At 54.3% G+C, this 141,509-nt stretch overlaps 1 protein-coding gene across 1 annotated transcript; it reads left to right on the top strand.

The window, feature by feature from the left end:
* Positions 1–29,524: 29,524 nt before the first annotated feature.
* LOC308659057 (signal peptide, CUB and EGF-like domain-containing protein 1) lies at positions 29,525–86,227 on the top strand (the record flags this gene model as incomplete). The annotated part of the gene is made up of 23 exons (XM_081312053.1): positions 29,525–29,610; positions 29,783–29,825; positions 30,201–30,311; positions 31,445–31,514; positions 32,993–33,118; positions 36,814–36,930; positions 39,378–39,467; positions 54,080–54,196; positions 59,845–59,967; positions 62,169–62,285; positions 63,562–63,684; positions 70,822–70,941; positions 71,267–71,371; positions 72,310–72,426; positions 73,104–73,241; positions 74,559–74,762; positions 77,617–77,778; positions 78,948–79,115; positions 80,008–80,169; positions 81,765–81,962; positions 82,979–83,131; positions 83,501–83,580; positions 86,075–86,227. 23 exons carry the CDS (start codon positions 29,525–29,527, stop codon positions 86,225–86,227), a joined length of 2,883 nt encoding a protein of 960 aa, XP_081168179.1.
* Between the last annotated feature and the right edge of the window lie 55,282 nt (positions 86,228–141,509).

Genomic DNA, 141,509 nt, shown 5'->3' with positions numbered 1-141,509 from the left:
GGGGCACATCAGAGGCAGGGATGAAGTTTCAGGGTGGAGTCCTGCTTCATGAGGCCTTGAAGTCAACAAATTGACTGGCATCTTGGCAGGCTACACCCATCTCAGAGGGACTGTGTGGCTGCAGCAGGTCACCCCATCTCTGGTGCTGTGCGGAACCTGGCAGAGCTGAGTAGGACTCATGCTTACCTGCGCGATCTGACCAGTGGGATTGCCACTGGGAGTTCCCAAATAGCAGATTAGCAGATTTTCCTATTCATTGTTGATTTGGTCCACATATAGTCCACGGATGGCTCTCGACAATCCACTCCTGTTCCTGGCACATGGCTGCCTTTTTTTTTTTTTTGGTACCAGGTACTCGGAGATACTCGACCACTGAGCCACATCCCTAGCTCTGTTTTATATTTTATTTAGAGACAGGGTTTCACTCTCACTGAGTTTCTTAGTGCCTCACCATGGCTGAGGCTGGCTTTAAACTCAGGCTCCTCCTGTCTCAGCCTCCCAAGCAGCTGGAATTACAGGCATGCCCGACTGTGCCCAGCCCACATGGCTTTTTTTAAAAAAAAAATATTTATTGATTTATGTATCTTTAGTTTTAGGTGGATACATTAGTTTGTTTTTATGTGGTGCCCAGGATCGAGCCCAGTGCCTCATGCATGCTAGGCGAGCACTATACCACTGAGCCACCCCCCCCACCCCCCCTTGGCTGCTTTTTTAGGCTGAGTGTCCCTCTGGCAAGTGTCCTTGTCCTTGTGAGCTCTCTAACCATGAGGGGACTTGGCAGTAGCCATGAATGACAAGTATTCAGGGACTGTCTTCTGTCTTTGATATCTGGGGCACACCTAAATTTTCCCAAAGGAGTTTTCTTTCATGTTTTTTGGGAACAGGTATTTTAAATGAAATTCCTAGAGGTCTCAAATTTGAATGTAGCACTGTTCTCTGAGCATGGTGGCGTGGGTGTGTGTATGGGGGGTGGTTGTTCCTGGACTCTGAATGGGCTGCCTTGAGCCACCATGGTGGGTGTTCAGTGAGGTCCCTTGTTTAGTGATACCGTCTAGGGGCTTAAGAAGCAGTGCTCTGTGGCAAGCTCAGCAGCCCATGCAGAGCAGCATTGACCAGTGTTTGGACACTGCCACATGGCTGGCCCTTCACTCTCTTGACTTAGCTCTGCAAGGGCGGTATCTCATACAGGGAAAATGTGGGCTCACAGAGGTAGGTGAGTCACATAACTAGGTCTGAAAGGTTAGCCCCTGTGTTGTGTAGATTCAGTCACTCCCCAGTCACGGACAGTGACTTCTCTTTTCTGAGTATCAAGGTAGCCTAGTGTCTGCAGGCTGTCAGGAGGTCCCAGGGGATTGCTAGTCAGCAGGGCTTCCTGGTGGAAGTGGAGTAGCTCTACCTGCTTGTAGGTGTGTGTAATTTACATACAGTGAAACCTGCCAGGAGCCTGGGTCTCAGGCTTCACTGTTCAGGAAGTGGAAATCAACAGAGGCTTTTAACCAGGGTGAGGCCAGACCTGGCCTGGGAAGGTTTTCCTGGAGTGGGTGGAAAAGGACAGGGACTGGATGGGGACAACGGAATGCTTTGTGCTGTGCTGCTCACTTCCTGGAACGTCCTTCCTGTCCTTCAGGTCAGAGTGCCAGAGCCCCTGCTCAGTGGCATTTAGTCTAAGGTTGCTCCCTCCCCAGCGTCCCTCTGCTGGGTGCTGACGTTACTGTTTCCACACGGGTTTTGGTGCAGGTCTCCATTCCTCCATGAGATGTCCACAGTCATGCAGGTGTGGCCAGTCTCTTTCTGTGGCCTCTACTCTCGGGGTGCTGTGGGCTCTCGGAGTGCCCAGTGAGTTCATGGCATGGGGAAGCAGCGCAGGGCTGGGCACTGTGACATCAAGCTGGTCTGGCAGGAGCAGGATGGGGAGAGGGAGCCAAGGTCATTTTTTGGTATTTAGTTTCACGTGACCAGATTAATGCTACCCTGGATCCATACTTGTGCTGTTTCAGTTGGGTGGCCACTGCTCTTTCCCAAGCAGCTGGGATGTCTGCCAGACCTATGGCCACTCCTGCAGCCAGCTTTGTGGCTTGTGACAGCGGCATGGTTTTGCTGAGTGTGGGTCGCTTTCCCTTCGGGTTGGGCGAGTTTCTTTTGCCAGCCATCGTTTTCCTCTTTCACAACCTCCAGTGTAGCTCCTGGGCTCCTTTTCCCTTGTCAATACTTACTTTTTCTGTATTCTAGGAAAAGCAACTTGGGGTCTCTTGACAGAGACTGCAGGGCGGGGTGGGGTGGGCAGGCTGTCGACCTTGAGATTCATGGTCAGTCTCCTAACTCAGGACTTTGTGCTTGGTTGGCTGAACCTTGAGGCTTAGTCAGGGTGACCTTGATATGTCCTTTGTGCTGCTGGTGTGGAGGTGAAGCCAGGTAGCCAGTGGTAGTGGCCCTCAGTCCTGCAGTCAGGGAGGGAGGGTGTGGTGGGGTGGGGTGGAATGGTTCAGGAAGAGTTAGGAACCAGTGGAGTCTGGGTAAACATGCGGGTTTGCTCAGTGATTTCTGGGTGGAGATGGGGGGGAGGGGAAGGCTCTGATTTCAAACCTGTCCCTGGCTCCAGAATGTGATGTGGTCCTGAGGAAAACAGTTAATGGCAGCTGTCTGGGCCCTTCCCAGGAGTCGGCTGAGTATTGTCTCATTGTTGGGGGTGCTGGTTAGTAAAGGGTGACCTTGCTGAGTCTGGAACTGGGCCTGGGTGTGGAGGGAAGCCAGCTCCAGGTGTTGGGAGCACAGTAGAGCCTCCAGGCACCTATCTGTGTCCCCAGCGGGGGGCTGTGGAGCCCATTAGGAGTGGCGTGAGAGCCAGCCAGCCTCTGGGGTGTGCACCCCATCACTAGAGGTATGTAGCCCAAAGAGGAGAAGTCTCCTTCTGGTCACATGGATCCTGCATACTTCCTGATTCCATATTTATAGGAAGCAGCCTGTGTTAGCTTTCCTGTCCTTTGGTTACCAGCCAGAACAAACTAAACCCACATATATCCATCTCTAAGGTTTAATTTAGAATAACAAATACTAAATATGTGCCCCACTTTGGTTTTCCACACCCCACTTTTTTGGGGACCAGTAGTTACTGCTTCTGGATAAGCCAGTCACAGCTGCTTGGCTGGAGGAGCTCACTGTTGGGAAGTCGGGGTGCTGCGGATGTGCCAAGGGAGGCCGTGTCTCTCTGTAGTGGGAGATCCCCCCTTCCCAGGGTTAGTGAACCCCATGACTGTCACAGACGCCGCAGCTCTGCAGTCCTTCAGCTCAGTTGAGGTTAGGGAGATTTTACGTCCATTCCCAGTGGTTTGCTTTGCTCCTTTCCCCACATGTCCCAAAGCACTGGTTAAAGGGAGCATTGTTTGCACCTGGACTGGCTTTGGGTCAGGTGTAGCCAGCCTGCTGTTCTGGGTCAGGCAAAGTCACCTTCTCTGACAGGACAGTCTCTTCCTCACTCCAGGTTGTCCTGGGAGATGACGTGGGGCAGGCTGACTGTCCACATCCAGAGTCGCCGAGGGAAGCCTGTGTCCTGCAGCTTGTCTTCAGGCTGGCAATTGAGAATTCTGCATTACTGACGTGTTCCTTCTTTCAACAACTGTTCACTGAGGGCAGGCAAGGACATTGTTAAGGTCTTGCCGTGGCCTGTGCAGGCTCCTCCCCCTGCACCCCCCAGGCTCCTTTCTCCACTGTCTCCTCCCCATCACTTGCCCTGACCAGCATTTGTCTCAGGAAACTTGGACCAGCCGCCAGTGGGCTGCTGAAGAAGCTTCAGATAGGTCTGTGTGTACGCTCGCTTATGAACCTATGAAATAGTGCACAGTTGTTTGTATGAAAACTAGAAGTTGTTAATTTTTTAAAATTAAAAAATATAAAGGCTGGGGTTGTGGCTCAGGGGCAGAGTGCTTGACTAGCATGTGTAAGACACTGGGCTCATCTTTGCACCTCATAAAAATAAACAAATGAAGGTATTGTATTCATCCACAACTAAAAACAAACACACACCTGCTGACCACATTATAGGTGTGGGTGAGACAAGTGTACAAGATTGGGTGAAAATCTGGAAAACTTGAGGATTCTGTGCTCATTTCTGTCTTCAGTCATCTTTCAGCAGAAATCAGAAACTCAAGAGAATAAATTATGGATATGGTTTTTACAAAACCATACCTGGCAGTTCTGGTCAGTGAGTGAGCCCTGAATGTAAAAGGAAAGGCCCGTGGGGTGGGGCATGGCTTAGTGGTGGGGCACTTGCTAGCAGGCACAGGCCCTGGGTTCAGTCCCCAGCACCAAAAAATGAGAAGGCCAATGAAGGATTAGCATGTGAGAGTACATTAGTTTTTGTTTTTTTTTTAAGTTAAAAATAAAATGCCTGAACTATGTTGTTTTTTTGGCACTGCCGATTGAACTTGTGGGCACTCGACCACTGAGCCACATCCCCAGCCCTATTCTGTATTTTATTTAGAGACAGGGTCTCAGTGAGTTGCTTAACACCTAGGTGTTGCTGAGGCTGCTTTGAACTCTCCATCCTTCTGCCTCAGCTTCCTGAGCCTCTGGGATTACATGTGTGCACCACCAATGTGCCCAGCAAACTATGTTTTTAAAAACAATTATCTCTTCTGCTTCTTCAGTTAACCAGCAAGTGGCCAGTGTCTCACCTGAGATGAATCCTGAGATCACTTGGCCAGGTGTTATGTCAGTGCTGGGGACGGTGTTGCCTCAGAGAGGAGACAGGAGAAGGTAGGGTGAGAGCAGGCGGAGGACCCTCCACAGGCCGCCGCACAGCACTCGGCAAGACCTTAAAAATGTTCTTGCCTGCCCTCAGTGAAACAAGACAGCTATGTAAGTTGTTTAAAGATAAGGACAAATAAATGAGAGTGTGTATATTGTACATTTACAGTAAGAATCAAAATTGTCATAAGCAGAGACTTGAGGACAGACAGGTCCTGCACACTGGGCAGCTTGTGGGTCTGTTTGCCACATAAGCTCAGGGTTCCCTTTAGTAAGTAGGGGTCTGTATTTAAGTACCCACACCAGGGGCTGGGGATGTGGCTCAAGCGGTAGCGCGCTCGCCTGGCATGCATGTGGCCCGGGTTCGATCCTCAGCACCACATACCAACAAAGATGTTGTGTCCGCTGAGAACTAAAAAATAAATATTAAAAATTTTCTCTCTCTCTCTCCTCTCTCACTCTCTCTTTAAAAAAATAAAAAAGTACCCACACCACAGGTTAGGCATGGCAAATGTGCCTAAAGAGAGGACCCTACCCCAGCAGGACAGCTCAGATACATAGAGAAAATGGCATTTGCCCCAGGCCATTAATTTCTTTTTGTGTTTAGTTGACTATTTTTTATATTTAGTTAAATATTTACATTTTCCTATGAATAGAGATGTAAATAGATACAACTGGTCTTGGGCTGGGGCAGTGACAAGAACATCCAGAGTTCCTTGTTTTCCTCTGGTATTGGGGGATGGAACCAGGGATCTGTGCTAGGCAAGGGCTCTACCACTGGCCACATCCCCAGCTCCTTTGAAGGACTTTTGAAATTCCTGGGTCGCAGCCCTTTGTGGAGGCATGTCTGTTTTTCCTGGGTGACAGAACTCCATAATTCTGTTGTTTGTACTCTGTTGCAGGGGATTGGTCAAGAGGGACAGGTTTGATGGGCACGGTGGCACATGCCTGTAGTCCCAGTAGCTCAGGAGGCTGAGGCAGGAGGAACTCGAGTTCAAAGCCAGCCTCAGCAACTTAGTGAGGCCCTAAGCGACTCGGTGAGATCCTGTCTCTAAATAAAATACAAAATAGGGCTGGGATGTGGCTCAGTGGTCGAGTGTCCCTGAGTTCAATCCCTGCTACCAAAAATGAAACAAAACAACAGTAAGAAAAGAGGGACAAGTTTCTGTCTGTCAAGAGTTCAGTAACCTGATCAGAAAAGCCATTTTCTTTGGAAGAACTGGGTGGGGTGGCCTCACCAATTCAGAGAAAACCTGAAGAGGAGCCAGGGGGGGAGGGACTGTGGTTTCCAGGGGGGGGGAAACCACTGGCTGGGGTGCTGGACACAGTGTGCCCATCTATCTGGAAGTGCTTGTGAAGCACCTTGTGGAATAGGAACCAGGACCACGAGGGCCAGGCTGCATCCAGAATGCAAGTACCCCCCCCCCCCCCCCCCCCCCGCGCAGGGTCTCAGTCGAGTCTGCCTGAACGTCTGGAAACCAAAAGTGCAGCACACCCCTCACAGGACCTCCCTGAGCTCCCGGAGGCGGTGGCTGTGCAGGGGAGACCTCGCCAGTGTGCCTGTGTGGGTAGTGCACTTCGTGCAGGGGGGCCACAGCACTGGAGGGCCAGTCACTGGAACAAGGTGCCTCCTGGCTCTCCCACCAATGCACCGTGGGCCCTGGGTTCTTATTTTGTCCTACGTAAATGAGGGCTGTTTGTACTATTTCTTATTGGATTTCTTAGAGGTCTTGGCGTTTGTTGTGTGCTCCTGCCAAGTGAAAGGAAAGGCGGTCAGCAGCTGGAGCCTCAGCCTCAGCCCTCGGGTGGGCTGGCCAAGACTGCTTGGGGGAAGAGGGACCTGCACCTTCCCTTGTGTTTTAAGAGGACACTCCTGTGAGCATCACCAGCACCTTGCTGTTTCCGCTTCCCTTGAGCTTCACATGCTTGAACTTAAGCGCTCTGGAGGAGGCGGGTCTGGGAGCGCTGGGTGTCGTGGGTGCTTAGTGCTGAGCGGCTGTGGTGTGCTTGCATCTCTCCAGGTGGCTAGTTTTGTTGGCTTTGCCAGAATGACTTGCTTCAGCCTCTGGTCGACTTGTGGCCACAGCATGTGGGCACACCCCTTTGGGCACCCCACCAGCACTAGGTGTTGTTTTATTCCAAGGTGAGAATTCCTTTGTTGTTTTCATTAATTTTTTCCTGAATAATAGTAGAGTGGGACATCATTTTTCATGTTTTTTGATTGTTTGTATTTCTTTTTCTATGAATTTCATATCCTTTGCCCCCTGCCAAAGGACTGTTTTTCTTTTTGATTTCTAGGAATTCTTGGGTTGTTAGGCTCCAAGTCATTTATTGCATGTATTGCCAATATGCCCCCTGGCTATGGTTTCTATAATTTGTTTTTACTTTGTTTAGGTGTCTTTTGCCATAAAGTGTTGAGGTTTGTATGTAGTCAAATATGCCTGTCTCTTTTTTATAAAAATATTTGCATTTCCTATTCTACCATGGTCTAGAGAAAGCAGTAAGACCAGTTTGATGTGTATGTGTGTCCTTATGCATGTATGTTTATACATATTAGCTGCATTTCTAAATACATCCCTCAATTGAAAAATCTGAATACAGTACTATATTAGAAGATGAATCCCCCTCGAACAAGTAAGTGTATTCTGTAAATGCAAGGGTAGCCAAACACCAGGGAGTGTAGTAGCCAGAGAAAGTGTCCCAGCCATGCTTTTATCCATTCACCTGTTGAAGGTCCCCTAGGTTGGTTCCATAGCTTAGCTATTGTAAACTGAGCTGCTATAAACCCTGATGTGGCCGTGTCACAATAGTATGCTGATTTTGAGTCCTTGCGGTCCCAGGGTACTTTTGATTCAGTCATTGACTCCACATGGACACCTTATCGCTAAAGCCCTCAGTGTGCATGTGGGTTCACTCCTGATGCACTCTGTGGGTTTGGGCAAATGTAGGAAGACATGGATCCACCATGACAGTGTCACCCAGAATGATGTCCCTGTCCTCAACTCCTCTATGCTCCGTCTGTTTCTCCGTCCCTCCTCCACATCCTGGCCACCACTGATGTTCTTTTTGCCTCCCTAGTTTTGCCTTTTACAGAATATCATACAGTTAGAACCACAATAAGCAGCCTTTGCCGATTGGCTCCTTTGACACAGATCTGTGCATTTAAAGTTCCTCTTGGCTTGACAGCTCCTTCCCCTGGAACTCTGTGGAGTAACCCTCTGCTGTCTGGAGGTGCCACAATATATTGATCTGTTCACCTGCTGAGGGAGGCTTCCTGGCTTTGCTTCCCAGTCTTGGCATCTGTGAGTAAAGGTGCTGTAGACATCCCTGTGCAGATTTCTGTGTGGACATGCATTTTTGTCTCCTTTGGGTAAATACCAAGGAGAGCGACTGTTGGATCAGAGTGGAAGAGGATGCTTAGTTTTGTAAGAAACGGCCAAAACGGCTTTCATTTTGCTGTTCCACTAGCACAGAATGAGAGTTCCTGTTCCTCCATATCTTTAACCAGCATCTGGTATCGTCAAATCCTCAGTGTTGTGGATTTGGCCTCTTTGTTGTTGATTTGTTTTGTTTTAGTACCAGGGATTGAACCCAGGGGTGCTTAACCATGAGCCATATCTATCCCCAGCCCTTTTTATATTTTATTTAGAGACAGGGTCTCCCTGAGTTGCTCAGGGCCTCTCTTTTACTGAGGCTGGCCTCCAACTTTCGATCCTCCTGCCTCAGACTCTTAAGCCGCTGGGATGACAGGCGTGGGCCACTGTGCCTGGCGATTTTGGCCATCTTAATAGGTGCACGCCTCATCGTTGAAAGCTTTCGTTCTTTTAATCATCGAAGTATGTACGTTGAATACATTCAAAAGTGTTTTTGTTTCTGAGGAAATTATGTAGTTTTTCTTCTAACATAATCAAGGAGTGATGACATTGGTAGATTTTTCTAAAGCTTAACACATACTTGCATTCCTAAAATGTCTTTCAATACCGTTGAGTTCAGTTTGTGAATTCTTAAAAAATTAAAAACTCAAACAATTTAACTTTTAAAGACAGTACTATAAAATAAGAACCAAAGGTCTGGGGCTGGGATTGGGGCTAGGGGTGCTCAGGGGCTGGGGCTGGGTGGCAGAGCACTTGCCTAGCATGTGTGAGGCACTGGGCTCCATCCTCAGCACCACATATAAATAAACAAAATACAGGCATGTCATCCATCTGCAACTACAAAATGTTTTTGAAAGGAACCAAAACAAAATCATAAAATTTATTTATTCTGTTTTACTTTTTTAATATTTATTTTTTAGTTATAGATGGACACGATCTCTTTATTTTAGTTTTATGTGGTGCTGAGGATGCAACCCAATCTCACACACAGTGGGCGAGCATTCTACTGCTGAGCTACAGCCCCGGTCCCTATTCTGTTGATTTTTTTAATTGGGAGAGAAATCGAGAAAGAAAAGAGATAAAAATAAAATTAAAAAAAAAGAAGCGATACCTGTTCTGGGGTGAAGATGCTCACCTGTGACCCCAGCTACCTGGCATTTCATGGTGTTTCAATCGGGAACATGACCCAAATCCTAACAGGTCTTTGTCATTGATTTAGATTTCCTGCGAGGACTAATATGTGGTCGGCTTTTCCAGAATATTCCATTTGTGGTCAAGGGGTAGGGACTCTCTGTTGGAAGACGGTTGGAAGAAAGAGTGTGTGTGTGTGTGTGTGTGTGTGTGTGTGTGTGTGTCCTGAGACCAAGCTCGTTAGTTGTTTTATTCAAGTCCTCTTTCTGTTTCGCAGAGTGTTGTTAAAATTGCCTGCTGAGGAGTCAAGGATCTGGGTTCCATCTGCTTGTAGCCCTGCCAGGTCCTGCTCCATGTGTTTAAAATCATGGTCGAGGTGCAACAGAAATGATGCTTGATTGTTCCTTGTTTTGTTCCAGGGCGCCCAGCGTCTTTTGGTTGCCTTCCAGTTTCAACCTGGGTGACTTTGGATCTTTGAGACCGGGGGTCTTCCAATTAGTTTTTATAATAAAATCACAGATGCCAAGTGTACAGCATTATGAATATAATGTGGAGCTCACGTGGCCACCACCCCAACCGAGATGTAGACCTTCATCCCCCGTCGGACATGCTCACGTCATTTTCCTGTTAATTTCCCCCTCCTAGGCAACAATGTTTTCTAGTTTTCAGGGTACAGATTTTGCACTGTGGTGTTTTTTTTTTTTTTTTTTATACTGGGGATTGAACTCAGGGGCCCTCCACTCCTGAGCCCCGTCCCCAGCCCCTTTTTATATTTTCTTTAGAGACAGGATCTCGCTGAGTTGCTCAGGGCCTCACTAAGTTGCTCAGGCTGGCTTTGAAGTAGTGATCCTCTTGCCTCAGCCTCCCAAACCTCTGGGATGACAGGTGTGCCACATGGTGCCCTGTCTTATTAAAGAGGGACCAGGAAAGATTCTGGCCAGAGGGGCAGCAGGCCTAGCCTGGGACAGAGCCTGGCCACAAGCCAAACCCAGCACGTGGAGATACTTGGTGTCAGGGCACTGGTGATCAAATCCTGAAGTTTGGGCCTAGGATAGTGGGCCTGTAGGACAGGCTCCCAGGGAGAGGGGCCTTATGTGCAAAGACAGGGGATTTTCTCTTGGCTAAGACAGAAGTCAGCGCCAGAGTCCCTGGTAGGGCTGTGGGCTGCAGCAGAGCCAGTCAGGAAGGCAGTGGCCAGAGCCAAGGCTCTGGAGGCCTGGCTGTTCTGAGTGGTCAAGGAAGATGTGAGGAAAAGGACAGGCCAGCCCCACTGCCCCTTCCCCATCACTGATCCTCGAGCAGGAGGCTGGAAGCCCAAGGCCAGGACGTGGGCTGTCTCTAACACCAGACCCCAAGGAGTGGCTCACACAGAAGGCAGGGGTCAGAGAGGGCCACGTTGGACCAGCCAGAACACAGCCCCCACCCCATCCCTGCTGTTCCTTAGGCAACTCCCTGAACTTCTCTGAGCCTCAGCCTCGTCCACAAAACAGGCCCATGGTGCTGACCAGCAGTGTCGGAGCTGGAAGGAGACCTGCATCCAGTGGAGGGTGCAGAAGGCCTGGGTGCTCTCTGGGAACCTGGGTGTAGTCTTGTTAGGAAAGATCTTGTCCTGAGAAGGTGAAGGCGAAAGCATCCAGATTGCAGAGCTCGGCGACAGAGCACTCATGCCTTAGGGAGCGTCTTAGAATCTATTTGTTCTGGTATTTCTTCACAGTCAAGTCAGGCATACTGGTTGCTGACCTGGCAGTGTCCCCAGGAGGACCTAAAAGATGAGCTCCATGGCTCCCAGGTCCTTGCTGCACCGGTATCATGCAGATGCCCACAGCCAACCCGCAGGCCCATGGGCACATCTGGGCTGGCAGCAGTTCATTGGGCACCTTCCAGACCCCAGCTATGGCACTGTAGGGTGGAGCTGCCCACGATGGAGTCCGACTTGGCATTAGAGACGTGTTAGAAGCATGTCTGCGGAGAAGGAGTGTGGGAGGGAGAGTCCAGCTTTCCTCAGGGAAGGGGCTTCCCCAGGGTGACTGCTTCTGGTAGCTGTGACACTCCTGAGGCCAGGCTCCTGAGCACCTTTTTAGCACACGCAGGTGGTGTGTGCTTGTTCCTCTGAAGAGCACCTTTCTCCCTGGCAGATGCTGGAGGGAACTGAGACCCCTAGTTAAAATAAGATGGGCAGGAAAGACACAAGCAAGAGACCAGAGGGCCTGTTTGTCACAGGGACCTGTTTGGCCAGTCGGCATCACTGGGCTGAGGTGTCGGCAGGGGCAGTCAGGGGAGTTGTTGGTGTGGGGAGCCCATCAGGAGGTGCTCCACTGCTGTGAGGCTGAATGCTCCAGCTTCCCAGCTGCCCTCAAGGGAGGCGGACTCAACCCTGTTGATGGGGAGGAAATGGAAGCCAGTCAGGTTAGGAAGACAGAGTTGGAGGGGAGCCCAGGCACTCTTGCTATGGGGCTCGCTGTCTAGGGCGTAAGACTACTGAGGAAAGAAACAGGTAGTGAGACACATTAGCCAGAGCTTCCTTCTTGAAAAGGAGACCACATTTGTGCAGAAATGGAATGTTGAGAAAGCACCACTTGGAAGTATAGGGGCAGTATATAGGCAGGGCCTGTGCAAAGGCCCTGAGGTGGGAAATCACCTTGTGCAGAATAAAAGGCATGCATGATGGTGGAGAGCAGTGAGCAACAGGAGAAGAGCCCGGGATGAGGGTGCTAGAGGGGCCTGAGCCCCGGTGTGCTGGTAGGCCATGGGCAGGAGTTTGGTTTTGTGCATAGGGCAGCCGTGGGGAGCTTTTGAAGACTATAGAAATTAGGCCATAGGGAGAGTAGAGGGATCTAGGAGGCTCTGGAACTACCAGGGGCTGGGCCTCAGGTGAACTGTGCACTGGCTGAAGTATAGTGTGACCCTGGGCATGTGGATCACTCTACCCAAAGGCCCCTGGGGGACCATATCCTGATTTTTAAGTGAAACCAGAAATCCAGATTTAATCAGAATACAGATATGGGGGCTTCAACCCCTCTCTGCATTAACTGATGTGTTAGTTTCAAGAAGACATTCCTTTCATTAGGATCTTTGGTGGAATCTCCAATTTGTAAATCTGAGCAACGAAGCAAAAAGAAAAAAAACCAAAAAACCCAGAGAACTTTTTTGGTGCCTCCCAAAACATAAGCAGGAGCATTGTGGCAGAGGCTGTGTGGAGGGGCCAGGGCTCAGGACGAGCTCACTGGACACAGACCACCTGCTCATCAATGCCCGGGAAAAGACAGGGACTTGGGTGCCTGGCAGCTTGCCCACCTCTCTGAGCCTGTGCTTTAATCAGCGTTTTTATTGCTGTGACCAAAAGACCTAACAAGAAATAGGAGAAATTTTATTTCATTTATTTTTCAGTTTCAGAGCTTTCAGTCCATAGATGATGACTCCATTGTTCAGGCCTGAGGTGAGACAGAACATCATGGCAGAAAAGTGTATAGGAGAAAAGCAGCCCAGAACCTGGCCACCAGGAAGCAGAAAGATCCCCTCTCACCAGGGACAAAATATAAACCCCAAAGGCACACCCCCAGACCTGCCTCCTCCAGCCATACCCTCCCTGCCTGCCACCATTAACCTCCCAGTTAATCTATATCAGTGGATCAGTTAAGTCTCATAATCTATAATCATTTCACCACTAAGGTTCTTGTGTTGTCTTGCAAATGAGCTTTTGGGAACACCTCACATCCAAACCATAACAGCCTCTCTGTAGTTGTGACAGTTGCTTACTACTAGTGCCAGTCACAATAAAGACTGTTATAGCTCAAGATCAGAGCCTGCCTGGAGGTGCTAGGACTGAGCTTGTTTTGCACTCAAGTGACCTCTGATTCTGTGGCTCCTGAGAGTGATGGATCCAGAGCCTTTTGCAAATTAGATTCCCTTGTGTCACTTGATTCCACTAATGCCTGTCTAGCTCTCTGGGGCCTCCCAAAAACAAGGTGGGGCGGGGCACACAGGCTGGTTTTGTTTACCTGGAGCTAATGCATGAGGGGAGTCAGGCAGGGTCAGTTCAGACTGCTGGCTGAAAAACAAGGTCATGGACTGAGCCTTCCTTGTGGCCCCACTTCCCAGGTGCCAGCACATATTACCTGAGACTCTAGAGCTGTCCCAGGCTCCCAGCTCTAACTCTCTGTGCAGTCTCTGCAATCACTCCTGCTTCTTTGGGTCTGTTTCCTGTAATAGGGGCCCAGGTACCCCTCTGTGGCCAGAGGGTACCATCAGGGAAGTGCTGGCAGCAAGTACAGCACATGCCCCTAGGGGTAGGACACATGTAGATAGTTTCTCCAGGTCTTTAGAACTCAGGTTTGATTTGGGGACACACCCAGGCTGCTTCCTGTCCTTATTAAGTGAGAGGAGACCCTGAGTTGTTGAGTCCTGGCCGATCCCTCTGCCCAGCCTCTAGCCCAGCAAGGGCTGGCTACCCTTGGTTTGGCCCACAAACCCTGGCCTCTGCTGCCCCTGGCGGTGCCTGGTTGCCCAGAAGCCGGTCCCTCCACCTCTCTCCCTCTCTCACACTAGCTCTCTTATCTTTAAAATATGTCGTATTTGTGCTCCAAGAAGACTTTGCTTTGGGGATGAAGGTTCCCAGTGAAGAATTTCTTCTCAGGATCTGCCAGCATCAGTGGGGCTGGAGAGTTCTCTGGAGGCCTAGTGACAGCAGGCTCAGACTTCCTTCTCCGCCCTTGGTGCACTCACTCGCCATCCGCCAGATACTCAGCGACCTCCGACCTCAGGCTTGGCTCTGGCGAAGCTCAGTATAGTAGGGGACGTAGTGCCGAATAAGGGTCTGGGAGTTAGGATCTAGGAATCAGAGCCAGGAAGGCAAGCCCCAGAGCTTCTGTGGTTTTGTGGCTTCAGTTTTCTCAGAGCCCTCATTGTGAGTGGGGAGGGAGGGAAGAAGAGTACGAGGTGACAGGTAGTATGGAGCATCAGAACAGCATTCCGCTCACCACAGTGCCACTGCTCTCCTGGGCATCTGCCCCGGAACAGGGTGCCTATACCGCACACATGCAGGCTCCTGTTCCTCCGGCCAGGACACTGCACATTGATCTGAGTGTGTTTCATGGTCTGATTAAAGTTCTGCTGAGTTTGTTTAAACACTTGTATAAACTCCGGTAGGAAACTCTGTTGCCCTTTCTCCACAGCACATCTGTGGGACTCAGGGCCATGTGTCCACAAAGGTCAAGGCTTGGCATCATGAGTGACACTGGCTCTGGCCAGATTCAGGGGGGTCCAGGAGTAGGAGAACCTGGCTTCCAGAACACTTCCCCTGGATGGGCTGGTGGTGGGGAGAAAGCTGCCCAGCAAGAGCAGCCCTGAGCACAGTCCCCGTGTTCCCTTGCCACATCTTCATGGTGCTCCACTTTCCAGAGTAAGTAACTGACTCTGAGATGTTGAGCAGCTTACACAAGGTTACCAGAGGCATTGAGGGAGAGTGCTCTGCCAGTCTGGCCCCAAGGTCCAGGCTTCTGAGCACCTGCTGTGCAGAGAGCAGACACTGCAAAGGCTCCAGGAACCCCTCTTGGTGCCTGGCCCAGGTATAGTGAGACTCCAGCAAAGCCCTGAGGTACAGTGGAGACACCCCTGTGTCTCTTTAAGCACCAAACGTTCCAAAACCATTTTGTGGTAGAAATTTTCTGGAATGTCTCATATGCTTCCTTTCTCTCTTTGGGCAGCCTGAGTTGGCTTGGCCTCTTTTTTCCTATAATTTGCAATTTTTGTTATGAACTTAGAGACAGCCACCCCTCTTAGAGACAGAGAATATTTGTTAATGTTTGTCCCCATGCTGAATGTCCTCAGACCTTTGGGAATCAAGTGAACACTTTTCTTTGGATATTGCCATTGCTGGCTATCTCTTGCCACTGTCCTGTGGTGGATCTCCCTCTGAAGATTGGCAGCCACCTTTTCCATAAACATCCAGATCAAAGACTAAGGAGCTGCCAGCTTGGCCAAAGTGCTGTGAGCTGTGGAGCCAGCCTCACGGATTTCCAAGTATCTAGGTATGCTGTGGATGGCCGGATTCTGTGACGATGGCCTCTGGTTAAATCAGACTAAGTTATGGTGCTTATTAAGCCATGGAAGAAGTATTTTGGAGATCTCTTCATTTTATTTGAAAGTTTATAAGGGTGAATACCCCAAGTTTAATTGGGGAAAAATAATAGGAATCTTTAAAACTTTTTATTTGTAAACAATTGTGGATTCATAAGAAGCTGCAAAAATATTAAAGCTGGATTCCCCGTAGCCTTCCCACACATTCCTCTGAAAGCAGTGTCTTGCTTACGTCACTTGAGTACTGGAAACTGACTTTAGTGTGTGTACCTGGCTCTGTGCTGTTTGTTTGGCTTTGTGGGGGTGGGGTACTTGGAATTGAACTCAGGGGCACTCAACCACTGAGCCACATCCCGGCTCTATTTTGTATTTTATTTAGAGACAGGGCCTCACTGAGTTGCTTAGCACCTCACTGTTGCTGAGGCTGGCTTTGAACTCATGATCCTCCTGTCTCAGCCTCCTGAGCCTCTGGGATTACAGGCCTGTGCCATCACACCTGGCAGTACTCTGTGCTGTTTTATTACACATGGGTTCACACAGCCACCATCATTAAGAATTCGTGTTTTAGGAATGACCAGATACTCTTTGCCAGGCATTGTTATGAGCACTGGGCTGGGACTAGGAGGGCTGTGTCATTTAATGTCCAAGCCAGTGCACTGTCAAGAGTGAAAGGAGGGGCTGGGGATATGGCTCAAGCGGTAGCGCGCTCGCCTGCCATGCGTGCGGCCCGGGTTCGATCCTCAGCACCACATACAAAGATGTTGTGTCCGCCAAAAACTAAAAAAAAAAAAATAAATATTAAAATTCTCTAAAAAAAATTAAAAAAAAAAAAAAAAAAAAAAAGAGTGAAAGGAGGCACAGTGAGTAGCCCTGCCAGGTAGCAGGTGTGAAGTGGGTCCAGGCAGGCCCAGGGATGATCCCCTAATATCTCTGCATTTGACCCCTTGAGCCCTAGGAATGGGGCACCAGCCACACCCATGCAGAATCTGTGGGTCAGAGACAGGTAAGTACTGTGTGCCCAGAGTCACATGACTCCTAGGGGTGGTGGTAGAACTAGGACCCAGGTGGTCTGGGTTCAAGTCATGATCACCTCCCATGGCTGCACCCCAGTGTTTAAAGGAACTATAGCTATCTTCTTCCCTCCCCCTCCCTCTTTGGGTGTGCACATTGAGTTCTAAAGAGAAGAATTTCCTTGGATTGAGGAGGTGGAGTCCAGTCCTGCACAGGCCTGGACATGGTATGCTGGGTGGTCAGCATGGGCCCTGAGGGGCAGGGCCTCAGGCTTCAGTCAGTGGGCTGGTTAAGGCAGAGAGGATGGGAGCCAGAGCAGGGAGAGCCCTCAGACACCATCCCTCGGTGGCTGCCCCAGGGCCCGGGAGTCTGGCAGGAGGGCGCAGTGCTCCCCCGCCCCAGTTCCTGTCTGCACAGACTCTTCTCACTGGAGGCTCTGCTCAGACCCCTGCCTGGGGCCAGGGCTTTCCTGGCATGGTGCGTTTGACTGTCTCCAGAGGGGCTGCCCTGCCGGCCTCTCCTGCCTGGGGCCCTCCTCCCCTCACCCTGTTGACGGGCCAGGGGCTCTTCTGTCCAGGCCAGCCCGGCCTCTCACCATGGCTAAGATTTCACCTGGGTCCTGGCATTCCAGAGGCTTCTTGTCCATTGTAGAGGGCGGCCCTGGAGCCAGAGCCACTCCCATGGCTGGCAGAACCGAGAGCACCAGAACCCACGTTCAGGAGGACTGGGACCTTGCTGCGAAACGGGCACCTGTCAGTCGTGAGGAGAGGAGTGTGACCCCGTTTTAAGACGCCACTTGACTTGGCTTGGACAGAGACGAGCGCTTGAGAGCAGGGTGGCCATGGGGAGGCAGGGGCATCGGGGAAGGTGACAGGAAGGTGGCTGAGGGAGAGGTGACAAGAGGGTGACTGAGGAGAAGGTGACAGGAAGGTGGCTGAGGGAGAGGTGACAGGACAGTGGCTGAGGAAGAGATGACAGGAAGGTGGCTGAGGGAGAGGTGACAAGAGGGTGACTGAGGAGGTGACAGGAAGGTGACTGAGGGAGAGGTGACAGGAAGGTGGCTGAGGGAGAGGTGACAGGACGGTGGCTGAGGAGAAGGTGACAGGAAGGTGGCTGAGGGAGAGGTGACAGGACAGTGGCTGAGGGGAAGGTGACAGGAAGGTGACTGAGGGGAAGGTGACAGGAAGGTGGCTGAGGGAGAGGTGACAAGAGGGTGACTGAGGAGAAGGTGACAGGAAGGTGGCTGAAGGAGAGATGACATGAAGGTGGTTGAGGGTAATGTGACAGGAAGGTGACTGAGGGGAAGGTGACAGGAAGGTGGCTGAGGGGAAGGTGACAGGAAGGTGGCTGAAGGAGAGGTGACAGGATGGTGGCTGAGGGGAAGGTGACAGGAAGGTGGCTAAAGGAGAGGTGACAAGGAAGTGACTGAAGAGAAGGTGACAGAAAAATGGTTGAGGGAGGTGACAAAAGGGTGTTGGAGAGGGGAAGGTGATGAGGGTGACTGAAGAGAAGGTGACAGGAAGGTGACTGAGAAGGAGGGGACAAGATGGTGGCTGAAGGGTAAGTGACAGAAGGATGACTGGAAGGAAGGTAACAGGAAGATGGCTGGTGGAGGTGACAGATGATTGAAGGGAAGGTGACAGAAGAATGGTTAAGGGGAAGGTGACAATAGGATAGCTGAGGAGAAGGTGACAGGAGGGTGGCCGAAGGGGAGGTGGAAGGAGGATGACTGAGGGGGAGGTGACAGTATCTCTAAGGAAAAGATGACAGGAAAATGTCTGAATGTCTGAAGGAGAGGTGACAGGAGGATGGCTGAGAGGGAAGTGACAGGATGTCTGAGGGGAGGGTGACAGGATGAGGGGAAGATGACGAGATGAAACGGGAGAATGGCTGGGGGAGGCGAGAGGCAGGCTGGCAGAACTTCAGCAGAGCCCTGTCTGCCTGGCGGCGGCTCTTGAGACTGTCCTGTCCCTGTCACGTAGGTGACATTTCAGTGGTGGAGTCTCTGGACAAGGCTGAGCCTTGTTCTCTCTGTAACATGGGAAGCAGAGGTCAGCGGAGCCGAGTGATCAGCCAGTCTCTCCTTTCTGTTTTTCTTCTTACTGGGCTGGGGGTGACCACAGGGGCTTGTGCGTGCTGGGCAGGTCTCTGCTTCTTAAGAAGCTGAACTGCTTCATCTCCCCCACTGTCTCACTCAGCGTGTGATGGACGGTGTTCAGGAAACACTTGTGCCAAGTGTCGATGCCACTCTGTCTCTCCTGAATGGCTTCCTCCCACCTGGCCCCAGCTGGGTCTGAAATGATCACAGGGACTTGGCATGGGAGACAGGAAAAGCTCAGGAGTTAGGGCTTCACCGAGTCAGGAGCTTGGGCACTGTGGAGTTTCAGATCTCCCTGCACGTATTCTCAGGGCTAGGGGAAGCAGGACTCTGCCTGGCATAGGTAGGCACTCAGATGACCCTGGGTCCAGCTTGCTCCATCCCACCTCTACACATTGCACTTGGAAGCCCCACCTTCATGCCAGGGGACACCTCCCAGGACCCACAAGAGATACAAACCTGAAGCAGATGCCCACCAAATGGTGCAGGGAGGGCTCTGGAGGCGCATCACCAGAGCCACAGGAGGCCAGGCAAGAGCTAGCCAGGCCTGTCCCCAGCTCCCTCAGCCCATCATTCAGCAAAGAAGACTGCAGGCTGCTTAGACCCCGCTGTGACAGCAGAACACCTGAGAGTGGGCGTTTGTTTCTCACTGTTGTGGGAGCCTAGAAGTCCAAGAACTAAGCACCAGCAGATTCCATGCCTGGTGAGGACTCTGCTTCACAGATGTGCCACCTCTTGCTGTGTCCTCAATGTGGTACAAAGAGGCCTAGCTAGTCCCCTTCAGCCCTTGTACAGGGCACCAATGCTATCTATGAGGGCGGAGTCCTCAGTTTAATCACCTCCGAAGGCCCCACCTCTGAATCCTGTTGATTGGAGAGTCTGTTTCCATGTGAATTTTGGAGGGGACACAAACATTCAAACTAGAGCACATACTTACTGCATGGTGGGCTTCAAAGTGAAGTGTTTCCTGGCGGGCACTCCAGCTCCTGAGGACTTGGAGGCAAGGCCTCATGTGGCACAGGTGCTCCAGTTGCTGTGGTCAGAGCTGCACTGACAGCCAGCCACGCCCTGCTGAGTCCTGAGCCCACAGCTCCAAGCCCACAGCAGTGTCAGGACCAACTGGGGCTCCTTGGCAAAGGTCACTTGAGGGGTTCTGGGTGCAGACTTTGTGGGTCTGGATCGGGGCGGAAGGCTGGTGGCTCTCACCACAAGAGCAGTCTCTGGTCAGCTCATTCTCAGCCCTCCCACCCCACCTCCTCTGGGCTGGTCCTTGATCCTCTTCTTGACTTTGTGTTCAGCTCTGCCCTTCCTCCTTTCCCTAGTCCTGGGCCTCCAGGCTGACTGGACACCACCCTTGCCCAGCCCTTCCTCAGCCACAGGCACCCTTGCCAGGCCCAGCTTCACCTCCCTTCGCTGTGGTTTCCCACCTAGGAATACGATGATGCTTGAAGCCACCCTGTGAAGTGTGTCACATGAGCACTGCCATGCCCTTGAGGAGGGAAGCAGCTTCCCCTGCTGCTCTTCGAGGGAGCACTTTAGGATCAGGAGCTGGATTTCTAAAGCCAAAGCCAGCTCTTTTTCTCCTGCTCTCCCAAGTCCCTCTTGAGCTGCCCAGCCACACGGTGGCTTAGCATTCCGTCAGTGGGCCGTTCGGGCTCCTGTTGGCTCCCAGAATGTGATTCCCACATCATGGAGCTAGACCAGGCCTGGGTTCCAGGGGCCCCTGTGTGTCCCCTGCAGGGTCAGAACATCATTTCCAGGGCTTTCCATCATCACTTGTGGGGGCTGGGGCAGGCCACATGGGGCTGTAGCCTGCTGCTGTTGCAGACCAGGTGGGCGGGAGAACAAACAGCTCTCACGCTTAGCTGGGAGATTTATGGAGCTACTGGAGGGGGTCTGTCCTGGCCCTGTGCGGTCCGGAATGGCCCTCAAGGCGGGGACAATAAATCCAGCCCATTATTTTTTACGAGCCTCCCACCCCATAAACAACTCCCTTGGCTGGTAAGGCAGCTTCACGCACTTCTAGCCTGGCCTCGAGCCGGCGCCAGGGGCACCCTCAGTGCTGACTTCTCAACATAAGAGGCAGAAATTTTGCCCAAGCTGTAGAACCTTAGGTCTGGAGGAGTGGATGGTGTGGTGTGAAGGCGAGCCATAGCTGAGGGCACAGGGTAAGAGCTGGCCTGGCCCTGGATGTCGTCTTAGCAGCAAGTCCTAGGGCCTTGGTTTCTTATCTGTAAAATGGGACTGACCTGAGTATCTTCCATTACAGAATGGTTGTGCGGGTTAGAATGAGACATATCCAGCACCATATCCCCCAGGGTGGCGGCCACCCCAGGTGGGCAGAACCGGGCCCAGCTGTTATGGGCATCACACATCATCCTAGGCACCGCAACCGAGCACAACCATGGGCCCAGCACTTTGCCTAGACCTTGGTACAAGTCATTGTACCTGAGTACAGTCTGTAGGTGAGAAGACAGAGGCTGAGTTGTGAAGAATTTTGCCCACAAAGAGTAAGGAGCAGAAGAGGCAGAATTTGACTCCACTCTATCTGCTCAGTGTCTGCACAGTGGCTGGAAGACAGGAGCAGAGGTTGCTCTGTAGCCTGGACCCCAGGGACACAGGGAGACCCCACCTCCCCACACCACCCTCCTCTGAGGGCCTGGACTGCCAGCCTCTGGCCAAATGGGCACAGCAGCCAACACCAGGTCTCCCTGCCCTGTCGAACCCTCTGAGGGCAGCTGGGGCCAGTGCTCCACCCAGCCCCTGACCACATTATGCCCCGCTAGACCTCCCACGACTCCCCACAGGGCCCTGGCTCAGACCTCTGCAGCCCTCTTGTGTTTCCAACAGAGCCCTTGCTGCTCTGCCACTTGTCTTCGCTCCCACTGCTGCCTCTGTCTGGAACATCCTGCCCACCTGGCCGTTGCACCCCTTCTCTCTGCATGCCTCCTGCTTCCCCAGGCAGAGCCAGTGGGTCCCTGCCTTGTCACCCCTTTCTGACCCCACCTCAGCCTCCCTGCACTGCCCACTCTGGCTCTGCACCAGGCCTTTCTTCCTCACATAATGACCCCTACACCCTGCTGTCCAGCATGGATCCTGGTAGGGAGTGGGCAGTCAGGAGAGGCAAAGAAAGGGTGTCATAGAGCCGACATCAGAACCCAAAGGGCCTTTCCTGGGCCAAAAGTTGGCCCACATGCCTGTTCTAGGAGAAGGTAACAGTAGCCTATCCGCCATCACCAGCATGCTGGTGGCAGAGCTGGGACTTGCCCTGGGCCTCTTGGCTCCAAGCTGGAGCCCATCCTCACACGTTGCAGCCCAGGCCCAGCATCCCCCTGGAGTTTGTGGTCATGGCCCAGGGTGTGAGGAGTTGTGCAGATCCAGGGCTTTGGATGTCAAAACCTCTGGGCAGAGGCCTGCTTGGCTGTGGGGAGCCAGCACGGTCATCCGGGATCGTTTGGGATCTGATCCCTCTCCAGCCTCTGTGGGTCTTTTTTCCAGCCATGAAGTCTCAGGCTGATCTGACAGGACATCTGCCCAGCACCCCCTCCCTGTCCCTGAACCACCCCCAGGGCCTCATCCCCAGCCAGGGCCAGCTCGGCAGACTCCTATCTCCAGTTGGTGGCCACTTGATCCTCTCCCAAGGCTCCTTCTATATGTATGTCCCACCCTGTTTTCTCCTGTTCCTTTTCAGTCCCTGCCCAGCCCCTCCTGGGCCTCCTCCCCCTCCTGCCCCTCCCTGGCTTCTTTAGTCTCCCCTGGCTCCCACCCTGACCTGGGAGCAGCCTGGACAGGGTCTGCTGTCCCACTGACTCAAACCTAAAGCATTATCTTCCCATCCCCTAGCCTCAGTGAGGAGGGGTCCCAACATTGGACCTACCCTTGGCCCCTGCCCTTTCCTGCTGCCCTCCCTTCATGACCACACATTGCCTCTCAAGCCCAGCACCTTCTCACCCCCTCATTCCACCTTTTTTCTTTAAGCACCCATGAGTACCAGCTGGCCTCCCTGCCTCTGCCTGTCCCCTCCACCACACACCATAATGAGGTGCTGTCTCCAGAGCCCAGCTCAGGTCTGCCCCACCCTGCTGCACCCCTGCTGCCGTGGTTGGCATCAGTTTTACAGAATGCTCTTTTGTCCCAATGCTGAGTGGTGGGGCTCAGGCTGCCCAGGTCTTGGTGGGATGCCACTACTATTTTCTTGCCTCGTCCCCCTTGGCCTGCCAGGCTTCTTTCTCCTCCCCAGGCCCCTCTAGCAGGGCAGTCCAAGTTCATGTCAGAAGTTCAAGGACTCCTCAACCTCCCCTGCCCAGCCTTCTACTGTGTGAGCTGACTCCTTGAAGAGAACCCCTTTCCTTCCCTGCCCAGACCCTGGCTCATGTCCCCAGGCACATCACCATGTGTATCCACACACTGGTTGACTGAGTGAAGTGACAGGTTGTTGAAGATTGGCCTCAGTACCCGAAGGTAGTTGTTCCTTCCCTGTGGAGCACTGACCCATGCTCTTGAAAAAAGAGCAAGGTCCTCCATGTAGATGAAGTATCTGTCTGCTGTGCCCAAACCCTTGGAGCTCTTTAATCCTCAAGGTTCTGGGGAACAACAGCTGCCCCTGTGGTGCTGAGGGGGCAGGCACAGTCGGTGGGGCAGCAGACAGCCCACCCTGCTCCGCAGTGCAGCAGGGTGCTCTCTCCAACTCCTGGGGGCACAGTAGTGGACAGTCACTGCTGTAGCTCTAGGGAGCTGCTCACACCCTGAGAAAATCTAGTAGTGCAGCCCTGCTGCTCTTGGATCTCCAAGGGCCACCATGGGAACCCTGATGGGGTGCTGCCATAGGGACCCCATGCCTGGGTTTTGTCCTTCTGGTCACTTATTAGAAAGGAGAAACAGACTTGTTTCCTGGTCAAGGCCTAAGTGTGGCACTGGGCAGCCTATTCCCCATAACATCCTTTAGGGTGTCCATGGAAGGAGGGGTAGGATTGATGTGTGCCTATTTAAAATAGGGCTTCGAATAAACCCGATTTTTTCAGTATCACCCATGCAACAATGGGAGCATACTTATCAGAAAGTATTTATTGTTTATGTGAAATCCAGGTCTAACTGGGCATGATGGATTGTTATTTGCTAAATCTGGCAACCCGAAGGAGGGAAGGACAGCTCCCACCACCTGGCCTGAGGCTGCAGGAGCCCAGTGTCTCAGCCAGGCTTTCTCTGAGGTCCTATCCTGGGAGGCTTGGACTTGACTGTGGTGACACCTAGTGACTAGCCTGGGAAACTTCAGGAGGGGCAGGGGAAGGACGTTAGTCCTGGGAGAGGCCAGCCTTCCTGGAGCAACCCCTGCGTCTGAGAGGGCTATCAGGAAGCAGAGCAGGGCGCAGTCCCTCGTGCCTGCCTTTAGCCCTACAAGAGGCCTTCGTCTCCCCGCTTCACAGATAAGAAACAGACCTCACACCTCAGAGGGCCAGAATGGGGACATAAGCCAGGCTGAGTTCACAAAGCCCACCTCAGTGCTACCCACGCCCACAAGGCCCCAGGCAGCTCTGCAAATGCCCATCCATATGTCTGTGCAGATTACTGTCCAGTCCTCAGGACTGGTCAAGGTCCCAGGGGGTGGGTGTGGCCACTAAAGGCCAGAGATTGACGTCTACTGCTACTTCCCAGAAAGCAGGGCCAGCCCTCCACTCTCATCCGGCACTCCAGGGGTCAGCGCAGGCTCCGTTCTGTCTGGCCAACCACCTGTGGCTACAGTGCCTGTCCCCCTGGGGGGCAACCGTGGCACTGAACTTGGTCCCAAGCTGAAAATGAACCTGTGGGTCGGCGCCCTTGGTTCTGCTGTCTCAGGTGGAGCAGCAGAGCTTTGGGAGCCACCCCTGGTGTGACAGGCAGAATGCTAAGATGCTCTGTGACCCAGGACAGCCCTGGTAGAAGAGGAGTGGCTCCATCAAGATACTCTCCAAGGCTTCTTCCAAGCCAGTGGCTTGCTAGTGAACATGAAGCCGAATGGCAGCTTTTAAGCTGCCCAGGCCCTTCACTGGGGCATCAGCCATGCAGCCCTCAGGAGTTTGGTCAGCACCTGCCATGGCTGCCCTTGTGGTGCTGTGGAGCAGGGTGGAGCAGGGCAGGGTGAGAGGCATGGACAAGGGGCAGGTGCACCTAAGTGGGATCTTGGGGCTGAAACAAAGAAGGCCCCCCTGACCCCTGTGGAATGGAAGGCACAGGTGCAAGTGAGCAGGTGAACATGGGGGCAGCTCTCTGGGCAGAATATGGCGGGGTGGGGGGGGGGGCTAGCCAGGCATCTTCCTGGGGCCTGATGGGGCTATGAGACCCACAGGAGGGACTGCAGGGCTGGTGGGGAAGGGAAAAAGAAGAGTGGGCATAGCTGGGTGACACACCCAGCTGGGACCTAGGGCCCCAGGTGCCCCAGGGGAGAAACTTTCCCCTTTGTCCAAAATGGTGTATCAACCAAAGTAGGTGGGATAGTGGGGGGGAGGACGGGAGGAGCAGAGTCCCCAAGGACTGACAGGTGGGCACCAGGGCTGGTGGGAAAAGATGTGAGCACTTGAGTGTTGGTATGGCTGCCAGGGGTTGGAGTCCCTCTCCACCCACAAATTGGGAGACAAGTGCCTTTACCTCTCCAAGACACAGCATCCGCATCATCAGGTGGGACTGCAGATGGTCCCTGGCAATCAGCTGTGGAGATGTGTTCAGGTGGGGAGGTTTGCTGAGAGCCAGCTCACTGAGGAGATCTGGGCAGGTGAAGCCCATGGTCAGCAGTCACTCATTCCCAGGTGGTGCTATCTTGGGCTCATTGTTAGCTGGGGGTCTCATCTGAGGTACACGGCTGCTGGTGCCCCTCCAGGCCTGAGTTTTTCCCAGAGGAAGTAAGTTAGGGTGCAGGATGGGAGGTAAAGCCCTGGTTTCTGCTGAAGCCCAGGCCACATAACAAAAGGCACTGGATACACACTCCAGATGTTAACCTGCAACTGGCAGGGGGTCTGCAGGTTCCCTGCATCCAGGACCAGCCGGGGCCTGGAGACCAAGGCACTACTTTTGCCTGAGTGCCAGCCTCTCTTCGGATGAGGGTCCAAAGCCCAGAGTGGCTGTACCCAAGTCCTCAAAGCATTTACATTCAACAAATGTTCCATGTGTATTCCCTCCGACATGAGCAGCTCAGGCCCTGCCACCTCAAAGTGGGGACAGTGTGTAACTAGCCAGTTATAATTAGTGTGGCAGGCTCTGTGATCGAGGAGGGAGGGCAGAGAACTGTTGGGGGAGGGTCAAGCACAGCCGCTAATACCACCAAGGGACTTGGGGAGCAGATGGGAATAAAGAGAGCTGCCGGGAAGAGGTGACCCCAAACAGGATCTCAGATAACACATCAGATATTGCCAAAGAAGGGAGAGGGAGTGTGACCTCACAGAGGAAAGCACATTCACAAGGAAACTTGGCGAGGAGGGAGGGAGGCCAAACAGGGCTCTGGTACCTAGGGCTTGGGTGGGACATGCAGACAAGCTAGAGGGTGGCTGGCAGGAGTCAGAGGACGGAGTGCCTGGTCCTGTTGGTCCTCGGCAGAGGCTTTTGTGTGTGTGTGTGTGTGGGGGGGGTTATGCTGTGGGTGGACATAGTCGTATTTATGCTCTAGAAAGCTCCCTGTGCAGCTGGAGGCAGGCTGACCTTCCAGTCAGTCAGACCCAAGCTCCTATTCCAGTTCTACCATGTCCTACTCTCTGAAGCACCTCTAACATGGGCAAAGCTGCTAACCTGGCAGGGTGGTGCCGTGGAGGCCTCTGTCTTCACTCAGAGCCGTGTGTGGGACAAAAGAGCGAGCTCTGGCCTCATGTAGCTCTCTGTGGCTCTAAGGAGCCTGGTGCCATCGTTCCCTGGCTGGGCTGGGGCAGGGTCAGAATCCAGGTGCATTGCAGAAGCTGGCACTAGAGATGGTCTTGGAGAGATGGAGTGTGGGAATGGCCTTGGGCAGGAGACAGCTGGGCCATTGTAGTCCTTACATGGAACTGGGGGGAAAGTTCCCAGGGCTGCCTGTCTCACTGTCTCCTGGAAGCCTACTGGAAGGGCAGGTTCTGAGTCAAGGGTGGGTTTACAGCCCACACCTCCCTTACCATGCTCCTTGAGCAAGTGACTGATTCTTTCTTTGTCCTACTCTGTTCACTTGTCAAGTGGAGGTAATGGTGTCTTTGACAAGTGGTCCTGTGGCCTCAAGTTTATTCACTTAAGTACTCAGTGTGCAGTAGGTCTCAATAAATGGCTATTCTGGTTGTCATCAACCTATTATCACCACATTTCTTGTGGGCCTGTTCTGCAAAACAGAGCTGCTGCCATTCTGTCTTGCAAGTCTGTCCCCGAGACCCAGCCCCTGTGCCTCCATATTCCCATCTGGTGCACTGCATAACCCCATGCCACTCCCACCTCTGGGCTCATCTTGGGAGACTAGCCAGGCAGTCCGTGGCAGGGTATGGAGCGGGGCTCTGCACCCAGGCAGCTGTAGCCACAGCAGTGCTTGTTGTCCTCTCCCACAGTCCAGTCCCCTAGCTGCTCCTGGGCCCCATCTTCACAGGGCCTTTTCTTCAAACTCTCTGGAAGCTTGCTTTTCCCTGCGTGGCTTGGACTGAGCTGGGAAGGGCAGCAGCCTCTTCCTGCATCGCAAAGCTCCGGCCTGTTTCTTGGCACCATCATTTTCTATTGATAATGTGAAGGGGAGGAAAATCCCTTCCTCACATGTCTGGGAATGCGGGGCAGAGCAAGGCCATTGGGTGGATTTTTGGTTTTGTTTTGCTTCTTCTCTCTTCTCTCCCTTCCCAGCTTGCCCTTTTCCTATGTGTTTGAACATGAACACAGAAAGTGATGTTATTGATGAAGTTGCCATAGCAACAACCCTCAGGAGACATACGTTCCAGCTTTGTTATCCGAGCAGGGGGCTCCTAAGTACAAGCAGACAGCATGCCTCACGCCCACTGCAGAGGTGTGACGTATGCACTGGTTTCAGGCACGCAGAGTTTGCTGTCTCTTTCCATGTGCACCCTGGGCCAGTGTCCAAAATTGATGGCAGGCCTTTAGGGAAAATAGGTCTTCCTGGGGAAGGGCGGCGAGCCCATCAGAAGGTTCAGGACAGGCGACGATGTGGGGAAGGGCCATTGAAGGGAGACATTGGGTGCTTCTGACTCAGTTGTGGCTAAGCAAATCCTTTCCCCACGCTGATCCCCCCTCCATGTTTCATTATGCAGCGGGGAGCACAGCACCTCCCAAGCAGCACCCAGAGCTGCTCCTGCCACAACTCATCACTGGCCTATGAACAACCTTTTGTGGCTCCTTCCTGCCCAGGAGAAGTCCCATGGCAGCTTTATGTGCACCCTCAGTCTGCTACTCCCCTCACCCAGAACTGAGGGCCACACATGTCATGCAGCATACCTGTGACACAGGTCCTGCAACTGTCTGGTTTTACACAGATGGAAACCAGGCTCAGACATGAAGGAAACTGCCCAAGGCTGTAGACACTTGGCAGAGTCCACGTGTGGATCTGGCAATGCAGTGACAAAGCATCGTCTCGTGACTGCGCCCAGCCCAGCTCAGGCACCAGGGAGACACTCAGCCAGAGTTTGCAGCACCTAATTGGATTTGGATGGGTTGTGTCAGATTAGATTTGGTGTGGTGGGCAGCCTGGACTGGCAGGCACCAGGCCTCGGAAGACCAGGGCTTCTGGAAATAGCTCTGGAGTTCTATCTGGACTCCCCACAGGGAGGGGAAACAAACAGAGCCTCTGTTGAGCTTGGGGCTCCTGGTTCCTCCATGTCCAGATCAAGGGAGAAAGAGGGTGGATCTTATAGTTTGGTTCCCAAGAACAGTCATGGCATAAGCAAGGAGTTGCAGAGGACAGAACTCACTCTTGCAGGAAGCTGCTCTGTGCTTGGCCTGGGCTGGGGCTGGGAGTGGGCTAGGTCTGCATTAGAGGAACATGCAGGCTGGCACAGTGAAGTGTCTGCTGCCATAGCAGACTGGAGCAGGCCTGCTGCTCAGAGGAGTTGGGCAGGGTTGCAACTGCAGAAGAGGTGAGCGCTTCCCAGCTGGAGCTCAGGACCACTCTCCTGGAACAGAAGTGTCTGGTCCCAAGCACCTCTCATGCCCTGGGGTTCATCTTCACACACCCACTTGGCCATGGGCCTCTCATGGGAGCCATCTGCTACAGGAGAGGACAAGCTACCTCCCTGCTCTTGGCTCCCACCTCAGGTCAGCACAGCCCTGGAGAGGAGATGAGAGGACATGCTACAGCTCTGCCTGGAGGCTTGGAGGGAGGCCTGTGTGCCACCCCAGTCCTGTGCCCTACTGCCTTGTCTAAAAGTAAGAAGCTGGAGTGGGCCACCTTAAGACCCTTTTAGTCCTGGGGTCTCTTCAAGTCCAGGATACCATGTTGAATAAGGGAAACAAGACTGTTCCACAGTGAGTGCACGACTTCCTCAGAACTTTTAATGTGTGCCATGAATTTTCTCCATCAGGCATCTGAAATACCTGAATGTGTTTCTAGAACACAGAGCCAGAATGCCCCAATAGTACTTTTAAAATTCTTACCTTGCCCCCTATTATGGTAGACAGTGGGTTGATCTGCTCCTAGGTAGGACAGCCTTTATTCCTCTTTTCCTCCTCTTCCTCCTCTCTCCTTTTCCACTCTTCTCTCTCTTTCCCAGCCACTCTTTGCTGAGCCCCCACCCTGTACCAGGCCCAGTGCTGGGAACGCGTGATACAGAATAAAGCTCAGGTCTCCCTGTAGGTTACCCATGACTGCAGGGGAGAGCAACATGGGCAGCTGACCCTTCAGCACAGGCCGCAGGAAGCAGGCAGAGGCAGAGGAAGAGGCTGTGTCCACGGCGTGCTTTCTGGAGGAGGTGCTCTCTCACGCTCTTCAGTTTCCTCTGCAGCCACACTCCGGGGTAGACTCCTCAGCCCCATTTCATGGCTGACAAAACAGATGCAGAGAAGGTAGCAGTCCAGTCAGAGTCTTTGATGGTGGTGAGCGTGGCTGGGCATCTGAGGACCTGGAGCTGGCTGCTCTCCGTGGCTGTTTGTGCGTTGGCTTGGTAGGCACTGACCTGGAATGGGCAGTGCACGGCATGGTGCTAGCACCAACCCCAGCAACGGGACGTCCCCACCTAAGGTGCCCAGTTGGAGAGACGCACGGAGGTGAGGTGTGGTGCCAAGCCACCCCATCAGGGGGAAGAGCTCAGAGCCATGAGGCCTGGTCCTGAGCTGCTCTGGGAAGAACGCTGCCTCAGCAGGGCAGAGGCAGTGTCCAAGCCGTCCCCAGAGAAGAGGACGCTGTGCAGGCCAACCTCCTGTGCTTCTGCCCATGCAGGTGGGTCTTCTTTGGCCTGGAGCCGGTGCTGCTCCCAGGGGAAGTAAGGTAGCACAGCCACCCAGGAGCCAAAGTGACAAGCAGAGGTGGCTGCAAGTTGCCCCCAGGCTGGGCAGTTGTGGCCATCTTTGGAGTGGTGGCAAGGGTTGCTTTAAAATGTGGTGGTGATGCTGGACGCCACTTCTTTCAGGGGAAGGCCCCGGAAGCCCTCAGGCCTCCTCTGCCCCGCCATGCAGCAGGGAGCCCAGCTCCACAGGGCTGCAAGGCTGCTCCTCTCAGGCCTGCCCTGCTCTTGTTTTGAAAAATATAGTTTTTGATAAAAGTACATTATTTAAATTCTTCTCTGTGTGGTAGACATGGGTAATATAACATGTGGACTCGTACACCTGGACTCTTTGGTCTCCTCTGTCATTGTTAGGAATGTAAAGAGGACCGAAAGCCAGCCCCAGCTGACCCTGGGCAGGAGAGGCAGAGCGGGCTTCAGGACCTGGGGCAGAAGGCAGAGTGCTCAATGGCTATCTGGAATCTGGTGAGGGGCCTCCAGGCAAAGGGTGGAGGCCAGCCCTCTTCCCTACAGTTGCCAGAGAAAACCCAGCCAGGACCTTTGAAACCAGACTCCTCCTCCCCAGCTCTGCAGCTCCACATGCTGACCTTGGGTTGCTACCGTAATGCTGGATTATGCCCCCAGGTTACCCTTTGCCAGCAACTATGGCAACTCTTGGCTCACTATTAAAATCCACGTGCTCAAAAGGAAAGATAATTAGATGGCAAGTTGTGGAAGGGGAGATGGAGGGAGTTCTAAAGCTCATGCTCTTTAGTCCAGGGTTCTTGGATGCAGCAGTTCTCCAGGGATGAGTTTTACAACGGGTGTGATCAGCAGGGCTTCTCGTAAATTGCTGTCCTTTGACTGGAAGTGGAAATTCAATCTCCCTTTCTTCATCATGTCCAAGCCTGAGCGAAACAGGGGCCTCAGACTCCTCCCACTCAAAAAGCAGCACAGATCTGCTTCAGTGTAGGCACATGGGGCAGCGCTGGGAAATTGACAGGGGGAATTGACAAGACTAAACTCAGGGATCAGGAAGTTTGCTGAATTGGTGGGGTTTGAGATGCGCCTAGGATTTTTTTGTGGAAGGCAGGAGAGGGAGTTTCCCAGGAGAAAGGAGAAGCTGGGGGGATGGGACACTTCTCAAGGATGGTACCAGGTGTGTGGGATTGGGAACTTGGGGAGTATGCGCAGGGGGCAGGGCTGCAGTGTGGGTGGAAGAAGGGAGCCACAGGAGCCTTGTGAGCAAGGAAGGAGGGGTAATCCTAGGCTCTGAGCCCACCGTTGACATTGCCCATTAATGACGGTCATGGAGACTGCTTGGTGGCCACCACTTACTGGCCAAAACTTCTCAGAGGCTGGAGTCTCCCAGAAGACCTGCTGAGAGACTGAATATGTCTAAACGTCCAAGAAAGACCCTCTCCTGAAAGCCACCTCTGAAGCAGGGTGACTGGCCTCTCCAGGACCTAGCAGGGAATCCGTTTCTCCAGATCTGCAGGGGGGAGCAGCAGCTTTCAGAAGTCAGGCCCCTGTAAGGATGTCTGGTCTATTAGTGAACACCTTCAGCAGGCCTGGCATCTGCCCATCTGTGACCTCATTTCATCTCTCACCTACTCCAGGACAGTCGTGCCAGCTCAGAGATCATGAGGCTCAGAGAAGTGAAGCAGGTATCCCCAAGGGCAACAGCTGGTAGGGAAGCCAGGTTCACACCCACATCTGTCTCTGCAGGGCCTTTCTAAGAAAGCAATGTGCTAGCACTGGCTAATACCAGCTTCAAAGCCAACCGTGTACATGGCGTCCCTAATCCAGTGGTCCCTGTGGATACCACCACACCCTCATAGCTTGAAATCAGCCAAGAGGAGGGTTTGCACCACAGAACTTTGCAAAGACTGCAGCTCAGCCCTCCACCCTTTTACCCCGGGTGTTAAGCCTCCATCAACACACCTCCGTGATAGTCATGCATCAGAGCCAGTGGGAGTTGAGAAAGGAGAGAGCTGGTCTCTCCACCTGAACTTGGAGCCTCCTGTGAGGCACAGCAGCAGTCAAGTGCTGTGCATCTGTAATCATTGGCTGGTGGGTAGACTCTGCATCATGCAACCGTTGGACAGGAAGAAGTTGAGAAGGCAAGGCGAAGAATGACCAAAAGTAAAGAAGCAGATGACACCAGGAGTTTGGGCACTGGGCAAAGTGCAGGCTTCACTCTTTTCCATTTTGGGGGTTTTGAGTTTAACATTAGACTTTTGGGGGTGTTGCAGATTGACTCCAGGGCCTGTGTGCACTGGGCGGGCACTCTACCACTCAGCCACACCCCAGCCCTAGGTTATTTTAAGCTGTAGTATGACTGCCACGGGGTTTGTGTTTTTACATGTTGCATTGCTGCATGCCTGTGTTTATGGTGTGCAGGGTCAAGATGGAGCTGGCCCTCTCCTAAAACAAGAGTCCAGTGTGTGCTCTGGGAAGGAGAGGCCACCTGTGTGTTCACCCACCAAGGATTCTCGCCTCTCTCCAAAGCCGGCTTCACTCCTCCACAGCTTCTTGCAGGTGGAGATGGAGTCAGGTCACAGAGCTGAGGTGCAGGCTGCAGCTCTTCCCTTTCATCTGCCTTTGGCCTCTTGATGGACTTGTGACCCACAGGCTCTCACTTGACCCCTGACCTCATAAATTCTGGAAGCTCCTCACAAATCACCAGGAAGATAAACATCAACTTGGGTCAATGGAAGGAGGTCTGAACTACTCCAGGCAAACAGGGAGGGGAGATGGAGGGAGGGAAGTTTCTGGGACTGTGGGGGACAGACCAAATGGCCCTGACCTGAAAGCAGTGCCAAAGACCTAACCCAAAATGTGGCTTAGGGCAGGAGCTTTGCCAAGTTAGTCCCCAGTTTTCATTTACAGTGCAGCTCACAAAGCACCAGACCTGGGCATAGTGTCCTTGGCCACTAGGACCATCCTTTGTGTCTCCATGTGGATTACCAGTCCACACCTGTGTGTGTGTATGTGTGTGTGTGTGTGTGTGCGCGCACACGTGCACTTGCACTTGCACACGTATGTACACACCAGCATACATGGCGTGCAATAGCAGTCCAGAGACTATCATTTAATCATGACATTGTTTCTCTCCCTCTCTCTCCCTGGTCCCCAACCCCTCTCTTGTCTGTGTCTCTTCCCAGAGGGTATGAACTGCATGAACAAAGACCACGGTTGTGCCCACATCTGCCGGGAGACGCCCAAAGGTGGGGTGGCCTGTGACTGCAGGCCCGGCTTTGACCTTGCCCAAAACCAGAAGGACTGCACACGTAGGTAGATGGAGGCAATGGGTCAGACACCCCATGCGTCTCCCGCCATTGCTTTGTAGAGGGTCTGTCCAGTCTGCTGGCTGTTGGCCAGGGAGGACTATGAGCTTCATGGGGTGGAAAGAAGGGCAGCTCTGCTGAAGGGCCCTTGGTGGGCTGGAGAGGTGGGCTGTGAACCCTGGGTTTGGGGTTTTCCCTACCTGCTGTGACACTACCAGCACAGCCCCAGGAGCTGGCCTGGACTTGTGAAGTCCCTGAGCTGAACTCTGCAGTGGGAAGGAGGGGCTGTGGTACTAAGATCTAGATGCCCAGGTTTCTGGAAGGGCCTGGCAAGCCCTCAGGAATGGGAAAATGTGAAGAAGCAGAGGAATGACCTGGGGTCCCATTCCAGACTGTGCTGACGTGACTTCCAGGCTCAGAGATCAGTACTCACAGTGGCTGACTACAAGTGGTAAGACCCTGGGAGGCCACAGGTGCCACAAGAACGGCTGGGGAGTTGGCCTGCAACATTCAAGTGTCATCCAGCTCTTAGCATGGCCACTCAGCTCCCCATCAGGAGTGGGGCCAGGAAGCCAAGTGGGACGGGGGCTGAATGCACTCGGCTGTCCTTCAGAGCTTCACCACGGCTACTAGGAGACAGCAGGATACAGACTCTGCCCACTGGGAACAGGGATGCCCAGGTTGGCACCACATTTGCCCTGGGTCTGCCAAGAGCCAAGGAAGGCTATGGTAAGCACTTCCATCTCAGCCAGAGCCACAGGCTTCAACATGCTCACTTTCTGATGCAGAAAAATAGGATGGAAGAGTCTGATTCCAACCCTGAGAGAAAGCGCTCCTTGCCGGGACTCTGGAGTGGGGGCCTGAGGCTGCCTGCTGGTGTGAGGAAGTGGCCTTTCTTCCTCTCCTCATTCTGTACAGAAGACACTCATCCATGCTGGTCCACCATCCTCTGTCATTGTGACTTCTTGTCACCAGCTCACTGGTGTATGTCTCGCCACACCTCTCCCAGTTCAGGATCAACTCAAACAGTGGCCAAAGTCCTGGGGATCCACATGTGTCAGACACTGTCCCCATCTCCAGGAGCTTGTGCTTCAGCACCAGGGTACCACCATGTGTGCCCCAAAGGAAGGGACTTCCTTCTGCCCATGTGTGGCCCCAGAGGAGGTCCATCCTTCCTCTCTGCTTCTGGTTCTTTGCCATGGGACAGCAAAAAAAAAAAAAAAGCATGACTGTGTCACCAAGTCAGGACAAGTGGGGCAACCTCAGGAGTCCAACCAAGGTCCCTCTCCTTTAACTGCAGAGAAACCACCTGCCACCTGGCCACTTGCAGAACAGAAAATGCTACCTCTGGCCTCCTCAGTCCTCCTCCTTGAGTAATGTGAATTTGCTCATGAGAAAGGACCCAAACAGAATGCAGGCAGCCTTCAGCCAAGTTCGCTTCAGTCAGAGGACAGGCTGAACTTCCCTCAGCGCTGGACCTTGAGCCAGGAAGGACTGGGACTGGCTGGTATCTAATTCAGTAATCCATCTGGGACAAGAGCCTCAAGGGCATGGTGTGCTCGGAGAGCATCTCTTAAAAGGCCAACTTGGTTGGAAAAGTCAGGGACAAGGCAGGGGATGGAGGGTCAACAAGTGTGTGACGGTCCTTCGGCCTCCTGGGAATGGACTGCCTAGCCATTCCAGGCTTGGGTTCCTCTGTGGTTCATGAGGCAGGGCTATTTAGCTGAGACCTATGCCCTAACCCTTTGAAGTCACTTTCAGTTCAGGAAATTCTGGTTCTCAAGTTAGGCTGGGGCTGGGACCTGACTTAGCAGCCTCTCTGGACCCAGGAGCCAGGATGGGAGGCTGCTGCAGGCCTCTGCACCAAACTCTTATCCCTCCAGAGACAGCCATTTTCTCCTTCCGCTCCTTGTATTCCCAGACCTGTACTTCCATGTACAAGCTGAAGGTCTGGTCCTTGGGGGTGCTTGAGATGCTCAGATGCCTGTGTAGAGGGAACAGGAGCCATTTTGGGGGTACAACCCATCTCTGGGAGCCCAGAGCTTGGGAAGGACCATCAACACTGTTCTTGCTGCCTTCTCTTTATCTCTACCCAGACCCATGCTGAAACGGCCTCTTTTCAGTTCCGTGAAGGCATATACTGTCCAGCCCAGGTCTGCCAGGATCGATGTAATCCGGCAGCCCTGAGCCCTTGGCTCCTCAGGTGTCCTCCTGGTCAGAGAGACACACTGTTTCAGAGCTAGGATGCGGGGCCTGCAGGAGGCGGCTCACCCTGGGATAAGGAGATACCCTCCTGCAGAGAAGGATCAGGTGCTTGTGCTCTGAGCCTTGTTAGGTTCCTGAAGCATTTCAAGCTCCTTGAAACTTCATGCTGCAAGTTAGGTCAAGAGGAAGCTGCCCATTCGAGCTTCTGTTTGCTAAGGACAGTGTCTGAGATGCTGGGAAGCCATTCTTTTTATATCCTTACCTACTATGGAGACTGCATGCACTGAAGGCTGAGGATCACCACCTCTCCGGACAGAAGTGCTCAGGTGCTCCATGGTAGTCTCCAGGAATGGAGAAGCACCAGTCAAGTGTAGCTGAAGAAGTCCATTCTGAAAGGTTTGGGTCCCTCCTCAGGGAGCTACCACCAGTAACTTCCCTCTGTCAGCAGCCATGCTAATGGGCCTTCCTAACAGAATGTGATTAATTCCAACTCAGTTTAGGATTGGGGGCTGCTGTGCCCATAGTTGGTCTGAGATCTATTCTTGTGTATTTGGTCTTCAAGATGGTTTGCCGAGCACGTTAGCGTCTGTCTGGGAGACGCACTGTATCAACTTGGTATGTGTGCACCCAAAGAACACACATTTTCACACCGGCTCCCTGTGGGGCAGGGCAGGGCCAGGAGGGCTCCACAGAGATCTTGACTCCCTTTGTTCTCCTCTAGCACTCTCTCTCACCCTGGAAACTCATAATGTGGTTTCTTTTACATAAACCTGAATTGGCCATTTCTCCTAGCCTGGGCTGGCTCTATTTTGTTCAGCCCCTTGTACGCGAGCCAGCTGGCTGACGGACATCAGGTCCCCTGGGCCACAGGCATTGCCAGCTTTTGACTCTGTTTGGGTCACTTTCAGCATCACACCTCAGGTGGCAATAACTGCCAAGATCTACCTGTATAGACATTCCTAGGCCCAGGGGTTGGAAGGCTATGAGGGGGAAGAGCTCCAGCTGACTTGCCAGGGACCCAGAGCAGGTGACATCCTTGAGAACATCCCTCTACATGCTCCAAAACATGCAGAAGACAGACAACTCTGCAAGAACTAAGGAAATGAGTGTCACCTCAAATCACGGCTACCACCTCTGCCCTCAGCTTTGGAGAATGTCCTAGTGTCCACTGGCATTTGCCCCATTGAAGTAGTCGGAGAGGATGGGACAGCAGCCACCCCACTCTCCAACCACCACCATCTGGCACAGCAGCTGTGCACCTCTGTTCCCAGCCGAGAGGGCCAGGGTCCACACCCATTCAATTCTAGGGACAACGTTGGGTGTGAGACCCTGGAGGGCACAGGGCAGGGAGCACATCTGCTGCCTGTGAGCCTGGCAAGCCCAGTCCGGGCCCTCGCATTCCTCCCCCACCCCAGAAGCAACACCAATGCCCACAGACTAACCCTTCTGTTGTTCTGTTTATACACGCGTGTGTACACTTTGGGCCTAACTAGTAACCTGTAACTATGGAAACGGAGGCTGCCAGCATAGCTGCGAGGACACGGACACAGGCCCCATATGTGGCTGCCACCAGAAGTACGCCCTCCACTCAGACGGTCGGACGTGCATCGGTAAGTTGAAACCACGTACCCGCCTCGCTCCACCTGCCCGCAGGGTAAGGTCGCCTACGGTCCCCATCTCCCAGAAGGAAGCTGAGGGAAGCAAGAGAAAGCAGGGGTCCCCAAGTGTCAGCTTTTGTGGACACTTACCCTAGGTCCCATAGACCCCTGGGTCCAAATCCCCAGCAACACCTGGTGCAGGGCAGGTGGTCTGCGGGGTGGGAGGAGGAGCGTGTGTTCCTCAAGAGGGCTTCATCGGCACCTCAGCACCAGGGTTTCCCTGAGATGGAAAACCCGTGTCCAGATCTGTTTAGTCTCGTGGCCACCATTAGTTCCACGAGTGCCCAGAGCAGTCTGGAAAGCCCAGAGGTGTCCTCAGAACACAGCTGGTGGTGGGTGGATGGTGTGCATCCTTGTGGGGCCTGGGGTATGGCTGCTTTGAACTGCTTCTCATTCCAAGCTGATGGGGCTCTTGCAGTACTTCCTCCCCACCTGAAGTCCCTCCTCAGTGACACCCCACCCATCACCTCACTGCCACAGGAGTCCTGATCTGAGTCTCGGCCACTTGCTTCCTCCAGGCCCATATTTCCAAGGGGAAGCTTGAATATTTGTGATTGTTTCATGCCATGATCACTAGCAGTTTTTCCTCCTACTCAAAAGTAACAGCAGATTTTTTAACTGAGAAGAAGAGGCATTTCAGAGCTGCGCCCAGAGTTCTCCCTCCTCTCTGTCCGCAGCGCTGGCGCACTAGCACGAGTCAGTGACCATGGTTGTTATTGTTTTAAAAAGGCCCTGTCTCTGATTGCGGTCTCTGGGAAGTGTTTCTGGAGGGATTTTCGAGTGACAGAAAGGGGGGTTGTTTAGCAAGATAAGCACACAAGGCCTGGGGTTGCTGTAGCACTCTGTCCCCTGTGGCTGCTCCCTCATGTCTTGGAGACCTGGGTGCTGGCCGGGCAGGGACACCGGGCTGTCACCTCCCAGCCCAGGGCTGTGGTCATGGGTGCTGCTGCCTGCGGTGGTTCTCCCTCTGTGTGGTCTCTCCTCTCAGACAGCCGTTGTTATTTCATTTTATCTCATCCCTCCTGCTTCTCTGGTGATGGTCCCTGATTGCCTGTCTTGTCTGACAACTGACGTTTGTTAATTATTTTCAGAGCCAAAAGCCAAAACCAAACCAACCAAACAATCAAAAAACAAACAAAAAAAAATTAAAAGCCAAACCCGGGTCTCAGACCAGTGTCTCTATTGCAGCCTGATCCCGTCTAGAACTCCTGTCCTCTGGCCTTTCTCCCTCACTGTCCCCCAGGCTCTCCTGGGCTGCCGCCTCCCTCCTGTCTTGTCTGCTCCTGGTCTCCTGGGGTTTGTGCATCCAGTGGGGCCACAGGCCACTGGACCAGCGCAAACAGCTGCCCGACCAGATGCACTCCCAGCCCGTCTAACCCCTCTTGTCTGTGTCCTCCTGATTCATTCCGACTCATTTTTTTAAAATGTTCTAACGCCTGCTGCACGTGGCGGTCCCTGCTTGGATCTCTTTCTGAAGTAACTTCCCAGGTCCTCTCCTCCCTCCCCCCATTAGACATTTCTGACTCAGCTTTGGCTTCCTTCCTTCCAGGATGAGAAACCTCTGTCTTTGCTCATGTCACCAGCTCCCCCTGGGGACAGTGTCTTCACACATTCCAGACTGAGCAAGGGAACCAGCTAACCTCTACCCCTACAAGAAGCCTCCTGCACAGCTTTGCACCCGGAGGCTGCCCGGCTGCCCCAGGCTGTTCCTTCTCCCACTCCTACAGCAGCTGCCCCCTCCTGCAGCCTCCTGCTGAGCCTTGAATGCCCAGCCCTCATCCTCTAGACAAGCAGGCAACCAGCGCTGCCCAAAGCAACCCGGGGTCCTGCGTCTGCTCGGCAGGATCCACTGTTCTGTGTGTGCGCTTGTGTTTCTCCATATGTTTTGGTCTTAATTTTGCATGAGTGACACTTTCATGTCCTTGTGATAGGGCATCTGCTGTCCCAGGCACATCCATCACCGGACCTCGCGGCCCTGTCCCCTTGTCCTGTGCCTTGTCCTGTGCCTGCCTCTCCAGCCTGAGCTATGGGGGTCTGTAACCACTTGTCTCCGTGAGCACTGCGGTGCTGGTGTCTGCACTGTGGCCTCTGCAGAGCACCCTCCTGCTCTGGCCTCAGCCGCCTCTCCTATGTTGTTGCACATGGGACTGTGTCCATCTGTCCTGGGTCGTGTCACAGTCACACCCTCTTCTGCACGCCCCACCCTTGCTGCCTCTCTGCTCTGCCTGAGCACACCTACCCTGGAGGTCCTGGGATGGGCCCCTTGGCAAGGGCAGTGCGCTGGCCGCATGCTGTGTTGGCTTCGTGTGCGCCATGCTGAGAGGCTGGCTGTCTTGGGCCGCAGGACTTGGGCTCTCATTAACCTCTGGCTCCATGTTTGTCCCTTACTTGTGTTTTAGAGAAGGATGAGGCTGCAATTGAGCACTCTCAGTTCAATGCCACGTCAGTAGCTGATGTGGACAAGCGGGTGAAACGGCGGCTACTCATGGGTAACACTTTTCTTCCACTTCCTTTGTCATGCTTGCCCTTGTGTGTGCTCGTGCAGGTGAGTGTGTATATGTGCATGTGGGGTGAGTGCGCTGGTGCGTGAGGGTGAGCGTGTGTGTATGTGCGCATGTGTGTGTGGGTGGACCCCTGCGTGGAATGGTGTGTGCCCCTGTGTGCACAGTCACATGTGTTGTGTGTGAGTGTGGGGGGCTCTGCTGCAGATGGGAACTCATTGTTTTTCCTTTTTAAAGTTTTTACCTTCCATCAAACGCACTTGTTTCTTTGTTTGTGTGTTCGTAGCACAGAACCCAGCGCCATGTCTAATGGGCTGAGCATGTCGGGAGATGTTTGCCGTAAGCCTCCTCCCGAGTGTAGACCCCCACGTGTGCATAAGCCCGGCTGGCACAGCGCACGGGACTCAGAAGCCAAGGAGGCCTTGGTGGGGAGGGGCCCGCAGCCCAGGCCTTCTCCAACTCCTCTCCTGGGAGGGAAGTCACCATCCAGTCCTCTCGTCCTCAGGGGAGTCACCTAGTTCTCAGGGTGCCCTGGGAGGCCTGCTGGCTAGTGTGAGGAAAAAAAGAAGGAAGAGGAAAGAATGGCCGCCCTTGGACCAAGCACGGGATGCAGGACAGAAAGCGGCACCCGCCGCCACTCACGCCTGGACCCAGCAGCTGCTTCTGCAGTTCGGGGTCGCCAGTCTGAGGGCTTCAGCCATTGCCTGGGGCCTCCTGGGTACAGCTGCGGACTCTGGGGGTACAGCCTTTCTGGTGATGCTCTGATGGCTCACAACAGCCCTGGGAGCCATGGACTTAAGGATGTAGTCCCCATTTCTCAGAGGAAGAAACAGGTTCCTGGGGTCCCCAGGTTTGTCCAGGGTCGCACACTACCCAACACAGCCCAGAGGCCATGGGTCCTCTCAGTGTTGGGATTGCTGGAGGTCAGAGCTGAGGGTCCCTGAAAGGTCACCTAGTTTTGTGTTCCTCATATGAACCTCCAAGGGGCCCAGGCATCTAGAGAGGAAATAGGAGGGAGGTCTGGGACACAGGAGGGACATAGCCCTGTGCTGGCCAGAAGGCTGGAGGCCTGCAGGCTGTGCTCAGTGAGCACCAAACACCTGCACTGGGAGGGCAGGTGTCACCCTCCTCCTCAGATGCACGCTCCAAGACCAAAGAGGTCTGAGCACTCATCCTGGGCATATGGACTGACAGGACAGGCCCAGGCTGGAAGCCGTCCTCCACAGAGTCTCTGGAGGGACCATCTCTTGGGCATGGGTGTGGCCTTGGAGGCTTGTCCAGGCAGTCATGACCACAGCTTCCAGGAGGTGAGAGTCAGCATGTTGGACCCCTAGAGTGGTGACAGAGGTGGGTGCCAGCAGCCCCAGGGATCAGTGTTGTGAGGCCACACTCAGGACTCAGGACCCAGACTTTCACCTCACTTCCTAAGTGCTACAGGTACTCCTGTTGAGGCCTGAGCCCCACAGAAAGCCTCTAAAGCCCTCCCCCCTCCCTCCCCCCCACACCTCCCGCCACCCCCCCACACACACACACATACACACACACACCACTCTTCCCAGGAAGGAGGTAGGTGGCAGAAGAGGCCAAGCTGAGCTGGTGCTGCAGGGGTGGTGGGCAGGGTGATGGGACAGGGCCTCTGCACTTGCCTTCTGTGATTAGAAGCAATGGACAGCCACCCCAGCCAGATCCTGAGGGGCCAGGGAGGCGAGGAACCCAGCCACCTCTCTTTGGGCTTGGTAGGCAGAGAAGGGGAGCAAATCAAATGGTGTGGGCCAGGATCAGGGTGAGGACCACAGTGGAGTCCACCTTCCCCACATTCCCACCTCTCCCATCATTGAAACCTGCCATTCACCCCACAAAAGCCTGTCCTGGCTCTCAGAAGAGGCCTCTCTCTTCTCTGGTGTCCCTACAGCTCTTGCCATGGGTGGATGGGCCAGTGTCCTAACTCACACTCTCAGAGGTTTTCAGAAAAGGTCAGTCTTGGGGCCCAAAATCTAAAGCACAGTTGAACCTCCAACTCAAAAGCCCTGTCTTTGAAAGCAGCCTCTGAGGTAAAGATGTAAGATCTTGTTGGACTTTAGGCCCTAACTGTTAGACCCCAGGAAGGCGTCGCTGTTCCCAGGCTGTATTAATAGAGACAAGGTATGGAGAATAGGAGAGGTGAATACCCACCTTCTGCCTTATGCCAGTCAGCACATACCTGGGTATCAGGTTCAGAGCCAGGTCCTGCAAGGAGAGTGTCTAGACAGTGAAGGGAATCGGAATTGGGTGAGACTCGCTTATTAATGCTACTAGAGTTTTTGATCTCTGAAGAAGCACCAGCACCTTATCCTGGGAGATCCTCGGGCTTGTGGGGCTAGGGCTGGGAGAGAGTAGGACAGGCAGAGGGGAAGTGCCCATCAGCAAATGAAGAAACCAATACCCCAGGAGATCCATGACCAAGTTAGACCCTGGGCCACCTGGCTCTACGGTCTGTGCCCGTCACCACTGCACTGGCCACCTCCCCACCCGCCACCCAGAACTAGTGAGTGTCTGTGAGACACCAGGACCTGAGTGGTTGGTCTCCTGTGAGCAGGACCTGGTGAGGTCCTGTCCATGCTCCTCCAGAGCAGGGCACCTGCATTGCAGTACACCGGGGCCAAGAGGCCTCACAGGCATCTTCTGTCTGAGAGGCCCCCTGTCTTTTGTGTGGATGGGTTTATCTGCAGAGCAGGTAGGAAAAGACAAAGGGAAAGGGCTGCTTCCCTCTGGAGTGAGCAGGTGCTGGGAGCTCCTGCCCACCTCTGGGGTACCTATGCATCTTGCCATGCTCCATGGTGACCACATAGCTGGAGCAGACTTGTCCTGCTGGCCCAGGTGGAACCTCTCTCCATGAGTGTCCATGGCCACATGCTCCCTCTGCACAATGGGCCATCAGAGGCCCCTAGCTCTTCCCTGTGGGCTCCCAGATGAAGGGCAGGATTCAAATTCAGACCCTCTGAGCAGCTGTTTGACTCAGAATTCTTCCAGAATGCTTTGTGGCCTGACTTGCAGAGGTCATTTCCTATAGATACACGCAAGTCATTTAATGAGCTGTCTGGCCTCTTAGCCTGGCCCAGAACTGGAGAGGAGCAAACAGCAGAGGGTGTGAAACACCAGCTAAACCCAGCACTCTCCCATCGTTGGGCCTCTGCGCTTCTGCGTGGAACCTGCCTGCTTTTCCTTTACCAAAGCCCAAGCTGTGACATTTTGACAAGGGTACGAAGTCTAGAGACCAGAAGTGACAAGACACTAAAGCCTGCAGCGGGTCCTGCTGCTTTGCTGGGCTCAGAGCTTCTGGTAGTGCCAGGCAGAAGAGGCAGTCTCTGGTGGAGACCACACAGCAGAGGGCCCTGTGCCCCCAGGTCAGTGGCTCCAGCCCTGCCTCTGGCACAGTGGGGTGCTGGCCCCAGTGGGGGAGGGAGTGCTCCAGCAGTGTCCTGTCCCTCTAGAGTGCACAGAGCCCCAAGCAGGACTGGTGGTGCTCCATCTGCCTGTCAACCCCAAGCTTTGAATCAAGTTCTTTCCAGAAGCTTAGGATGGGGGTGTGTGTGTGTGTTTCTGGTGGTTGCTATTAACACACTGCCACCATCTCAGAGCAGCAGCATTGTCGTAGGATGTAGGTCAGAAATTTGACACAGAGCTCCTGGGTCAACGTCAGGTGTCTGCAGGCCCAGGTTCCCTCTGGAAACCTAGGAACAGTCCCTCATCTTGCCTTCTCCCATTTCCGGAGGATGCTGTGTTGGGTAGCTCACTGCCCCTTGCATCTTGAGAGCCAACCGCCCTGAGACTGACCCTCCTATGTTGTCACAGCCCTCTCCCTCCTTTCCTCTCCTCTCTCTCCCTGTCATGGTTAAGGACCCTCATGATCCTGAGGGTCCTCTCCAGATGATCCAGGTTTTCTCCTGTCCCAAGGAGTTAACTCAATCATATCTACAAAGCCCTTTTTGCCATGTGGGGTCACAGGCTCTGGTTTCAAATGGGGACATTTTAGGGGCCTTTATTTGGCCTAAGACAGATGGTTCAACTTGGGCTGGGAAGAACTCCACTAAGATGGAGCCCACGCCCTCTTTACTGGCCTTGCCTGTCCCTCCTCCAAAACCATTCCCAAGCGTATGGGATGTGCTGGCCAACGCGGGCTAACCTGCCGTTTCGGGGGACCCCTCACCCTTGTGTTGGTGCCCTCCGTTCTCAGCAGCCTAGGTGCGTCTTTGGCCCACCCCTCTGCCCAGCCCTCCAGCCTCACCTGTGCCACTGCCTCCTCCTGCAGTTGGCCCAAGTCTTCCCAGTCAGCTGTCCCCACTATACAGATGAAGAACTGAACCCTGAGAAGGGAGGCCACACAGTCGGTAAGCAGCACCCTGGGCCACAGCTGGGCTCATGGACTTCCAGGGCCCCCAGTCAGGAGCAGAGTAGGTCTGAGGGATGCAGTTCTGCAGGTTCAGTAGCCTTGACAGCCATCCCGGCTCCACTGTCCCCTCCTGAAGGGAACAACAACAGAGCCTACAGCCAGTCCTTCCTACCATTTCCTAATGCCAGTGAGAATAGCACACCTGATCCAAAGTGACAGTGATCCAAAGTGACTGTCAGACTTGGCTTGGAGCCTCAAGCACTCCCCAGACCCCACTGAGGGCTGGGGCTAAAGTGTTTCATAGATGAGAAGGACAGTGAGGCTAGAAAGCGGGGTGGGAGTTCCCCTCCTCTACTCCCAGAGCTAGCACTGCCTGGAGCCCTGCACCTCTGCCTGGCGCCCTGCACCTCTGCCTGGCGCCCTGCACCTCTGCCTGGCGCCCTGCACCTCTGCCTGGCGCCCTGCACCTCTGCCTGGCCTGTGGGGGCCCACACTTCCCTCCCTCTTCTCAGCAATGGCCTGGAGTGGTGCTCAGTGATGGTTACAGAGGTCACAGCAAGTGTGGACAGTGCCTGGTTTGCAGGGCCTTGGGTTCCATAGGGACAAGGACCACCAAAGCCTTACCTGTCCATCCCAAGGGCCCTCTTCACTAAGCCTCCCCATTGCTGGACAGACCTGGGACCAACCCCAGATCCTCTGATTCCCTTGACCAGCAGACTTGCATGAGCCTGGAGCACACATACAGCACTTTGGCCTTGGAGCCGACTGCCCAAGTTCCTGTTCTTCCCACCAGGGAGGCTGTGCTTTCCGGAGCAAATTTCTTAACTTCCCTCTAAGCCTATTTCCTCATCTATAAACGGGGAGCATGTAGCACATACTTCCTAGAGCTGGCATGAGAATGGAATGAGCTGACAATAAGAAGTGCCCAAAGCAAGGCCTGGCTCATAGGCAGCACTCACTGAGTGCCAGCTATTGGCACAGGTGGGGCTAGGCACAAACATGGGGAAGAGAGGCCACCAGGAGCTCATTTTTAGGAGAGTAGGCCACACAGGTCAAGGCTGGGCCACCCCTTGAGCCTTCCCCATCCTTCCCAGACCTGTTTTCCCAGCCTTCTGGCCATCTGTGTGTGTCCAGTCACCACTACCCAAGCCCTTTGGTGTAGGAGGAAGCAACTGGCCTTAGGGCATGTGACTGCTCTGGGGCCCAAGTTCTGCTGGGGGGAAGCCTTCCTGCCCAGCTCAGCCCCTCCCTCTGATCCCTGGGGTTCCTCTCCATCAAGTGGGCATGAGCCACACACATAGGCATGTGCTCAAAGGAAGCAGGGGTGAGAGAGGCTAGGCAGGGCCTAGAAGGCAGGACAGGGCACCATAGGGGCTGCTTCATCAAGAGCTCCAAGAAGAGCAGGGAGAAGCGAGAAAGGGACCAGACTCTACTATGTAAGGGCACAGTTACCCTGAGAGATGTGGACACAGTCACACCCCTGCTTCTTTCTACCAGCTGCCTGCTCCCTGCCAGCTCCTCTCCACTGAAGGACCACACACCTGCGCTTTCTTTTCCCAACCCCACACATCCACTCACCTCCTAGACCCCCTCCCCTACCTGTCCCTCCTGCCTGCACACTTAACTGTCTGAAGCTTCCTGCTGTGTGGCTCACGCTACCCATCCCCTCATTCGGTGCCATCTCCAGTGCTTCCTCCTGGGAAAAGCTGCCCCATCCTCAGTGGCCTTCCCTTTCCCCCATCTCCACACCCTCCCCTGCCAACTAAGGGCAGGTGCCAGGTCTGCACCAGAGAGACGCTCCCTTCAGTGTACAGCAACAGCACAGGCCTTGCCCAGAAGGGGCACAGCAGGGCCGGTTGTCTCTGTGGTGTGAAGATCCCTGGAGGACTTCCCAGGATGGGTGAGCTCTGCTGCTTACGCAGCCAGGCTCAGAGAGAAGGGACAGGAGGGTGCCCATATGCACCTGGCAGGGGAAGGCTCAGGCAGATCCAAGTGCACCCAGTTTTCCAGGCCATGCGTCCAGCACAAAAGGCTCACTTGTTCAGGAGCCCCATCATTGGCCTAATCCCAAATGTGACTGTCTCTGGTCACCTGGGGCCCTTGGCAGGGACTGATAGGGAGGCAGGTCAAAGTGACTCACTTATTGTGGGGTTAAGTGGGTGGACAAAGTTCCCAGCAGGGTTTATTAGTGAAAAGAGGAGTGGTCAGGGCACTGGGTGGCCCCAGAGAGGACTGAGGCATGAAGGGATGTGATCTACCCCAGGCTACCCTGTGATGTGGAGAGGACTTCTGGGACCTGAGTCTTAATGCTTTTGGAGACCCAGCCTGGTTGGAAGGGAGCCTCTGCTGCCTAGTCGCCCTTTACAGCAGCTGATGGTAGAGCTGAGTCCCACAGATACAGGTGATTCTGACCTACCCATCCCAAGGGGGACTGGGAACACTTGACCTTCACACTGTCCTGGGCTTCAGGCCTCTAGTGTCCCAACATCCAGGCCCACTTCTCACTGCCCAGCCTCTGTTCTGTCTCCCAGCTCCACTGGTGATCACATGGTAGCTAGAGCCATCTTTCTTTCTTAGGCCTAAACCTGAATGTGTCCCAGCCCTGCATTAACCTCCATCCTGGGTTCCTTGGCCTCTCAGACTTTTGTCTAAGTGTCTTCAATGCCCTCTGCCACCTGAGTATCCCACCTCCATTCCCGATTCCTGGTGTGTTGGCTGCTCAAGCCCCGGCTCCAGCACTGCAGCATTCAGGTGGGCTCTGTATGTTCCTTCCACCGTAGCCACAGACGGAAGGTGCCAAGGAGCACCACAGTCCATCACCTGCCATCTGACGAGGAGCCCTGTGTAGAAACAGGAAACTGGCCAGGTCTCTTCCACCCTTCCACCTGCCTGGGAAGGGTAGCCTGTTCTCGGCACTGCCACCAGCCCTGCCTGCTTCACCTCCCCACCCCACCACCCAGCTTCTCTCTAGCTAGATTCAGCAGGCCAGGGTGGACAGTCACCTGTTGGCAGGAGCCAACAGTTCAGAATTTCCTGAGGCCAGACCACTTGGGCTGACCCAGGGAAGCTGACAGTTTATTTGCTTGCCCAGGCCACATCTTGGTTCTGAGGGCTGAGCAGGGACACCTGTAATTGGACCAAAACTCCAAGCAGCTGCTCCTCTTTCTCATTTTTCCTCACCCAGGTTCTGGAGTGAGACCTGGGTTTGGTTCTGGCTTCCAGGTCACCAGATAGGTCAGTGACCCAGGGCCAGCTCACATCCCTGAGCTTCAGTTTCTCATTCGCACAAAGTGGCTTATAGCCCCAGAGAATCTTAGAGGAGCCACTTGGTGAGCAGGTACCTGGTCCCATGTTGCACTGAGCAGGTACCTGGTCACAGCCATTCTCTTTGTCATCTTCCCTGGCCATTTTCACTTTGTTGGGGCACCTGGTGTGCCCATGAGGAATCAAACCTGGCCAGAGTCTGGGTGGTGAGCTAAGAGGCCAGGCCTGCCTGGCCTTGCTCAGATCACACTGGGGGCTGACGGGAAACCTGGAGAACCAGCAGGATTAACAAGCGCCTTCCAGAAGCCAGCCAGGTGTCAGTAATCATGACCATCCAGGAGGCCCCCAACACGATGGGGCCATGGGGTAGAGGCTATGCTGCTGCTGAAGGCCCACCTGGCAGTACAGAGGTTTGTGCTTAGCACCTCCCTCTGCCCAGGAGTCATTTAATCTGTCCTCAGCCAAATCCCCAGGGCAGCCATTAGAAACCAGGGCCAAGCCTCACCGTCTACTGAGCAGCTTCTGGGCTAATGCTAGCTGCACAGTCCACACCACGCCCCTCTGGGGCAGCTAGGTGTGGCCCTGTCTCCCTGCAGGTTGCACAGGGTCTGGCGCAGGCATGCTCATTGAGCATTCACTGCTGTGATGGGGAACTCTAGACAGAGGGGTCTGACGACCCCAGAACTCCCAGGTAGCGCATGGCAGGAAGGGTAGCCCAGTATGATGTGCAGCTGGGCCTCTCCCCAGCTCTTCCTCTGAGCCTTCTGTGGAATAGGCACAGTGATCCCATCTGCCTGTCTCCTAAGGGCCAACTCAAGGGAGAGGCTGCTTTTGAGCCTGTGTCTGCCCTTCAGAGTGGAGGTAGGACGCAGAGTGCACGAAGAGGCCTGCTGCCAGTGGCTACTCCTGCCATGTGCTGTTGTCCTTCAGTGGACAGGGCATTTGAGAGCCCTTAAACCAAATGAGGACACCTGTCCTGAGGTCTGCCTGCCTGGCTCCTGGGTGAGTCACTACTCCTGGCACCTCCCACACTCGGGCCTCCTCCACCTCTTGGCAGGTCCAGGTGGTTTCTGCTTTCTGAGCACTGGCATTGAGGGGATGGCTTTCTGCACTCACAGCATGTCCCTGAAGTCCCTAGGGGACAGTTCCACTGACAGAAATATACCTCGCGGAGAACTCCCCTGAGCAGGTGGCGCTTGGGGAGGTAGCACTTTCCATTCATGCAACAGTTTTCTTGACTGTATGCTCTCCAGGCAGGGTGACCCTTGTGCCCAATGTCCTAGGCACAAGCATTTTCTTCAATGACAGTATTAATGAGCAGGAACTCTGGAAGCCCCATGAGGATTGACAGAAGACAGGGGGACTTGATGCCTGCCCTGTGACAGGCTTGGCAGGAGCTAGGGAAGGTGGTACCAGAGAGTGGGACTCCCCTGCTGAGAGGAGGCAGTGCTGCAGGCAGCCCCACCTGGGCCAGGACAGAGGGCTAGGATGCCTGAATTGAGAACCAGCATGGACCCGTTGGCCAGCACGCCAAGGCATGCTGTAGCTTTCTGGAGCACTTGGTTGAGGGACTTGATGGGGGCCTCATGGTCCCCTCTCTAGGCCTTGGGTTTTCTAAGACTTGTCAATAGTGCAGAGCCTGCCCCTCCCTCAGAGGCTCTGATCTGGTGTGACACACATGGGCCCAGTGCTCTACATCTGCCCTGTTCCTTGAAAGCCTGACCCTCATAGGGGAGTGGCCCATGCTAGGACCAGCTAAAGCAGCTGCAAGGCATTGGCCATTGGCTTTCGTGGCTTTCTGACCTCTGACCCTCTCCCTTCAGCTGGTTGCTGGCCCTTCCTCGGCTCCTGCCACTTTGGGATAAAAGGCACTATGGCCCTTACCCAGGGGCCCTAGTCTCCTCTTGCCTGTCACCTCATGGCTCTCTGAACTCCAACCTGTCATTAGTATCGTGTGACCATCTGTTCTGGGCACAATGAGCAAGGTCTCATGCCACCTCCTGTTGCTCAGCAGGGACTGGATGACATGGGGTGGCTTGCTCATCTCCTGAGCACTAGCACCCTGGCCTAACCACATGGCACAAACTACCCACCCCAGCCTCTCCCTGCTGCCTGGAGTTCCCTGCTCCGCCTCCAGCCTGCGAGATCTACTCCTGAGCGCCATCTGCTGAGGTGGGGACTGGGTAAGCCCACCTGGGACTGTTCAGGCCTCGAAGTGGAACCAGGCTGGCGACAGTGAGTGCGTGGAGACAGTGAGGGGAAAGGCCCAGTGCAGCTGAGGCAGGAGGCTGCTTCCCTGATGAGGTGGGGTCCCTGTAGGGGAGGGGAAGAGGCGACCTTGGAAGGCTCCGTCCAGATCCAGCATCAGCTGTGCTCAGGACAGAGGTCAGCAATCCCTCTGCCCACGATGCTCAAGGGGCATCCTGAACCTCGGAGGCAGCCTGAGGTGTGTCCTTAACTCTGCCTTGGAGCACAGAGGGGGACACTGAGGCCTTTTCTGGGTTGACAGTGCCACCCCAGGCATCAGAGGCCCAGGATGGGACTCCGGAGAGCATGGGTAAGCTAAAGTCCATCCCTCAGTGCTTACAAAACACTGATGCAGACTATTGTTTCTGGGCCTTGCAAGAACTACATAGTAAATATTGTCATCTCCACCCACACATGGAACTGCAGTTCCAGGGCTGCAGTCCTGGCCTCAGCAGCCTCCCTGTCTCAGCTGCCCTGGTCCCTTCTTAACCCTGCGCTCTCACACACACTCTTTCCATCCCCATCAGGAAACAGATTCCCAAAGCAATGAGACTTGGCCTTGTTCACGCAGCCAGATATTTGTTCAGCTCATATTTGTTCCACTCCACTGTGATTAAGACTGTCCTTCAAGGACTCGCTAGAGACTGTCCTTCAAAGACTCGCTGAACCTGGGCCGGTGGGGTGCCATCAGGCAGTGTGAATTCCAAGGGCTGCTCCCAGGCAGCCTTCTGTCCTCTACTCCTATGTCCTGTCCCTCTGGTAGAGCCCTGGCCTGCTGCAGGCAGGGATCCAGTGTTGCAAAGCCAGCCCAGCATAGGGCTTCCCTGAGGAAGGTCCAAAGACTGGGGCTTTCGATTCTTCTGCTCTGCTGCCTCACTGGGAGCGGCCCTGGGCTCCTCTGCCAAACCCCAGCTCTCTGGCCTGCTCCAGCTCGCTCATCAGCCTGGAGTCCCACAACCCCAGGGCGCATGCTGGATCCTCCCCTGCTCAACCTGGGCAGTCACCAGGGGTCCTTCCCTGGGATGGTCCCCAACTAGCTGAATGCCCTACTGACTCTGTCTTGAAGTTCTAAACAATCGTGGAAAAAGGGGGCCTTCATTGATATTTTGCATTGGGTCCCCCAAATCAGGTAACTGGTCTTGCCTGGACAAGTTAATTCTCTGAGCCTCAGGTCCCCACCTGCAAAAGTGCCCCATGGGTGAGGCCTGCTGAGGTGAGTGGCTGACAAGTGCTTTGTCAGGTGCTCAGGGGTGGGCAGGGCAAGGTTTGCTGTCATCATTGCTCCAGGAGGAGCAGGAAGATCTTTAAGGGGAGCCCTGGCAGCTCTCATCTAAAGTTGGGGTATAGGAGAGATGGGGCTCACAGAGTCTGAAAGGAAATCCTTCCTTCAGATCCTGGGAGAACTCTCTGAGGCTTAGCTTTGCCCTCTTCTCCTTTGCCCCACTTGCCCGCAGTTCTGGTGACTGGAGGCAAACCTGCAGTGGGGTGTGGCCTCATGAGGCCGTCCTGCAGAACCTCTTTTACCCTCTGGCCCAAGCTCACTCTTAGCCTCTGGGAGGGACAGGAGCTGTGATGCGACCCTGAGAAGGCCCTGAGAAGGAGGTGGAAGGTCCAGAGACCCAGAGAGATGTCCTGCTGCCATCTCCAGCTCACATTTGGGTAGCCTGCAGTTAGATGCCCACTGTAGGAAGGACAGAGCTGTTTTCTGAAGCTCTTAGAGACAGTGGTGATCCAGCACCGGGTTTTGGCAGCCTCTGGTCTTGGGGAACAGAGAGGTAAGGCAGCTTTCCAAAGCCCTCAGAAATGGAAGCTTGGCAGTACCCCAGACTAATGGCCACTGAAGGCAAGGGATCCCCTCAGCAGCACCCAGGAGCCTCTAAGGGAAACCTCCAAGGACAAGATGCTTGGCACCTCCCAGACCAACCTTCCCTAACTGCAGATTTCAGTCCCCCACAATGGACGTGGGTGGGCTTCAGTCTTGCTCTTTATACATATTGCCTTTGGTAGCAGAACCTCCGTCACCTCAGAACAGCACTGCTAAGGTAGGCGAGGCAGGAACTGCCCCATGCCACCATGTTGTAGCAGAGGCACTAGAGGCCCCAGCACAGGACAACCTGCTCATGGTCCTAGGAAGGCAGAGTGGAGGACAGGCCAGCTGCCAGACTGCTCCCTGCACTCACCTCCCCGCCCAGCACAGGTCTGGTTCAGAAAAGCCCTGGGGAGCATTGAAAGTGAGGCCATGAGCTAGGGGAAGAGCCTGGGAAGCTGTGGAATCTCAGAGGACTGTGGTGGCCTGGTCCCAAATGGCAGCAGCAAGAGCAGGGGCTGGATTCCAGAGATGTTAAGGAAGCAGCAAGAGTGGGCCCAGGGGTGCCAGCAGGTGAAGGAGTGTTCTGAACGGGGTGGAGCAGGGGCTGCAGGAGGAAGGGGGAGTTGAATGCAGTGGGCAGCAGGTCTAGGCACAGCTGCCTGGGTCCCTGGAGCTGAGGGTGGCTGGAGACAGATTGAAGGCCTGCTGGTGGGTCACTGCCCTCCTGGCACTTAGAGTGGGACCAAGCTGATACCTCCAGTGCTGTCGCTCACTCTGCACAACCTTGGCCCCACTCCTGGTGGGGGAAGCATTGGGCCCAGGAGCTCTGAAGGCCAGGACAGGAGACAAGAGGCAGAGTAGGGCCTGGCATGCAGTGACCACCATGATGGGGCACTGGCAGCAAGAGGGATCTGCATCCAAGAATGGCCCACCAGCCCCCAGATGCTGGGATACTCAGAGACTCTCACTCAAAGCCTAAAATTTATGCACCAGCCCCTGGCTGGGGCTACTCAGAGAAACTGAAATCACCCAGTGGGGGGAGAGCCCTGCAATGGGGTCCAGAGAAGTGGACATCCATGCTGGCCCAGCCCCCTCCCAGCCTCAGACTGCCCAGTGGGCAGGTCCCCAAGACCCTCTTGGGTCTGAAGGGTCGAGTTACAAGTGCCACCAAGGGGAAGAACATACCAGCTGTCAGGTATGTCCATTTCTCAAGAACATAATCACCAGGGCCCCACCCACTTCCACCAGCACAGAGACCAGGCCTGGCCCAGCCCTCAGTGCCTGCTGCTGACGCCTAATGCCCCCTACCTCAGAGCCTTAACTACCTACACCTGCAAAACGGGCAGGTTCTCAGCCCCCCCTCCATCAAGGGGCCATCACACTTGGAAGACTGAAACGGCTCTTCGGGGACACTGGCTTTGCTGTGGGCTGGGAGGCAGGATTTCCTGGTCTGGCTTTAAGCCCAGGAGAGGAAACGCATAATGAGCAGCCACTGCCTGGTGCCTTCAAGACTTGATCTTCACCTCAGCCCTGGGAAGGAGGCTTCCCCAGGTGTGGGCCAGCTGTGGCCCCAAGGGAATCTCCCCATAGATGGTCCCGTGAGAAGACGAGAGGGCCAGAGCAGGCCTGGTGCCAGGCAGAACTGGCCGTTTGGACCCAGGCCCCGGGCTGCCCCAGGGCAAGGAAGAGCTGCAGCCTTCTCTCTGTGGCTCTGCAGAGGTGCCCTGGGAACTGGACCTGAAGGCTGAGCAGGGAGGAGGTGTGCAGCCAGGGCCAACGCACGGCAAAGACCCCGGGGGGGGGGGGTGTTCACAGAAGCTGCCAGGGCCACCAGGGCACTGAGACAGACCAGAAAGAGCTCAGGGCCAAGGAGACACCTTTCAGCAAACTACAGCCAGCCCCGTGATGGCGGTGGGAAGTCACTAACCCCAAGGCAGGCGGGCGGCTCTCATGCAGGTAGCCCCAGCAGCAGGACGCCCACCCTGGAGGCCCTGCAGAATCACATGCTCACCCTCAAGGTGAAGGTCAAAGGACGGGCACCACGAATCTAATTAGCAGCAGGGACTGCTGGCAACCGTACATTCATTCTCAAACTTCTCCCAGAGGAACACACAGCCGCTTGCAGAACCAAGGAAGGCAGGCCCCCAGGTGAAGCAAGCTGAGGCAGGCCCCCAGGTGAAGCAAGCTCAGGCTGTGCCCTCCAGGCCCTGTACCACAAGATATGAAACCAGGTGGCAAGGACTGAGGTCTGGGAGAACAGCCCCCTGTGGGTGCACTATGGCCTTTCTACAGCCAGTGAGGACCACTCACTGCAAGCTCTGGTATCCCCATTGTACCTCAGCCACTCCAGACTCTGAACTTTTCAGACGTGAAAAAAAGCACTAGACAGACTTCAAGTGGAAAAAATCCAGACACCTTTGGTGCACTCTGATGAGAACAGTGGTGGGTCAAGCCTCACTAGGCCCGGGCCCCACAGCCAGGGCTGCAGCCATTCCCCACTGGGGTGAATTTGGCTGCCTCCAGCCACCACCTGCTGGACTTGGAGTCTAAGAGCAGGTGGGACAAAGGTTCAGGAACCTGGCCATGGGCAGTTAAGTACCAGCCAGGCCAATCTCAGACCCCAGATCGTGGTCTTCAGCTGTCAGCAGTAACCTCTACCCAGTACTGCTCTCTGTCAGGTTTGACGAGCCTCACAGCGACCCCATGGGAATGGATCCCATTCTCCCATTTTACAGATGGGGAGCCTGAGGCTCAGAGAGGCAGCACAGGTTCCTTAGAGTCCCTTAGCAGGAGTATCAGCCAGAACTTGAACCCAGCTCTCCTATCTCACAGGAGATCTCCCCATGGCTGGGGAAAACTGGTAGCTTTTGCCCAAGGAGACTGAGCATCTCTGTGTCTTTCCCTCCCCAGAGACATGTGCAGTCAATAACGGAGGCTGTGACCGGACGTGCAAGGACACAGCCACTGGCGTGCGGTGCAGCTGCCCGGTTGGATTCACACTGCAGCCAGACGGGAAGACATGCAAAGGTCACCACAGGGAGTATGCTGGTGTGTCCCCACCTGGCCTCTGAGCCCCATGTGGCCACAGAATAGGGGCACTCGGCAGTCACTCACCTTGCTGTTTGGGAAGGTCAGGAGAAGGGAGGGTCCCAGCAGGGGCCAGAGGACACAGGTGTATGGCACTTCCATAGATTCCTGGATCAAAAGTGCCTTTACTCTGGAACTCCCTGGGGGCAGAGGTGCTGGCCCAGATGCTGAACTGTAGTGGGGGTGGTTCTCAGAACAGATGGGGACAGCCCAGCTCTGGGCTGTTTGGGAAGTGTGTATGTCATTATGTGTCACTGTAGGAAATTTGTAAGGGGATTTGTGTGAGTTCTGTGCTTCACTGAAGGAAGAAGGATGCAGAGGAACTTTGTCATAGAAAAGGAACAGGTAGCTGAAGATGGAGGAAAGGGCCAGGGGGCGCAGTAAGGGAAGGGGAGATGCGGATTCCACGGAGAGAGGCTGGGCTCCAGGACCAGCCTGTGTGGGGACCAGACTCCCACAACAGGGCCAGGCCAGGCAAAGGCCAGGGGGGCCATTACAAAAGCCCAGGCCTGACTGGCAAAGCCGCACACAGAAGGGGGCAGCAGCCGGGCCGCTCTCAGGCACCTACCCCAGCCCTGACCAAAGAGGGCCTCGAAGGGAGCAGGATCTGGAGAGTGTGGCCAGCGAATGTTTAAGACAATTTAAAACTGACTGAGGTGGGCTATTTTTAAGTCTGACAAAGTAGCTTCTTCCTTCCTTGCCCCCTTGCTAGGAAGAGCTGCTAATTATGACAGCAGAGGCAGATCTGCCAGCTGTTGATGTGAAGTGAAGCCCTCTGTAGCCGCCGCTTGGCCTGTCAGTAGCCCTGATGTGTTCCTGGCAGGGTTGTGGGCAGACAGGTGACAGACATCTGAGTCCTCGCCATGTGGACTCAATGCCAGGAGTGAGTGGCAAGGGAGCCAGAGGTCCGCGCAGATCTCGGCGTCCTCAAGGCCCAGTAATGTCACCTGTCCAGAGATCCAAGGCCTGGAGAGGTAGAACCAGTCCTCACTGCCTCGCCGGGAGGTGGAGGCTGAACTGGGAAAGGGGGCCCTGCAGGGCTGAAGTCCTGAGAGCAAGGCTGCTGGAAGGAGAGCTGGAGCCAGCTCACCACTGGGGACCAGAAAGGGCCTGGGAGTCCTGTGGCCCCAGAGGGAGCAGCCGGGAGAGGGACTCCTGCTGCTGCTCCCCACCCCTCTCTGGGGTAGCCCAAGGGGGCTGGTGACATTTCCAGCTGTGAGTCCTGGGCAGACCCCAGTCAGTACTGGGTGGGTTTTTATTTTGAAATGGTCCCTGCCACCACCTGGCCAGCAATCTCTGGGCAGCATCTGGAAAAGCAGGGAGGAAACTGCTGCCATCCCCTGGCTCAGGACAACATTTTTGCTTGGGCCGGATGGTGGCAGAGATGGGAAACTGGGTTGAGACTTCCCCACTGATACTAGGAATGGAGGGGCACGGGCTGGCACAGACCTGTAGAGCGAGAACAGAGAACAGCTCAACTCAAGGAGGGAAGCCTGAGAAACCAGATGCCCCCTCCAGACCCCAGGGTTGGTGACCTTGGGTTTTCAGGCTCTTGCTGGAGAGATGCAGGCAGGGCTGGGGACTTGGCTGGGGCAAGCCCAGCAGGGGATTCCCAGTGAACCCAAGACCTTGGCCTCTGGGGTTTTGAGTTTCACTCCTCAATTCAGGGTGCACACCCTGATCTTGGCTCAGGTCCAGGGAAGAATATCAAAGGAGTGATTTCAAAGTTTCAGTGTTTTCTGGAAGCAAAAAAGTCATTGTCAAGCAAGATAGATCACTGGAGGGGAGATAACAGAGGGCGCGGAAAATCCAGAGCTGAGAGCCCAGGCAGGCGGGGTTCACCAGGGCTGGTGGGGATCCCCAGGGTAGGCGGCAGGGGTGGGAAAGTGGGATGCAGGTTTTAGAAGATCAAGAGGACTTGCCCCCAAGCCCAGGCTTTATTTCAAGGGGGTGGCCTGGGCTGGGTTCAGTCTCAGTTTGGAGCTGGGTCCCCCTGTGCTGTTGGGGGGGCGACCTCCTGATGCTGGACTCTCCCCAGAGGGTAGAGTTCTGAGCTGCAGCCGCTTTCCCTCAGGGAGACCCCTCCTCCACACACCTTCAAGAAAAATCTAGGAGAATCCCCACCCACTGCTGCTTCCCTGTGCCCTGGGCCAGACAGGCCACCTGCTGGGACTTTTATCTTTGTGGGAGCAGAGGTGCCCTCACCTGCCCTCCACCTGGCCAGCCCACATCCTAACTCTCCCTCTGCCCCTCCCAAAAGCCCTTGTTCATGGGCCCCACAGTGTGCCAGGATGGCAGAAGGGAACAGAAATAGCCATCCTGTGCATTCCGGTGGCACAGTCCTCACCTGGCAGGCACCCCCATACCCACACACCTGTGCTCCACCGTTGGGTGGTACAGTCAAGTGGCTACTTGATGGGCCAAGGTCCCACCCTTCCCGGACCCTCAGGCCCTTTTCTGTTTCTAGATCACCCTGTCTCACCTCCTGGCTCATCTGTTCATTCAGTCGCTCACTCTGGGCCCGGGGTGCCAGACAGGAATAGGTACCCACCTCTGTGGTCTAGTCCCAAGGCTGTCTCCTGCCCCCGGGCAAGCCCTGTGACTAGGGTGAGATGGACTCTGGAGGGAAGGACAGGAAGGCTGGCCAGAGGAAGGTGGAGAGGCCCTGCAGAGGGCCAGCAGGTGAGAGCCAGCTGCAGTGGTGCAGCGGGTGGCCGGAGCCTGGGCTGCGCAGCAGAGGCCAAGCCTGCCCAAGAGAGGAGCTGCGGCGGGCAGGCCAGGCTGCAGAACGAAGGCTGTGACCACCGCCAAGGGCTGGCCTTTACCCAGGAGACCCAGGGGCCCCCATAGACTTGTCAGCAGGTAGGGGCATGGCCAGATTTGCTGTGGAAGGTGGAGGGTGTGTGGACACAGTGGAGGATGGGAAGGGGACAAAGGACCTGAAGTGCCTCCCCAGTGTTGGTTCATCAGAGGTCAAGGGACCTGGGAGCCCAGCACCCCCTTACTAGATCCTGGTAGAGAGGAGGGGCACCCCCACATCCCTCCAGGCAGCCAGCTACTCCAGCCTGGGCCCAAGCACACATGCCTCCCTCTGCCTGGCTGGTGGCTGTGACACACCCTGGCTGGACAGATTTGGATGGGGAAGCAGAAGGGGTCAGAAGTCTCAGGAGGCCTGAGGCGTTCTTGAGGAGGCAGGGGTCCTGATAATGACCACAGGACAGCCCCTGTCTACTTAGCGGAGTTGGCTTACTTAATTCCACTAATGGCGCTAGGGGAGGTGCTGGTGGACATCTTAGTCTGTAGATGGGGAACCTGAGGCTCAGAGAGGTGTCTTTCCCTGCCCAAGGTCACACAGCTGGCAAGGCAAAGACAGGACTCTGCTTTCCTGCCTGAGGCTTTATGCTAGAAACTCCCAGTTTTCCTGGAACCTGGGGTGGAGACACCTCAGCTCAGGCCACAGCTCATTTCATGTCTCTCTGGTGGCCACAGGGCCGGCATGGTGTGCTGGAGAAAGCCATCCTTGAGACAGACGGTGCTGGTGGAGGTCAGCTCTCACCTGTAGCCCTGTGACCACATTCTATGAAAACAGGGCTCTGCTCCTCCCACTTGTCGTGGGGCTGGAGGGAGATGCCGCAGGAAGAGCTTGGTTCAGGCACCTCCCCAGGCTCCCAGGGTGACCCCAGGGAGGGCTAAAGAGGGCTGTCCTCTGATATGCAGGAGCCATGTCCAGAGCTGCTGGGACCACTCCATGGGAATGATGCCTGGGGACGTGGGCAGGTGCCCGTCGCCTGTCTGGTTGAAGGAAGAAGCAGGAAGGTGGTTGCTGAGGCTCGGCTCGGGTGGGAGCTGCTTTGGGAGGAGCGAGGCTCCTGTCCCCCATCTATCAAAGGAGGCAGGCTCACCCTGTCACTGGGTGCCCAGTACACAGGACAGGGCATCCGGCACCAGCCCAGCACCCTCGCTCAGGGTGGGCTCCACAGGTGCTGGGCCCCTGCCTGGCAGTTGTGCCAGGGCGTGTCTGACGACCATAGGGGAGGTCATCCATTTCCTGGCTGGGAGGTCTCGGCGCTTCCCTTTTACTCCTCCACACCAGGAGGGAGTGGGACACCTGGACAGGGAGGTCGGCATGGGGGCTGGAGACCATGGGGGCCCTGGAGGAACTTTGAAGTAGCCAGAACATAGCTCCTGGAGAAAAGGACCCTCAGGGACAGGGACAGGGGCCTCTGATTGGCATAGAATGCCAGGCTGAGCTGGAGCCGAGATGAGCAGCTTGAGGGGTGGGGACAAGGGGCTCAAAGGAGTCAGACTGTCTTGGAGTGGGAGGGACAGGCATCCGTGAGGTGTCAGCAGCAGCCCACACTGTGAGAGAGAACTCTGTCATTGAGGTGCATGAACTGAGGCCACCTACTTAGCAGTGTTGGCTGCCACTCATTAACTATTGACAGAGAAACAAGCAGGCGGGGAGTGGGGGTCCGTCAGGCGCAGCTCACACCCTGCGCCCCCTTTACCAAAAGGCTCTCGCACCAATACTTGACCCTCTGAGCCTCAGCCTCCTTACTCAAACAGGCCATAAAACCTACTTTTTAAAGTGTCCTCACAGCTGACTGGGCTCCAGCGCTTGGCAGCAGGACTCCAGGTCCCCCTCACTACATCTTGCCGGGTTTCTGTTCTCGCGACTAAAAGGCTCAGGGGTCACTCTAGTTAAACTGGGCTAACTGGGCTGCACGAAATAACCACACAAGAGACACTTTGGGGTTGCTGTGACGGCTCCTCTGACCTTAAGGGTCTGCAGAAAGAGAGAGAGCGAGAGCACGCACTGACCCCTTTTATTGAGGAGAAGCTATTCAAATGAGGCCAGGGGTCAGTTTCAGGGGGCTGAGTCTGTCTTCATGATGTCCACTGTCAGCAGGTTGACTGACACCTGGGTAGGCCACACCCCAGGGCACAGTAAGAAGAGGGGACACACACAAGGCACTTCCATGGAAGATTCTATCCTAAACAGGGCAAGGGGTTAGATTACAGAGGAACAGGTGAGCATAGCTTCACCCATGGGGCTGTAGCAAGACACACCCATTTCTGTGACTGAGCACCTCGGCACTCAGTCACAGAAGTGTAACTCAGTCACCCTTAAGGTTGGCCTCCCACAACATCTTGCACGAGGGCAGGTGTCGGGGCGCTTCTTACCTGTCTCCCACCAGGAATCCAGGAGCCTGCTCTGGTCACCTGAGGTAGCCCCTGTTCCAGCCTCACTGCCCTCCAGCCACCTCCCTGGAATTGTGGGTTGAAGGACAAGTGGACATGGCCGCCCTGTCTCACCTGGCACAGCAGATATCAGCTCCTCTGCACAGGGCATGATGCCAGGCTCACCAGGTCGTAAGGGGTGAAGCCTCAAAGGCTGGGCCCTCACAGTGTACTCCACGCCCTGTCCCACACTTGTGGGCCAGGCCCCATCCTGTGGTCAGCTGGAATGCAAGCCCTCTGGGCAGGGGCCTCAGGCCAGCCAGGCAGCTAGGGAAGGAGGGTGCTGCCCCTCCCTTAAGAGCAAGAGCCCATTCCCCTCGCCTTGTTCCTCCCCCTCATCCCTGCAGATATCAATGAGTGCCTGGTCAACCATGGAGGCTGTGACCGCTTTTGCCGTGACACTGTGGGCAGCTTTGAGTGTGGCTGCCGCAAGGGCTACAAGCTGCTGACGGACGAGCGGGCATGCCAAGGTGAGCCCATGCCAAGCCTGGGCAACCCCTCCCCATCGGGTCCCAGCAGATCAATGTCCCTTCCCTCCTGGGCTCATGCAGGCTCCTAGGCAAGAAGGGGAGGGCGTGGATGTCCACTCTGCCAGCTGGACCTGAGAGAATGGGCGTAGGTCTCCAGCCCTTGGCATGTGCTTCTGTCCACCCTGACTTCCTGTTCTTTGTTTCTTGGGGCATCCAGACCAACCAGTCCCCTTTGTAGATGAGAAACTGAGGGCTGGGGAAAGATCCAGCTGCCCTCCCCTGCCCTCCCTTAGTATGGGGACGGCTTTGACTTTAGAGGTGGGTGCTGCCACCTGCTGGAAGACATTGCACAGGCACTCTCCCACAGTCACCTGCTAGGGAGAATGATGGACGGCAGGAGAGGGCTGGGCAGAAGCCCAGGACCCCAGTTTATGACAAGTCCAGCCGCCATCCAGGATGAAGTGGGAGCCCAGAGGGTGGGCAGTGGACAGGGGTGGTTCAGGGAAGGCTTCCTGGGGAGGGGCCTTTGGTAAAGTGCTAGGAGGAGTGGCATTATCACCTACCCAGGAGATGGCACTGTTGGACCACAGGAGCTTGGTGGGGTGTCCTGTGGGACCAGCTTTGGGAGAAAGCGCAGAGGGAGGCCTGCTCTTGGGTTGTGCACTGGTTGTTTTGGCCTTGTAGTGCACGTGAGGACTCTGTCGCCAGGTTTGGTTTTGGGGTCTGCAGCTTCTGCCTTATGGGTGCAGCTTGAGGGCCAGCCTGACCTCAAGCTCCCCATGTGGCCGGTGCAGTCACTTCTTCTCCTAGGCTCTGCCTCACTGTCCCTGAATGGGCACCAGGGGCACATCTTCCTCTCAGGGCATGAGGGCCAGTCAGGAGCATGGCTTTCATCCAGGCCCCATTGGTCCTCCTCTGTGCTTTCTTTGTTTCTGGGTCAGCTTTGCCAAGTTCAGTAGAGGGCTGGGGGCCCTTGGCCTTGCATGCCCAGCTGCCCCTGAGAGAGGAGGGGAGATGGCACATCTTCTTCTGGGCTCTGGGCTAAGTTCCTGTGCTCACTTGCTCCCCACTCTGCCTGTGTCTCCACCCTCTTCCAGGTCACCTGAGGTCTGGGGCCCTGGACCCCCCAGTTACAGCAGAGAGGGGTCCAGTCCCCTGTGGTGGTCAGGGCTCTCAGGACAGGAACCCCGGGCATCTCCCCAGTCCTCCCTTGACCTTACACAACCAGCAGGCACCCTGTACTGCCACCTCAGCCTCTGCCTGGAGCACCCTTCCTCCATTCCAAGTTGGCCCCATCCTTCAAGGTCAGGGGCCACAAATACCAGGAGCTCTTCCCAGATTCCCTGGGAGGGATCGCATCCCCCTTTGAGGGTCCACAGCTCAGTTCCTCCTTGCGTTAGTGCTCTCATGAATGTGCACACATCATGAATATGATGTGCATACATCACGTGAGCAGAGGGACTCAGAGAACAAACTCAATCACTGTGCTCCCAGAGGCTCAGGCTGATATTGCTGTGCCCGCCAAGGCCCATCAGCTGCCCCATAGGAGCCATTTTCCTCAGAATTTATGTCTAGGGTAGACTCACCTCCTGGGAGCATCTGGCTCATTTCATCCCTTCCAGTAGCAAGCCGTTGGTGATGCTCCCTTTTCCTCAGCCACCAGGAAGCTCATGATCAAATGTTACATATGATCAGAGTCTTTTTTTTAGTCTTGTGGGTAGCGCATTCCCCTACTTATTTGTGCTATTTTCCTTATTTTCTCAAGAAACTTCTTGGGTCACTTTGGTCAGCAACCAAGAGGCCTGGGTTCATGTCCCATTCAGCTTCTTCCTTGGGGATCTTAGGCAAGGCCCAATCATTTTCCTTCCTGCAGGTGAGATTAAACACTTCTCCTAATCACAGTTGAAACTGAGATGTTAAAATGGCAGAGTCAGAATCTCTTCTATTCAAATAGCCCTGCTGCTCATGTCTGGGAAAGACGCAAGATGGCTTCTAACCCATAAGCAGGGTTAATGGCGGCTCAGTGGAATGTCAAGCAGCAATGAGAGTCTGATATTTGCTGAGGGCTGGCTCTGCACTGAGCCTCAGCACCCAGGGACTGTCCTCGCACAGATGCGTGTCATGTGGCTATTTGTGACGGGCCATGCCCACCCACCATGTGCTGAAACACTCTCCCATATTGTCTCCTTGTGGCCACACAGACATCGACGAGTGCTCCTTCGAGCGGACCTGCGACCACATCTGCATCAACTCCCCGGGCAGCTTCCAGTGCCTGTGCCACCACGGCTACACACTCTATGGGACGACCCACTGTGGAGGTCTGCAGCCCACCTGCCAGGGCCACCTGCCCTTTGAGGCATGCACCTGACTGCACAGCTACCTGCACTGTACCCCACACCATGACCTTGACACTGCTGGGAAAGGGCTTAACCACGGGCAGATCAGGGGAAGCCAGAGGAACAGAGAGGCAGGAAGGCCAGTGGGTACCTGCTGGGTGCCACACTGGTGCCAGCTTAAAGGCAAAAGCCTAGAAACTGCACCTACTGGAGAACCCCAGTCCAGCAGGGGGTGGACCACACAGAAACTCCCACAGTGTGTTCTAGTGGGAGAGAGGCAATGACAGAGAAGAGCAGTGTCAAGACCATGGGGACCCCAAAGGAGAAATGTGTGGGCTGAGAAGAGGTGTCACTGATCCCCAGAGGGATCAGTGTTTTCTGAAGTCCCAAGGCTGAGGGGCAGAGGCAGCAATGCGGCTGGGGCCCTGGGGCTGAGGGTGCGAGGTGGGGAGCAGGCAGGGAGGTGCTGGCCTGGACAGCATAGGGCTCTGTGAGCCCAGAGGGGACTTGAGGTCCTGTTCCCCCTGTGATGAGACACCTTCAGAGGGCTTACGCAGGGCAATAACAGGACCAGGTTACGTAACCAGACGCTCTGGCTACCATGTGGAAAGGAGCGTGGACTCCAGAGTGCCTTGGGGAGAGGCCCCAGGCTGGGAGCTTGAGGAGTAAGGCAGGGCACAGGGCTGCAGAGAAGGTTCTAGATATATTTAGGGGCCAGAGGTGAACCGAGGGCTTCCTGGGGCTTCCGCTCGCTGGTGTGCAGCGAGTGTAACACAGCAGATCTACCCCTGCTGCCCAGCACCAGTGGGAGATTTGGTCAGAGGAGGAAGGGCCTTGGCAGTGCTACTTTTGCCCAGGTGCCTACTGTGCAAGTGGGAAACTGAGGCCGGGAAGGGGCTTGTACAGTCCCCTGGTGGGATCAGGCCTCATGATCACTGGGCCAGTGCTGGCTCCCGGCCCCACCAGGCTGGATTTAACCTTTAATTGTGTGCCACCTCCTCAGCCAGGTCCCTGGAGAAGGGGTGCATTTGGATGTCCAGGAGGGATCCATATGTGTGTGTGTGTGTGTGTGTGTGTGAGTGTGATGTTCAGCTACGCGTCTGTGTCAAAAGATGGTGTCAGGCAGGGGTGTGGTCAGTAGCTTCTCAGCCCTCTTGCCCTGACTCCTTGACCCACTTGACCCCCCAGCCCCAAGGATGCGGCCTAAGCTGGCTGATCCAGGCTCCCCTCCTGCCCTTACTCCCATCTGTTCTTCCAGATGTGGACGAGTGCAGCATGAACAACGGCAGCTGTGACCAGGGCTGTGTCAACACCAAGGGCAGCTATGAGTGTGTCTGCCCCCCTGGGAGTCGGCTCCACTGGAACAGGAAGGACTGTGTGGGTGAGTGGTGGCAGGGCTGGGGGAGGGTGGGGAGGGGTCGGGAGGAAGGGAGAGGGCTCTTCCTTTGGGCCCTGGGCTCGGCAGTGGTCCTGTGCCAGGTCAGCGTGGCTGATGGGAGTGAGGCTTACCAAGAGGTGAAAGCCAGGTACAGGGGAAGGGCCAAGCAAGAGATCAGCGACAGCCAGGGGCCGGGGGGTGCCTAGGTGCTGGAAACTTGGGCAGAGGGAGTGTTGGCCTACCATCCTGCTGGGAAGCTGAGGGCGCAGGCATGGGTCACACAAGTGCGGCAGCATTGGAGCCTGGACCAGGGAGAGGGCGCCTGCCTGTTTGCCAGCCTCCTCCTGCCCCGCTCCCAGCTCCACTGCAGCTCCTGTGTTCCGCATGGCTGCCCCGGCACCAGGGTGCCTCTAGGCTGAGCTCTAGATGACCCCAACTAATTTGTTCCACAAATACCTTCTCACTGCCTGCCAGCCAGGGCCTGTATGCACTGTGGCCTGCCCCCCTGGGCTTTGCTCTCTGCCCCTCTGCCCCGCCACACTCTGATGTCCCCAGACAGAGCAAGCCTCATGACTCCAAAGCAGGAGGTCCCTCTATGTTCAGATGCCTCCAGCAACCCCTTCTTCCCTTCACTCAAAACCACAGTTTGTCAAGTCACCTCCCGCTCATTTGCTCCATGCCAGCCTCACCCAGTGGCAGCCAACCCCCATGCTGCTCTCACCCCACCTTGGAAGGAAACCTGTGCTGGTCTCCTGTTGGCCTGGAGGGCTCCCCCAGCCCCTCACTGGCCCTTGCTGTGGTGTCTGCTCAGCAGGGCAACCTAACCACCCTCCACAGCAAACAGCCCAGCCGCCTCTGACCCACTCTGGTCCCCTGGCCTTCTGCTCTCCTGTTGTCCCATTACTCTTGGAACCACCAGCCAATGATTATATTGTATAGGCTAGTGTGGGCTTGTGTCCGCCTGTCTGTCCTCACTAGAGCAGAAGTTCTGCACAGTTGAATGGTTTTTTTTTCTCTTGTGCTAGTCACTGCTGTATCCCAGGAGCTGGAACAGAGCCTGGCATCCTCAGACACCAAGCAAACATTTGTTGAATGAGTGAATGAGCAAATTAAAGACTAGAGACCATCACTAGATATCAGAAATCAAAAGGCTGGATTTATCACTTACCCTGTTCAGACAGTGTCTCACTGAGTTGAGCAAACTGCTGGTTTTGTGTAGAGTTTGGAGAAAGAACTGTTTGGTGGGGGCAGGGAACATTGGCTGCAGGGCAGGGAGAGGTGATGTCAGTCTGAGGAGCATGGTTTGTGCTGTTACAAAGGGAAGAGGGGGTCAACAGCCGCCTTGGAAGCTGCTGACTAGTGTGAGTCTTCCCAGGTGACTGACTGCAAAGCCAAGACTGTCATAGATTGATTGGCCTCAGAGGCTTGTCCTGCCACTCAGTCACAGACCTGCTGGGGCCTTGCGAGTCTTAGTATTTACGAGGAGTCATTGACGCATTGGAGTTGTGCTAGTTCTAGGATTTACTTGTCCTCATCGCTGTAGACTGACCGTCCCCCCCCCCCGAGGCTGTGAGGAGGTGTTCTTTGGTCTTATTTCTCTCCATCCCCCTTTTTGTCTTTTTGTCCTCCCTCCCCCAGTCAGAGCACTAGGAGGGACCACCAGGGTGTGTCCAGGTCTCCATGAAGTGTCCCATAGAAGTCTCTTTTTTTTTTAAGAGAGAGTGAGTAAGAGAGAGAGAGAGAGAGAGAATTTTTTTAATATTTATTTTTTAGTTCTCGGCAGACACAACATCTTTGTTTGTATGTGGTGCTGAGGATCGAACCCGGGCCGCACGCATGCCAGGCGAGCACGCTACCGCTTGAGCCACATCCCCAGCCCCTATAGAAGTCTCTTTGTCAGGTCATGTCAGTCAGCATGACTTTATCCCACTGTTGTCCCATGTTGCATTAATGTCCTGGAGAGTCAGCACCAGGTGACAAGACAAACTAGTGTAAATGAAGGCATTAGGTGGAAGATACCAGAAGGCTTTCGAGAACCAGGATCTCAGGTTTCCCAGGCCTCACCAAGAAACAAGTGCCACAATGCCCTGAGCCTGCCTTGGGTGTTCAGGTGGCCGTCACTTTGGCCTCTGTGGGGATTGTCCTGCCTCACGCTGCTGCAAGTCTAGGTTCAAAAGGAAGTAGATGCTAGCCATAAGGCGGACGGCCCCCAGTCGGCCACAGGAAATCCAGGGCTGTGCTGCTCTCCACGACTGCCTGGCTGGATTATTTACTATGTCAAAGGGAGGGTCATTTTTTTTTCTTTTTTCAGTGATGGGATGGAACCCAGGTCTTCACACGTGCTGGGCAAGTGCTCTACCACTGAGCCACATCCCAGTCTCCATCAAGTTTGTGATAACCACTTTGGGTTGCCCAATATCTTCAGTAGTTCGTTTCTCTCATAGTTTTTTTTTTTTTTATATTTATTTTTTATTTTTCGGCAGACACAACATCTTTGTCTGTATGTGGTGCTGAGGATCGAACCCGGGCTGCACGCATGCCAGGCGAGTGCTCTACCGCTTGAGCCACATCCCCAGCCCTCTCTCATAGTTCTTCACAGCACTAGTAAAGAGTTTATACCTTCAGATTTCTTGTTAAAAAAGCATAGTTTATACAGGGTATCAGAGTAAAGGGGTCAGACATTGGAATAGTCTTATGGCCCCAAAAGACAGACAGCCTTGGTTCTGGGGTGGCATCAGTGTGCCAAAGTACCCTATAAGAGATGTGACTGAGCTGGAGGTGGTGCTGTGATAAACCCTCAGATGCTGGTCAGGGATTGCTGAATTCACCTCCCCCAGTCTAAGGGCTTTTCCTTCTTTTTAAGTATTGTCTACAGAGAGTTTTGTTTTAGTGAGCTTTTGCATTGCTGTGACCAAAAAACCCAACAATAACAACCTAGAGGAGGAAAGGTTTATTTGGGATTGACAATCTCAGAGGTCTTAGGTCTTAGCCAGCCTGGGCCAAGGTAAGGCAGCACATCTTGGGGGAAGGGCCCACAGAAGAAAGCTGCTTGCCTTGTGGTAGGGTCAGAAAGCAATGGGGGAGGGGCTGAAGTGCAGATGCACCCTTTCAGGGCACTCCCCCAGTGACTCACCTTCTCCAGCCTTGTCCCACCTGCATATAGTTACCACCCAGGCCATTCAAACTAGGACTGACTGATTAGGTTACGGCTCTCACAATCCAATAATTTTACCTGTGAACATTCCTGCATTAACTGGAACTTTTGGGGGACAGTTCATATCCAAACCATATCATTTTCAGAGTCCTCATTTTCCTCTGAAACTTCATGCTCACTGTCTGCATTCCTAAGGCCAATCCTGTTAACTGAGCTCCCATCAGAATCACCCATTAAGCTCCACTTACAACATTCTAAGGCTTTTCAACTTGCATCTCTAACCTTTTCAAAATTCCCCCTGCCAACCAGTCCAAAGTCTTCAAAAATCATGTGTCAGGTTAGTCACAACAATGGCCCCATTTCCAGTATTAATTTCTGTTGTAGTCAATTTTTGTGTTCCTGTGACCAAAATACCCAACAAGTACAACTTGGAGGAGGAAAAGTTTACTTGGGGTTCATGTTTGCAGAGGTCTCAGTCCATAATCAGCTGACTCCTTTGCTTTGGACCCAAGGTGAGGCAGCACATCATAGGGGAAGGGTAGGGCAGAGAAAAGGGGCTCAGCTCGTAGTAGTGTCAGGAAGCAGGAGAGACAGGGTAGGGGCCACAGGTCAGATGCATACTTCCAGGGCACCCCCACACACACCCTTCCTCCTCGAGCCATACCCCACCTGCCTACAGCTACCATGCAGTCATTCCATTCACCTTGGGATGGACTGATTAGGTTACAGCTCTTACAATCCAATCATTTCACCTCTGAACATTTCTGAATGAACAGGAGCTTTTGGGGAACATGTCATATCCAAACCATGACAAATATTATTAACAGGCTTATGGAACATACTTTATATCAGTTTTCAAATTGGCTACACTACAATAGCTTGGGAAGGCTGATTGACAGGATGAGTAGTGATCCCAGTAAAGGCTAGATCTAGGTAGGCTGTTGTCTGTAAGGCCAACAGGCCTTCTTACTTTGAGGTTGAAGCACTTTTCACTTCCCTCTTGCTTTTCAGCCAACTCCAAACCGTCCTGGAGGGGCTCAGTGCTCTGCAGCACTGCCAAGCGTGGTTGTGGGCGGTGGACTCAGGCCTGGGACCTTGCTGGGTCAGCAGGCTGGCTTCTGTTTCGTGGGTGCCGGCACAGGTCACAGCCTCCTGGGGAAGGCACAAGGACCTCACTACCCACACACAGGAGTGGTGCTCGTTTGCTCCCCTGCCCCGAGTCCTGCAGGAACGACTGGGAGGGGTCCAGGAAAGTGGTGCCACGCGGGGATTTGCATCCCACGGGGGCCTATGGTACCTCATTCTTCAAAGGCTGCAAACACCAGGCTAAGAAATGGCCCAGGGAAAGGGCATGGAATTTGCAGCCATTGTAAGCCCATCAGAGCATGCAGGATACTTGGGCAGCTTTGTGTGTGGACTGTGCAGCCTGACAGTGCCCACAAGCCAAGATTCCAGGACCCCGTGCTCACATCAGCCACAGGTGCTCTTATCCCCAGGCTCTGGATTCTTTAGGAACAGAGCATTTTGGAAACCAGATGTTTTCATTTGGAGGAACATGAGAGGTTTTGTTTGTTTGTTTCATTATTTACTTTCTCAGACTCCTTGAAAATATTTAGCCATGCCAGGCACAGTGGTGCATGCCTGTAATCACAGCGACTCAGGAGCCTAAGGCAGGAGGCTCAAAGTTCAAGGCCAGCCTCCGAAAGTTAGTGAGGCCCTTTGCAACTTAGCAAGACCCTGTCTGAAAAATTTAAAAATGACTGGAGGTGTGCCTCAGTGGTTAAGCACCTCTGGGTTCAATCCCTGGTACCCAAAAAAACAAAGCAAACAAACATAAAATGTTCAGTCACATGTTGGGGATTATTTAAATTGGCAATTTCCCATTCCAACTTATTTCCCAACTCACCCCCTTATCTCAGGCACACCCATCTGCAAAAGAAAGGACAAAACTCCCTTTATTTTGCTTTTGAGTCTGCATTGGCAAGTGTAAAGTCTGCATTTCAAGTCACCAGTTGAGTCATATTTACTTTGTTTATAATTTTTTTCTTTATTCAACTTTTTCTTAAGGGAAAGCCTTCCAAAGCAGCCTTGTGTGCAGTAGTCCCTATTTTTCTGCTTCTCTTAAGGCTGTTTTTCTGATTATGCTCACCTAGGCTAGGTGTTTAAATCTTCCCCTTGTCTTTATTGTTTGCTGCTTTTCATCTTTTTTCCAATCCAAGATACTAATAATTAAATGAATTATTAGTGTCATGGGCACAGATCTGATTACTTAGGCCAATAATTATCCAAAAAAAAATCCTGCATTCTGAAGCAAACGCTTGCCCATCTCCTGCAGTTCAGAATTTAATTGACCCTTGTAGCACTCGGCTCGTGGCCACGCTTGAACTTCAACATGGTAACTCTGGTTTATGGGTAAACTGTTCTAGTGGAATTCTGTACAGTGTGGTTCTTCCTTTCCTGAGCTAAACCTTAGGAAAGAAGGGCTTGTTGAGAAAAGGTCAGGGTCCGGAGCAGAGGGAGGGAGGGAGGGTTAGCAGAAGTGGAGCTGGAAGAAGGGGGATTCAGAAGATGGGGAGGAAGCTGGGGCCGAGCTGACTATGGAAAGAGGGTGTTGCCTCCTGCCTTTCTGGAGCTTCTGCTACGCACATCAGCTTATCATTCTGAGGTGGCAGAAGCCGCCATCATGACCCGCGTTGCTCCCAGGTGGTGTGGAGGTAGTGCCTGGGTTTTGTGGCAGCCAGCAGAGGGCAGTTTTCCATTTACTGACCAAGCAGAGTTGGGGTTACAGTCTAAATTTGTAAGGATGCTGCTCTTATCAGGAAGGCCCACCTTGTCGACTTTGGTGAATATGCCTCTGACCGTTGGCCTTGGGGGCCACCTTGCACTGGGGTGGAAGAGAGCAGGGCCACGTCTCTGTCTCCTCCCCCAGGAGCACAGGACAGGTGGAATAAAGCAGGGGAACATGGGGCAGCCATGCACTCCAAACCAAAGAGATCTCTTTGAGGGCTGGGGCTGTAGCTCAGTGGGTATCCCCAGCAGTGCAAAATAAATAAATAAATAAAAACTCAGAGCTCTATGTGACAACATCAACAAGTGTGAGCACTTAAGGCACAGCAGGCCATCCCTGGTTGAGCTGCACTCCCCCAGAAGCCTCTCTGAAGGGTGGCATCTGCAGTCCCAAGGCTCCACAGGACCCCAGGGGACATCTGGGAGGAGCCTCCATAATTGCCAAAGCAGGAGATCACCATTGGTACCTTAAACAGGCAGACAGAATTGACTGCTTAAGCAAGCCAGGGCTGCATTTCCAGCAAGATGCTGAGTGTCCCGAGGGGAAAGCCAGATTTGGCAGTATCAGGATCAGGTCGGTGAGTCTTATGAGTATGGCCTGTGCCAGCTGCAGAGAGCATGTGGCTCCATCTGGTGACTGACTCACTGTGGGACGCTCTTATGATCTGGCTTTCAGGGCCACTTGTCACTCACCATGAGATGTCTGCCAGATCAGTTCTGATGTTGAGGGTGGCTTGGAACTACCAGTCTTTTCCTAGGAATCTGGGGACTTTTTCAAACAAACCCTCAGGAAGTTGTGAAGAGCTGCTGTGGACATCTTTAGACACCCCAGGGGTGTGTTGGGCTGCCCCATCCTGTGCCTCCAGGCCAGGAAGCCCATGTTCATTTGCAGCTGCCCCTCTCCCCAGACAGGCGCTGTCCTGAGAGCCCATCCCTGTCCCCGGAAACTTCCTCTGGGAATGGGTGTGAGCCACCTCACAGACAGCTGGAACCAGTGTCTGATGCACTAGGTCAGCTCTCTGGGGCTAGCGTCCAACCTGGCCAAATGGAACTGGACACTGCCACCTCTGAGCTCCTTCCCACCAAGACAGTCTGGCCCTGTGAGGAAGGGCTTTGGGAGACCCCTGCTCGGGGCCCTGTCAGCCTTAGGAAGCCTCCACCCTGGCCTCTCAGGCCCTCTCTGTCTTCCTTCTCCTCAGAGACGGGCAGGTGCCTTTCCCGAGCCCAGGCCTCTGCCCAGGCCCATCTGTCCTGCAGCAAGGTGGGCAGTGTGGAGAGCTGCCTTCTTTCCTGCCCAGCCCACACCCTCTTCGTGCCAGGTAACCCAGGTGGTCCCAGGGAAGGGATGTACTGGTGGGGGGCTTCTTCCTTGGGTCAAGGTCCTGATCTCTGCAACTCTCTGGGAAAGAGCCCCACCAGGGATGAGGGGGCCCTGGTCGCAGTGCCCCTGGGCAACTGTTTGGGCCTCCCTAGGTCTAGGCTTCTTCCTGTCTGGCCACTTACCTGTGTGCATGTGGCAGAAATAGACTGACTTAGCGGTCAGTCCTGACCTTCTTGTTCAGCAACCTCTTGGAGGCCTCGGGAATCTGAGGCCCTGGAAGGGAGGTGCAGCCAGGCCCACCTCACCCACTGGCCTCTCCACAGACTCAGAAAACAGCTACGTCCTGACCTGTGGTGTTCTGGGTCTCCAGGGCAGGACACTACCCAAACGCAATGGCACCAGCTCTGGCACCCGACCTGGCTGCTCAGGTAGCCCCTGACTGTCCACACTTTGCACACCTAGGTGGCCCCTTGACTCTCTGGTATGTGGAGAGGGACATGGGGAGGGAGGGACACAGCCCCAGGGGAGAGTGTCCCAGTCTGGGTCCTTCCAGGCCTGGCTCAGGGTACTGGAGACAAGGCAGGCCTGGACCTAGATGCCAGCAGCCTGAAGGTCGAGTTCCAGCCCAGGGGCACTGGCTTTTTGGATCTGAGGTCGTAGTAGCAGTAGCTGAGTGACTTCAAAGTGCTTCTGTGTGTACAGATCTCAGGCTCTGATTTCGGGGAGTGTGTGGCCTCTCCTGAATGACTCAGTGGGCAGCCCTGCCTCAAACGCTGCCTGAGGGGTGCCAGGCACAGCGTGCTCCCTCCCTTGGGACCAGCCCTGCCCAGCAGCCTCTGTTCAGCATGGGAGAGGGTTTCCCCAGCGCTTTTTTGATCCCTGCTGTCAGAGTGGCAGGGGCGTACTCAGGTGAGCAGAGGGTGTAAAAGGCGTGATTCGGAGCCTGTTGGAGCGCAGGACTGGAGTCCAGAGAGCTGGGATCTGCTCTCTGAAGGACTCTGCAGTTCTGGCCTCCATGGTATTTCCTTTTCTTGCTCCCCTCTTCCCTTCTGCCTGCTTTCTAAAATCTCCAGCCACAACTCGGGCCTTGGCCATGAGACAGGTGGAGGCTGGGACTCCTTCCCCTCTACAGAAGACTCTGGCCAGATGCCCCTGGGCTTGAGCTCGACCCACTGTCCCTGAGTTCACCTTTCGGGCCTTGCAGGGAGAGGAGGGAGTGGGGCAGGGGAGGTTCCCCTGCCCTGGGAGGGCCATGGGACAGAGTTGCCCACACCCAGCCCCATCCCAACCCCAGGTAGACTCATTCTGTGGCAGTCCCCGTCCCCACCACTTCCTTGCCATAGGAGAGGATCTTGGATTTTTCCAGATGCCCCCAGTGCCCCCATCAAGCAGAAGGCCCGCTTCAAGATCAGAGATGCCAAATGCCACCTCCGGCCCCGTAGCCAGGAGCGAGCAAAGGAGACCCCACGGCAACCACTACTGGGTGAGTAGGTGACCCAGGGGTGGTGGAGGAACCCCCAAGCCTGGGACTGGGGCCCAGAGTCCAGCAGGCTGGATTTCTAAGCATCCCATCTGTGCCTCTCCACCTTGCCGCCCCCACCCCTGACCCCTTACATTGAGTGGGAAATGGGTGTCCAGCATCCTGGGGGCCACTGTCTCTGCCACACCAGGGTTAAGTGACACATGCACCCAGCAAGGCCTTTCTACATAGCCTGGTTGTTCCTAATTGAAGGAGCTGCAGTTTTACTCAGCAGTTCTTTCTCGAGAGAGTGTGACCAAGAAGGACTTCCAGGTTGAGGGCTAGCAGAGAACAAGCTTTCCAAGAAGGGCCCAGCCGGGAGCTTCCAGCTCTGGTCCCACGAGACTCCTTCTGAAACTGGTCTAAATGCTCTGCATTGACAGGCCTGACTGGGGGCACTGGCCAAACCCTCAGCGGCCTGATCAGGTGCAGCAGCTTGGCCAGTGCAGGAAGGGCGCCTCCTCTGGTGGCGCTGTGGTGGCTCGGAGGGCTGGTTCCTGCATGAGGCCCCGGCAGCCTGGCCTGCTGCAGCTCCGCTCCGCGTCTGTCCCTGCTATTGGGCATGGAGGGCCCTGCAAGGGGCAATCCAGTGCAGTCTGTGCACAGGGCTGGGATTGCCATAGTGTTCCCATCCTTGTCAGAAAACTGCCACGTGACGTTCCTGACCCTCAAGTGCGACTCCTCCAAGAAGAGACGCCGCGGCCGCAAGTCCCCATCCAAGGAGGTGTCCCATGTCACTGCAGAGTTTGAGGTGGAGATAAAGATGGAAGAGGCCTCAGGTGGGTGAAGAGTTCTCTGATGGCTGCAAGGACCTGAGGAGCAGCTGCAGGGCAGGATGGGGGTCCTCCACCCCCAAGCCAGGACCACAGGTGGTGTAGAGGCTGGTGAGAGGCTGGCAGGGGGAAGGCCCTGTCCAGCATGGAAGAGGAGGCTCAGAGAGCCCCGGAGACAGACGGCCACACTCCCACCCTCCCGCCCTGGCTGGGGCTGGAAGGGGAAATGTGTGCAGCCCCCAGAATGGTCACGACACAGACTGACTCCCAGCTTCCTGAGAGGCTGGTGGTGCTGGCTGCTTCACACCAGAATGTTCCTCTTGGTGTTGGTTGGACTGAGGCCAAGGAGGTGACAGTGGTCAGCAAATGTATTCAGTGTATGCCTGACCTGGGCGTAGGCACCATGGAAAAAGAGACCAGCCATGGCCCCTGTCCTGGCAGTGCTCCCAGCTGCAGGGAGGCAGACAGGCCTATTAGCTGCCCAGAGCCAGGTGACACCCTGAGTAGTGGGGGTATGGGAACAAGCAGGGTGTGGAGCTAAGGTGACTCCCAAGTGCAGGGCTCAGGAAGGCTTTCAGGAAAGGTGACATTTAAATTTGAATCAGTTTGAAATCAAAGTTTACATGCATACTTGTAATCCCAGTGACTCAGGAGGCTGAGGTAGGAGGATTACAAGTTTGAGGCCAGCCTCAGCAACTTAGCGAGACCCTTAGCAACTTAATGAGACTGTGTCTCAAAATCCAAAATAAAAAGGACTGGGATGTGGCTCAATAGTAAAGCACTGCTGGGTTCAATCCCCAGTACCAAAAAAAAAAAAAAAAGTTAATGGGGTAGAAGAGGTGGCAAGGAAAGGCATTCAGGCAGAGGGAATAGAATGGACAAAGGCAGAGAGGTCGGAGGGTAGGGTGTGAGAGGAAGGCAGGGCAGCTGGAGGCGGCACTCACAGTGTTGGGCGTTGGGGCTGAGGCTGGCAAGGTGGGCAGAACCAGACCTCGGGGCATCCTGGATTCAAGACAGAGAGTTGGACACTGCTCTGGGCTCAGTCACAGTCCTCAAGAGTGTCTGAGCTCCCACCCAGTGAGTGGTGCCCTGGATGACATGTGGCAGCAGACACAGGCCTGGTCTGTACTCATATCTGTGTCATGGCCTTGGGCAGATCCTCAGTCTCCCCATCTGCCTGTGGGGACTCGCCCCAGGGCTGCTGTGCAGATGGCTGAGGGGTCCGACAGGCCCACCCGGGGCAGGGCCTGGTACAGGGGGCCTTCTGAAGAAGGTGGAGGCTCACCTGGCCACTTTACTCTCTCACGCGGTCTCTCCCACCAGATACCTGCGAAGCCAATTGCGTGCGGAAGCGAGCCGAGCAAAGCCTGCAGGCCGCCATCAAAACCCTGCGCAAGTCCATCAACCAACAGCAGTTCTACGTGCAGATCTCAGGCACTGAGTATGAGGTGGCTCAGTGCTCAGCCAAGGCCCTGGAGGGGCTAGGGACGTGTGGCACTGGCCAGGTGCTCCAGGATGGCAAATGTGGTGAGTCCCTGCCCGTGGCCACTCAGCCACCAACTTCCTTGTCTGTGCAGCCCAAGCGAACCCCAGTGAGCACACAGGAGACAGACTCGTGGGGGGACAGGATGCAGAGGCCTGCCCTGGAGAGCCGTGGCCCTCGAATCATCTCTGTCATTTAAAGTGCACTCCCTGGTGCCTGCCATCCTCACCACAGTCCTGAGGGACAGGGCACGGACGGGGACAGAACATGACGAAAGGCCATGCTGCAGTGACCAGAAAGGCCCCTCCTGTCTGGTGGTCTTAAAGGCTTCCCAGAGAAGGGTGAACTGAGGCCCCGGGATTGACAAGAAGCCAGGAAGCTGAGTCAGGGTCAGGGAGGGTGGAGTGTGATGGCTACAGTGCCCAGCACCACTAAGGGGTGGTCTGCAGGGAATGGGGAGGCCAGCCCCTAGCCCCCGTGGGCTTTGTCAGGGAGCCTGGAGGCCAGCCAGCCAGGGCAGGTGACCACACCTTGGGGATGGCTTGTGACGAGGGGTGAAGTCAGAGACGGCACTGGGGACCAAGCCGTGGCAAGCAGGAGTGGTCCTGTTCTTGTGGGGAAGTAGGCTGTGAGCAAATCAGCCCACCCACAGGCACATGAGGCAGCCATAGACACAGTTCTGGGTTCTGCTGGGATGCCCTAGGGAGGGACATCCGGGTCCACTCTCTGTGACAGGAAGGCTGATTGGAAGGAGGGTGGATGGGGGAAGAGGAGGCCATGTAGGGGTGGGGGTCCTGGAACCAGGGCGGGGCAAATGAAGAGTCAGACAATTCCAGGAGTGCTCTGGCGAGTGGGGTTTGGCAGAGAGACTTCCGGGGTGACTCCAGGGCACGGCCACTCAGGTACTCACTGTAGATTTGGGATACTTACAGAGGGCGGTTGGGGAGGTAGAGAGTTCCCGCTACAGGGTGCCCTTGAGCCTTCCAGAGGCCTGGCCTGTACTCATATCTGCTTCATGGCCTTGGGCAGATCAGGCCTCTCAGATCCTCAGTCTCCCCATCTGCAGGTGGGTACTTGCCCCAGGGTTGAGGGGTCCGATAGGCCCACCTGGGGCAGGGTGAGTAGACAATCGGACCACAGATCCGAAGCCCAGAGAACAGGCTGTGCCAGGGTGCAGCTGTCGCAGGGACTTTGACCCAGACTACAGTGGGCAGAACTGCTGTGACACGGGACACAGACCAGGGGCTCGGTGACATCACTCTCTTATTTGGAACAACTTACTTGGAAATCATTGCCAGCTTTCAGAAAGCACAACAGAAACTTCCATTTTCCCTCACCCAAGTCCCCAACTGGGAACATTTTTCAGCATTTGTAGAAGGGTGGGGTGTAGGGTTCCCCATCCAGCTCATGCACCCCATGGCAACTCCACCATCCTTCCAACAGCGTCCCTCTTCTCTCTCTGGTCCTAGCTCCTACCAGGAATGAGTGTCACTCTCCTGTTGCGCTTCTTCAGGCCCCTGAGGTCTGGGGCAGCCCCCTGCTGGCCTCTCTGGGCCCAGGCACACCCTTGCTCAGTAGGCCCACCGGCTGTTCCTCACCAGCTGGAGGCCTGTGTCTGCAGGACAACCACAGCCCCGAGGCCAGCTGTCCTGCCTCTCAGCAGGTACAGAGAGGCCTCAGCTCCTCTCTGGTGGCTGAGGAGTGTTTTCTGAGGACAGATGCTGAGTTGATTCCTGATCCTCCTTTGACTCCACCATCCCCAGCTTCCTATGACTGCCAGCAAATCTCCCACCTGGTGGTGGCTGCCGCTGGGCTGTCCTGTCTGCGTTTCAGAGTTAGAGTCTCCTGGAAGGAAGAGCTCTGCCCTGCCCTGTCTGTGTGTCTGTCAGAAGGGGCCCAGAGAGTCCCCTAGTCCACACTGAGTTGTGATTCCTTCCAGCACCACTTAGGTCAGTGCTAATGCTCAGACTGTCCCCATTATGCACTGAGCACCCCTAAACTGGCCCCCATGTCCTTCTGACTGGCCCCCGTCACTCTGTGAGGCCTCCCGCACTTTTAATCGTGTCACAAGATGTGTGGGACTTCATTTGTACCTCCCTGCCTGAGCCTGGAACCAGCCAAATCCCCTGCTCCTGTGAGAGGAGAGGGACATGCAGAGACCAGCCCCTAGAGCGCTCATTGCTGAGGGAGCAGCAAGGCCACAGGCCCTCCCATAAGGGCACTGGAAAGTGTAGGCATGTCGCACCGGCACCTCCACAGGTGTGTGTCTGAGAGAACACCTCACGTTGTGTAGTCCGCCCGTTGAAGCCCCGGGCTCTCTCCGCCCCTCACAGCCTGTGTGGGACATGGCTTCCTTTCCCCTTAACTGACCCGCCTCAGTTTCCTTATTTCCTCACACTTTCCTGCTGGCCCAACACCGCCCATCACGTAGACTGTCCTTCTCTCTGTGCTCTCCACATTGTCCCTTCAGCCTCTGCCCAGGCCCCTGGCCCATGCCCGTGTGCAGTTTTCAAGGCTCCACACTGCCCATCCTTAGGGCCAGATCCTCCTGCAGCAGGAAAAGGAGAGACCGGGAGCTTGGTTTGGGGTGAAGTGGCTTGGGGTGTCCAGCTGAAGAGCCCCAGGAGGCAGCTGGTGACAGGTTAAGTGGGTGGAGGACAGGACGTGGAGGGGAGAAAGAGCAGGGCTGCAGGGGTCTGTGGAGCACTGTGGAGGGGCCACCTCAGGGAGAGGAGACCAGGGCTTCAAGGGTCCTCGTAGATGGCTGCCCCCCAGATCCTGTCCCCAGCTCCTCTGGGATGAGGCTGGGCCCCACTGGGCCATGCCAGTCTGCTAGGGGAGGGCGGCCCCAGCCCTCTGCCGCTGTCCCCCAGCAGCCTCTCCACTCTGCCTCTGCAGTGACCTGTGGGCCTGGCACCTACTTCAGCGGCGAGCAGGGCCAGTGTGTGCTGTGTGTGTCGGGGACCTACCAGGACATGGAAGGCCAGCTCAGCTGCACGCCATGTCCCAGCAGTGACGGGCTCGGTCTGGCTGGTGCCCACAACGTATCTGAATGTGGAGGCAAGTGCAGGCCCATGTGGAAGGGGGGCTGGTGGGGAGGGGCACAGGCAGGGTCCTCCCGCCTCCCGAGGCTCCCAAAGCAAAGGTGGCTGCCATGTGCGGCCACAGAGTCTGGCATTGGCTGCAGTTCATGGCCATCCCAAAGTGGCTCAGTTTCCACACAGGTACCCCCACGAAGGACGTGGGGCTATGTGGGGTCCGCTCCTGGAGGCCCCCAGAGTCCTGAGCTCTGCACGCCACATCACTGCACCGTGTAGCCCACAGAGCACGCCAGTGTGCAGACATGTTGTCCTCACAGACGAGGTGTGGTCATAAAGGGACAACCTAAGTGCTTTATGGTTGACCCAGCACTGGGCCTCCTGGGGACAGTCATCAACAAGTCACCAAGTGAACCACGTACTTTTGTGAGCAGGGACTTTGCACAAAGAGTGCTAAACCTTACCCTAAGCTGATTGAGATGGCACTTTTTACTTAGCCAGTGCCGTTGGTTTGTGGAGATGGTCTCCATTGGCTACCCCCATTTGGCCCCGTTTATGCAACAAGTCAGTCTCCCTGTTGGTCTCTCCCGGGCTCAGCTGGAGGGTATGCAGGAAAAGCATACACATGACAAGGCAGTGCCGTGAGGGTGGGCGAGTGGACACTCAGGGGAGTGGAGACCTCTGCCTTCTCTCAGGGTCAGAACAGCCCAAGTCCTAGCCCAAGGCTCTGCAGGCTGCCAGCTGCTCTGGCCCACTGCCTCTCCAGAAGGGAGGTGCCCCCACCTGGCAGGTAGTGACTCAGAGCACAAGGTGGCCACAGGTGGGAGATACATCACTTGGTTAGGACCTGGGCCAGGAGGACACATGAGACATGAGGCCTGCCCCCTGGGGAGAGACCTGTGAAAGAAACCCCCTCACCTGGGGTTCCCACTTCCCAGCTCAGCAGGGTCACTGCCCTTTTGCCCCCAGCCCTTCCTGCTGTGGGAGAAGCAAAGGTGGCCTGGCAGGCCACACCAAGAATGCTGCCAGCATCCAGACCAAGCCTCCCGCCACCAGGGCTGTCATGCTGTCCCCTACCCCAACCCAGGTGCCTTCTCCTGGGGTAAGCGAGATCAAGATCAGGGCCTTGGGCCACTCACGGCCCAGCCCCAGTAGCGCCCTCCCATCTGAGCCTCGACCTCTGACTTCCAGGCCAGTGCTCTCCAGGCTTCTTCTCAGCAGACGGCTTCCAGCCCTGCCAGGCCTGCCCCAGGGGCATGTACCAGCCTGAGCCTGGGCGCACCGGCTGCTTCCCCTGTGGAGGGGGGCTACTCACCAAGCTGGAGGGTGCCACCTCCTTCCAGGACTGCGAGGCCAAAGGTGAGCAGGCCCCACCGCCCCCGCTGCACTGCTCAGGGACGCTTTCCCCAGAAGCCCTCATCTCCTTGGCATGGCCCAGTCAGAGGAGTAGCCTGGAGCCACCAGGCATGGACATGGTGGCGAGCACTGTGCCATGATTAAGACAGGGTGCGAGCCTGCTGAGCACCAGCACCTCGGGCACGGGGAGGCTTCTGGGAACCTGTGAGCCATGTCTGGAAGGAAGATGGGAGGACCAGGAGGTGGCAGGGGCTGGACCAGAGCAGACACCTTCACCAGCCCCTTCAGGGCCACCCTGCTGGGTGTCCGCCACTCCCCTCCTTTGTCCAGCCTGCCTGTCCCCCCAGCAGAGGAGCCTGCTTCCTGTTCCTCAAGCCCCCTCATATCTGTCAGGTATCTGTGCTGCCAGCACAGGCCGGTGGCCCGGGGCTCAATCCCAGTCCCACAGAGTCTGCCATATATCCATATGGTCCCCTCTGGGGCCCTGCTGTTCTGAGGAGCAGCTTCTCCCCTGGGCCCTGCCCTCCGGCCTCCCCTTCCTCCCTGTGCCCGCAACTGTGTAATGACAAGGTACAGCCTTGCTCCCTCCCCTTCCTCTTCTGGCTTCTGCCCTGAACCCCTTCAGTCACACTGTTACCCCACGTCTCCCCAAAAGTTACTCCCTTCACAGTGGCCTACACGTCCCTGTGTTGCTGGAGCCCACGGGTGTCCTCAGTCTGTGTCTGACATGGGCCCCTCCCAAGCCATTCAGTCCTGGCCATGTCCTCCCACCTGTCCCCTCATGGTAAAGAGGCTGCACTGGGTGGGAGAGGGCCTTGAGCTCTGTCTGAGCCGCACCTCAGGAGCAGGGGAGGCCTGGCCTTGCCACTAGCATCCCTGCCACATGTCTCTGCAGTGCACTGCTCCCCTGGCCACCACTACAACACCACCACACACCGGTGTATCCGCTGTCCTGTGGGCACCTACCAGCCTGAGTTTGGCCAGAACCACTGCGTCACCTGTCCAGGCAACACCAGCACGGACTTCGATGGCTCCACCAACATCACACACTGCAAAAGTAGGTGCCTCTCTTCCCTCTCCAGGGAGCAGGGGTGCTGGGCGGGGCCCGGGAGGTCATGGAGGCAGGGCGACAGCTGATCTCCCCCTGCCTGACTGAGGGTGCTGGTTCCTGTCTACCACCTCTACTGGGGGACAGGGGTGCCTCTGTGAACCCTACGTCCTTCCTGAGCTCAGTGGCAAGGAGGGGAGGCCCTGGCTTAGCCCTCTCTGCAAGCAGTATGGTGGCACCGAAGTTTACCAGTTCCCTCTACTCACCAGCCACAGCCCAAGTCTCGGCCCAAGCCAGGCCCTGCTCTGATTTCTGGGTCCTGGGGAGAAAGAAACCCATGTTAAGGGGCAGCTGCAAGGCGGTTGGGACAGCAGGCAAGTGCCAGCCCTGCAGCCCCAAAGGCTTGTGCCTCTTAGGCCAAGTGGACACCCAGCTGAAGCCTGAGAGCAGCAGGACGCAGGGACCTAGTTGTGGACAGGCATGAAAGGGCTGGAGGAGGGCCATACAGGCTTCGTGGTGCCCAAGAGTCTCAAGTCAGAGAAAAGTGGTCATCTTAGACAGTCTGGGAAAAGAGGGGCTCCTGCCAGCCCCTCGCCCAGTAGGTCTTTGGGGGCAACGAAAAGGACACCATATCATTTTAAGTATTTTCCCCTCTCCTGGTCAGTTTTAGTTCATTGCCCCTCCGGCCATGTTGGGAACTGCCTGAAAGCCTGTGAAGGGGTTAGCCTGAGGTGGCAGTGGCCTCCGTCCAGGCTTCCCAGGCTGAAGAGCAAGCCAGAGGAGGAGCTTTGCAGAGGCAGGGCTTAAACATCCTCATAGGTGAACACGCTGAAGCCAGGAGAGAGGGAAGCTTCTAGAATGCTGGTAGGGAAATGAAATGTTCCCCAGAAGTTTTGAAGTGAGAAAAATTTTTAAATGAGAATGCAGAGGAATTTTATAAACCTTTAATATTTATTTTCAGTTCTTTTTACAGAGCTAAGGCCATTTCCTTATTAATTAAAGGCTAGGAACAATTTGGCTCATAAAAATATCAGGTTCAGCTTCTTCAAGGATGTACAGTGTAATTAAAAAGGAAACGGAAGGAACACGTTTCCTTTCCTCCCTGTGTGGACCGCTTGCTCCTCCTGCTCTGTGAGGAGGGAGACCGTGTGGCACTGGCATGCTCAGTGAGGCTCACCAGGCGAATAACCAGAGAGAGGTGCCCAGGGTCCTCCCTTTACATTCACACCTAGACCTGGCTGGGCCAGCCAGGGGGGGCTGCCAGTCTCCAGGGGCACAAAACGGCCCATCTGAGTGGCCAGTGACATGATCAGGCCCAGACACAGGAACAGGATGGGCCTGGCCAGGCAGGTCAGCCCCCTAGGTATCTGCTCGGGCTGGGGCTCAGAGAACCTACAAGAGTAACTGGGGACCTGCCCTCTAGCCGAGGGGATAGCCCAGGCAGGGCTCCCACTAGAGGTCAGCTCAGGGCCTGGCAGCTGACACAGGAGGACTGGGTGGAGGCTGGGCAGAGGAGGGGACAGGAACACTTGCCTGAGGGCCCAGGAGGCCAAGACACCCAGCAGGCCAAGCCTGACCAGGCCCTGTGGCCATGGTACCCACAGACCAGCACTGTGGTGGTGAGCTTGGTGACTACACGGGCTACATAGAGTCCCCCAACTACCCTGGAGACTACCCGGCCAATGCTGAGTGTGTGTGGCACATCGCACCGCCCCCCAAGCGCAGGATCCTCATTGTGGTCCCCGAGATCTTCCTGCCCATCGAGGATGAGTGCGGTGATGTCCTGGTCATGAGGAAGAGTGGTAGGTACTGGCCTCGGGATGGGGATGGCAGGGCCACACAGCCTCAGTCCACGTTCACGCCCACCTTAGTACAGCCTCACCAGGAACAGGAAGGAGGGCCCAGGCTCTGAGAACAGGTCACTTGGGGTTCCGGGAGGCAGGTGGGGACCCACTGGGATCTGGCTGCCAGAGATGGGCTGTGCAGAGCCTGTGAGAAGGCCGTAGGGCCAGGGAGAAAGGCCAGGAACCCACACAGGCACAGAGCACACCCTCATCCAGGCCTGACTCTCTCTGGTCATAGAGGCAGGCCACAAGAGGCGAAGGAGGACGGGGAGGGAGCCGAGGAGTTTGCTCAGTGCCACGTTCTGTGTGAGCTTTAGCACCACGCACACACTGCCTGCTCCTGTCACGAGTCTGACCGCCCTAATATGCAAGTGGGGCTGTGCCAGAGAGGGCAAGGGGCCTGCCCAGGGTCCCTGAGCAGGTCAGGGACCTGAGAGCCCAGCCAGGAACCACCTGCCCTACCCATTCCCATCACCAGCCCCAGGGCCCCCACCCACATCCTTCTTTCCCCTGTCCACCCACAGGGCTGAGCTCCAGAGGCAGCCTCTCCTGTATCAGGGGCACCTCAGGAAGAATACCCAGGGAGCAGTGAGGAGGTGGGCACCCCAGGGGATAGCAGGTCCACCCCTCCTTGTTCACTCACAGGAGCCCCGGGCTCCTCTCCCATGGCCTGCCTGAGTGCACCCCCCATCCCTGACTGCTGGGCACAGGCGTGAGCCCTGTCATGTGGGAGCAATTGGCTGGAGGAAGACAGAGCCCCAGCACAGGGGGCTGCACGCAGGGGTCCACCAGAACTCCAGGGACAGAGGGCAGTGAAGGGCAGAGGGAACCAGACGAATCTAGAGGGTGCATTTGGGCAATGGGCACTAGGGCCCTGGCAGCCAGCTGGGTTGGGGAGGTAAGCAACCTATAGCAGGAGGAAGGGTCAGTGAGGAGCATGGCTCGGGGCACCTCAGTGAGGGCGTCTCCCCCAGCCTCGCCCACATCCATCACCACCTACGAGACCTGCCAGACCTATGAGAGGCCCATCGCCTTCACCTCCCGCTCCCGGAAGCTCTGGATCCAGTTCAAGTCCAACGAAGGCAACAGTGACAAAGGGTTCCAAGTGCCCTACGTCACCTACGATGGTAAGGCACCGCTCATCACTGCCCGCTGGGTGCCAGGAGTGGAGACAGCCTCACGCCCCAGCCTCTGGCAGGGCACAGACCCAGGACCAGCATGCCCCAGGGGCCCCGCTACAGACAGGCCTCAGGGTGTGGGGGTGCAGATGAGGACACTGCTGTCTGCAGGCGGAGGTGGAGGCACTGCCCACAGGAGGACAAGGCTAACCAGGGCAGCCAAGCCGCCATGACAGTACAGGAAGGGACCTGATGCGAAGGCCAGGGGCAGCATCCAGCACTCGCCGACAACCCGAGGCTGGAGCCAGGGAGGGCAGAGGCGGGGATGTGAGGGTCTCAAGTTCCGGCCTTCCCCTCCCTTGCTGACCCGCTTCCCAGAGGACTACCAGCAGCTGATAGAAGACATTGTGCGCGATGGGCGGCTGTACGCCTCGGAGAATCACCAGGAAATTCTGAAAGTGAGTTTATTGGAAGGGAATCCACATGAATCTGGGAGAGTGGCCTGGGCCGTCCCTGCCCCCACCCTGGCCCCTGAAGACATGAGACAGAGGGTGTGGCAGGGGAGGAGGCGGAGGGCCTGGGTCTGGTATGTCTGTCCCCTCAGACCAAGAGGCCTAAACCAAGCTGGCTTCTGAGGAGATGGGGACCGGGACCCAGGGACGAGGCTTTGGGCAGGTTCCTTGCCTGGCAGCCTCAGCTCTGCCTTCCTCATCTGGGAGACGAGGGTAGTTGGACAGGGTGGTATCGTAGAATCTGGAACCCACTCTGCTGCTGTCACTCCTATCATTGGGACCGAACCCCTCCATGTCCTCTGTGGCCTCGAGAGGCAGAGCCACGTCCTCACAGAGGGGAGGCTGCAGCTGTCTAAGTAGGCACTGGCCAGAGGCCCAGGGACCCAGTTCTTCCGGAGTAAGGCCAGACCTGGGGATCTGTTTGGGCTGGTGACAAGGACAAGAGTGGGGCTGGGGCCACATCCACCTGGCTGACCCTCGTCAGGTATCACTTGACTGAGATAGAGGGTGGTCTGCATAGTTGGGTAGTCACCTCGAGACTTCCAGGCCCTTGCCTGGTGACCCTCGAGCTCATAGTAGGTGCTTTGTCAGTCATGTAGCTTGCTTTTAGCTGCTGCTCTTCTCAGGCTCCTAATGTCCTCCTCAGGCCACCTCTCTGTCTAGACAGAAACCAGAGAGCCACCCTGGCCCCTCCACAGCCTGTCTGGCCGATAGCACCCTCCTCACCCTGCTGTAGCCCAGCTGCCACCTCAGCACCCCTGCAGCTGGGAGCACCCTTCCAGAACTCAGAGTGTCCCGGCACTGCTCTTAGGACATGGGGGCCCACCCCTCAGGACCACCTGCCTGTTCTTGCTGCACTCTCTGCCCAGGGCTCCCCAAGATGATCTCCCCTGCCTCTCCTCAGTGAATGTCTACCTGTCCCTCTGCTCTGTGCCTGTCCTCTGGGCAGCCTTCCTGGACCTCCCTGATTGGACCACACATGTGTCACAGACCCTCAGAGACCAGCGTGCCACTCCTTCACAGCCCCTGTGAGCACTGCACCTTGGGTCTGTTTCATGACTGTGGTCCCAGCCTCCCTGTGAGAGGGGCTGCAGGGCTTCATGCCCCACAGCTGGTGCCCAGCATGGAGCCCTGAGGCAGAGGAGCAGCACCAGGGGTGCTGTTCCTCAAGGGCAGCAATGCACGTAGGAAGGACCTGTGGTGCGTGTGTGTGAGCAAGGTGCTGTGTGGCAAGTTGTGTGCACGTGTGTACGTGTGGTTGTGTGAGAAGGGTTAGAGTGTATCTGAACAGGTCAAACCCAGCAGCAAGCGTGGCCAGAGGCAGTAAGCTGACGACCTTCCAGGCCCAGAAGCGGGAGGTCACCATTTGTGGAGGCTTTGCAGGAACCAGGCTACAGGCCTCTGCCAAGAGCCCACCGCTGGGCCTGCCCTCCAGAATACCCCAGCCAAGTCTCAGTCCACCCCTCAGTGCTTCCTTCTGAGTGGCCCATGATGGCATCAGGTAGTAGATTGTGCATGCTCCTCCAGAGGCCACTCAGGGAGGAGGAGCCAGGTGCCACCTGCACCCACACTGGAGAGCTGTCCTGAGCCCTTCTGTAGCCAGGCTCTGCTGGGGGCCACACTCTACGTCTTCACTGCAGCCCTCAGAGTGGGGGTCCTGACCCTGCTGTCCAGGGGCCTCCTCGAGATGTAGAGCTGCCGAGGGCTTTCCAGGGTCGAGGAGCTAGTGACCAGGGAGCTGCAAGCTCAAGGTGCGGCTGTGGCTGCGAAGCCTTGCTCGGTCCTCAGCACGCTCTGGTTTTCAGAGTGTTATATTACCAACAGATGCTCTTAATAAAAGCATTCATGCCGGTAGGCTACTAAAAAACCAGCCACATGGGGCTGGGGATGTGGCTCAGAGGTAGAACACTCGCCTAGCATGCGTTAGGCACTGGGTTTCATCCTCAGCATCACATAAAAATAAATAAATAAATAAAGATATTGTGTCCACGTATAACTAAAAAGCAAAAAAAAAAAAAAAAAAAAACAGCTACATGGGGCTGGGGATGTGGCTCAATGACAGAGCACTTGCCCAGTGTGCACTAGGGCCCAGATTCCCTCTCCAGCACCACAAAAAAACTATTTAAAAATGTAAAATGGATGGGCTGAGGTTGTGGCTCAGCAGTACAGCACTTGCTTAGCACGTTCAAGGCCCTGGGTTCTATTCTCAGCACCATATATAAATAAATAAAACAAGGTTATTGTGTCCAACTGTAACTAAATAAATATAAAAACAAATGGTAAAAGGAAAGGAAAAAATACAATTACACTGTTAAAACCAAAGGACTATCTGTAGTAAAGAGATTTGGGGGATCCTGAAACCCTGCTCCCCATCCCTTCCAGGCCCCCAGTGGAATGCCCTGGCCCCACCTCACCCACCTCATCTCACCATGTCTTGCAGGACAAGAAGCTGATCAAGGCGCTCTTCGACGTGCTGGCACACCCGCAGAACTACTTCAAGTACACAGCCCAGGAGTCCAAGGAGATGTTCCCCCGGTCCTTCATCAAACTGCTGCGTTCCAAAGTGTCCCGATTCCTGCGGCCCTACAAATAACACTCAGAGCTGTCCTGCTCGGGGATGGCCAGGGAGACAAGGAAGAAGAGCTCCTTCCCTCTGTTGTGGGGCTGAAAGGCAGCTCTGTGGGCCACCTTGTTGCCTGGGGAAGCCCATGATGCGTGCACTTCAGGAAGGCCACCAGCCCCTGGAGGGCCAAGGCTGAGCTGGGCCCCCATGGGACACTGCTTCTAAAGCCTTCTGCCCTTCGCCTCTCATCCCCAGACACCAGTAGTACTTCCCCTGAGCCGGCTCTGGCGCACACTGCCTGGCCAGGACACACCGAGGGCACTAGAGAGCATGCGCTTCTGCCTGATGCTGTGGGAGAGAGGAGAGTGGCACCCTCCCGGAGGCTCTGTGAGCTTGGCCCCTGTTACCCACAGGAAGCCAGCAGAGAAGGAAGGACAGGTGGAGGCACCATCTCTGAGGTGACAAGCCTGTGTCAGCACTTGTAGGGCTACTACACTGCCAACTCCTCCAGCCAGGATCGCAGGACATGGTGCCATGTCACTGGGCTCTAAGGACTCTGTGACAGATAGAAGAGAGCTGCTGAGGGAGGAGTGGAGGTCTTTGCCAGTCCTGCTAGAATGGCTGATGAAGTGCTATATACAAATGTATAAATATAAATATATATATATATATATATATATATATATATATATATATATATATATATACACACTTCTATTTGTGGGTACTGTAGGGGTGCTCTCTTCAGCAGCTATAAACACTCGGTGCCACTACTGTCCCCCCAGCACTCACCCCCTGTGTGGGAGACAGGAGCTGCCAGGCAGGTGCAGCATGGGCTGGCCCTGGACACCTTGTGAATATGAACTTAGGGAACTGAGCTCCCATGCTGGGTTGGAGGGTTGGCCCTGTCCCAGTCCCTTCACAGTGACATCACTGCCCTCAGGACACAGTGGAAGGCAGCCTCCCTTTGGGCCCCTGAATAAGGGGTGTAAATATCCAGCCATAAACTTAGGAAGGGGCCTGTGGCTATGACCTTGGGGTCTGAAGTGTGCCTGCATGTCACCAAGAAATAAGGCTGTGAGGCCTGAGGCCTACCCAAGAGGACGTGGCCCAGAGGCAGAGGCGGCGTGAGGCAGAGGTGGCCTGGGTCACAAGGCCTGGCTTCAGTGCAGCTTCCCCATGGGCCTGCCGCCTCCCTCTCAGAGTCTCCTCAGGGCTGCCTTCGTCCCACCAGCCAGGAAGCCAGAGCCCAGGACGGAGCCAGCTGAGACTTCACGCACCCAGGGTCTGCGAAGCCTCAGACCGCCTGCTGCCAGCAAGAAGACGAGCAGAGGGAATGTTCTATATTATTCAGGTTAACAAACTTTAAAATTCCCAGGAACATGGGAGCATCTTACAATGAACTCCAACCACCAATGCCAAGTGGCCTCAGGTCTCCTGATCCCCAGCCCAGCCTGGCGGGTGAGAGGTGAGCAGTTTGAGAAACACACGTGAAACATGACTGGACACACAGGCCAGCAAGCAAAGTCTCAAGATCCATGGCTGGTGACAGGAAGCAGGGCACGGCCCCTCCTCCAGGCCATAACAGGGCTTGGGATGCAGGCGTGAGTGGCCCTTACCCTCGCTGCAGAGCTGGGTGCCCAGCTGTACTGACCCTGCTTTCAGTGCCATCTCTCAAGTCCAGCTCGGGTTTTTGGAGAGCAGCAGACAGGTCAGGGTCAACAGCACTGCTGGGGACTGCACCACCCCTGGCTGGCCACCATCCCTGCAGATCATCCTTGGTTTCCAGAAGTCTCCCTCCCTTTTTCAGGCCATCAGTCACCCCCAGAAGTGAGAGACAGATGCCCTAGGAAGGGCACAGAGAAGGGTCTGTCCTCTTTATTGGGGTTCTCTAGGAAAGTGGGACCAACAGCCTGTGCACATGGACATTATTATGGGAGATCAGAGATCATGGAGGTGGCCTCAAAGTTCCATGAGGTGCTCTCTGCAAGCCAGAGAGCCAAGAGAGCCCTCAGTGGGATTCAGGGTGAACACAAAGCCTGAGAAGCTGTGAGCAGGGGCAGTCCTGGAGTCCGAGGCCCAAGAACCAGGAGCACCAATGTTGGGGACCAAAGAAGAAGGACACCCAGCTCCAAGAAAGTAAATGTGCCCTTCCCCCACCTCTTTGGCCTGTTGGAGCCCTGGGACCATCAGAAAATGCCACCCACACTGGACAGGGCCTGACTGGCTCAGCCCTCTGATAACAGGCTGATCTCTTCTGGTTACACCCAACAGTCAGACCACCAAGAGCACTTATGGTTATCTGGAATCAACCTAGCACAGTCAAGTTGCCACATAAAATTAACCACTGCACTTCTTAAAGGGTTTCCTCCTTTAATTCTCTCAAAAACCAGAGAGAACAAGAAAGAGCTCTTCAGATCCCCTGAGTTCTTCCTGCAGATGCAGAGTCACAGAGACAGGCAGCAGGGCACGGCCCCTCCTCCAGGCCACAGCAGGGCTTGGGATGCAGGTGTGAGTGGCCCTTGCCCACGCTGCAGAGCTGGGTGCCCAGCTGTACTGACCCTGCTTTCGGTGCCATCTCTCCTCAAGTCCAGCTCGGGTTTGTGGAGAGCAGCAGACAGGTCAGGGTCAACTGACCAGCCCTCCTGGGGACTGCACCACCCCTCGTGGGGACTGCACCACCCCTGGCTGGCCACCGTCCCTGATCAGCCTTGGTTTCCAGAAAGAAGCCTCCCACATGCCCACTAGGCTGCCCCCCACATCCTCTCATGTTCCATGGCTCTCAGTGCCACTGTGGCCACATCATGCCCAGTGACCCCAGGGCAGAGCAGGACAGGGGCAATACAGAACCCTCTTTCTTCTCTTATTGTCAAGCCCATTTTTTAGCTCTCATCCCACAAAAGAGGACTTGAGGACCAGGTAGTCGACAGCCCCAGTTTACTAGCTGCCCTCACAGGCCACCACCCTGGCCTCCTTCTCACTGCCACCCTTTACCATCTGGATGTCTTGAAGTCCAAGTAGGGTCTGCCCTGTCTCTCCACGCCAGCCTCATCCTGGGAAACGCTGGGTCCCAGCTGTTAAACCCAAAGCCAACCCTGGTCCTCAGGGCCTGGTACTTCCAGGGGACCTTCCAGGATGCCAGGCCCATCTCCTTGAGTTCACACATTACAGCCAGAGGCAGATCGGCTACATGGCGACCGCTGCACTTGCTTCATGGTGGAGGTACAGGGGAGACGTGGGCAAGAGGACTGGGCCCAAGCAGGGCAGACGTATGCGCTAAGGCCTGAAGAAGGACGGAAGACAAGGACAGGGTGCGGATCCTCCCCACTGTCGTGGAGAAGCCAGCACGGCCCATGCCCGGACTCTGGCCTTGAGTAACCTCAGATCCTGCTTCAGTGGCCATTTAGTAAATTCCCAACAGCCACACTGTCCCCTGTGCTTCCAAGGAACAGGACCCACGAACAGCTTCTGGAAGCAAAAGCTCTGCCACTCGGCCAGGAAGTGCAGACTGTTGGAGCCAGAGTACCAGTGGGTGGTCAGTGACACTCGAGGAGACAAGTAGACTCCAGTGTCTCCACCTGCCCAGCACAAACCAGGTATGAGTAAGCTGGGTCCTGTGGCAAGCACTGCCTGAGCACCTGCTGTGTGCTGGGCTCCTAGGAAGACAGGGAGCCAGAGCGCTGCCACAGACGCAGGGGCGGCAGCCTGCCTGGACGTCTCTACCCCACGTCACCACTGGCCTCGCCCACACAGTCCTGACCTGCAGAGAGAGGGGACTTTCTTTTCTGCCAGGGGCGCCAGATACCACACCTCCTCCTGGAAAGTTTGATCAGCCTGGCAAACTGCATTTTATAGCAAGACCCCTTAGCTTCACCAAAGACACTCATGGTGGCAGCTCAGCCCTTCCAACCAAGGTGACAACACCCAACTGAGGTCATTCAGAGCAAAGGCCAGAGGACTTAGAAAATGCCTGGAACACTTTGAAACCAGCAAGTGGTCTCTTGGAAAGGCAGGTGTGGAGGTCATCCTCAGAGCCTAGCTGACTTGGGTGTGGCCTGCACCGCCTCCCAGCACCCTGCTCAAGCAGCCCCTGTAGAGCGGACCCTGCTTTCCCACAGCCCCCCACACCAGCATGGCAGCTCCTGCGCGGGTCCTTTGAAATCATCTGTACACCCAGCCTCAACCGGAAGAAATGATGGGGGCACAGTGAACTTTCACTCAGGGGCTCCTACATCCAGATGCTGAGCCCAACGCTCTTCCTTCCACAGAGACTATCCCTTCAGCCCTGCAAGGTTGGCAGGGTGCAACCTGTTCCTTGGTGTGGGACATTAGGACTCTGGGAGACCAAGTGACACACCCAAGGTGAAGAGTCAGAGGTTTATGCAGCTGGAAGTCAAACCCAAGCCTATGGAAGCAGTGCAGGAAATGTCTCTGCAAAATGTTGGCTGAGCCGGGTGCAGTGGCGCACGCCTATAATCCCTGCAGCTCAAGAGGCTGAGACAGGAGGATGACGAGTTCAAAGCAAGGCATTAAGCAACTCAGTGAGACCCTGTCTCTAAATAAAATACAAAATAGGGCTGGGGATGTGGCTCAGTGATCGAATGCCCCTGAGTTCGATTCCCAATGTGTGTGTTGGCTGAGCTGAATTTTACAGATTGGAACCTCAGCTGAGTCAGCCAGGCAGCAGCGAGTTGGGGACACAAAGGGTGGAAAGGATAGCACAAGCAGGCAGGGTAGCCTTGACCTCAGTTCCCTCCCTTCTTACCAAGCACTGAGCACTCAGAGAGAGGCCAGACTTGTCTCCTCTAGGGGAGGGGACAGGCACTCACCATTCAGACACAAGTTGGCACCATGCCCTAACCTGCCACAGGTGCCCATCCTGCTCTCAGGGAGGCAGTGGCAGACCTGGAGGCCCCCAGGTGGCTCAGGAGGGCACCGCTGTGCCTCAGCAGAGCCCTGTACAGAGCAGGAGGAGAGAGCGACTGGCCAGGAGGAGGTCGTTTCAGTCTGAAGGCCAAGGACACCTGCAGGGAGGCCCAGGCACTGAGCAGCCAGGTCACAGCGCTCTGCAGACAGGCCACAGATGGCTGCACTCTGCCCATTCCTTCTCCTTGAGCCTGTGAAGGTGCCTTCCAGGACAGGCCCTTGGCAACAATCCACTGTGAGGGTGACAGATACCGTCACAGCCACCGTGTCCTTTTAGTTGCCTCAAGTATTCAAAGCTGTGTTTTCTCCACCGTATTCTCTCATATGCATGTAATAAATGTTTGTGAAATTCACTTTAATAATAAACAAAAAATAAACCTAAATGTTGCTCTTTTCTCTTATCCACTGGAGGCCACCATAGTGGGGGTGGGGGGAAGCAACTGGAATCAGAAAAATACTAAGAAATTGCATGGCTCTGTTGACAGCTGGAAGTAAAGGGGCTCCAATGTCCTCCCTGGGCGAAGCAAGGGCTGGAGCCTGCGTATGGGGAAGCAGAGGGCACCCCACGGCCGTGTTCGTGCTCCTAAATGAACTACCAGGAAGTAAAATGTCCGTCTCAAATCCATTTCCCCTCCTAACTTACATTTTGCTCTCTTATACAGAGGCTTTAATCTAGAAGCCACAATCACCATGAGCCTCGGGGAATCTGAGCTCCCCCAGAATAGATGCCCAATGCTGTGCGTGCACCTCTCTGAGACTATGGCCCATGGCTTTCACTAGAATTTAGAAGAAATCCAGAATCCCATAAAGGCTGGCAATGACCATGCTCCTCAAAAATAGCCCTCCAGGTGTCACACACTCAACAGGAGAAAAACAGCTTCACAATATACCAAGCGATGTTCTAAATAAGTGATAGTTCATTCCTTGGTTTAACAGAATGGTTTAAAGTCTGAGGAGGGTTTGGCTGGGGGGTAGAGCACATGCTCAGCATGTGCAAGACCCTGGGTGCCTCCAACAGGACTACCAAAAACATTCAAGACTTCTTCATATTCTTCTCCTTATTCCCAAAAGAACGGGAAGAAGGGACCTGAACAGGCATTTGCACACCCGTTTTCATTCACACCAGCGTTATTAACAATAGCTAAAGGTAGGAACAGCTCAAGTGTCCATTGACAGATGAATAGGTAAACATAATGTGGTCAATCCATACCAAGGAATATTATTCAGCCTTAAAAAGGAATGAAATTCTGACACATACTACAACATAGGTGAACCTTAAGGAATTATGTTTACTAGAATAAGCCTGATGCAAAAGGACAATTACTATATATTCCACTTAGATGCCTAGAGTAGTCAAATTCATAGAGACAGAGTGCAGCCAGGCATGGACGTGCACACCTGTAATCCTGGTGACTCAGGAGGCTGAGGTAGGAGGATGACAAGTTTGAGACCAGACTGGACAACTTAGTGAGACCCTTTCTCAAAATAAAAAATAAAAAGGTCTGGGGGTATGTTAAGTGGTAGAGTGCCCCTGTGTTTAATCGCAGTAGCACATAGAATGGTGGTCCCCAGAGGCTGGAGGAGGAGAAAATGGGGAGTTAGTGTTAATGGGTGGGCTGGCACCCAGGAGGGTTTTGTTTTCTTCTGCTACAGTCTCAGCGCTGCCTGGGCCAGACCTGCTTCATCTTGAAACCTGGGCCCATGAGGAATAGGCTCTGACTCGGGGCCAGGTGTCCCTCTGCCGGGGGCCAGCAGCACCTGGGCACCCATGCCGGCTTCCCTACCTTCACAGTGGAGGCCCACGGGTGGGGGCTCCTTTGGCTTGGTGACGACACCCATGTCCCTCCATGCCCAGGAGCAGGAGGGGCCCGTGTCCACGCAGGCTCCAGTGTGGCCCAGCTGCTCCTGTCCTTGGCCTTAGAGGACAGCCTGCAGCCTTCTGGGCCTGGCTGGGCCCTTTCCCTCCCACCCAGAGAGAGGGTGGCTGGCCCCGGTCCCCTCCAGGGGACAGTGTGCTCTGCTGGAGCAGGCATGTGCTGTCACCGTCTGGAGAGCAGCGTGAAACTGAGGTGATTCTGGGTGCAGCAGAGCCTCCCACCGTCCCCGAGCCCTGGAAGCGGCCTTGGCTCAGCGCTGCTCCCCCCTCCCACACTCCCGCGCCCTCTGTTCCCACAGCTGGGCTTCCATGCTTCAGAGCCTGGCCGTCGCCTCCCGCTGCAGAGCCAGCCCAGCCCATGGCCAACCTGCCTGGGGCTTGAGACCCCTGAGGAGAGGCCCCTGCTGGGCTCCTCTGCCCCTCTCCCAGGCCAGGGTGGGTCAGGGCTGCCTCTCCCAAGGGCAGCCACTAAGTGTCTTTCAGGGGACAATCTCAGACTCCCCTGACAGCCATCCTGTCGCGGCCTGCCCTGGTTTCAGAGTGGTTTTGGAACTGCCTCGGCTAATAGGAAAGCCCGGGCACTCTGTGTGACCCTCCCAGGCTGCCTGCACCATAGAGGGCATGGTGGTGACAGTCCCGGCATCTGCTGGAGGCCTCCTGCAGTTCCACACCTGCCTTGTTAGAGGTGCTCCCACCCAGCGGCTCCGTGTGCTCACTGTGTCACATGCCATCAACACACTTGGCTTTGCTGTGTGCTGTTTTGGCTGTCAGAGGAGCCACTAGATCCTGCCAGAAGTGGACACAGGACACCAAGTGCGCTGCCACCTGCCAGTCCACATGTGCTGAAAGCCCTCCCCTGGTCCACAGACAGGAGGCCCAGGACACCTTCTGTCCTACCTTCCGTAAAGGCCGGGCTGAGGTGTGGGAAGAGGCTGGTTCCAGATAGCCAGGGACCTTCTCAGGAGGCCTGGCCCAGGCAAGCCGGGAGTCTCAGGCCTGAGGCCCCTGCTGGGCCAGCCTCTCCAGCTTCTGTTCCGAGAGCCCTGCAGGCCCTGTGCACAGTGCCTGGGCCTCCTCTGCGGGGGTGCAGACAGAAGGCAGAGCCCTGGGTGACAATGGTCTCTGTGACGGAGCCCGATATCCACAGCCCAGCATGTCCCTGCCCTGGGGTGGGACTGCAGGAGGCTGTGGGCTCCTACCTTGTGCTGACGGAGCAATGTGCCCTGTGTGAGTGACGCCTGGCGGTGCTCAGCTCTGCAGCTTGGAGTTTTACTCCTTGCATGACATGTCTGTCTCAGGGAGGGTGGAGTGGTTGGCAGGGGCACCACCTGGACTCGCTTCCAGAGAGGTGGGAGCTCTGGTGTCATGGGCAAGACCATCACATATCATCACCATCACCATCACCATCACCACCGAGGGACACTGAGGGCATCCTGGGACAGGAAGCACCTATCTCAGCCCGGGCACATTCCGCGATGGCCTCTCTCGCCCTGTCAGTGTTTTCTGGGTGCAGGCAGCAGATCTGTGTGGCCACGCAGGGCTGGGCGTGGGGGGAGAGGAAGTATGAGGAGGGACAAAGCCTGGGCGAGCCCAGGTTCCCTTTGTGGCCTCCAGAGAGAGTGACCCAGAGGGAACATGGCCCCAGAGTCCAGGGCTTTCCTTGGAGGGAGGGTCGGGTCTGGGGAGGGGGGATGCCAGCCCCAGGTCCCACCTCTCACCCCTGGCCCAGCCTCCCTCTCCTCTCAGTCCACTCCCCTGGCCATGCCTCTTGCACCTTCCAGACACAAAACAGCTGCACGTTCAGGTGGCCTGCTGACCTCCCAGTCTCTGCTGTGTGTCCGACACCCTCCTGCTTTGGGTGGATGGTGCCTCCCTGTGCTCTTCTCTGCTCATGCCTCCCCCTAAGCCCAAGGCGTCCTCCCCAGGGGCTCCTAGTGTCACTCTGAGAGTCACATTTACCCCACTATGATGTAACTTGTTGTTCCTTCACCTGCCTCGGACATCCTTAAAAGCAGGGTCTGCAACCCATTCATAGCATTCATCCAGTCCCTGGCACCCAGCACAGTGACTGGCAGATGGGAGCTCAGGTGCCTGGTATTGATGACAAGTGCCAAAGGTTCTCTTCATCATTATGACCACATCCCCATCTTCGCCAGCACCATCACTGTGCCAGTAACCACATCCCCATCCCCATTATCATTATCACCATCACCATATCCCCACCGTCCCCACTATCCTCACCATTGCCACCATCCCCACCTCCATCACCATCCCCATATCATCACCATCCCCATCCTGATTATCATTATCACCATCCCCATCACCATCCTCATCACCACCATCCCATCACCATCCTCATCACCACCATCCCATCACTATTATCATTATCACCATCACCATATCCCCACCATCCCCACCATCCCCACCTCCATCAAGATCACCATCACCATTATCATTATCACCATCCCCACCCATCACCATCACCATCACATATCATCACCATCACCACCACCCTAACACTATTATCATCACCTCCATCACCACCATCCCCACCTCTATCACCATCCCCATCACCACCATCACCACCATCCTCACCATCACCATCCCCATCCCCATTATCTTTATCACCATCCCCACCACCATCCTTATCATCACCATCCCCATCACCACTATAACCACCATCACCATATCATCACCATCACCATCACCACCACCCCATCACCATTATCATTGTCATCATCCCCAACCCCATCCTCATCCCCATCACCATCCCCATGACCACCATCCCCATCACCATCACCACCATCACCATCACCACCAGCACCATTATCATTATCATCCCCCTCCTCCTCCTCATCATCACCACCCCCATGACCACCATCTCCACCATCCCCACTATCACCATATTACCACCATCCCAGTGACCACCATCCCCATCACCATCCCCATGACCACCATCCCATCACTATTATCATTATCACCATCACCATATCCCCACCATCCCCACCATCCCCACCTCCATCAACATCACCATCACCATTATCATTATCACCATCCCCACCCCATCACCATCACCATCACATATCATCACCATCACCACCACCCTAACACCATTATCATCACCTCCATCACCACCATCCCCACCTCTATCACCATCCCCATCACCACCATCATCACCATCCTCACCATCCCCATCCCCATCCCCATTATCTTTATCACCATCCCCACCACCATCCTTATCATCACCATCCCCATCACCACCACCCCATCACCATTATCATTGTCATCATCCCCAACCCCATCCTCATCCCCATCACCATCCCCATGACCACCATCCCCATCCCCATGACCACCATCCCCATCCCCATCACCATCACCATCCCCATCCCCATCACCACCAGCACCATCACCACCAGCACCATTATCATTATCATCCCCCTCCTCCTCCTCATCATCACCATCCCCATGACCACCATCTCCACCATCCCCACTATCACCATATTACCACCATCCCAGTGACCCCATCCCCATGACCACCATCCCCACGGCCACCATCACCATGACCACCATCCCTATCCCCACCCCCATGACCACCATCCCCACGGCCACCATCCGCATCCCCCTCATCACCATCACCACCACTGTCATCACCACCATCACTCTGCCACTACCCACTGCCATCACCAGGTAAGTAACCACCGTCCCCATCACTGACATCAAAGCATCCCGTCTCCCTCACCCATCATTGTCGTCACCAGTACCCCATCACCACCACTGTCATTGTCATCATTATCACAACTATCAGCGCTGGTCGGCCAGCATCAGGGACAGGCAGTCCACAGCCGGGGAGCTTGGACGCACACGTTTGGGTCACATTGGGAGCAGAGCCCCCTCCTGTGAGTTGGACTTACTCAGGGTTCCGAGGACGCCCCCTGCCGTGCCCCAGCTGGCTCCTCCAGGGCAGAAGGGTATGGGTGGGGTGGATGGCCACGGCCTGCTCTTTGGAGCCACAGCCTCAGAGGGAGGGAGGACCCCAGGATCTTTCAAGTCTCAGGGCGTCGGCTCCCAGATCTTGAATCTTGCCATACAAACTTAGAGAATAAAGGGATTTATTGGGGGTTTCCAGCCTTTATTTTAATTAAACAAGATATTCATCCCTTGATCCTTGCTGTCTCTGCACAGGGGTCCTGTGGAACCCCTCCCCCCATTATCCTCCTCCTGTGACTCTTGTCCCTGTCATCTGACTCACTTGCAGCAGCATGGCGGGGGGCTTGATAGCCACATCAGGTCCCTTCGAGTCTCAAAGTAAAATGCTGAGTCCTCCCACAGCCACCCGCCCCGGTGACCTGGCCCTGACGCTCTCAGCTCATCTCTCTCACCCTCTCCCTGGGCATGGCTGTCTGTCACTCTGACCTCCTGGCTCTTTCTCGGGACCCTGAGCCTTTCTGGAGCTCCTGCCCCCAGTCACCACGGTTCTACCGCCATTGCAGTGGGTTCCCTCCTCGGAGGTGGCTCAGTCACCTTACCTGAGAGCGCATGCTGGCACCCATGTCCTCTGGTCCCAGATGTACCTGTTGTTCGCTCACCCCTCTCCTCCACCCCGCCCACCTGCTTCCTCCACAGCCCCCTCCCAGAGGACAAGCTGGCTCAGCAGGAGAGGACTCAGCTGTCCCCTGGTGTCATCAAGGACATACTCATGGTCCCCCAAGAGGGCCACCGCTCCAGAGTGAAGGCTACCCCGGTACAACAAGGGATGGGCCGCCTGGCCCCAACATCCCAAGAAGACTCCCCACTGTCTGCCTCTGGTCCTCAGGGTGCTGCACCCCGAATCACCTGGACCCCACTACCCTTACCTGGCCCACCCCTGGTCTGCATCCTGCCCAGCCACACGAGGCCTGTGGCCACTGCTGGACTTGGAGTGCCCCTGCTGGAGCCCTCAGCGTGGACACCCGCCACAGGGTACCGCAGCTCAGTGACTGCACTAAATACCCAAATATTAAATTGATGATGGAAATCTAAAATATTAATGTATTCTAATTGAATATTCTCTGATAAATTATCCGAGCGTTTGCAGCAATTTGATTTTACTTTCATTTTTTAAGACACTTTCAGCTGCATAAATACAGCCATTAAAGCAATTCAAGCCAGGGGACATTTCCTGCTCAGATGGGGAGGGTGCACACAGGGCTGCACGTTCCCTTCCCATGACTGATCAAACCACAGAACCCAGGCACCAGGTCCTTGGACGACCGCTCTCTCCACGTCCCTTGGGCTTTAGCAAGGACGGTATGAACTCCCGGTAGGCACAGGGAGATGTGTGGTCACGGGAGGCTTGGGGCAGCTGGGGACAGCCCATCCTGCTGCGCTGGAACCACTGGGGTAGCACTGGCTAGGCCCCAGGTGTACTGCCCCCCCCCTGGGGTGGGAAGGGGCAGCCCCTGCAGGTGACGGGCAGGACCAAGGGCCACCTTATTTCTGCATGAGGGCTTCTCCACAGAGGCCTTTCCTTGGGGCTGAGCTGATGGCCCAGGGGTGGCTCCCACAGTCAATCTTAGGTAGTCTCCCCATCCAGTCGTGGTCACTGTGTCTGCACAGAGGGAAGGTGCCACATTGTCACCATCTGTTTATTGGGGAGAAAAGCCACCACAACTGGATTCTGGGAACATGTTGGTTCCTTCCCAGGGACGGTCGGTCCTTTATGCCCTGCTCACCATGGCCTCTCTGGCCCCAGAAAACAGGCTCATCAGGGATGGGAGGTCAGCAGACTCTGCTCCGCGGGGACTCAGCTAATGCTCCAACCTGTACCTCTGTAGGAGATTCTTCTAATTCTAGGCATCCCCACAAGAAAAGTATGGAGCCCCCAGAGCCAATACCGAGCCAGTTATCAGAAGCAGGGAGGTGCACACTGCAGGCTTCAGCCCCCTGGTCTTTGCCTGGCTGAGTTGTCATGTTGCTGTCATGTGTCATCTACACAAGTTACTCAGCCCCACGGTTCAACCCTCCGGCTTCACTTAGTGAGAAATTAAGGGAAGGTCACTGTCTTCCCAGTGGCCCAGAGAGCCTCTTCCTGCATCTCCGTCCCTTCCTGTGGGTCTGAAATTTGGGCTGATGTCACTGGTTTTCAGCTGAAGAAGGTCCTTCGCACCTCCTGTAGGTGTGCTGGTGACATGTTCCCTCAGTCTGCGTATCAGGAACGACTTTTCTTCATTCCACCTTGTGGAAGACATTCTGTCTGGGTGTGGAATTCTGGTCTCCCATTGGCCGGTGGCTGCCATTGTTCTGCAGGGAAGTCACCATCTCCCTCTCTGCGGCCATCTGTGGGTCTGCTCCCCTCTGCTCGGAGTCTTCTCGTTATGGCTGAATTTCAGCAGTTTGACTGTAAGGAAATGCTTTGTTTGATGTATCCTGTCCGGATTCATTAAGTTTTTTGGATCTATATGTTTGTTTCTCTACCAAATTTGGGGGAAATTCAACCTTTATTTCTTCGATGAATTTTCTCAATCTCCCTTTTGTCTTTCTCTGGGTCCCTTGTCATTGTCCCACTGAAACTGTCTGTTCCAGTCCTCCCACCAGCCGTTCTTCAAATGGGATGATCTTATTGATCTATCTGCAGATGCACTGACCCTGTCCTCTGCCTTCTACAGCCTATTCCTCAGTGAGGTTTTCATTAGAAAGGACGTACTCTCCAGGTTTCCCAGTTCCATTTGGTTATATTTTTAAATATTCCATTTTGTGCTGTTTATTCCCCATCTCTTCATTCATTCTGACTATATTTTCTTTAAATCTTTATGTTCAGAAGAGATATTTGAAGTTCCTGGCTGCTGGTTTTAGTAAGCCTTTTCCCAGCCCCTTCTCCATTCTAAACACGGCCCAGTCCTGTGCATCCAGAGGGACAAGGGACAGAGCAACTCATCAGCACCAAGAACAGGACGCCCCTCTCCACACTCTGGGGGCTAATTTCCAAACAGAGGAATGAGGCCTTTCCACCGAGGATTGGAATCATCGAACAGAATCTCACCATCGTTTTATCAAATTACAGCTCAGACTGGGTTGTGATTTTCTTCAAGGGGAAGAAGAAAATGCTGGCCGATGGGTGACCGTCTTGACCACAGAAACACAGACCCCCCCCTGCAGGACGGGCAGCCACAGCGGCTGCTGGGGGCTTGGAGGCACACAAGCAGCAGGCGGCACCCTGCTCAATGCGAGACACTGGCTTTCTGTGCCAGGACCACGGCACAGAGGTGCCACCAGGCCACTTGGAAAGACGTGCGGCTGGCTGGACCACAGTGTGTCAGAGATCACAGGCCGGCTCCATGTCCCTGCCCCACCTGCTTCCACACGAGACAGCCTTCAAAACTAACCCAGAGAGTTTCGGCCACCACCAAGAAGGCCCTGCCCTGGGGCCCGCCTCCCTCCCTGCTGGCCTCCGCTCTGCACCGCGCAGGCCTCCAGGGACAAGGGCAGCCTCGGCCTTCCTGACACCGTGTGCAGAGCCTGCCTGGCTCTCGGCCGCCCCCCACGATCCCCTGCTGAGCAGGAAGGGCCCCACTCACCCTCACTAGCTGCTGCGGGAAGGGCCCACGCGAGTTCTCCGGCACGTTGATGGGGGGGATGACCCAGTCTCGCTTCTGCCGCCTCAGCCCCCCGGAGCGCTGGTGCGGAGGCCAGGGCAGCAGCATGTCCCTTGGGGGCTGGGAGGGGTCCAGGGTCACGTCTTTCTTCTTTCCTCTCTGCAGCATTGAGTGGAGGGAGAGAAGAGTCAGGGGAGTCGGGTTAAGTTTTGCACCAAGGAGAAGCACGTCTGTTAGGAGAACCTGCCGCTCTTGGTAGAGGAAAGCTGTGAACTCTGGGAACTCTGGGCAGAGTCAGGAAGACATCGGGCAAGACCCTCATGGATACTCAGGGCCTGGGTTACAGGATTAGCGTGGAGAGGCAGCTCAAGAGGGGCATAGCCACCAACAATGTCACCAGCAGGGTGGACAAGGGCTCCTGTCATTTATTTATGTTTTGGTGCTGGTGGTTGAACCCAGGAGTTCATGCTTGCTAAGCACACGCTCCACCATGGAGCTCTATTCCAGTTCAGTAAGGGCTTTGTAAACCCCAAATAATGGGGGAAAGCATGGAAGACCGACACATTTTAATTATAAACTCCTGTTTATAAAAATATACCCATAAAGCAAATGATAAGTTTGGAAAATATAAAGTATAACCAATTTGATGAGTGTTAATAGCCTCTATAGAAAGAGCTCTTACAAATAAATAAGAAATAATGAAGTATTTTTTCATAACAGGAAAAGGACATAAAAAGATAGCAAAATAAATATTAATAGCTAATAAACTTGTGAAAATGTCCACATCTTCCAGCAATAAAAATTGCAAATTAGAGTGGTGTGTCCTGTCCACCTGTCCAACTGACAAGACCAAGCAGAATTAACACTCACCCGGGGAGCCCGTTGTGACTCAGGCTGTGAGTGGGGGCGATGGCAGGGCTGTGGGGTTTGGGTTAAGCAGATGAGAGCCTAATGTTTCTGGCCTCCTCTTTCTGAACTGGGCATGGTGATGAGAGCTCTGTGTCAGATGACGATGAGGAATGTGGCCGTCACCTGTGTGAGCCTGTGTGAGCCTGCCTGTGCTGCCACTGTGGCTCCCTGAGCTGCTGGGCCCTGCAGCCAGCACAGCCTTCCCCACCAGGGTGCCAGCAGCTAACCAGAGCCTCAGCAGCCCTGCCCAGGGACAGCAGCTCCGCAGCTGGAAATGCGTCCTGAGAGCGTGGGTGGATGAGGGCGTCCAGGGAGATGTGTTCACGGTAGTAAAATCACCAGGGAAACCCTGGATGACTGGGCAAGCCCTCAGTACAGCCACATCTGGGACGCTACTGTCACTGCGTGCCACTCTGGGGTCTTGTTCTGTGCTATTGCTTTGCCCTCTACTTGCAGGGTCCCTGGATGTCAGAGCTCACACGATGTCCCAGGGCAGCAGAGTGCCCACACGGTGCGCGGGTGACACGTTCATGTCCCTGTCTCCTCACAGCAAGCTCAGCTCTGCCCGGGTCCACGCTCACCTTAGTCTGAGTCTCCGGGAGCCAGAGGAGGCAGAGCCCGGTCAGCACAGCCCAAGGCAGAGGGCCATGCTGGCTGCGGCACCTGACTGAGGCTGCCTTCTAGCCAAAGGCCCTCTGTGGAGCCCAGGACCCAGGCAAGGACACCTGTTGTGCTCAGCATGGTTCTGTCGGCTGCCCCTGCCTTGTGTTAAAAGATGGCGTGGAAATAAGGCTGCACACAGAGCGGCTGCCTGCCTGGTGCAGAACCATCCTGGCACCCGCCCCTGCTCGCCACCAGTGCCACAGACCACCTGGATGAGGACACCAGGAGCCCCTGCACCTTCCTACCGTTGGGCCTGCATTCAAGAGTCTTCAACAATTAAAAACCCAAAGTGTCCCCTGGGTCCCCCGTCAGAATGAGGGAGGTGTGACGTCATTTAATGTCAGATAAACAACGATAACTGGAGCCTTGTTCTGACACTTAGGTTCCAGGCTCTGGCCAAACACTGTTCCATGCACTCTCCCCCAGAATCCTCCTATCAGCACTTCAGTGGGAAGCTCATCACTCCACTCTGCTAGGGAGGAAGCAGGGGGAACTTGGAGAGGCCACACAGCACCCAAGGCAGAGGAGGGCCTGACCAACCCCAAGGACAGAGCACTGGCCAGGATCCTCCTTCCAGGGCCTGGCTGTCCCTGGACCAGCATCTCTTGGCCTGTCCTCATGGGAGGTGTGCAGTGGGCAAGGCAGAAATGTATATTCCTGTGAAGAGGTGGGGGGGCCCTGAGGGTGCCCCCTGCCCTCGGGGCCCCCTTTAAACCGGGGGGCTGGGAGACTCTCATCTCTCAGGCTGGTCCTGGGTCAGTGGCTGGCACCAGGTGCTCGTCAGGAACACGCCTTCTTGGCTGTGGGGGGGCGGCAGCTGGCACTCACTGGGCCGCAGGGTGACTGACGGAGCTCTGCAGATGCGTCCTGCCCAGGTCCCCAGCCCACGGGAACGAGGCTCACCTGTCCCCAGGTACCTGCCTCAGGAGAAGGGATGGGCCACTTCTGTTCTGCAGCTCATCTGGAGGACAGACTGGCCAAGCGCCACTCTGCCCTGGGGTGAGGGGAGGGGCCTGGCCTGACGCACCACCCCTGGGAGGAGGGTCTGCAGCTGGGGCCCTCCCCTCCCAGCGTGGGGCAGAGACAGCCAGGCTCCGCAGGAGATGCCTCCACGCCAGCAGGGCTGCCGGGACCCGCACCCAGACCCCGCCTCGCACCTCTGGCCTCCACCTGCTCTGTCTCCATTTGCTGCGGAGGAGCTGGCGCGCCGTGAACTTCCCTAGTGTTGTTTAAATAAATTGCACATATTTGCTACTATTTTAAAGCTGTGAGACAAATGTAATGACAAAATCTGGTGAAAATCAATGCCAGACCTGCACAGGCTTCTACCTAGAAGATGCACCCACTTCTTTGGAAGAAAACCATCGATGACAATTAGCAGTTACCCTGTTGCAATAGCATGTTCTTTTGAACATGTGATCATCTGGGGCCTTTCAGACATGGCAGATAAACGCTGAGGCATAATCACAGTAGTTATCACTAACGCTCCCAGTTCCTCTTAAAACACTTCCTAGCAGATGTCACCGCCGGTCCTCTTCATTCTGCATTTCTGAGTGAATGGAGGTAGCGTGTTGGGTAAGGACTGAATGTGACCTCTGCTCTTAATCAATACTACAGAGCACGTCTACATGGGTGTGCATGCAGGCACTCTGCACACACACACGTGGGGTAGCTTTGTGTAGGCACCTGTGCATGCATGTGCAGATGTGTGGACTTGCACTAATATAAACGTGTGCACATGCATGTGACAATGCTCACACACTATACACCTGCATGTGAGTGTTTGTGTATTCTAGGTTGTGCACGTCCTCAGGTATGGAACATCACAGGTTTCTCAAAACCAGCAGCCCAGCAGCCCAGCAGCAGGAGGAGCTGGCCAGAGCCATGAGCGAGTGGTCCTATAAACGTGGGTCCTGGAGGGTCTCGCTGGCCAGCTGGTCTTTGGTCCTGTGGATCTGCAGAACGAGGAGGACCCAGGAAGTCACCTGCTCCAGTTCTGGGGTGGTGTGACACTGAGAAGGTGTGGTTAGGAGGGTAACTTGTAGGAGCTGCTGTTTGCTTGCAGGATTATTTTAGGAGAATGTTCCGTGGAGCCCCAGCTTTGGCAAGACCAGGTCTGGGCTCTCTTCCCACAGCGGTCCCCATCTGGGCTGCACCGGTCCTCTGCCCCACAGAGTGGGCCCCTGACTCTGCTCCCCAGGCTCTTGGATTCTGCCCGGGTTCAGACCCTGTTCCCACCTGTACCAGCTGCCCACCCACAAAGCACTGCCTCTGGCCTCCAGTCTAGGAAGCCCAGCTCCCCCCAGACCCTCCGGCCCGTCCAGGCAGCCCCTGCCTCCCCAGCCCAGGTGGCTCCCCCTTCCTCTGTCCACACTTAGCTTGACCTAGAGGACAGACTGCATCACAGAGAAAGCTCTGCCCAGGGCCACCCATGTCTCCTTAGCCACAGATTAGGGAGGGGCCCCAACCCAGGGACCAGCCTCCATCCAGGAGAAGGCAGGAGACATGGCCTGTGGCCCTTCCCTGGGTGCTCACGGTGGTGGCCCAGCAACCTGACCCAGAGCTGCCCTCAGGGCTGGGCTGCATGATTTTGCAGGTGCTGGCTCATTCAGGCCTCAGTACGGCCTGCAGGGCCCCGGGCCTCGAGGGGAGGGTTGCGCTCAAGACTGAGGGCAAGGGCAGGAGCTCAGGCCCCTGACCTGGGGTCCTGGTCCAGATGGTCCAGCCCACCTCCTCCCCCCTGTGCTAACAGTACAGAGCCAGGGTCAGGCAGGAGAGCTGGGCCAGGCAGCAGGGCCAGGCAGCAGGGCTACAAGCAGTTTGGCCCACGGGAGGGGAACAGAGACCCTGGGGGGCATCACACAGGGGCAGGGCACTGCAGGGTAAGTAGGAGTGTGTGTGGAAGAGCAGGCCAGGAGGGGGAACACGGGCTCACATGTAGCAGGACTGGTGGACACCTCCAGGACAGAGTGGACAGCATTACATTGAAGGGATATTTGGAGCCCAGAGGAAAGTGGGGAGGGGGGCATCATGGCTGCAGAGCAGAGCTGGCCCCACAGCGGTTGCTCCTCCTGGTCCGCAGCGAACATTCACCCCAGCCCTGCCCTCGCTTGTAGAGGGGCAACCAGGGGGTCTCCTTCTCAGGGAGGGGGTAACATCTAAGGAGTATTTGCAGATGGTTGGGCTTCAACCATTGTCAGAAGGAGAAGGCTCAGGGACCCTGGACCTGGACACCCGGAAGGGGGGTCCTCCTGCAGCCTGCCTGCTCCGGGAGCACCAAGGGTCTGAAGGGCGGCAGGGGATGACGTGGAGGGGTCATTCACTGGACACCAGGGGACAGGCGAGGCAGGGTCTGTGGGCAGCCTCAGCTTGGCCCTGGGTTCCATCAGGAGAGACGTGGGCGGGCCTCCTGATGCAGCCACGTGCTGGTCTCCCCGACGGCAGCTGCCCTGGTACAAGGGGGCTGTCAGTCTGGCAGTCCCACTGCTGCAAGGGTGCTGGGCCAGGAAGGAGGGGCAGGAGGAGCCCTGGAGAGGGCTGCAGATGGCATGTCCAGGGACAGAGGCCAGGCCTGAACAGAGGAGGATGAGGGACAGACACAGAGCTGTCCAGGCAGCACCCAACACCTGCAGGGAGCCAGGGCATTCAAGGAGCCTCAGGGCTGGGGCCAGGGAGGGAGGGGACACACAGAGGGGCCAGAAAGGTGGGAGGTGGGTGATCCATGTGGCCTGGGGGCCAGGCCCAGGAGCCACAGCCCCCAGGGGCCCGTGAGTGGGGGCACTGGCAGGGATTCTACCCTGCACATCTTGGACCCCAGGCTGGGGCAAGAGAGCCTGTCCTTCCAGCTGGCCTAGGAAAGTCCTCTGCTGGGGTCCCCTGTCCTGCCTGGAACTGTCTCTGCTTAGGTGGAGTGCTGTGCCCTGATTGGCTGGCCACCCCTCAGGCCCGCCCCTCCTCCTTGGAGGAGGCCAAGGCCAGGACCTGGGTGCTGGGCCTCTTCCCGGTTCTCTGGGCGCCCCCAGGAAGGAGTCTGGGCCCACATGCCCCCTGGAGGGCCCGTGGGCTGGGTCAGGAAGCCCATGTGCTCAGTCCTGCCCTGGCCCCTGCCCTCATCCCAGGACATCCCCCCCCAAACCCTGCTCCCAGGCTCCGGGGCAGAAAGGACCTGGTTCCTGGGCAGCCCCTGATGGCGGGCAAATCAGGCGAACCCTCCCATCTCCCTGTGTCCCAGGTGTCCGCTGTCTCTGCCCCCCCTGTGAGATGCCACCACTGGCTTTCATTACCCAAGCGATTGACTCCTTGGGAAGGTCCCGGTGTGACCCAGTTTCTCTGATTGTCACCACAGACTGTGACCTAGACCTGGAGGCTGCTTGTGCCAGCAGATATCAAGAGTCCCTCGCGTGGCCAGCGTCAAGCAGAGGAGTGCGGGGGCAAGGAGGAAATGGTGTTTTTCAAACCCCGGTTCCCTGCTCTCCTGGTCTCCAGGGCAGGGCAGCGTGAGCTGAGTGTCCTGTCAAGGTCAAGAGGGAACCTGTCTTCCCCCTTCACCACCAGGTGCCCCCTCCTGTCAAGACCAGGGTGGGGGGACAAGCGCCTCCAGAAGGAAGTGGGGAGAGCAGGGTGCTGCCCCTGGCTGTGGTGTGGACACTGGTTGCCACAGGAAGACCAAGATCAAAGAGAAAGTTCTGGATGGGCAGAGATGCTGCGGATCAGGGCCACATCAGGTCGGCCCCCCACTGTGGATTTTGTCCCCTTCCATGGCTGCAGAGCAGTGGGGGACTAGAGCAGCCTAGAGATGCCACCAGACATCCTCACTCAGACTCAGAGGCTGTCATCTGTGACAGGGGAGGCCGAGGAGGACAGTGGAGCAGGTGGACCCCTTCCAGCCAGGCGAATGCCCCAGCAGAGCCACATGGACCCCTGGATGGTACCCCTACCCAGCTGGCTAGCCCAAGCCTTGCCCCCTGCCCGTCATTGCAGGACCATCTATTTGCACAGCTGGGCCATGGGCAGCTCGGGGATCTTATGGGCATCTGAGCTTCCTGTGGAGGGCAGCCTGCCATCTGTGGACACAAGAGGCGCTCCCAGGGAGCAAGGGCTGGGAGCCAAAGCCCCGCGTTAGTCCTGTGGCCCCGACGAGGCTGCTGTCTCCTGTTCATGGCCCACAATAAGCTGCCCCTCACCTCCACTGCACCCAGAGGTGCCAGCCACTCCCAGCTCCTCTTTCCTGGTTCCACCTGCCTTTGCAGGGGTCCAGCCTCTGGCTCCCGGGCCCTGGGGCTTCTCAGGCAGCAGGGAGCACAGGGCCAGGGGCTTCAGCTGGTCCTGCAGCTCCTGCTGGCCCAGATGCTCTAGTATCCGGGACAATGTGCCCCCAGTCCCAGCACACAGACAGCTCCGTGTCTCAGGGTCCTGAGGTCTGAGGTGACTGATGGCACAAGATCAGCAGTCAGAGGGAAACATGTGGAAAGGGACATGCCATCTCTGCATGCTGAATGAGCGTGACTGGGGAGGGGACAGGGACACGTCACTGCTGTTGATGGCTCTCTTCTACTGCTCGGCCTTGCCGCCTTCCCGGCTCTGTGGCTTCTTCAGAGCTCTGGGTCAAACAGCTTCCATAAAGGAAGCCATGCCCTGTCCCCAGCCCCGTGTCCTCCTGCACTGATTTTAACGGAGGATGATCAGATTTCTTAAACAGGGGGGCACTAGGATCTCCACAGAGAGCGCATTGCTGTTCTTCCCCCTTACTTTTCAATCCACCTTTGAAAAGGGCACCCTTTGCTGGTCTGCACGCAGGTGTATTTAACCTGTTCAGGTAGGGTGTTGTCTGGCCTGCGAGCTGTTTCCATGGTAGCTAAGGAGGGACAGAATAAAATGGTACTTAACAAACAATATAAAACAACAGAAAGGTGCCTGCACTCCTCGGCACACGGGGCACGAGAGCCGTTCTAAACATGTGCTCTGGGGGCTCTGCCAGGGCCATGGCGGCCAGGTCACCTGCTCTACCTCCCCAGACCCAGACACGCACCCACACCTGACTGGAGGCCTGGCTTCTGGACCCTGGCACCCAAGGCTGGCCGTCCTGGGTCCTGAGGGTATTGGCAGCATCCCTGTCCTCTGCCCACGTGAGGCCAGTAGCCTCTCACTAGACACTCAATGGGCCCAGACGTCACCAGACGCCAAGTTGAGAAAAACTTGCTCCAGAGAGTTAAAAAATCATGTGTAGCAAGAAACATGGTAAAAAATCACCATCCGGTGTGCAGAGGAAACGCCTTCTCCCTAAGGAAATGACATTGCGAGTCAGGGGGAAGCATGACCCCTGGCTGGAGCTGCGGTTGCACGGGGCAGGACTACCCTGCGGGTGCCGCTCAGTGAGGGCCACTCTGTCTCAGTCTGAGAGCCAGGAGGCCATGCTCAGGGTGGGTGAGGCTGGGGGCCTCAGTGTGCAGACGCAGCTGCCTCCTCTGGAGTCCACCCTCTGCACCTGCTGTCCACTCTGCAAGTGCCCTGAGGGATGGCTCTGACCCTGTCACCCCCAAGCCCCTGGGGTTCCTGGCTCACAGAGGCACGGGGGGCTCTGCCAGGGCCCCGAGGGGGTTTTCCTCCTCTCCAGCCACAGGGTGGGGCAGGAGGGTGCTCCCTTGAAGGGCATCTTGCTGGTCAAAAGAAACGTGTCCGCCGCCTCCTGTACACCGTACTCACAGGGACGCAGAGGACCTTAACCAAACATCAGAAGGCAGCATGGAGAGAACGGCAGCTGTGTTGGCTGAGAGATACCACCTTGATTTTTGCTTTAAACACCGACAGGAGGGCTTTCTTCCTGGGGGCTCTTCACAGGACCCCCATGTCTCGCACTCATGCACCTGTTCACACACATGCCGATGGCAGTCTGGAGACAGTTCTGGGGACCCTCCACATGGCAGCTGATGGGAGTGATCGCTGACAGAATGACACGATGTGCCCTGGGGTTTGCAGCATGGCCGGCCGTGGGGTTGCCCCTGCAGCCAGCCGCCCATGGGCCTGGGCAAGGCCCGGATGCCTCCCGTCACCCTCTATCTGCAAAGTGAAGGGCCCTGGACACTGCTGAACTCCCTGTGCTGAGTCTCAGCCCGGGATCCACACCCACCCCGTGTAGCAGCAGCCCTGTTGGAAAGACGCTTGGGGCTTGAGTACCGTGTGCAGACACGGTGGGCGATGGAAGGAGGCGAGGGTCCAGCACACACCAATCAACGGGCACTGGTGCCCTTCATGCCAGCCAAGAGCTGCAGCTGGATTCCCGAGGGAGCCCTGGATGCCCACGGAGCTCTGGCATGGACACCCGTCACCACCACCAGCAGCAACCTCAGCTCTGGAGAAGGAACAGCCTTCTCCGCCTGGGTCTGCGCGTCACGCGGGCCATCACCTCGTGGAGAAGGAACCTGAACTGTCACTGCACATGTCGCCCAGTCCCGGGGTGAGCTGGGCCTGCAGCAGCCTCCAGGTGGTGATGTGGCCTGAACTTGGGGGTCGTGGGGTCATGGCAGTCACTAACACAGCCAGCATCTTAGAGGGAACTGGGACTTCAGGGCTGTTTAGATTGCGTGGAAGCTGCTCCTCGGCCTCCTCCAGAGCCGTCCTTTGCAGAAGGAAAAGGAATGCTGCTGTTTTCTGAGGTGCGAGCTCTGTGTTGTGCTGCTGCCCCTGAACTCCCGGCTGCGTCCCGCAGACTGAGACTCTTGCACAGCTGCCTCAGGGGGAAGCCCCGGGACCTGCCCTCGCGGCCCTGCACCCTATGGCATCACTTAAAATCCTGGAGCCCTCGGGTGCCCAGGCTCATGGCCTCAATGCCAGGCCTCTCCTAGAGGCTGCTGGGGTCCTCGTTGGCATCCTCGAATGTGCAGCTCACCCCGCCCTCTGCCTTGACCTTCATGCGAGGTTCTCCGTGTGCTCACGTCCGTGCCCAGTGTCCCCGTTGCAGAAGGAGTCCCACCCTATTGGATCAGCCTGCCCTCATGGTTTCCTTTAACTAAGTGCACCCACAGGACTGTTCCCAAATGGTCAAACGAGGTCCTGGATGTGAGGACTTCAGCATCTGCCCTTTGGGGTTTTCTTTCTTTTTCCTTCCTTCCTTCCTTTATTTATTTTTTGTTTTGGCTATTTATTTATTCATCAGCTCCTGGGGGGTTTCCCCTGGTGGGATTGATCCATACCTAATTAGGGTTCTGGCAGCCATGCAGATCCATGAGGAGGATCTGGCCTTATCTGAGCTCCCCTGGGAGTCTGCTGATGGGTGCATATAGTCCTGGGCCCTGCCTGAGTTCTGGAAGTGTCTGCCAGTGGACTGAGATATCCTGGGATGAGCCTCAAATCTGGTGAGGGTCTTCTGGACTCAGGCCTACCCTAGGTAAGGACACCCATGTGGTTGCAATAGGCTGATCTGGACAGAGCCTGAGCTCCAGAAGAGGTCATCCAGTGGCAGGATGCTCCTAGGCTTACCCTGAGCATGAGCTCAGGAGAGTTTGGCCAGGCAGATCAGATCTAGGCATAAGCTCCTGCAGTGGTTGGCTGGTGGGGGAATGGACCTGTGGCCATTCTGTGCCCAGGATTCCACTGCAGGTCGTCCTCACAGATCTGGGGTGATCCTGAGCTCCCAAAGATGTCTGGCAATGAGTGGAGGAAGTCCCGGGCTGAGCCAAAGAACCACAGATGTCAGGTGGCAGCAGGTAGAACCAGGGCTTTCCCTGGGGCCTGGCTCCTGGGCAGAGCTTGAGGTCCAGGTGAGGTGTGCAGGTGGTGGGATGGAACCAGTCCTACACTTGCCAAGGTTCCCGTGCAGGTCAGTGAGGCAATCCTGAGCCAAGCCTAAGCTCCACCTGCTATCTAGCAGTGGAGAAATGATCTCAGTCCTACTACTGGACTCCCACAGGTGTACTAGGATAATCTGGGCTGAGCCCAAGCTCCAACTGTAGTCAGCAAGTGAGCAGAGGCAGTTCTGGCCCAGGCCTGAGTCTGGTGTGCATCTGACCATAGATAGAGGTGGTATTGTCCTGAGTCTAAGCTCCAGGGGGATCAGACACTGGTGGGATGGCACTATGTCTATCCATGTGTGGGCTCCCAAGTAGGTGGACTAGGCTGATCGGAGAAGAACCAGAGTCCAGAAAGTGTCTGCCTTTGGGGTGAGGCTGTAGAGCTTGTGGCCTGAGCTCTACCAGAGGCCTACTTGTGGCAGTTGATCCCAGGCCTACCTTGGACCAGGCTCCCACACCTGTCAGCACTGCTGATCTGGGTGGGGTTGAACTTGGGTGACTGATTGTCAGTGGGTAGAGTCATTCATGAGCAGAGCCTGAGCTTTGGTGCCATTCTCATGATGACTGGATCGACTTGGGCTACCCTGGGCTCTGGCTTTGTCTCCTGCCAGGACACTGAGTTGGATCTGGTTAGAGCTGGAGCTCTGGTGGGATTCTACAGGTGGCGGGATGGAACTGGGCCTCCCCTTGCACAGGATCCTGCGCAGGTCAGCAAGGCCAATCTTGGCCATGTTTGAGCTCTGCCTGTGGGCAGAGACGGTCCTGTGTCTGGCCTTAGGGCTGCTTGGGGCCTGCTTGTGGCAGTTGGTCCAAGGCCTAAATTGGGGCAGGCTTGCTTGCCTGTCAGAGGGAGATCTGGACTGGGGCTGAACTTTGGTGACTGTCTGACAGTGGACAGTCATTTATGGGAGGAACCTGAGCTCAGGTACCAGTCTGAAGGTGACTTGATGGACTTGGGCTACCCTAGGCTCTGCCTCTGTCTCCTACCATGTTGTCGAGTTGGATCTGGGCAGAGCTGGAGCTCTGGTGGGGGTCTGCAGCTGTCAGGATGGAGCTCAGCCTCCCCTTGCCTGGGCTCTTGTGCAGGTCAGCAAGGAAAATATGGGCCATTTATGAGCAGCAGGGGACTGCATGAGGGTGGTGATGGTCCTGGGCCAAGCCTGAGCTCCAGCAGGGCTCAGACAGTAGAGGAATGGAACATTCCTAACCTTTCCCTGGCTCTGCTGCAGATGCTCCAGCTAGACCTGGGCTGGGAATGAGCTCTGGAGAGTGTCTTGCCTGTGGGCAGAGTCGGTTCTGGGCCAAGCCTGAGCAGAGGTGGAGGTCGGGTGGTGGCCATATGTTCCCAGTGTTACCCTATTCCAGGGCTCCTGTGCACATCTGCAAGGGTTAACTGGTTGGATGCTGAGATACAGCAGGGTGTCAGCTGTTGGCAGGAGGGAACAGGATCTACCCTGTCAGGACTTCTCAGTGGATCAGCAAGGTGGATTGGGGCACAGATGAGCTCTGGCAGAGGTGGGCCTTTGGGTAGAGACTGTCTTGTTTCTGGCCTGAGCTCTGCTCAGAGCCTGCTTGTGGCAGTTGGGTCCAGGCCTACCTTGGGCCAGGTTCCTGCACCTGTCAGCAAGGCTGATCTGGGTGGCTGCCAAAATGACTTTTGGTAGGGTAGGCCTTTGGGCAGAAACTGCTAGTCTCATGGTTACTGGATTGCCTTGGGCTACCCTGGGCTAGGACTTCATCTCTTGTCATATCATGGAGTTGGATCTGGGTAGAGCTGGAGGTCTGGTGGGGTTTTGCATGTGGCGAGATGACATTGGGCCTATCTTTGCCTCTGCCTTCAAGCAGGTCAGCGGGGCCAATCTTGGCCGAATTTGAGCTCCACTTGTTGATCGGAGGTGGTCCCGTGTCTGGCCTGAGCTCTTCTTGGGGCCTGCTTATTTCAGCTGGTACCAGGTCTACCTTGGACTAGGCTCCCGTGCCTGTCAGTGAGGCTGATCTTGGTTGGGGCTGAAGTTCTGCAGCTGTCTGTCAGTGGGCAGAGTCGGTCCTGGGCAGAGCCCAAATTCCAATGCAAGCCTCTTGATGACTGGAAGGACAGGGCAACCCTGGACTCTGGTTTTGTCCTGCCAGGTCTTTGAGTTGGATCTGGGCAGAGCTGGAGCTCTGGTGGGGTTCTGCAGGTGGCGGGTTGCAACAGGGCCTCCCCTTGCCTGGGCTCCTGTGCAGGGTAGTGAGGCTGATCTGGGACCTGTATATGCTCTGGCAGGGTTCTGCCTGTGGCAGAGTCAGTCCTGTGCCGAGCCTGAGCTCTGGTGGTGGTGTGGCATTGGACATATGCTCCCAGGGCTACCCTCTTCCCGGGCTCCTGTGCCCATCTACAAGGCTAATCTGGTGGGTGCCTGAGATACAGCAGGGGTCTGCTGGTGGTGGGATGGACCAGGGCCTATTCTGGGCTTCAGCTACCACTCAGGTCGTCGAGGCTGAAATGGGCCAGGATTGGCCACCAGCGAGTGTTTGTTGGTGGGCAGTCTGTCCTGGTCCAAACCTGAGCTCTGGAGGTAGCTGCTGGAGGGTGGAGGCAGTCCTGAGCAGAACCTGAACTTTGGTGCCAGTCTCAAGATGAGTTGATGGACTAGGGCTACCCTGGGCCCCGTCTCCTGCACAGGTCCTCACGGTCACTCTGGACTGGATCTGAGCTCCTGCAGTGGTCTGCTGGTGGGCAGAGGCAGTCATGGCCCGAGGCTCAGCTCTGGGGAGGGTCAGCCAGTGTTGGGATGGACCTGGACCTACCCTTTCCTGGGCTCCATGCAGGTTTGTGAGGCTGATCTGGGCAGAGCCTGAGTTCCAACAGGTGTCTTCCAGTGTGGGGACGTGGTCCTGGGCCAGACTTGAGCTCGGTGCAGGTCTCCCAGTTGAGGGATGGACACTGGCCTACCCTGTGTCTGGCCTCCTGCTCAGGTCAGCGGGGGCAGATCTGGACTGTACATGAGCTCTGGTTGGTGTCTGCAGGTGAGTAGAAGCATTCTGGGCTGGGCCTGAGCATCCCACTGCAGCTCCAGTGCATCTGGGGAGGGCCTGAGCTCCGGTGGGTATCTCTGGACCTTTATTTTATTCATTTGTTCATCAAAGGTACTGAGAGTCAAACCCAGTGCCTCACACGTGGGAGACAAAGGTTCTATCACTGAGTCACAACCTCAGCCCTATTTGCTTCTTGTTGACCTTTAATCATACCATCTTTTTGTTCTATATCATTTTTTTCATGCATGAATTTGAATTTTAATAGATAGCTATTATTTGATATCACCAGCAATGCTTCCCAAGCTGGCCCCAAATCAGACCTTGATCCTCAGCAGGATTACATCCCACACATCCACGTCGCCTCTGGCATAGGTGCGAAAGAGAGATAACTAAGACATGGTCCATGACTCTCAAGTTTTGGGAAAAATTGCTTTGAAGAGGTAAAGGGTAAGGCGACACTTGACAGAGATCTGCAGAATTCAGAGCAGGTATGTTTTTGAATAAGATTTATGTATTGATAGTTTGTTTATTTCCTTTTTGCTGACGTTGATTTATCTGTAATTTGTTTTTCATTTTTCTTTTTGGAACAGGGATCAAACCCATGGCTTTGGGAATGAGAGGCAAGCACTTTGCGGCTTTGCCATTGATCGCTTCCCAGGCCATTCATTCATTGTCAGCGTGGGAATTTGGGGCTGATTCTATGAATGAATCTACTATGAATATTAAAAAGAGACTGACCAATGGCATTAGTATGTGTTCAACCCAATTAGCATAAGTTTGGACCAATAGCATTGGTACTTTTTTCAAGTCCTAATTAGCATAAGTTTGGACCAATAGCATTGGACCAAGTGCTATATAAACCCCTTGGAGGCTGTTCTGCGGAAGAGAAGGTGCAGAGCCCATCCAGATTGTGGTCGTCGAGTTTCGCCGGAGTTCCGCCGCAGCTTCGCCGGGAGTTCCACAGGAGCTTCGCCGGGAGCTTCGCCGGGAGCTTCGCCGGGAGCTTCGCCGGGAGTTCCACCGCAGCTTCGCCCGGAGCTTCGCCCGGAGCTTCGCCGGGAGTTCCGCCGGGAGTTCCGCCGGGAGCTTCACCGGGAGTTCCACCGCAGCTTCGCCCGGAGCTTCGCCCGGAGCTTCGCCGGGAGTTCCGCCGGGAGCTTCGCCGGGAGCTTCACTGGGAGTTCCACCGCAGCTTCGCCCGGAGCTTCGCCCGGAGCTCCGCCGGGCGCTTCGCCGGGAGTTCCGCCGGGAGCTTCGCCGGGAGTTCCGCCGGGAGCTTCGCCGGGAGTTCCACCGCAGCTTCGCCCGGAGCTACGCCCGGAGCTCCGCCGGGAGCTCCCCCGGGAGTTCCAGCCTGCTTTGTTTCGCGGAGATGGTTCCTCGACTTCGTAGAGACTGCCGAAAGAAGAAATGGTTGAGGATCTGCTGGGGTCTGCTGCAGCCCTGGATGGAATGGCCCGCCATGAAGAGCTAGGACTCCTCTCTGCTGCAGAGGCCTCCCTGCCCCTCGCGGGCAGCCCCCTACCTGCCAGCAGAAGCCATGGAGTTTCGTCCTTGAACTCAGCTTTCAAAGGTATTGTTATATTTTAGATAATTGGTCTAAATATTGAAATTTGTTAATTTTAATTTCTAATAGTGAAAATTATGAGATTTATAAAGAATAGAAAATTATTTCCCACAGTTCTGGAGGTAAGAAGCCAGAAAAAGTGTGTCCCAATAGTTGTGTCGTCATTTGGCAGAAAAGTGGGAGAGACTATACCCACTGTTAAAAGCCCTTTTTCTTTCCATTCATTTGATGTTGATTTGGGTGTTACTAAAATGTTTAAAGGAACCGAGGAAATGTTTCATTTTATTAATTTTCACTTATTGGTTGTTTTAGTTATAAAATCCGTTTTTTAATTTTTTTAAAGTTGTTAATGGACTCTTTATTTTATTTATATGCGGTACTGAGAATTAAACCCAGTTCTTCAACATACTAGGCAAGTGCTCTACCACTGAGCCACAACCCTGGCCCATAAAACTCATTTTGATATAGTCCATATTTGTATAATTGTACTTTATCTTTTTAGAGTTGCATTCTTAGGATGTACATGGCGGTGGGATTCACTGTGTTGTTTCCATGTATATACATGGTAAAGCTGTGTCAGAGTCTTTCCACTGTCTTTCCTTTGCTTATGACCTTTCCTTTCCCGCCATTCCCCATCGTCTAATCTACTGTACTTCTGTTCCTATCACCCCTCCTGTTGTGAGATAGCTTCCACATATCAGAGAAAACCTTTGTCCTTTGTTTTTTGTAAACTGCTTTAGCTTCATTAGCATGATTGTCTCCAGGTGAATCCATTTATGGGCAGATACTATAGTCATATATTTTTCTGCAAATTTGTATGTTTTCTTTAATCAACTTTTTAAAAAAGTTGTTCTAATTCTACATGACAATGGAATGCACTTTGACATATTATACGTAAATATAGTATGATTTCTCATGTTTCTGGTTGTGCGGGATATAGCATCATACTAGTCATGTATTTGTATATGTACTTTGGATGATAATGTCTGATTCATTCTACTATCCATTCTACCCAAAATACTCCTTCCCCTCTCTTCACTCCTCTATGCAATCTAAAGCGACTGTATACTTTCCTACTCCCCCACCTTCTCATACTCTGATTAGCATAAGCATATCAGGAAAAACTTTCAACCTTTTGTTTTTTGGGATGGGCTTATCATTTAGCATGATAAGCTCCATCCATTTACCAGCAAATGTCAAAATTTCATTCTTTAAGGCTGGGTTGTATTCCATCATATACAAGTGTGTGTGTGTGTAAAATTGTTTTTTTTTTGTGTGTGTGTTTGTGTGTGTGTGTGTATATATATAAATTCTCCCTACGTGACATGAGCTGAAGTCCTGTTGCGTAGGAGAGTCTTCTTGTTTAATAAATTTGTGGACATTCTTTTTGGTCAAGCTGAGGATTTTATCGGTAGAGAATCTGTGGATATTCTTTTCCTGTCATTTCCATGTAGTCTTAGAGTAATGCATACTCTAAAACTGGTGTCTTAGGGAGCTGGACACAGTGGTGCACACCTGAAATTCCAGTGACTCCAGAGGCTGAAGCAGGAGGATCACAAGTTTGAGGCTAGCCTCAGCAACTTAGTGAGACTCTTAGCAATTTAGCAAGGCCCTGTCCCAAAATTTTAAAAAGATGTGGGTGGGGAGGGGGTGCTGGGAATGTGGCTCAGAGTTCAATCCCCAGTGCCACACAAACAAACAAGTAAACAAAGCTACCAGTGTCTGTCCTTGGTCAGGTGATCTCTCCTTATTTTCTAAAGGACAGAGCTTTTTGTCATCTCCCAGTAGTGCTACAGGGAGTGGAAGACCCACAGTATTGGGAGTCAGACAACCTTGAATAAATTAACCATTGTGAGTCTTGCTTTTCAAGTTTAGAGCTAGATTTCTCAACCACAGCACTGTTGACCTTTGGAAGCTTCTTTGTTTTAGGGGCTGTCTTGTGCATTATAAGGTATTTATTTATTTATTTATTTAAAATTCTTTTCTCAGTGTATTGGGGCTTCAACCCAAGAATGCTTTACCACTGAGCTACATCCCCAGCCTTTTTAAATTTTTTTCAGACAGGGTCTTGCTAAATTGTTGAGGCTGGCCTTAAACTTGTGGTCCTCCTTCCTTAGCCTCCCCAGTTTCTGGGATTATGGGCATGTGCCTCCATGCCCAGCTATATAAGGTATTTATTAGCATATGTGACCTTTGCTCATTAGATACCAGTAGCTCATCCCCACCCTTGGCCAAATGTGTCTCCAGATACAATGTCATTATTCCCTGAGTGGGACTGGGGAAGGCATCTCCCTTGATTGAGAACAACTAGTCTAGAATGGGGATAAATAGAAGAAACATGAAGGATGCCTAAGGACTGAAATGAATTAGTCATATATTATCCAGCTTTCTGTCACTATAACAAATACCTTAGATAATCAGGTTATAAAGATAAAAGGTTAACTTGGAAGTTTCGGTCCGTAACCAACTGGCCTCTTTGTTTTTGGTCCAGTCCTAAGGCAGCATGTCAGACAGGAGCATGTGACAGAGCAGAAGCACCTACCTCATGGCCAAGAAGCAGAAAAACAGAAAAGACCAAGGCCCTCAAGTCCCCCTCTAGGACATCCCCCCAGTGAATCTAAGATGTCCCAAGAGGCCATGCTTCTTACAATTTCCATCACCTTCCAATGGCACATTGGGATGGGGATCCAGCCTTTAACCCACTGGGGAACTTTGCAGACCCAAAGCATAGCAGAGCCCCTCTTCCTGTTCAGTTCATCTAAAGCTGAAGCCAACCTTGCAAACTAGGTAGAACGCTGTCTCCATTTTACCAATGAGGAAGCAGAGGCGCAGACCTGGTCCTTGACTTGTTAGGGACATGCAGCTGGAAGGTGTGGAGCTGGCATCTGAGCCCAGGCGATCTGACTGTGGTCTGTGCTCCTAACGACGATGCCACAGTTAGCTCAGGTATCCTGAGGACTGGGTCGGACAAGCCACACAAAGGACCACCAGTGTTAGGTGACTTCTTGGTGTCATGGTGAGCCTCTCCCAGCTGCCTGAGATAGAGTTCACTGGTGCTCACCAGGGTGAAAAGGAGGACCTGAGACCTAGAGCCTTGGTCGTGGGGTCCACAGAGCTGTACCAAGCTCTTCTCTAGACATGGGCCTAGCCTAGAAGGGACACGGGGACCAGGAGCAGCTGGCCAGGGTCCACTCCACCCTCATCCTGCCTAAGGACTGAGAGGAGACTTTGGCTTCCCAGGATGTTGTGCCAGCCTCACGGGTCTCCAGTGGCACCCAGGTTTCTGAGGTCCCTTTGGAAAGGAGAATGGCGCTCCTGAGGATGTCCAGTACTGACCATCTCACGCTTGCCTTCCAGCCAAAGAGCCTACGACGCAGATAACAGAAGAGGTCCGGGATCAGCTCCTGGAGGCTTCTGCTGCCACCAGGAAAGCCTTCACCACCTTCCGGAGGGAGGCTGACCCTGACGACCACTACCAGTCCGGGGAGGGCACCCAGACCACCACCGACAAGACCAAGGACGAGCTGGAGATGAGCGTGGTCATTACCATCATGCAGCCCATCCTGCGCTTCCTGCAGCTGCTCTGCGAAAACCACAACCGAGACCTGCAGGTGAGGGCCCGGGCAGGTGAGGGACATCAGCCACCTTCCTCCCACACTTCAGCACCTCTCCTGCGGACAGCTGGCTTGAGCTGCAGCGTGGGTGGCTGACTTTGGAATCTCCAGGCCTCGGTCCCCATCCAGGGGAGGTGCCTGTGAGTGAGGGGATCTTGTAGCCTGTCGCCGTGCAGCATCTAGAGTCTCAAGTAAAAATCAAAGATGTTAGCCTTACAAAATCAGGTGCATAGAAAGTTCTCATGAACTCAGTCGCATGCTGCACAATGTTACCTCGGACAGTGGCAGACCACGCCTGCGATGGTAGGTGCCATCTGCCCCAGGAGGGTAGTAGACTGTGCCATCTGGGTTTACGTGAGTATATTCTGTGACGCTGGCACCAAGAGGTTGCCTAACATCTTGTTTCTCAGCACTTATCCCCATCCTCAAGCAAAGCATGGCTGCCAGTTGAATGGAGTAGTTGCCTTCCAGAGTTTCCACAGATAGTCAGGAATCGTTACTCACACTCTTGGAAATCCTTTGTTCATTTCTTGTTTGGGGATGATAACCATAGCCAAGGTTTATTGGGTCTTCTGAGTGCCCTGGGTGCCATGTGTGGCTTTGGGTAACTGCACACGTTGTCGTACTTCAGAGATGAGAAAATTGAAGTGCAGGGGACGTGGGAAGGAGGGCAGGACACGGCCTTGGACCCAGGTGTCCCAAGGCCGGAGCTGCTGACCACACGCTGCATCAGAGGCTCGCTAACTCCCTTGCAGAGTTTCCCAGCCAGAGTGCCCCAGCTGGGTTCCAGAGACTGGCCTCTTTCTTCCAAATGGGCCCAGGTATGTGGAGGCCCAGTCCCGCCCAGGAGAGCATCCTGGAGCCCTGGGCCCATGGCCACTGCCTGGGTTGGCTGCCAACTCTTGAGCCCAAGGACACCACCTGCGTTTGCCCGAATAGAGGGAGGATGAATAAGGAAAAGGTGTTGGACAGCTCCTCCCACGTGGAATGCTTCCCCCCAGGATCACAGTCAGCACTGGGAGTTTCTGAGCTTAGAATAAAAAAAGGGGAAAAAAACAATAGGAGGCTGAAATGACACTAGTCACATCTGGCAAGGGCAAGGTGTCACCTATAAGTACTGCCATCGCTAGCTTTCCCACAGGTGACACAATGGCCTGTCACACATTGACTGTGGCAGACCATTTGGTGTTGCCACTGTGAGTTGCTGCCACCCAATCTCTGGGGATCAGCCAGATAGGAAGGACTTGTTATGGAGGAAGGCAGAGGAGTGAAGGAAGAGCCAGAATTTGGAAAAAGCATCTCAGATCTGAGGTCATTGTCTGGCCAAGTCTGACCCATGACTTAAAAGGAAGAGATTGCCCACAGACTCTGCAGGTGGCCATGCTGAACCAGCAGGGCCAGGGGGGTATGAGTGGCTGAGGCAGAGGCCCTCCAGACGGGGCCGGGGTCTTTCTCCTGCTGCTGGTTGATGTCAGACATTGACCTTCGTGTGCTCTGTCAACCCCTGCGTGTGGGATCCTGCCTGTCAGTTTTCTAGCCCCTCTGCAAGCTCCCTTCCTGTGGCCAAGAGCACTTTAGTTCCAGACCCGTGGCTCAGTCAAGTGGAGCAAGACGCTTCTGCCCTGACGCCCAGGTATGACTGTGGCTTTGTTAGCTGGTCCCACTGTCTGAAAGGTGACTGTGCCCGGATGTCATCTGCCCCTTTGTCTTATAAGGGACCCCGTTAATTCTGAAGGAGGCCTGTGAAGATGGAGTTAGTGCCCTGGGGAGCCAGGGTGGCTGGGTGTGGCATCTTTGTGGGTAAAGGGCCCACCCTGCTTCTGGGGCCATTTCTAGACTAAGCATAGTGACAGTTCCCTGTGCTGCTCCTCTGTGTGACATCACCAGTGGGCACCAGTAGGGAAGCAGGGATGGGATGATTGTGCCAGTGAACAGTTATGGGGCACCTGGTGACGGGACCTTGTCACAGTGCTGAGTGTCTGGTCGGGAGCTCGTGGGCCCACCAGAGATGGAAGCCAGTGCTGGGTGTTGCATGAGTTCATCGTAGGGCATTTACCAGGTCAGAGGAAGGGGGCCGCCCCGTGTGTGCGGCCCCAGAGGGCTTCTCGGGGGTGCTGATATGGGAGTTCTGCGCTCACCACACCCAGGGCTGCCCAGGTGGACCCTCCTGCCACCCAGGGCAGAGCCTCGAGCCTCCCCAGTATGGTCCTGGGTGGTGTCCCTGCCCTGCTCTCTGCCTCCCAAGCTTTCCCTCGCCAGCACACCCACCCTCCTCTGCAGTGGGAGTAGAGTGAGGCCTAAAATTGATTATTTCTTATTTGGAAGTCTTCAGAATTGTAGTTTCATACTCTAGCTCTTCCCACAACTGTCCTTCAGACTAGCGCCCCGGGAAGCCCACAGGCAGAAGCTCCTCATAATGAAGTCTTTCCAGAACTTGATTCTCCTGTCTGCAGCTCTGTGGGATATGGTGCTGTGGGGAGGGGTTAAAAGATATTTTCATATATTGGGGAAAAAAAGACCTGGTAATTTAATTTCAAGGTATATAAAGATGATCCAATTTGGTGCTTTCAAATTCCTTTTTTTTTTAAGCCATAGAATCCTTTGTTTGAAGAACATTTATGCAGAAATGCACTGAGCAGATGAGAGTAAAGCTGCTCTGTTCAGAGTGGAAACCAGAGAGTGCTAGAGGCCCTCCTCCACCTGTAAGAGCCCTGGAAGGTGGGGGCATTCCAGGGACCTCTCCCAAGGTTCCACAGGCCCAGTGAGAAAGCCAGTGAATGGGACCCATGGGTCACAAGGATGTAGGTCAAAACTCCCACAAAGTCAGGCTGGGTGTGGTGGCACACACCCATAAACCCAGCTACTGGAGAGACTGAGGCAGGAGGATGACAAGGACCAAGGATGTGGCTCAGTGGGAGAGTGCCCGGGTTCATTTCCCAGGGCCACCAAACAAACAAAAACACCTTCCACAAAATCCTTCAGGTGGTGAACTTGCCCCAGTGAAATCAGATTTTCAGGAGTCCAGTTCCCCTGTGACGGTTTTCCGTGGGGATCCACTCTTGTGACTGACACCTGTTTCTAGCATTCCGTCCGGGCAGTGGGTCCCAAGGAAGCGGAATTGTCTCTGGAGAGGTTTCTGGCTCCCTGGTTTGAGAAGCGCAGATTGACTAGAGAGATGGAAAGGGCCTCCTGAAGCGGCAGCCCCCGGGCTCCTGCCCAGAGCCTCTTGTCCTGTGTACAACCTTAACTTTGCTGTTGGTAAATGTGCAGTAGAGAGGCCGCCGCGGAGTTTGTGCCAAGTGGCAGTTGCTGCTCTAAGGAAAGCAGGTCCAGATCTCTGGGTAGACTTAAGCCTGGGCTTGGGGCCTTCGCTTCTTTCCCTGCCCTTCCCTGCTTACTCTGTCTCGGCCTGGCCTGGCTGATGGGAAGACTTCTCCAGCGCAGCAGGTGGCTGGTGCTGGCAGCACGTGGGAGCAGCCCCTGGGTACGCTGACAGCATCCCTCTGTGTTTGTAGAGGACAAGAGGATAGGGGTCTGAATTAGGGCATGGGAGGTTCCAGCAAGTTGCCTCAGAAACCCTGGGAAATGGGACAGACTTTGGAGAAAGGGAAGCTAGCTGGCCTCCATGGGGAGCTGGAAACGTGGGTGCAGTATTAGCAGGCGGCTTCCCCAGGGCCCTTTCCTTCCTCTGTCCCATGGAATGCAGAGATTCAGCCAGCATTTGTAAAGTGCCCAGGAGGCACCAGCCCCCCTGCCAGCTGCCTGGGGACTTGGTGCTGTCAATATGGTTCTGGGGAGAGCCGTCTAGAGCTGTGTTACAGAGGTGGGGCTGCAGCGTCTGGGGGCTGGCCACATCCTAGAGGAGGTGGAGGCAGGATGGAGGCAGGGGGATGGCGCAGTTGGAGCCCCAGAAGCAAAAGAACAGAGTGCTTGATGAGCAGCAAGCTCAATGCAGAGGGGGTGTGGTGGGAACCCTGCTGTCACCAAGCAGAGAGGGTGTGGTCATTCAGGTGGCCCCACTGAGCAGAGCAGGGTGTGGTGGGAACAGTGACTGGAATATGAAGGAGCTGCTGAGAAGGAGGGCCCTCTCCACCCAGCGCTCCTCCACCAGACCTGGCCAGGGGCTCCTCCAGGCCCTGAGGTAACAGCACCCTCCCAGAGGAGTGGGTAAAATGGGTCTGAAACCCTCCTCTGGCTGCCTGTAGTCCTGAGAAAAACAATCCTTGACTTCAGGAATATGTGAATATATCCACTTTATAAAGGTTCAAACAAAAATACACGTTTAGTTTTTTTTTTTTTATTTCTTACATACATGACAAGAGTGGAATGCATTACAATCATAAAAAAATAAAAAGTGCATAGAAGGAATAAAAAAAATAGTTTTAGTTCAGACTTCTCTTTCTTCTATCCAAGAAGCATCATCTCAGACTTTTTTCTTTATATTTAAAAGGAAACATTTAATACAAATGTGTTTATGTCACCAATTAACCTATTTGCCAATTTCTTTTTAACCTAACACTGTGCCCTAGATCTTTCCTTATGACACACATTGATCGACTTGGTCTTTCTAGTTTACAACCATGAATGATATGGGTAGTGTCTTTTATTTATTTACTTATTTATTTATTTTAAGTCATTGATGGACCTCTATTTAATTTATTTATTTGTATGAGATGCTGAGAATTGAATCCAGGGCTTCACACAAGCCAAGCAAGCTCTCTACCACTGAGCCACAACCCCAGCCCCTGACTTTTATTTTTAACTGCACCTCAATTGGTAGGCATTGAGGTTTTTGTTTGTTTGTTTGTTTTGTTTTGTTTTTTTATAGCAGGAATTGAACTCGGGGGCCACATGCCCAGTGTCTTTTGAAAATTATGATTTTTCATTTTGAGACAGGGTCTCGCTAAGTCGCTGAGGCTGGCTTTGAATTCGTGATCCTCCTGTCTCAGCCTCCAAAGCTGTGGGGAGTAGAGGTGTGTGCCACCACACCCGGCTCCTTGAGGTTACTTATAGTTCTTCACCATTATCAACAGTGCTGTGGTGAGCACCCCATGCACATACTTTGTTAGTAAAAATGAGTATTTCACAAACGTGGAATTACCAAGTCAGAGGTTATGTTCATGTCATCTTGTGATTTTATCTTTTTTTGTTTTTCATTTTCTGCAGTAAATAAGGTGTCACTTTTATAACTGTGAGATGAAGAATATCACCTTATTATTTCCCCGTGCTTTAAGAATGGGAATGGCCCATAAACCAACCTGTAACATCTAATACCATGGGGAACTGTCCCCACTGCTAGGCTTTGCGTGTTCAGCACCCAGGCTGCACCATCATCTCTTTTTTTCTTTTCTTAGTGCATTACAGATATATATAAGAGTTGGGTTCATTTTGAAAAAAAATAATAATACGTGCAGGGTATTTGATATACTCCATTTCATTCCCAAGTCCCCCACCTTTCCTTCTCTCTCCTCCCTCCCTTGATATTCTCCTTCCTCTCTCTCTTGGTCTTCCTTTCACTCCTTTATTTAAATTTATTTTCATTGGCTCTTGGTAGTGATACAGATGCACAAAGGTGGAATTCACTGTGGTAGACTTACACACACACACACAGCATCATTTTCCTACCTTCATTCTGCTTTTCCCACCTTTCTTCCCTTCCCCCCAATTTCCTTCTTCTGCTCCTCTTATCTTCCCTGTCTTAATGATATCTTTACACACACACACACACACACACACACACGCACGCACACTTTTTTCCCTTATTTCTCCCTGGCTTCCACATATGATAGAAAACATCCAGCCCTTGACATTCTGAATCTGGCTTATTTCACTTAACATGATGTTCTACATTGCCATCCCTTTTTTTCTTTTTATTTTCCAAATGCCATAATTTCATTCTTCTCTATGGCTGACTAAAACTCCATTGTGTATTGTGTACATACACCACATTGTCTTGACCCATGCATCTGTTGATGGGCATCTGGGCTGGTTCTAGCTTGGCTGGTGGGAATCGTGCTCCTGTAAGCCCTCACGCACATTTTGTGTCACTGTGGTCTGTTGATTTTACTACTTTTAGGTATAGAGGGAGGAGTGGGATAGCTGGGTCATGTGGTAGTTCCATTCCTGGTTTTTTGAGGAGTCTCCGTATGGCTTTCCAGGGTGGTTGTACTAATTCGCAGTCCCACCAACAATGTACACCTGTACCTTTTCCCCCACTTTCTCACCAATGCTTATTATTGTTTGTGTTCTTGATGGTTGGAATTCTGACTAGAGGGAGATGAAATCCTAGTGTAGTTTTGAACCACCTTTAAAATGTCAGACATCACTGAGTGGGAGGTTGGTAGAGGGAGGGGTACAGAGGGGTAAAAATTAAATGGAGAAATGAGAACTCGAAAAGACTGGAAGAGTTGGAACTGGACTACAAGGAGAAGCCCTCCTCCACTGTATCCCAAGCAGAAACCCTGGAGAGCAAGCCACACCATTCGTGGCCATTGCCACTGATTAAGTCCATCATGGTTAGTGGACCATCATGGGAATCATACAGACTCTCTGTCCCATGCTGCATCTGTCTGCCTAATTGCTGACCAGTCCAGGGCACAACCTGTTAGAGATTGTAAGCATGGCAATGACCTTGACCCTCTTCTCTCCCCCACCTCCACCTGCAGAACTTCCTTTGTTGCCAAAATAACAAGACCAACTACAATTTGGTGTGTGAGATGCTGCAGTTTCTGGACTGTATTTGTGGGAGCATGACTGGTGGCCTTAGGCTCCTTGGACTGTACATCAACGAGAAGAATGTGGCGCTTATCAATCAAACCCTGGAAAGTCTGACTGAATACTGTCAGGGACCTTGCCATGAAAACCAGGTGATTCCATCTGCAATTGCTTTATCATTTTGGAAGTGTTGATGAGACTAGTTCAGGTCTCATGAAAATGGAAGGGAGATCAGTGGAGGAGAGGAAATGGGAAATGCTGGGAAATGATGTTGGCCAAATTATATGGTTTTGTTTTGTGCATGTACAGATAGGTAACAACAAGTCTTGCCGTTAGATATGGTTAAAACACACCGATAAAAATACAGGGGAAAAAAAGAGGCTGGTTCAGAAGTCACCTCACATCTGTCTGCTGCCCTAGGGAGTCAGTGGGACTGGAGGTGGAAAGATCGCTCCCCCCTTTGTCAGCCTTCAGAACTTCACCTAATGATGGACTCTGGAGGGCTTGACCTTGGCCTCTGGGGTTGGTTTGGTTTGGTTGGACATTCAACTCTAACTTGAATTTTTAGGGGTCGGTGATAAAGTGGAAGAGGGAGGCTACATTAGCACCAGAAAAATGGTGATTTATTGTAAATACCAGGAAAGATTAAAAAGAGGCTATTTGAAGGGGATGTGAACTTAGATAGAGACAAGGTCTCCACACAAAACAGCTTGAAAGCAACATGAGGACATTTCTAGTTGCCATGATAACGCTGTGGATATTGAGGCAAAGCAGATGGGTCTCTGGCCCCCTGGAGGTGTGCTGTGGAGTGGAGCCCGGAACTTCTCTTCCTGGTAGGGTTGTGACTTGTAGGTGGCATCTTGAAGAGGGGGTGAGTTTGAGCCTTGGTGCGGGACCGAGTGTGATTCACAGTTCCACTCTGGAGCTCCTTTCTGGCTGGGGTGGGCAGAGCAAGTCTTCAGGTGGCCGGAAAGGCGTGCAGTGCTGGTTACCTGGAGAGACAGGACCTTCACTCCAAGAAGAGTAGTTTTCCACAGACGTCTCGTGGCCTGCATAAAACTTGGCCTCGGTCACCTGGGAATGTGAGACTAGTGTTTTGCTAGGTCTGCTTTCCCCTCCTCGTGTCCTGATGGAGCCGATGGTGCAGTCCTAGCTAGGAGAAGGAGCACAGAAATGCCCCCAGGCTTCAGGGAAAGGCTCTCTTTGACATTGCAGGGAATTTCCTTAAAACCTCGGGTTTGCTTTTCTGCCAAACAGAGGCCTGGAAAGCAAAAGGCTGCAGGGGGTTGTGCTTTGGGAAGATGATTAATTTTGATATTGTGTGAATTAAACCAGAAGTTTGCTTTCCAAACTTATGCCTTAAGCAAAGACACCAAAACAAAATGAGTGACGTCAGGGGGAATGGAATACACTTTTAAAGGGGAAAAAGGGCTCAGACCCTGGTATCAGTCACACACTGTATTTTCCTTTTAAGAACAAAAGCTTACTGCACGGCACTATTTGGATCAGATGTGACCAATTTATCAGTTAGCATTCATGGGGACTTTCCTGCTGTTTACTGTTAATTCTGAAACTAGAGATTTTCATCTGTCTTTTATTTTTACCACTTTCTCACGGAAAATTGCAGCCCTCCCCTAGAGACATTGCTGGGAGCAGCAGACGTTGTCTTGAAATAGCCGCTGAGCCTCTTGGCCTTTGACTTCTGATTTATGTCCAGCATTTGTGTGAATGTCTGTGTGTCTCTCTGCCCAGAACTGCATCACCACCCATGAGTCCAATGGCATCGACATCATCACAGCCCTGATCCTCAACGACATCAACCCTCTGGGGAAGAAGCGCATGGACCTCGTGTTAGAACTGAAGGCAAGTTTGAGAGCCCTGAGAGGAGGGGTGCTGGTGCTGCGTCGTGACACAATCAGGGTCCTGAGCTAGGTGGTAGTTGTGGTCCTGTTGAGCTGCATGAAAGAGCCAAGTCACTTGTACTCACTGAAATGTGGCACTATCCAAATAAGGGCCTTGGGCCAGGTACCAGCTTTTCAATTGTTAGGTCACATGTCACTCAGAGATGAGAAGCGAACCTGGCATCCAAGAACCAGAAGTCCGCATTCCAAAAGCTACAGGCCGGGAGACGATGGAAAGATTCTTCTCTCTGGGATTTCTAGATTTTTCCCCCTTTGAGGATAAAGGTTAGGTTTGGTTGTAGTAAGCTTCAACCAATCTAGTAACTCAAAAAATCCATTTTTACTTAATCAGGATAATACATTTACATTTTTTTTTAAAATTCAGTCCTGAATTAGCAGAAGGGTGGCTAGTAATGTTTAAAGTAAGGACACTACACTGAGAATGTGCCTTCAGGCCCATGATGACCCATGTGTGGATGGAGGCCTTCACGTAGTTGATACGGAAGCACCACCGGCTTTTGACTCTCCGTAAACACTGAAGTAGCTTTTCAGAGTAAAAGCAGTGCTTTCAAGGTCCCTAAGCTGCAGGGTTTATAATCTGGTTTTGAAATATGTGAACAACACATATACCATCCCAGAAAGTGACTTCTTGAGTGAGCCCCCAAACTCTCCCCTTGTTTTGAGGTTCCAAAGGTTCTCACAGAATCCAAAGAATTAGGACTTGGGGTGTAGTGCAGCAGTAGACCACTTGCCTAGCATGCACAAAACCATGGGTTCCATTCCTAGCACCCTACCCACCCCCCGAAAAAAATCCAGAGGTTCACTTCTGAAACTTGTACTTGAAACCCACCCTGGTGTGTGCAAAGGTGTTATTGTCACTGAGCACATTTCCTCCTAGCTGTCCCCATGTTGGTGCAAGTTGATATCTGTACCCTTGCTTACAGCCACGTACAGCATTGAGCACTTTGTCATTATCATGGAAAGGCCCAGAACTACAGGGTTCACTGGAAAACTGCTCTGTGTTTGCTGCATGGAAGGCCCAGTTATTTTTATTTTTTCTTTAGTACTTCAGTGGAGGGTCTAATTAGTTGATTTGGGTATATGGATTTTTTGGGGGGGAGGGAGCAGTGCTTTTAGCTCCTTTTGAGAAATTTTGCTTTACACCTGGTTTGAGCATCGTGCAAACACACCGTTTATCAGCCACTGGACTACCCTGAGACATTCATGTGCTCCAGGGCAGCATTTCAGTGACCTGTTCCACTAATTCAACAGTCTGATGATCTGAGGATAATTATAGAAAGTTCTGTCTTATGACAGCACAGCAACCTAACTGAGCTGCTCTGAAGCTTGGGGAGGAACACACCCCCCCCAAAAAAAAAACACAAGATCTTTGGAGTCCTATAAACAAAAAGCATAGAAATCCTTATGGCCCAGGACCTCAAGTGAGGTCAAGCGAAGATCCACAGGGTGTAGCCACATGGGCACTGTTAACAGGATGGGAACACAGAGCTTGGCAGGCAGGCAGTGTTCCTCTGGGTCACTCTGGTTAAGTGTGTTAGTTGTACTCTCATGGTATTTGGAGTTATGGGTACTGATGGAAATATTTTCAGACCACGAAGAACTATCCTGGTTGCCTTGTCTTCTCTGGCCTGCTGGGCTGAGCAGCAGTGTCCCTACACTCATCTGCCCCTGCAGAGAACTTGCCACTCCAATCCTCAGGAGCATCAAGTCAGCATGGGCCTGTGTACAGCCATGTCACCAAGAGTGACAGTCCAGTCAGGCTTCCACGTGTGCCTCTCAATATCTGCAGGGTCAGCCAACCGCAGGATCAAAATATTTGAGGAAAAATAATTGCACCTATGCTGACAATGTACAGACAGTCTTGTTCTTGTTATTATTTCCTAAAAAAATATAGCACAGCAACAATTATTGACCTTGTACTTTTACATTGTGTTATGTATTATCATAAATAGTCCAGAGAAGAAGTATTTGGAAGGATGTTCTCAGTTATATGCACAGACCATGCCATTTTCTATAAGGGACCTGAGCATCCCTGGGTTTTGGGTCCCCGGGGGTCCTGGGACCGATCCCCCATGGAGACTAGTGGGTGACTGGCACCCGCCAGCACCCAGGTTTAGAATTCCAATACTTGCTAGTCTTCCATCAGCTGACACCTGCGTCTCTTTGACCTGAATCGGATTGTGTGCATGTCGCGGGGTCTGAAGGTAGCACCTCCTCTGCCTGTAGCAGAGCATCTGTGCCGTCCTCTCCCCACCAGGTGGATGCCTGTCTGACTAGCCAGGCTGCACACCTGAGTCCCCTGCCCTCGCATCTCCCGTGCCTCTCTCACCCTGGCTTTTCTCCAACTAGAACAACGCTTCCAAGTTGCTGCTGGCCAACATGGAGAGCAGGCACGACAGTGAGAATGCCGAGAGGATCCTTTACAACATGCGGCCAAAGGAGCTGGTGAGTTGGGAACATCAAAGCAGGACCTGGGACCCACTCAAGGAAGCTTTCTTCAAGATTCATCAAACCAGAAGGATGAAGAAAACTTGCAATTCAGGCACCTGAGCGGGTGGGGAGGTGAAGCGTAGGGCACTGGACATGTGTTCCCTGTCCCTGGAGCATCCAGAAGCCACCCTCTCTGTTTTCCGCTCATGGAGGACTGGGTGCAGAGCATGGTCAAGTTCACTGGCCAAGTTCAGATGCATTACGGTGAGGTTTTGGCAGCCATTTGACCTCTCCGACCTCACACTTCCCTGATTCATAAAAGAAAGATGAAGTCACCTGGGCCAAAGCATTGTTTTCAAGACTAGATGAGAAGGTTCACATCTAGCCCAGTGCAGTGCTGACACACGATAGTCCTGTGTGAATCGAAGCCCCCTTTCTGCTCACTCCTATTCTTTGCTGATATTTTTGCCACGTCTTTGTCCAGGGGTGACAAGATCACATCCATTCTTGTTGCCAGTGGTCTGGACAATGGAAGAGAATTTTCTTGGATGGCTGGCATGCTTTCTTGGCTTGAGTTTTCTTTGGAGAAAACACGATCTGGTTTATTTTTGAGGGGTGATATTCACAGGGGGCTGTGACTTCCAGGTTGGAGTTGGGGCTGCAGACTGTCAGACAAGGAGCGTTCAGAGATGGTGACATGAGCAGAGGGCAGAGCTCTCTTTTTGGACTTTTCCCCATACAAACAAACTGCAGCTGACAGACTTAAATGAGGGCATTAAAACAGCTCTGCCTCCTGCTGACCTAGATGTGCACAGGCCAAAGTCCCTTCATGTATTTCTTTAAATAAAGTTAAGAGCAGCCCAGTTCTTTGATCTCCGAGGTCAGGGAGTAAGGTCTCAGCCCGAGCTGGGAGTCCTCTGTGCGTTTGCGAAACAGCTTGTATAACTGGGAGTGCTGGGGACTCAGGGTTATCTTTCTTGAGTAAGGTCAGCATGACCTTGCAGAGATCCTGTTCCTGAACTAAGAAAGCACCCAGCTCTTCTGGCCTGTCCTGGGTGGGGAAATGCCAGCACTCCATGCTGTGGCTGCCTCTAGCTCCTGGTTGTACTTAGAGAACATCATTCTGGCTCACGGGAGGAGTCGGACTTCCTGGAACAAACATGGCTCTAAGAGTCTAGATAGAGGGACGCTCAGATGTCCAGTGTGTGTGTGCACGCGTGCACTGTGCGTGTTGTGGCCCTGCATCCTACACAACATGTTGTCTGCCTGATTGGATATTGGAGGGAACTTGGCAGGAATCAAAGCTCAGAGAAGGAGGCTTTGTCTCCAAAGTTCAACCCAGTGCCTTAACTGGCCTCGGTGCAGAAATGGGTGGCTCTACTCGTACTTGATTTGGGGTAATGAGAAATAATTCCAGATTGCTCCCTTGTGGCTAAACTGCCTTCTGAACCATCAAAAAAGCCAAAACACCAAGAAACAAAAAAAAATGAATCTTTCATACGACTCGGGGGGTGGAGGTGTTCTTACTCTTTAAATGATGAAATCCTGAACAATTTGTTCATTTAATAAATCCTGGCCAGGCTCTCCATCAGCCAGGGCACCGTGCTGGGCACTAGGGCAGGGTCTGGATACAGGCAGACTCGGCTCCTGCTCCCTGGGAGGTGAGGTGAGTGGAAACAGCAAGATAGGGACAGAAAGGCTCCAGGATGCTGGGGGCATGAGCCAAGCCAGGTGCATAGAACCAGGGACAGAGCTGTGGCACTGTGAAGGCGTCCAAGCTCATTAACTGTGACTTCATCAGTGTTCTTTTCTCTTAGTGTCTTTGTCCATAAAGAAATGGAACCTCTGGTAACTTTATAAAATGTTTGTGAGCATTAATTTTTTTTTGGGGGGGTGGTGCTGGGGATTGAACCCAAGGCCTTGCGCATGCGAGGCAAGCACTCTACCGAGTGAACTAGAGCCTCAGCCCTATGAGCATTACATTTTTAAAAAAAACATGAAAATAGTAAGCACGGTGCCTGGCACCAAGGAGAAGCGGTCAATAGATGTTACTAGTTGTCTATTATTTTCACATAGTGTAGGCTTGTGGGGGAAGGGAACTGAATAAGAAAAATATTTCACAGCCAGGCACAGTTATGCACATTCCAGTGACTCAGGAGGCTGGGGCAGGGGGATCACAAGTTTGAGGCCAGCCTCAGCAATTTAGCAAGACCTGGTGCAAAAAGGTGGTGTAGTTCAGTGGTGGAGTGACCCTGGGTTCAATCCCCAGCACCAAAAAAAAAAAAAAAAAGAAAGAAAGAAATAAAGAAAACAAGCTGTTCTAAAAACAAATGGATTTCTTAGCAGATTTTTCCTAAAAGGACAAAATTGGGATTAGGGAGAGTTGATGGAAAGAAATGTGGAGATAGGAAAATTGAGGCTTCTAACTTACATTTGTATCATATTTGCCTTTTCAAAGTGCTTTTTTTTTAAAAGAGAGAGTGGGGGGGAGAGAGAGAATTTTTTTAATATTTATATTTCAGTTTTCGGCAGACACAACATCTTTGTATGTGGTGCTGAGGATCGAACCCGGGCCGCACGCATGCCAGGCGAGCGCGCTACTGCTTGAGCCACATCCCCAGCCCTCAAAGTGCTTTTATAGCCATTGCCCCCTTTTAAATTAGGAGCCATAGACTATCTGTTGCTCCAAGTAGAGTGAATGAATTTGCTTCTTGTCTGTGGAGGGTAAAGGTCTCGACTGCTTGCAGCAGTGTTAGGAGGATTCTGAGGCTGCGTTCCAAGCCCGCTAGGAAATGCTGCTGCACTGGGTGAGCAGCATCTGCCCCGGAGGGGAGATTACCACCTGGGTGCTACAGACGCCAGTCTTCAGAGGGTCCCCTCGGCCCTTCTTGCAGGTGGAAGTGATCAAGAAGGCTTACATGCAAGGCGAAGTCGAATTTGAGGATGGAGAAAACGGTGAGGACGGAGCTGCCTCCCCCAGGAATGTGGGGCACAACATCTACATATTAGCACACCAGGTATGAGCTCCTATGCCCCTGCAGATTCTGTGCCCAAGGCCACCACTCCAAGCCCAGGGGCCTTCCCTGAGGGCTGTGGGCCTGGGACTGGCCCTCCTTGATGGCCTTCTCTGAGGGCCACTGCACTCATGAGAGTGTGGCTCCCGGGAGTTTTGGTATCTGATCTGAGGTCCAGGACTTTTCTGTGCTGGGGTCACAGACTTGGAAATCCCCCTTATAAGCACCCACCCCTGGGCAGTAACAGTCGGTGGTTTATTATCTCGTCTGGAGTCCTGTGAAAGGCGTCCCAGCCTTTCTTATAAATACAGCCAAGTTTCTCAACAATCTAAAGGAGTAAACTCCAGCTTCGCCGCCAGCTGTATGTGAGGTCCATGGGAACTTGTCGTTAGGACTTCCTTCTGCCTTGGGGGATAGGGTGATGCTCCGTGCCCTGGCATCCCAGTGTCTCCTTTCTTTATCCTGTTCCCTGTAGGAGGTTCTTAATCCTCCTCTTTCTGGGTGCTGATGTCTCTTGGATTTTTGGGGGGTCTGGGCAGGCCATAGCTCAGCTCCTATTTCCTGTCCCCCTTGTCCCTCGAGCAGAGACCCGGCTATAAGCAATGATGGGGTTGGGCCCGAGGTTGGTAGGTCCCTACCCCATTTCTATCCCATGATTAGCATCTGACCTCCAAAAGGGCTTCTGAACATTCCACATGGAGGCTCTGCAGGACTGTCCAGAAAACCCTCCTGTCTATATAGAAATCAGGGGACCCTCATGCAGTGGCACGGCCTGTAATCCCAGCAGCTCCAGAGGCCGAGGCAGGAGGATCGCAAGTTCAAAGCCAGCCTCAGCAATTTAGCAAGGCCCTCAGCAATTAGCAAGACCCTCAGCAATTAGCAAGACCCTGTCTCAAAATAACAAATGAAAAGGGCTGGGGATCTGGCTCAGAGGCCGAGCCCCTTTGGGTTAAATCTCTGCTACCCCTTGCCCCCTGAAAAAAAGAAAAGAAATGAAATCAAGGGGAAGCAAGGACCCTGTATGAGCTTCCAGGACTTTTCTACCAGGCTCTCCAAATGACCCCCATGCAGAGGCACCTGGAGAGAAGGTAGCAAGCCTCCCAGCTCCTTTGCCCTCCGCTTGCTGCTGGTTGTGATGCACTGTTTGAAACTAGAGCTAGAAAGAGCTCATGCATTCCTGTTGTGGAGACGTCGCCCCTGTGTTTCTGTACTTGTGTTCTAGTTGGCTCGGCACAACAAAGAACTTCAGACCATGCTGAAGCCTGGTGGCCAGGTGGATGGAGACGAAGCTCTGGAGTTCTACGCCAAGCACACGGCACAGATCGAGGTAAGTGCGGTCAGCCTGGCGCTGACCTTCAGTGCTGAGGCCTCCACTGAGCAATGCCCTGTGCTGGGCCTGTGCACATTCTTTATCTGAGCAGTGAAGGTGCTGTGAGCACCTCCTCTATACCAGGTCTTGCATAAGGTGTGAATTAACCAGTGATGGCCGTCGGTAGTGTCGCTTGAGGGCTGGAGATGAGGTGGGCTCTGAGCAGAGCCACACAGAGACATCTCACTCATGTCAGATTGTGGCCAGGCCACAAGGATATGGTGTAAAAGAAAGCCCAGCAGAGGGGATGTGCTACAGACTGTGATGCTCAGGAGGCCTGTTCTGAAGAAGTGGCCTATGAGCGCAGACCCTCATGAACGGGCGAGGAGCTTCTCAGACCCTGGGAGGGGAGATTCTTGGGAGGGTGGAGACGAGCAAGGCCCAGGGGCTGCAGTTCAGGGTGCTGAAGGGAGGGGGCAGCCCCGAGCCTGCAGAACTGGTGCACCATCCCTGGGAGAAGTCCAGACTGGACCACTAGGGAGCCTCACTCAGCGACACTACTGTAACATCTGCATGTTAAACCAAACAAAAAAGGTCTTACTAATAATCCTCCTTGAACTGGTTGGTAATGTCCCCATTTTTCACATGGAGAATCACTGCCGTAAGGCTCAGGGGAGTCGTGTTCCGTCTCCAACTCTCAGTAACAGAGCTGGAATTTTAATCCCCGTCTGTCTGACCCCCAAGCCTGGGGATGCGTTTTATGTCCCCTGAATTGTTTGTTAGCATCCCAGGGAACACGGGCTTCCATCTCCAGTCCTGCGGCAGTAAGCGATGATGTGTCACGTTTTGCCAACAAGGAAATATCCAAGCTCAGCATCAGCATTGAAAGGAGGGTTCACATTCACAAGGACTAGCACATTCCTTTGAGCAGCGAGCATGTTCAAGATGGAGGTTTTTCATGTGTTCTTCTCTGATGAATCAGGTTTCCAGGCCATCCTAATGTCATGTATTATTTCACTCATGTGCCAGAGTAGGTGAGCACATATTCTTGATTCATCATGCGTGTCAAGGAGCTTGGCCACAGGGCCAGTTCTGTCCTCTGGAACCCTTGGAAGACATGTGTTAGGTGTTGGTGCCATAGAATGTCAGAGGAGACCGGAACCTTAGAGGTTATTTTGTTGAGCTCCGTGGGTTACTGGGGAGGAGACCCACTAGAGGCTGGAGAAGCACTAGAGAAGTTCTCCTGCCTCCCACTTCTAAGTGGCTTTTTTTAAAAAAAGGACAGAAATGCCTAGATGTCCCTGCCTTTGGCCAACACCCTCCCCTTCCCTCAGGTTTCCCCTGGGGTTACCTGAGGGAACCAGGGAACAGTTCCTCACCTCCTGGGGCTTTCTTTGCAGCCCCAGTGTCCTCACTGGGAGTCAGGCTAGGTGGCCCCAGGCTCGGGAACTCCTCCAGCTCCTTTTCCTCCTGAGCCCAGATACACATCTCTCATGGTGTCCTTCAGAAGAAGGCAGGAGCGATTCCCAATGGCTTGACTGTGTGGAGCAGACAGGTTCTCCATAGCAGGACACTGCAGAATGGTCCCTGCCCCCCTGTTTACACCAGAATTACCTGGAGAGCTGGATCACGGGCAGGTTCTGGTCACTAACCTCTCACATTGTGATTCTAGTTCTATGAGGTTAGGTCATGGGCAGAACTAGTGTGAGAACAAAGGCTTCCGAAACCCGAGTTCCAGCTAGATTCAGGAAGCACTGGTCTACAGACCACGTCCCTCAGAGAATATGGAGCCAGGGCTTGGGAACCCGTCCCACCTCTGGGACACCTTCCCACTTGTGTTAGTCAGCTTTTCGTCACTGTGACCAAAATACCTGATAGGAAAAATTTAGAGGAGGAAAAGTTTATTTGGGGCTCAGTTTCAGAGATCTCAGTTCATGGTTAGAAAGTTTCATTGCTCTGGGCCCATGGCAAAGCAGGACATCATGACACCAGGTCCCAGCTAAGGGAAACTGCTCAGCTCATGGCAGCCAGGAAGCAGAGAGGGAGGAGGAAGGCAGAGGAGGAGAGAGGGGACCAAGGGGCCACAGGGACGATGCACCCTTCCAGGGCACGCCCCCAGTGACTCACCTCTTCCAGCCACACCCTACCTGCCTGTGGTCACCGGGACCCCGTCAGCCCATTAGGATGGACTGCTGAGGCTGAAGCTCCCTGTCCAGTCATTTCACCCTGCAGATTCCTGCATGAACACAAGAGCTTTTATGGGACACCTTGAACCCACGCCACAACAGCACCACGCCGTGGCCTGAGTCGTGTCTCTTGCTGCAAAGTATTGGGAGAATAAGAACCAGCTCTTGTTATAGGGCCTTGGCCCTGGGCCTCACCTGACTTCTCCACCTTCTGAGCAGGAAGACTGAAGAGAGGTCATGCCTCCTCTGTCCTGTGGCCCATTGTCCTTTTGAAATTTCTACACCTGCCCAGGACTATACAGTGTCCTAGAATTTGGACAATCCAGAGCAGACTGTCCTCTCTGCTCCTTGAACCTGTCTAAGGTATCCTGCACCCCAGGGGCCCAACAAAGCTAGCTTAGAGGACAATGAGGCCATCTCAGATCACATGGACACCTTGGCTCACATGCCATACGTTTTAGATGCCCTGACAGGTAAGAGGTAGGAGGTCACTGCAGCGGGATGTAAACCAAAGGTCTCTGCATAAAGTTCCTCTGGCGGAATAACTCAGCTTTGCTATCTGAGAAAGGATCTTATGTTATACCGTGGCCCATCAGTGCTCCGTCCAGTGTGACAGTTCTGTGTGGCTGCTGAGACGAAAATGAAATATAACGGAATATTCAGCTCCTCAGTTGCAGTAAGCATATATGCTAATGCCCAGAGGCCACCTGTGGCCCGCCGTCCTCCTGGGCAGCATAGATGGAGAACCATCCCATCTTAGAGAAAGTTCTGTCGGGCAATAGCAGCCTCATGTGAGTATGTATGTGAAACGCAATGTGAGTTTCCGGTAAAAGCTGGTCACGTTAAAACGAATGGGGTCTGAGGTTAGAAAAGCAGAGTTAACCAGAACTGGTTTTTACATTAGTCTGAGAGAGACGGCCCAGCCAAAGTCATCGAATCTGAAAAGTTTGTTCTTTATTGTTCTGAACCTGGAACCCAAGTCCTCCTGCAGCCTGCACAAGGTGTCGGAGGCGACCACTGAGTCTCCCCTTTGTTTCTATCCCAGATTGTCCGATTAGACCGAACAATGGAACAGATTGTCTTCCCAGTACCCAGCATATGTGAATTCCTAACCAAGGAGTCAAAACTGCGAATATACTACACCACGGAGCGGGACGAGCAGGGTAGCAAGATCAATGACTTCTTCCTGCGCTCGGAAGACCTCGTCAACGAAATGAACTGGGAGAAGAAGCTGCGAGGTGGGTCCCAGCGCGGGGGACTTGCTCCTAAAAGGTGTGGTCCTGGGCATCTCATGGACCCGAGCTGGGGGGTGCCTCTGCCTCCCAAGAGAAGTCACGTGGGGGTCATCTGTGTGCTTTCCCGGAGGCCAGTGGCCCTTCAGTAGCTGATAAATGGGGCCAAGCCTCAGTGTGGCAGTTCCCCAGAGAGGCTTCCTTCATGCAGCATCTGTCCTGACTGGATGTGTGGCAGTTCCATGGATGACTTGGAATGCCCTTTTTTGTTGTAATCTCCATGTCAGAAATAGAGGTGGGCATGGTGTAATCCCAGAAACTCAAGAGGCTCAGGCAGGAGGATTGCAAGTTTGAGGCCAGCTGCAGCAACTTAGGGAGGCCCTAACCCACTCAGCGAGACCCTGTGTCAAAATTAAAAAGGAGCTGGGGATGTCGCTCAGTGGTTCAAGCATCCCTGGGTTCAATCCCTGGCACCAAATAAATAAATAAATAAATAAAGAGGGCGATGAAAGACCAGGCCCTTGAGCGCCCAGGATGGTTCAGTGGGCAGGAAGTGCACTCGGCCTGATTGCTCATTTACTAGTACTCCTGCTCTGGAGACTCCCATGTTTCCCCTCATACCGAGGAGCTCAGGTTTGAGGCTCTAAATCATTTTATGGGCAGTAGAATAACTTTTTATGTACGACACATCATTGCCCTCCAGCGAGTCCCGTGGAGAGGCCCAGGCAGGCCTGGCTGAAATGACTCATGGTAGGCACCTTTATAGGGCTTCCACAGGGGGCTCCCCTGCTCCTGGTTTTCATTAGGGGTTTAATGTGGTCCTTCAGCCCCAACGACAAGCTTGGCACCAGCTGTTGTGGCCAACTTAAAAAGGATCATGTTTTATTTCTGTCAGGAGCAAGGCTTTTATTTGAAACGCTGAAGTCCAGCTACCACTGTGATCTTCTTGGCTCTTTCTATGGGGTGCGACTAGGGTTGTGGAGAGATGTGTCATAGGTCAGTTTCAGGGAACTCTCATCCTCTCCATGATCCCTGCTAATCTGAGGACCAGACATGCCCCCTCTGCTGCTGCTTTGCTTCTCTCCTCAGCCACCTGCATCCTTAGCTTTGCTAGTGACAAAGAAGGTTGTCCAAGCAGATTGGCCAAAAGGTCCTATTCCCACCTCACCCCATCCCTATTCCATTCTCGCCCGTCCCTAAGGGGCATCTTAAAACATTCTGGGCCACACCATCCTATACCCACATGTCTCGAGTCTGACCCAGGGAGCAAGGGCTCACAGCAGCGAGCATGGGTATCCTCCTTGGTACAGACCTCAGAGGATGCAGGCACGATTCTACCACTGCCTGTCCTTGGAGCCTCCTGTGGATTCCTCCGACACTCTTCCAATTCGGGCATCACAGTGAACACTGGCACTCCTGATAGCACCATGCTGGGCTCTAAGAAAGAGATGCCCCTGCCACGAGGAGGAGTAAAGCCCCATCTGCCTCGGGCTCACCTTTCTAGTTCTGTGCTAGAGAGAGGAGAGAACTGCTTTGTGGCTTCTGCCTGTCAGCGCGATGTTCCACAGTCGCAGCTTTAGGGAATGGTCCCGATTTCATGCCTCCAAACCTTATCAATTAATTTTATGCTTATCAGTGAATGTGGCTGCTGAGTGGATCAGATATATTTCTTCTCCCAGAATTGTTCGTCAATCCATATATATATATATATATATATATATATATATATATGGGGTGTACATGTGTCTCTAAAAATCTGGTAAACCAACAGAGACCTTTCTGTTACGGTGTCTCACGTTGCTCTTTCTGAGATGGTGTCTCCAGCTGGGGAGATCGGGGGGACCTCAGCCCCAAGGAGGAAGATGTCAGTTCCATTCTCTCTCTGCCACTCCCCAGCTCTGTGGCCCCCAGCAGGTGGGTTAACTGCTCCCAGACCTTCATCCATAAGTCAAGGAGCAGGATGACCTCTTGGACTCCTTTTATTCCAGAATGGCCATCTGGGCATTCCCAGATTCATATCACAGTGTCACTCCTGCCTTCCTTTATTTTCAGTCTTTCTGTTTTTGGAAAACAGTTTTTGTTTCTCTAAAGCTTAAACACAAGTATAGTTGTCAACTGGAAGATTTTAATTGGCTTCAAAGCTATCCTCTGGTAAGAGAGAAATTGAAAATAATAACTGAATTAAACATGATTTGCATATCTAGGGAGGGGAGAAGTATACTCATTAGAAGTGCAGTGAAGTTGAAATGCATTCTCCCCTTCCAAGGATCTATCTTCTCTCCTAGTAATTCTGCAGAAGAGGTCTTTTCTGGCTTACTCACATAGCAGCTCAGCTTTACCTTTTACTGAACGTCACCTGTGCTTTGGGACATCTGTAGCTGAAACTCCACTGTTAATGTTGCTTAGTGTTTTCTTCTGCAAGAACTGAGACACCCAGTTAGATGCTCTGCCCTGTAGAAACCCTGTTCTCTGCTTTGCTTACCCAGCACATGCAGCAGGCACGCAGGCACACACACCCTTCTCCCACCTGCATCCTGCCTCTGCCTCCCGCTCTGACATCCGTTCCTGAAGGTCACGGCTCTGGTGAAGTCCAGACTGGGCTGTGAAAACTAGAAGAGGAAACTGAGATAGGGTTGCACATGCTGATGCCTGTGCCCTGTGACTGTCACTCTGATAGGCACAGAGCTGGGAAATGCTGCTTATACACATATATGTGGAATCCAGGTCAGCTAGCAAAGCCCAGTTCCTTTAAGCAAAAGGCTAGGAAAGAGTGTCACCAAAACGTGTCCTAGGTATAGTGAGTCAAATCACTCACCCATCTGGGGTCATGGCATCCCACTGTCTTGCTGGACATGGCAGGATGTTGTTGATCCAGGCAACTTTTAGCCCCAAGGACATAGAAAACATGCTGCAGGTTACACTGGAGAACCCAACATGCGAAGGTTGTGGCTCCTTCCTCTGGAAGGGGGCAGACAACACAGGCATATTTTAAGTGGCTACATACCAAGCTGATTATGATTAGGCCTGTAATCAGGCAGTGGCAGGTTATGTGAATATGGGAAAGGAAGACTTGGGAGGACAGGTGGGACCGGAATAGCATCTAGATGGGAAGTGGGGACTTAGATACATCTCCCCCTCCTGCAGGCTCTCTGGCTGTGCTGTCTTCTCTTGCTGCTGAAACCACTGGCCACGAATTCTGGTGCCTACAACACCATTCTCACGAGCCTGATATCAAATTGGTAGAGCCATGGCTGCCTGAGGTCCTGCGCTTTTGTCCCCTCCCTCCCCAAAGCCCAGAGTGTCTAGCAGAACCCTTCTTGTGTTGCATGGCTTTGGCTCTGAGTCTCCTGCTTCCGTCTTTCACATGCAAGGACTTGCAAGTCCTTTCTGTCATGTAAGGTAAGACAGTCACAGGCCCTGAGGATTAGGATAGGGACATTTAGGGCCCATCATTTTACCTACTGTAGAATGCATGTTCATTGCATTTCGTCACTGTGTACCAAGTTACCCACCAAATTTTAGTGGCTTGAAAAAGTAAATATTGATTTTTCTCACCGCTTTCTGGGGTCAGGAAT

The sequence above is a fragment of the Spermophilus citellus genome (genome assembly GCF_964194105.1).
Source record: "Spermophilus citellus genome assembly, chromosome: 10".
Taxonomy (NCBI): domain Eukaryota; kingdom Metazoa; phylum Chordata; class Mammalia; order Rodentia; family Sciuridae; genus Spermophilus; species Spermophilus citellus.
Note: the sequence above shows the minus strand (reverse complement) of the source record. Positions and strands in the feature narration are given on the sequence as shown.